Source organism: Lepisosteus platostomus, chromosome 3 (assembly GCF_059453375.1).
Source record: "Lepisosteus platostomus isolate fLepPlt1 chromosome 3, fLepPlt1.hap1, whole genome shotgun sequence".
NCBI lineage: Eukaryota > Metazoa > Chordata > Actinopteri > Semionotiformes > Lepisosteidae > Lepisosteus > Lepisosteus platostomus.
Genome location: NC_142613.1, coordinates 42,259,039 through 42,403,217, shown reverse-complemented (window position 1 = coordinate 42,403,217; position 144,179 = coordinate 42,259,039). Strand labels below are relative to the sequence as shown.

Below are 144,179 nucleotides of genomic sequence, written 5' to 3'. Positions count from 1 at the left end.
GAATTTAACTATTAACTAGATCACTGACATAAATTTAGAGCAGTGGTCCCAGTACAGAACCCTGCGGTACTCCACATAAACAGAACGCCAATCTGAGTATTAACACCTCGTCTATATCCATTATTTTCTATTTGATATCCAATTTTCAGTCCAAATGTTCACATTTCCTAACACCTGTAATTTTGAGATTTAATTGTTTATGTGGTACTTTAACAAAAGCCCTCTGAACATTATATATAATATAATATAATATTGCCTGTTTCTATCCCCATTTAACTATATAATTAACATTGTTAAATTTAATTAAATTTAATTTACCCTTTTAAATATTCAGCTTGAATGTTAACATTTTTAATAAAATATTAGCTATAAGAATTAAATGCATCATTTCTAATTCAACAAAATAGGATATCATTGGAAGCGGTGAATATTTGGTACTGCAAATACCTGAGGAAATATACAATTTAATCAAATTAATTAGAACATTGTTTATTAAATTAAATGGAAATCATTAAATTAAGGAAGCCATTCTGCAATTTTCATATTACAGACTTGGCAAATCCTGTTATGCCTCTTCCTTTGTTAGAAAATAATATATTGTAGTTTGATTACTTTTGTAGTTAACTTCCAGGAATTCAGGCTTACTCCTTCTTTCTTAACTGTACTGTACTTTACAACACTGAAAAGACCAACAGTAAATGTAGAAATAAAAGCTTTGGAAGGTGTATTCGAATATCAGTGCTGAATTACAGTATGTGGTTTAGAGATTAAAGTGCGGATTATATATTTTATAATTAAAATCAAATATAAATATATGTAAAGGTCCTGTATGGCAGTGGAAAAAGAATATTCTGAACCTTTTAAGGGCTACAATAAGAACAAGCTCAAGGTTAATAAAGAAAAAAGAAGATCCATTACCTTCTGGTTGCTATGGTGTCAAAATGTGAACTTGTGTACTTAGAAATATGTCAACATTTCTGGCTGCAGACTTATATATATAAGAGGAAATTATGTACACTACTGTATGTTTAACATATACAGTAGTCTCTAATAAGCATAACAGAAAAAACTGAGCCCATTCCACAATACAACAACAAAATGCTAATGAAATTCAGTTTCAGTGTGATCCCGTTCAAGACGACACAGAGGTGTACATGGTTAATATCTTTTGATTTTCCTGAGGCCCAGGTGTCACTTGCTAGCTAGAACAAGAGGCAGGGGAAGATATTATGAGCCAAATAGGAAGGACTGGCTGTGTGAGCTTAAACAAAATGGGAAGAGATGACCTGAGACAGAGATGTCTGCAGGGACGCCCAGCACGCTTGGCAGGGAAATTGCAGTGATAAGGATTTATTGCTTCAAGTGTAATCAGGTTCTATTAGTGTTCCTAGAAGTAGATGAAAGTCTACCCTGGTGCTGAGAACAGGCTGTTCATTCTCTGTTCACTCAATGCACATCCAAATTTGTAACCCTTAAGTAAAACTGTATAGTTATGTGTATGGATAATTTATATATACAAACTAACATTCAAACTTTACATACAATAACAATAATTTAGGAACAAGTGTTTTTATATAATAAAGGTGATTTGGTACAAAAGCTCTTTACAGTATTTGTCCTTGTTAGATTTTCATCATAGGGAGATATTTTTATGGTTAAGTGGTTTTTCACTTTTAATGTAATGCTGTGCCATGAACGTTTAGATAAAATTGTTACATGTTTCATAAAATAATGTTAGAAGAATTGTCTATCTAATATTTCATGTATACTGTATGAATATTTGTCTATGTGAATATCTTAATCTTTTTAAAATTTGTAGGTAGAGTAACATTTGAAAATGATTAGTTTTTTTGCATGGTAGAAAAAATAAATTGATGTTAACGTGATACTAGAATTCATCTAATTAAAAGTTAGCCAGCATAATTCCTTCTTAGAGGTTCCATAAGATATAAAACAACATTTGTAACTGGCAGTGAATGATGAGCACAACTCAAACCCAGTGTTCCCTGACCTCAGGTGAGATTAGCTTGAATTTGTCAAGGGGGAAGGGAACTGAAAGGAAATTCCCAGAGACAAAGTCGGTTCCAGAGACCCATCTCAAGAAGCCATGGAGCTTGCATGACCAGGGGTTCACAACTCCTCAAGCCCCCACATGCTGCAGCTGCTAGGATTAAAGAACTGAGATTCAGGCAGGTGGTTGCTAGTTTGTGGCACTTGCAGATGTAACGGGAAGATGCTCTGCAGGACTTTCTGCAGTCAGAAAATACAAATCTTTGAGTCATCTTCCCCAGGAATGCTAAACAGATGGAGAGCCAGACTAGGTGCTAAGCTAGGAAAGCCGTGCCTGTGAATTGACCTGTGAACAGAAGGACAAAAGTGAGTTCCTGGAGTTCATTCAGAGTCCAAAGTAGCTGCCACTGAGACATTGCAGCTGACTCCAGTCAGATTGAGAGAAAATGCACTTCAAAATCAATTGAAAAAGGTGGGCAATGAGCCAGAACAGTCTCACAGCAGTGGCCGCAGTCTCACAAAAAGAGATGGAAAAGACCTAGCTTGAGTTAACTATCCTCTCTGAACTGTAGGCTTTTGCAGAAGATTAGCTGAGATAGTGAAAGAAGTAGTTGAGGGAGGCTCTTCAGATGCGTCTCCCATTGATACAGTGCGGAATAAGTGGCCACAGGAGTTCCAGAAGAAAGCACAGGATCTTGTCAGCCAGTTCACCAACACTACACTCTGTTGGTACTGCTCAAGGAGTCAGAAAAGTCTCCGAATACCTTACCATCAGAGATTGAACAGTATGGAAGGCTTCTTGCTGTTACTGAATGAATACCAGAAGAGGTTCAGAGAAGTGATGAGCAGAAACAACTTTCAGTGTGCGGAGATTTCAGATGACTGAGTCCCAGAACCCACAAAGTTGAAAAGATCCCACATGGAATCTCAAAAGCTGTACAGGGAGCTTGCTTTGGTCAGGCAGAATTGGAGGTGGGGGAAGTACTGCCTGTGTCCCAGGAGCTCCCCGAGATGGAAGAGTAGCAGCAACAACCTGCAGCGTAGGAAAGGGAGAAGAAGCTCCAGGCAAATAACAAAAAAGAAAAGGAGGATGCAACTACTGAAGTCTACTGTTGCCACCTTGGCCGTTACCTCTAGGGAAAGAGGAGGGTAGTGATGCCCAGTCATCAGCCCTTGGAGATGCCAGCAGAGGAGGAGGATGTCGCCAGAGTGACAATACGGTTATCCATGCAGCCTCCATCAGAGGAGGAGGATGTCACAGAGGCACTGTTCTCCCCGCTGCCTCTGTCCGAGGGGAAGGATGTTACCAGGATGACAATGATATCTCTTTCTGTGTACACTCTACCAGGAAAAGGGGGTGTCACTGAGCCACTGTCACCACCACCATTCTCCAGTGAGGAAGGGAGTTGCCTGTACTGCATCTTGACAGTGCCAGGGAGAGAGTGATATGTGGGCAAAAACTCCTTGCAACCTCTGACAAGGCAGGCGAATGTCACCTGGGCACCCTACAATCTCTGTCCTGGAGCAAGGCTATTGCTCAGCATGACCTGCCACTGCCTCAAGGAGACAATTAGGAAAATATATCAGGTCTCTGTAGGGAATGGCAGGCACTTGTAGCCTCCAGTTGACAGCTGAGAAAGGGTATATGAGGCAGGCAACTGATCTGTGGAGATGTTCATGGAAACTGTTCCCACAACTCTATTTGTTGGTTGGGTTTAGAATAGCAAACAGAGTGTGTTTTTACTGATATTCTGAAAAATAAGGACTTCTGCAGTGCACTCTTCAAGTCACCACAAGTTTTAATGTGATCAGACAGGGTGGGTCCTGTCTCAATAACCATTTATGACTATTGTTAAAAAAATACAAGTTACCCAATGAATTGTTTACATAGCTGGCACAGTCATTTATCAAACTGCTCTCTAAAGTATTATTTTAGGATTTTTGTCTATTTGGCCATGGTCAGGGTTAAAGGTGGAATTACAAATGAAGACTTGTAGGAAATGTAGCTATTAAATTTTGTATAAAGGTCTCTAAGAAATGAAAATGGAGATATTATTCAGGTTGATATAAAAACTAATTTAAAAGAAAACACTATGTACTAAAAATGCATCAGCCATGGATAAAAAAACATACAGTAGAATGTATAGAAGCATTACATATTAACCAATTTGTTCTGAATTATTTCACATGTGCACATGTAGATGAAAAAGCCATGGGTAGTGTGAATCCAATACTCACTGCAGTTGTATAGGTTGTCTTTGACATACACCAGTATTCATAAAGGTGCACTGCGGAGTGAGGTAGTATGGTGCTGAATACCAACAAGGTAGCACTGAAATGAGATGGGTTTTTCCTGCCTTGCTGCAGTCAGAAGTGATGAACAGGTTATTACAAAACCATAGGCTCTTGCTAAAGGGATCACACATTGACTGACAATAAAGCACAGAACCTTTCCTGTGTGCCTTTGTCAGGATTTTTCATTGTTGGGACTGCAAATGTTTCATGACACTTTTTTCTGCAGTGTCTTGATTCTGATAAATAGTAAGATAAATTATCTAAATACTATTATCAGCAGCACACACTTAAGTGAATTAATTTTGCTTTCAAGAGACCAATTATGTTGTCTGTTCTATTTATCATAAAAGGCTGCCCTTACAAAGATCAGTCTATGTATTCATTTGTTGTCAGTGTAAGAAAATAATCCCCTGCTTTCACAGATGTGTTGCAGACATTTAATTTACAGCAAGTGTGGATTTTTAACTTCACTGCATTAATACAAAATATACAAGGAAATAAAAATAGCAATACCATAACATTACCAGCAAGCAGATGTTTCATTCATTCACTTGTTTGCTTATGTTATCAGAAAGCCCACTGTGTGGTTCAGTCTGCATCCCTGTTCACCCACCCAGTATTATTACTTTACATCCCTGATAATTGAATTCTATTAAGAAACTACCCAGACTGTTCAACAACACTGGCATTTGCACTGTATTTGCTTATTTTAGGTTAATTAAAAGCAACACAAATGTTTTGTCAACAGTGTTGTATTGTTGCAATAATGAAATGTAATGTCTAGTATTGCTGTTGTCATCTTTGTAGTGCCTCTTATTCTCAGTAAATGCAGTACACAGTACCATTGGAGACAAAACAAAACATAAACCCAATTACAGAGCTTGATTTAGTTTAGCCTGGGAATTAAACAAGGCAGGAGCTCATCATTACTGGGATGAAAGATCTTCAATAGAAAACCAGATTTAAGTCATGGTGGTGAACCAACAAGCAGAACTCATGCTCCAGACCAATATCAGGCCATGACAAGGAGAAAGACCATGCTGTAGGAGGTGCTGTCCTTTGGATAGGATTCATACTGTATAAACTGATGTCAAAAAACATTTGTGCATTAAAGAATAAAGTATGATCTGGTCTTCTGGGTCAATGGTACTACATGTTCACACAATCTGGCACTCCTGAATGAGTCCTTTTTTATTTATTTGGGCAGTCATCTCTTACTTCTTTATCTGGCCTTCTGTGTGGCACTGTTGACACAAAATGGCTGTTATGCATTAGCCAAATGGTTACTGCATTTGAGTAGTTGACAAAGTGGGTTCTCCCTCTTCTATATCAACACACTTTGAAAGATGCTACTGTATATAAATGAAATTTTATATTATTAGTTGTAAAATAATTTGATATTGAAACCATTTTGAAACATCATTCAAAAATAGCTAGCTCGACAGTTTGAATGAAAATGTTATTTCTCAAGACTTGTTTTTTTGTTCCTCTTTCCAGTACATACAAAAGTAAAAACTCAATCCAAGGAGAGAACCAATGAATAGTAAACAAATAAAGCACAATGCTCAGATACATAATGTAGGATGCTGTGAACAAAGTCCTACAACAGACAGCAATAATGTAATAAAGACCAAAACATCTTAAGGCTATGAAAAGTATTACAGTTCTAGAAAGACTTAAGGGCTCTGAAAGCACAGTAAAATAAATAAAATGGAACCAATATTAGGGGTAAGAATCTGGAGCGAGCTACCCAACCATGTTTTTGAAATCATCTTTTAAGAAATGGCTACCTGAGATTATCTGCTAAATTTGCTACTTAAAACCAAACAAGCTACTGTATATTAGTCAGATTCACTCTTTTTATTTGTTAACATTCTTACATGTGGAACAAAATGCTAAATGTACTATATGTGTTGCAGGAAAGACTTGAGCCATCTTGGTCCTTTGATTCATTACTGTGTTCACAGACATCTGGCGATTCTGATGGCACAGATTATTATATACTGTACTCGATCAATGATGGAACCCTTAAGGCTAATAAATTAAAACAATATTTTATCCAATCAATACTTATTCTGAAATGTTGCTTGGTTTGAGCATCCCAACTCATCTGACAATGTATGCTACATTTTACATGCTGCATTAAACAGGTTACAGTATTTGACTTTTTTCCCAGCCCAAAATTTTGTAATGCTTGCTACTCTTGAATTTAAAAGATATTTCCACGATGTTCTGATTTTTTCAGATGTGCATTACTATCTCTGAAAAACCACAGTACCCACCTTGCTAGGTCCAAATAGCTGTAAAATGAGGTAAATTGACACTACTACAAGCTTGTTTAAATGTACAGTAGTCTGTTATTAAACAGGAAGGCTTACTGTACATGTTATTGAGGCACAGCTACTGAATGAAGTATTTTCATTAACTAGCTTTAAAATGCTTTAGAAATGTCTTGCATAGTAGCTTTGGTAGTAATGCACAGAAATTTATATTCTAATTATCGGGACATTTTTTCATGTACAGTGGACATTTTCCTTGTGACACTACCAGTATATGAATAAAAGCAATCAAATGCAAATAAAGAGGCACACAGAGCAATCTGAAATTTCACCTTTCTATAATTCCAGTAGCTTCTGTCCTTTAAGGCTAGATTTTCAAAAAAAAATCAGCTGCAGTGAATGACACAGAATACTAGACTGTGCCAGCTATGTAAACAATTCATTGGGTAACTAACGTACTGAGAGCTCATATTAGAACCTCTTCTGGCTGCTCAGCATTGGAGTTGTATATTGCTTGAACATATAGAAATACAGAGAGTTGGAATCAACTTACAAATGGTCTGTTGTTAAACACCAAAATAAGAAATAATCAAACAGGCCACAATGACTATATCTGCAAGATATAATTAAGTATTATAGCAGCGGCACTAGATTTCTGGAGTTAAGTTGAGTGTACCTTTTTGCCACGTTTCATTAGTGCAATAGCTCATGAAAAATTAGCTTAACATTCATGTTAACAATAAATGTTAAAATGTCGAAAGTAACATTTTTTCTAAAATGACTTATAGAATATTCATATCCAATTGATATATACAGTCATAAGAGCATTGTGTATATTAATTAGATATGAATAATTACTCATATCATTCCAATAACTTTTTATGTAAATCTTTGAGTCATAATTATTCATACAGTATTTTGAGAGAATCATAATGTATATCTAACAGCATCTGTCAAGACTCAGATAGCAGCCTTTTAGATCTCATTATAGGAATAGGTTTTATGTCAATTGCTATTAGAAGCCATGAAGTGATATTTTAATGAAATAGACAAACATTCACTGTACCTCCTATCCTCACCCCAATGTGGATACTAAAATATTCATTTTAAATGTTTAAATTTCATTTCAGAAATATTTTGACTGTTTTCCAAAGAAAAAATGAAAATACAGCTCTGCTTCTCCCTGAAAATATAGGTTTATGGATATTATCCAACACGCATGATAATGCTTAGTGAAGAATGGATGTGGACATAAAAAAATACAAAGGATTGGAACCTGGATCATAGGTGCTTCCTATGGTACATTTATAATTTATTTTAAAGTATGACACCTTTTTGAATGCATGAACTCAGTAGCACTTTTTTGTTGTTTTAAATGCACCCATGATCAGACTTATGATCTTCTAATACTCTGGAAGTAACAAGTAGTGAAAAAGGTGACGTGAGTTCTAGCATCTTCTACAGGTATATTACAACATCTCCTAATGTGATACTCAAACCAGAATTTCAGTACTCCAGTATATACTCAGATTCAAAGATGGATATGTAAATATTTCCCATACACATAATGGATAATCTAATATAAAAATGTGCACCATACAAACTGAAGTACAGTTTGGTTTTAAAAAGGGATTTGCAACCATTTGTGTCAGATGTGTTAAACAGGCAGTAACTGTCTAACTATAAATTCAGAATGATATTTCCTACCTTTTACTTCTTTTTCAATCAATGCATTGTTTTCAATACTTCTCACACATCTCCTAAAAGCATCTCCTTGTAAGAATTATATACTGAGCAGAAGATAATAGTCATCTGGGTATTTGGTTGTAACATGTGCTTAAGCTTACTAGAAACCATTTCAAGTAACATAACATATGTTGACAGTCAGTATTGCCTCAACTGAAAATACAAAGCACAGAAAGTTTATAGCACAAAAAATAAATTTAATTTTTCAGCGATTTCTTGTCCTTGTACAGATATAACGTCAAAGTAAGTGTTTGTTTGCTATCAACCATCTTAAACCTAGGTGATTTAACAAAAATTAAGTTTTAAAAAGTTGCTTCAAAGATCCACAAAATGTCAAATTTCCAGGTAATAACTGTTCAGTTCACCTGTTCATGTAAAAGCAAACTCGCATGAATAATCAGTAGAACTGAAATCTACAAGTTGACTTCTGTTCCATTTCCAGGCTTGTTCAATTTCTTGGGGAAAGAACAAAATACATCGATGCAACCTTTTTAAATACTGACAGAAGCAATTCCTAATTACTATATTACAAATCAATAATTTAATAAATGCATCAATTCTTATTTTGCAGTTTGGGGACAATGATTGAGTTACACTGCAAGAATTTTTCCCTGTGCTGTAAAGATCAAATAGTATTAATTACATCAGTGCTGAAGCAATTCCATAAGATAACAAACCATTCTTTCTTTAAATACACACCGATTCAATAACAGATGCTGTTCATTTTATCCTTGTGCAAATTGCAAAGATTGGCAGAAACTAATAGTTTCTTCCTGTCTGTCAGATCAACTCTGTGTGTGTCTGGAGACCCTGGTGAGATACTTAGGGAAATATCTGTAAGAAAAACAGCCAAGAAGATAGCTGCAAAGAAGGAGATGGGGGGAAAATGGGACACATGGGGAAAAATGCAAAGAGAGGGTTTTGCATATTGTTACAAAACAAGGTAAATATCAGGAAGTTATAAAGTAGATAGATCGCTTAATAAAATTATAACCCTTGAAGGAATGTTATAATTTTTTTAAAAGCTAACAAACTGCTTATACCCCTGGCAACGTACCAGGGGGCATCTATAGGTCAGTGAAAAAGTACAGCTCATGTCTTAAAATATAGTAAAAAGGGAAGTCAAATGTCGTGTTTTGCAAAAGTAAGCAAAAACGAAAATCTTAATAAGGAGTTGTTTTCCCGCTACCCAAGTTTGACTAAAAAAAACTGATGGTTCATTTTAGGGATAAGGTAATCTGTGTTAAAGGCAGGAAGTTTGTCTGTAATGGTTTATAAAAAGTGCTGAGCAACATCTTTCCGGGAGATTAGCTTTTGCAGGCTTCTCTCCCGTGTGCACACGAATAAACAGCTCTTCTTTCACCCACATCCGAACATTGTCATTTAAATGTTTCTTTACCCTCAACTTGTAAACAAAATAAACCACTCCGGTGGCTGGTTTAATTAGAGGCACATGAGCCATTTGTTCTCTAGCACAACCTTCATAGGTGAAAAGAGTAATCATTCAGGCTCAGTGGGTTTGACAAATATATATTAACAGTTACAATGCACACACTAAACAATACAAAACAGACATACAACACACAAGTTACACTATGTATAAACCAGGGGCCTAACGTCCTAACCACCTAGAAAACTCTAGACTGTAACTAAGTATTCAAACTATTGTACAATGCCCACAAAGGCCAAAATAAGAGAAAGCTACCTTCTAAACCATACAGAACATGATCTTCAGTTAAATTTCTTGCTGCAGGCTCAAATGACATGGGTACCTATCTCACTAAAATTAGACTCACAAACGAGAGGCCACGAGAGGCCATTTTTAACCAAGGAATTATTTTTACAGGAAATCAGAGTTCCCTAAAAAACACGGCATAGCAAGCTCTCTTAACAAGGTTCCAATATTTAGCTCCTACCCAGACAAGCCTGGGTCAAGCTGAACCAATTAAGAACCGAACATGGCCGTTTCCGGGCCACCCTACACAAGTGGGGTCTCACTGATGACCCAATTTGTGAATGCGGTGATGTCAAGGAGCAGACGGCCGACCACATTCTATACTCCTGCTCTCACTTCAGGTGCCCTGGGAACTTCACAGATTTGGATGATGCCAGCCGCGACTGGCTGAGGCACCTGACTGTGACAATATAACTATGTAACTTCTGCATGTTAAGCTCATACGAATAATAATATTTAGCTCCAATCTGGTCTTTCCAGGTGATCTTGAACAAAGAGCTCTCGCCTTCCATCTTCTTGACTTTTCCTCTTCCTTTATGCTTTCCTTTCTAATTGTCTTTTCTCTCTCTTCTCTCTTGTGTTTTATGCCCTGTTCCTGTCGACTGACATTAATTAAATAAGGTAAACTAATGTAAATTTTATGATTGGCTTGATCTGAATCAGGGACTATTACATCTCAACAAACATCCCTTTGCTTTGAAGCTGGAAAAGTGGACACTAGCAAGGTGTTACCTGTTATTAAGAGAATCTGGACACAACAATATACTGTATATATATATAGCTTAGAGAAATTATGTCAGGAATGATTATAGTTTAGAGCAACATGAGCAAAAAGCTTGGCTGTCATCATTATTCTTGAACTTCAGTTTAGAGCTTCGTTTTATCCTTTACACTGATATTTTGCATGTCTGCACTTTCCTGCACAGTCCCATCACTTTACCACTGCAACTACATCTAATAATACTGTTAATAATTTGGAAACTGCGTCTCAAAAGTTGCCAAGGATTAATGTTGATAAGAGTCTTGAAAAAGACTACTTATGACAAAATTGCACAAAGCTTTGAAGAAGTTTAAGTTGGGAAAGGCCACAAGGAGTGATGGGAAGCCTCTGGAATTTTGGGATTTGGTGGGGTCAGATTTGTGGAGATTTTATGGACAGTGAAAAAGGAAGGCGTTTTGCTGGGCAGCTTATGGCTAAGGATAGTATCCCTATTTTCTTTAAAAAAAACAAGTGATTAAAGTTGGAAAAAAAATGAGATGGGTTTTCTTGATAAACATGAATTTCCCTTGAGGGGAAAAGCTTCATATTGGCCCCAGACTTGTCAATTTTACAGAGAAGTTTAGCTGCATAGAGCAAAATCACTTCACAGCACAATGCCATTTTTTAGCCATGGCTTTGGGCCCCTTTAACTATATGTTACAGGCTCTTCAAGAAGAGCTTCAATAAAATCAAACTGTAGTAAAACTTTCTGCTGCAGTGGTCACACTAAAAGCTGACCTGGGTCTGGTAGAAAGAGAATCCAATGTCATCCTGTGGCATCTGAAGAAGCTCCAGACCACACTGAATGAACTGGAGGATAGAACACGCCACTGAAATGTAAATCTCGTGAGGCTGCCTGAGGGCACCGAAAGTAGAGATGAAGCTCAGTTCCTTCAGAAGACGCTTCCTCATTGGATCCATTCACTTCCTACTTCTCCTCCACTGAAGTGATGAGGACCCTCTGGGTCTACATCAGTTCTGCAGATAGCTTTGAGAGGTCGAGTACCCCGATTTTCAGCCTACTGTGCTATAGGGATTGTCAAGCTATTCTGCAGGAAGGCAGGTCAGCTGGCATTCTCACTGACTGCTCTTTAGTCACAGCAGCTGACCACAAAGCCTTCACTAGAGCAAAAGCTAAGCTTCAGCAGAAATGAATGAAAATGATCTGTTTTACCCAGCATCTCTCTAGGTGTCAGAGAGGTGAAAAGCCTTTTTCCATCTGAAGTGGATTCATTTATTACTAGCCTTGTAGATTCGCTTTCTTCAGTGAGGAGAGCCCGACAATTTCACTCTCTGAACAGAGATTGTTCTACCAGCTAACTTTCCTTCCAAGTGAGGCTATGTCAATCTTGTCAGTGTATTATTGTGCACTTGCTTGTACGAACCATGTTTTTTTTCTTCTTTTGTCTTTCCCAATCCTGGTTTTTATGGCACCATGCTGTTGCTGTCATGGATCACAGTTTTGTTCTAGGAGGATAGGAGGTGGGGATGATGGGGTCAGCCAGCCTTTTTTCTGTTCAGGTGAGTGCATATGGCACTTTTGACTATTAATCATTGTCTTCTCCCAGAGTGAGTAACCATTTTACATACCTGTCCCTGACTTAATTTTTGATAATTACAGTATGACCAGTGTTAATCTCTTACCCTAGAATATACATGGCCATAATTTCCCTAACAAGCATTTTGTACAGGAAAAGAATAGCTGTCACCGTAAAACAGGAATCACACTTAAATATATTGCACAATGACATCTTTAGATGTGCTAGTAAATATTTTTCCCATGCTGAAAAGAGAAGAAAGAAAACAACGTTTCGGGCCGTGGAGCCGAAGAATGGAAGAAGGCTCCACCACTGAAACATTGCGTTTTTTTTTCTTTTTTTTGCATGGAATAAACCTATTACGTGTTCCATTGCAGCCTATGCATGCTGACGTACAGTAGCTACCCACCTGAAATATAACTTCATGTCTGCTTCCTCCTCCATATGACAAGTTGAGAGGATCACCGCTTCTGCAATACCACAACTTGCAGTTTACTGTTAGTGATGATATGGGTGATACACAGGGCAGAGTGGATTTTGTTTAAAAGAGGAGTAAATCTGGCAGAAAAAACAGCTTTTGTTTTGGTGTGGAAGATCCCCCATTTTATTAAGTAGTGTGGCCAGGGGGTCTCCACATGAACCGTGACCTTATCTTTGCCTAACTCAAAACTGTCTCAACCCAGATAGCAGTGGCAAGAACCTCTCTCGGTTGATTCCAGATGGCCAGGTACACTCATTAACCATCATTTTACTTACCAGTGTCCCGACCCGGAAAACGGCCAAGGCTGCTATCAATGTTATCCCACTATGCTCACTGCTTCATCAAAACTTGAGGGTTGTGGAGAGACTCAATGGAAAGAGAACCTTCACTGTCTCAGGAATTGTTTATATAGAAACTAAATTCATCAGGTGCAGTCATTCCATGATTTCCCTGTGAGAACCCAAAGATTGTGGCTCTGCCCTTGATGACTCACCAGTGCTTTGCTTCACAGCCCCCCAGCTCCAGCTAATGGGAGGAGCATCAGTCACTGCAAGGCAATGTGCCCTTGAGAAACCATCTAAAGGCACTAATCATTAAAGCCATGCAGCTGCCAGAACACTAACCTTTGTGCCAAGCCATACTGCACTAAATCACCCAATCACACATCCAAATCATCAAGTAAAATAATAGAATATCTTTGCTGCTTGGCCAAACACCCATCCCACACCATGTGGGTATGAATGGTGATTATGGGACAACCCACTTACTATACAACCACACATCACGCAACTGTCGGCACAAATGTTCCCCCCAAATGGGAACATCCCACTACTGCCACTAGATGTGGAAGATCCCCCTTCTACAGGGTAGTGGGGCCAGGGAGTTTCCACATAAACCAAAATCTTATCTTTCCTTTACCCATAACGGTCTGAACTCAGATACAGTAGCAATGGCAAGAACCTCTCTCAGTCAGTCTGGTTGGCCAGGTGTGCTCATTAACCATCTTCTTACTTACCAGTGTCCCAACCCAGAAAACAACCAAAGCTGTTATTAATGTTATCCCACTGCTTCATAAAACCTTGAGGGTTGTGGAGAGACTCCGTGGAAAGTCAACCTTCACTGCCTAAGGAACCATTTATATAGGGCGATAAAGTCACGAGGTGCAACCAATTCTGAGATTTCCCTGTGAGAATCTGAAGAATGTGGCTCTTCACCTTGTTGACTCACCTGTACTTCTAACCGCAGCTTTGCTTCAAATACATATGATGCCCAATTCTCCATTTTTTTTCAAAAGTAGTTTCAGAATGGTCCGATTTAAGTCAATAGTAAGTGCTGATACGAACACTGTCGTAAACCCAGCTATAGGCATCTGGTGTACAGGGAAGTTCACAAGATGAGGCTTCTACTGTCACGCCCTCTGCAGCCAGAGGGCGCTCCTTCTCTGTCCTGTCCCTAGTTTCCGGTCTGCTGTCCTTCCTGTCCCTCTCTTTCACTTGGGCTATATATTTCCGGGTCTTGCACTCTGTCCTCGCTCAGCATTGACGTTCGGATGTCCTGAGACCCGCCTAGCACCAGGGCACCCCACGTCCGCTCCCTGAGGGCATAGGTTTCTATATGGCATTCCTGAACTCTTTGCACTAATGAGCCCGGGCCTTTTTCCCATCTCGCCGCTACGCATATGGGTCTTTTTCCGCTCTCCTGCTCCCCACGGTTAGTCCCTTTGGACGTCCGTGACATCTACCTCACTTAAGAGACTTTTGTCTGATTTAGCTCTACTCAACTCCTTGCAAATAATTAATCTCTCTTCTAGAGGTTTCACTTGTTTTTCTCCCAGACACAAATCCTTTTGTAGAATTGGTTTTCCTTTTGCTTTGAAATGCAGTACATTATTTTAGTTCCATTCAGGATGTTAATACCCCCCTTAATTTTCATTTTCTGACATCCCAACAAAGCTTCAGGGTGGACCTTCAACTCTACTTCAAAATGAAACGCTTCACCTCTTCACCTCCTATTTCATTCTCGATTGATGAATCTACGCATATCCATTCTCTGGGATATTGTTAAAGATTTATTAGTAAACCGTTTGCCTCCAATCTTAAATCCTGTCTTAGTGAAATCAATGAATTAGATTTCTGAACTAGCTACTAGCTACACTGAAACTTTAACTTGTAAACTGGAAGTTACTAGGAAAAGTCTCAATTCCCTTATCAGACCTTTAAAACTTGACCTGGGTTTTGGGGAAGACTGGAAAGGGTATGGTCTCAGTGGTAGAGGGGTTAAGGGACTATTTTGTTGTCTGAATGTTCATTTTGTTCATTGTTAAATTAATAAAAAGTTGATCACGAAAAGAAAATATACATTCAAAAAAGGTATATAATGGGTTAGTGCGCAGCTCCATACTAAATCAGCAAGTCTGTTGCAATTGACCAAAAAGATTTAGTTCTTTCAACCTGTCAGTGTAGAAAATTCCTTTAAATCCTGATACTATTGTGTATCCTGAGTAATACATGAAGGCACAATAGTAAAATGTGATAATGCAGATTGATAATGCTTTATCCTTTAGGCTCACAATGCCCTATATCAAGTAGAAAATCAAGATTGATTGATTATCCTTTATCCTTTAAGCCCACTATGCCCTTTATAATTTCAAAATATCAAGTACACTGCCTTGTCCCACAGCACAGAAAACACAAATAGCAGAGATTTTTGTCAATTGGAAATGAAAAGTTCTCTATGTAAATAATATTTTAAACGTTTAAACACAAATGTATTCACTTTTCATCACTGGATTAAAAAAAAACGTTGAATATTGTATTACCCTATTTAATATTTAATTGCATAAAATTATGTATGTAAATACAATACCTAATATGCACTTCAATGTCCAACCCAATACTTCTTAAGGTATTTTAATCCTTATCCAGTGAATATCATCAATGTACAGTACTAAAAACAGAAATCTGGGCAAATAAAAAAAAAAGCCAACAAACCCTGAGCTTTTGATTGGAACAAGCTTCATCCTAATCAGAGAAATAATTGTTCCTTCTTACATGTATAGTGCTCTAGGATGCTTTACATCCTTTATATACAAGCATTGTATATAAATGCAATTAATTTAGCATTTTTGTTGACACTACAAAGATAGTGATACAGTAAGTATCTTGCTCTCTAAGGGTGGCATGCAAAAGGAGTATTTCTAAAGTATGTTTAGGGGAAATCCCTAGTTACTTCACCATTCGAAAAAACTAGGACATCTTCATCATTTACACTAAATGAAAGTAATGGACCAACAAATAAAACCTATCAAAAGCTTTTTTTGCCTTTAAATATGTTATCAAATTTGGATTAAGTGAGTAACTTTTTGTAAGTTATTCTCTCTAGCCCCTGTAATACAGTGCTGTATAAACATACAGTATACAGTATTTAATATACAGTATACTGTATACAGTGGGTACAACAGAATTTAAGAAACTATATATACTAAGTTAACAGCAGAACAGAGAAAAAGTAACTGAAGATCAGCAACATAAATCCATTTTTACAGTCTTGAAAATACATTTCATTGCCAGCAACTACTGCTGAATGCTGTTTTGTTGTGCATTTGATAAATAAACATTGATTGATTGAAGAGGGACACTATTAGTTAAAACATGTTGAAAACCTGATTTTTTACAATGAAGATCACCTGAAGTTGAATAGTCACATACCTTGAACAGAAAATGGTGCTAGACAGGCTTTAATAATAATTGCTTACACTTATATAGTGCTTTACTGGACACTCCACTCAAAGCTCTTTACAGGTAATGGGGATCCCCTCCACCACCACCAATGTGCAGCACCCACCTGGATGATGTGATGGCAGTCATAGTGCACCAGAACGCTCTCTACACACCAGCTATCAGTGTGGAGGGGAACAAAGTAATGAAGCCAATTCATAGATGGGGATTATTAGGAGGCCATGATTGCTAAAGGCCAATGAGAAATTTAGCCAGGATGCCAGGGTAACACCCCTACTCTTTTCAAAAAACGCCATGGGATTTTTAATGACCACAGAGTCAGGACTCGGTTTTACATCTCATCTGAAAAACGGCACCTTTTTACAGTATAGTGTCCCCATCACTATACTGGGGCATTAGGACTCACATAGACTGCAGGGTGAGCACCCCCTGTTGGCCCCCCTAACACCTCTTCCAGCAGCAACCTTAGTTTTTCCCAGGAGGTACTGACCAGGCTGCCTAGCTTCAGTGGTTTGTCAGTTTTGAGCTGAGAGGTGATATGGCTGCTGGTAAAAAAATAAAATAAAATAATATACTCATCCATTTGCAGCAACCATATTTGAATGGTTGACAACTTTGATTTATTTCTTGGAACTTAGAATAAGAAAGGAAAATGTTATGCATTGATGTAGAAGTAACTTATGTCTAATTGCTTTTCTTCGATTTAATCCCTATATGCTGGCATAGTAGTACAAGCACTTTCTAGAATGTATTTTACTGTAACAGAATACTGATTACAAAGGGACCACTTTCTTGCACAGCATTGTTGAATGTTATGTAGTGTGCTCTCTGAAGGCACCAGTTCTGTAGGGTTTGGGCATTTACTGGGACAATTATTAATTGTAGCAGTAAATCACAAAATTGATTCTTTTGATGGCTTTAGAATCCAACCATGCGATATAACTCAAACAACGCACACACACAGGTACTAATACACGAGGATACATTTATTAATACATAGAATATGCATGTAAACCTAACAGATCTTATCGAGAGGGTTATCAGAATACAAAAGGTATATATTAAGTCAGTTACAAAGAATTACATATATCAATAGGACATACGTTCAGTATATCATTCATTTAGACCGTTTCGTAAATGAACTTGGTTATAACTTCTACATTAGATACTCAAAACAAGTACATAACTCTTAGGAATTAAATTGATATCAACTGGTATGGATAACAATTGAATTCTCGAGCAGTAATGCATTGAAGTTGAGTACTCATCCAATCTCAGGGGATTCAGATCTCCTGTGGACTCAAAGAAACAGTTGCAGGCTGTTGCTGTCCAATCCGCGCTCTCTGGCTCGGCGCCAGGCTGTGCTGTGCGGCTTGCGATGGTGCGCTGCTGATGCTCACTGAAGACCGGCTAGTTAGTGTTGGCTTTAACTAGCACAGTTTGTGCACAGGAGAAAAGATGACTGTGGGTCCCAGCAGGTCAGGAAGAAGACCGGTTCGTTCCTGATGAAGCGCTAGTTCTGAATAGTGATTCAGCTGTCCACAGTTCTGACCTGTTCACGAGGCCTGCTGCTGGTGCTTACCTCGGGTGGATCCTCTGGTTACTCTCTGGCAACCTCCTCTCTAGACTCTTAGAACAAAAGAAAGTTCTGGCACTCGGACACACTGCCCGTTCCGTGGTTGTCCGGGCTGAGTCTCAGGATGGTCAGGAGGCGCGCTGCGAGAATGTCCTGCCCTTGGGAGCCTTCTGCTCCTGGGCCGTCCTGCCCTGGAATTCTCCTTTGAATTCCCTTTAGAAAACGTCCACAGAATTCCACAGAAATCTCTCAGGCCCTCTGTGTTGCCTGTTTTTACCTGGAGGAACTTCAGCTCGTTCATTGGCTGAAAGTTCCATGGGCATCAGAGTCCCACGTGGGTTACTCGGCCCTACCAGTCCCTGATTGGTTGATCAAGGTGAGATATGAGTCACTTACTCCTGACACCTAGGAATGCAGTCCAGATGTCCATCTGGCACTCCCTAGACAGATAGGCGCCAATGGATGACCATTGATCATGATAGCCAGGCTTAGCTAAGTGCATCCCCCTTTGGGAGCTGTCCCTTATCAAAAGAAAACATCTTTAAATCAGCCTGCATGAATAGTTTCTCTGTGGCTGCACCACAGAGATGAACAGAGAGATGAAGCCTCATTTGGGAAAGCACAGCAACACTTAATTCTGTCTTATTAACAAGCATTGCCGCTACAGTTAAATTGATTTTATAAGTGAGATTCCTTCCTCATAACTTTCTAGTAAGTTTTCATGACCTCAGTCTAGTGTGATAACCCACTGGACACGTCACAATGATCTTTAAAAGAGGTCCAGGACAACATACAGCAATTTTATTTGTGTGGGGAAAAATACCAAAATAAAAACCTGAGCTCCTTTTTGAGCTCCTGATTAAACCACTTACTGACGTTCCTAGCTATCATAATCAGGCAGCTTAATTTAACAGTTTCAAAACAAATAAACACCAAACACTGTCTCCCCTGACACTTCAAAACTTCCAAAACTCACAGATTCCTTAAGTCCACATTCAGTTCTTCTCCCTCCAGTAAATAGAGCACAGAGAGACTCTGTCTTCTGCCCTCCAAACTACAACCATCACTTCAACTGACTGACCCGGAATGCTACTGCTTCTTGGTTTTTAAACAGTCACCTGACCAATTGGCATCCAGCAATAGGTCAGGTGACTGGCAACAGCAGCTCATTATACCAGAGCTATGTGGAGAATATGGTTCAGATGAGGCTCACATCTTGTCTGACCTTCCTGTGCTCTTAGACTAATTATAACTGAAAGGGCACATTGATAGATATAATTAAATTGTGCCAGTAGTCATAGATTTGCAAAATAAGAATTTATTTAACTACAGCTGTATCAATCATTTATTTAATCTTAAATTGTTATTCAATACTAATAATCCACCTGAGGTCTTTTTATATCTGAGAAATGTATGCTCAGAAGTAAGCCTTTTCATATATTTTGAAGATAAAGGCTAAAGGTTTAATCATACTTATACTAATACCAGTTTTAATTTAGAACATCGCAAACAGAGTAGCTTCACTTAGTCATGCATGTATGAACATAGCTCTCATGCAAATTGGAAATCAACAATTTTCAATAGCTATGTGACATTAACTTCAGTCTTTAATAATGCACATGTCTTACAAAACTGAGAATGATGCAAAAACTTCAGCATCCCTACAAGGAATCATTTTATTTTTCATTTACTTTAAATAATGAAAAAGCCAGAAGAAGCCTGCAGATTTTGAATTATGTTTTGACAGCTATGAATTATACAATGGAATTCATTGAGGAATTCAATCGTTTCACCATGTCAAGGCACAGACTATATAAAGCACTGTAAATAATCCAAAATCCATTCTACAAACACTGATGAGAAAACTCACAAGTACCAAAGACACAAACGGTCAGGTCATGGAGCAAAGACTAAGACTGAGTACTGTAATTTCAGAAGAGTGGAAATAAATGCCCAGCCGATAATAAAGTAAGTGCAGTTTTAGTTATGCACTGGTGGTATAGACAACCTACCTGACCACATTGCCACAAGAATGGACAGGTTGCGTGACTGGCTGAGTGACTGACCAGCAACTATGGTGTTGTGGAAGCTGAAAATAGCATCAACAACACCAAGGGAGATCATTACACTCTGATGCCGATAATTTGGTCATTAAAGGTCATTAAAGATCTGGTTATAAACGATCACATGGCATTTACCAAAAGAGTAGAGGTGCTGACTGAGATAAGATGAGATGAGATAAGATTATTTATTGTCCCCTGAGGGAATTGTTTTGTGGACACACAGCACTTCTGTACATTAAAATATAATAATAATAATAATAATAATAATAATAATAATAATAATAATAATAATAATAATAACATTCTAAAAAGGACTGAAAAAGCCAAATCAAAACATATATAAAAACACCCCAAAAGTTACAGTCTGATACTTTTAATATTATTTGTCTGGCATATCTGACATTAAAGTGTGTCAGCCCACCAACTGCTTTGTGCTACTACTGGCACAAAAAATCTTCATATGCATGTTCTTTTTTCTAACTGTATTTACAGTTTCATGGATGATTTCTTGCATAATGATGCTAAGTTCCACACAGCAACCTTCCTTTTCCAATGGATTTAGACAAAGATAGAAAGATCGAATGCTCTAAATTGCATTTGTTGAACCAAAATAATGAAGTTTTGATTACTCTGTAATACAGATTGATTTCCATTCTAAATTACAGTCTCCCTGTTTTGTCTTTTCATCTCTCATATTTTCGGTTATTAAATGTTTACATGTTTCATTCCAAACATGTAGGCCTTTCATACAACTAGTACTGTGATGCAGAAAAAAATATTTTTCTTTGTTCAAAAAGTAATTGTATTATATTCAACTATGTCACTCTGCAAATACTGTTTCCAATTCATTCACTATTGGAGTACTGTTTAAGGTAATAACAGATTGTAAATAATTGAATACTCACTAGGAAATTGTTCTTGTTAAATACTGCAGAAGGTTAACCATGGGACACTCTTGAGGAGAAACTATAAGCCAAGAAAAATACTTTGAGGTTTTGTTATGAGATTTTTTTCTATTTCACAATCTCAGGATGTTTTATCATGCCTCCTGTTAAAGATGATGTGATGTAGGGTTTGGATTACTTTTCAGAGATGCAGACATTTAGATTTTGTGAAACTTTGTCTTTTGCATTGGCATTCAAAACCATACACTTAAAATACAATTTGTAATACCCCAAAAGTATTTGGCAAGCAGTTATCAATATGCTTCAATAACTGTAAGTTATTTTTTTCTTATATTCCTTTTCAAAGTAATTAAATATATATTACATACATAATATACAGTACATGTGCATGTTCTTTAATTTCACAATATATTGACATTTACTGCATACATCTATTAAAGCACTTTTGTGGAAATAAGATAAAGAATTCTACTTTTTCTATATTTAAATAGTGCAATTCAAACTCTGCTTCAAGGTGAAAACAGCCTGCTCTGGTGTTATGTATGCATCAATAGCTATTGATCCCACAGTTAAGAGTGACATTGAGTTCTCAAAGCCTTTATATCTGTGGGACAATTAAAAAGAAGGCTGTCTCTGAGCAATATGCATAGTTATTATGACTCTCAGTTGCGATGTTTTGAAAGCATGTGTCAGGAAGCTTGCTGCTTCTTGGATCAAAGCTGCAGAGTTTGCATGGGAACATTGCTTAAAGTTGCCATCCTGCTGTGTGACATGACTTTGTCAAAAGCGTTTGCTGCCAGCAATGCACAATTCAGCAGCATGGCTGAACAATGCCACCCAGAGAAAGTTACAGGCACCAAACAGTTTTTTTCATGCATGAATGTTTACCCTGCTTGCGTCAGGATATGCGTCAGTATGCTCTTGGTCATGATCAGTGGGCTGCAAACAAAATAAATGTAACCCTGACGTTCCAGCCCTCATCCCACTTATACACCTTTTGGTTTCATCATTTTAGATAGAGTTCTTAACTGCTTCATGACTAAATTACAAATCAGCAATGTTTGCTTTGATAAGCAGTAACAACGTATTACTGGCTGCAGGTTTTTTTGTGAAAGCAGCACAACCTTTATAATGTATGGGTAGCTCTGTATCACAAGCAGAAAGAAAACTAAAATTATTTAATTGGAATCTGAAACTTAAATCTGAATCTGAAACAAACATAAATTGTTCTTCTGCTTGATTACAGAGATATTTACCATGCTGGTGAATATCAGTTCTAAGCTCGTTTTAAGTAAACCTTGATTAAGTAAGAATGAAATTATACAAATACCCTTCTCTTCTGTTAAACCCAAAGTACAAATTTGACTTTTTTTGGTGAAATTGTGGCCTCAAGTCAATGTGTGGCCCTGGACAACATGTTCACTGGACATGTTGGAAGCATGGCATAATCATGTGCATTATTTTTTAATTTAAGGGTTCACCAGACGACAAAGGCAATCATATTGATTATGTTCGGTTTTGAATACTATGACTACCTTGTTGTCTGTGTCATATACAGATGACAGAAACACTTAAGGTAGGATTCCAATCTCTGTAGTTGATTAACAGAGTAACATGCTACACTTGTCAGTGTTTTAATCTGCTTTGGCTCATAAGGAATTATTTCATAATGTAAACTGACTGGATTCAACTATCAAAGTTTTGAGTTGAGATCAATAAAGCATTATTAAATAGGTTTAACTGCTTCATAACTAAATTACAACACAGCAATGTTTGCAATGATGGTAGAATCTGTTTTTTTGGTAGATGGTAGAATCAGTATATGAACAGTTGCTCCTTTCTTCTCCAACAAAACTGCAACAAGCTTGAAAACTACCTAAATTTTACTAACTAAATAAATTAGTATGGAGACTGGCATAGAGTGTAATGCTGCAACACAGCTGAGCAAAACCATACATTGTAACCAGCTACACTTCCAGCACACACTTCAAGCCTCTTTAATATCCACCCTATTGTCATTGTTCTGGTCATCCAGTTTTTCTCTTTCAGACATCTGAAAGTTAATCTTGGAAGTCAGAGTCATCAGTTATCAAAAGCAGTGCAACTGAGGTTTAATAATTAGCAAACAAATTCTGTCAGGAACTTGTGTTTTATTGGAATCCATGTTTTGCCAACAACGAAGTAATGCAATGTAATAAATTATGCTTGGTCACTTAACTGCTTGATTGCCTGCACTTCTTGCACACAGTGTTTATTAAAAAGGTATATATGTGTTAAACATTCCTCACATACAGTATTTGGCACGGGCAGCCATCAGAGTGAAGTAAAACTGCTAAACAGTACCAGACAGTGATTTTTGTCACAGCACAAAGGGAAAATGAATTTTGAATGATGTATTTAAAAGATAAAGCACTACTAAGTCCTAGTAATAAAAGAGTGCTGAGAGTGTTGGCTGACTCAACACTCTAGATTGAAACAGCCTTATGTTCAGTACATAGTCACCCACATCTCACAAGGCTTCAAGGTTGTTGGTGAGTTTTTGTGGGCTGTTATTCACTGCTATCTGTGAATTATGCATACTCTTATTTATTCAGTATTTATTCTACAGTACATTATATGCACTCTCATTGTCTGTCTGTGTATTATGTGAGTGTCTGCTGGCATGTTCTCTTTCCATGAAATAAAACCACAGTAAGTGCGTGTTCTCATGTTGAATAAGATGAGCCACTTTAGGTTACAAAGTTCAATGCTTTTGATTTCGGTATATTTGCTGAAGAGAAGCAGTGCCCTCCAAGTTTTGAGTTTGAGGTTTCCCTGTTATTAAAAGAGATTCCATTACTCTTCATTATTGACTTGAGGGTTGGCACATTTTCAAATTATAATCTGAAAATTAAAATAAACCTTTTTTAAAAATAAAATACTGAATCACAAGAGGGGGCAACACAGTGGTACAGTGGATAACATTGCTGCCTTGCAAAAAAAAAGGTGGTTGTAGTGTGTTAACTGTGTTTTGTGTTTTGGACCTTGTGATGTGTATGAAAGTGAAAAAGGGAAAGAAAATAAGCAGAGTGAATAATGTAAAACAAACAACAGTATTGTCTTTTCAAGTCTTATAAAATAATTTAAATAGCATATATGCATGCTAGAATTTCTATTCATAATAATTCACTAATTTACCTTTTAGTGTATTGCTATCTAATTGAAGAAAATGAAATTTTATACATGACTAAAATTACATGGTATGGACGACATAAGAAACAAAGAAGATAGGATATCCTCTGTGCTCCTTAGATGATATAAGAAGATCGAAAATCCCTGTAGACCAGTGAGCATTAGGGAAGCTAATGAAGAATATTACAGAAGCAAATGTTTCAGTATCAGTATCAAAAGCAAAATATTTTTATTAGCAAACTGTAAACCATCAAATTATAACTATTGGATCTACAGTATAGACTACTGACTATTGACAGTGGCTTGCGAGCCAGTTTGCATTAAATTTGCATTAAATATTTTATTCTTTGAATTCATTGGCTATCCTGGAAACTTTATTTATATTTTTTTTTATTTATATAAAAGGTAGTAAAATATAACAGTTGTTAACTACAGATATGCAAAAAATAAACATAAATGTGCCCCCCCTTTCCTTATACATGGTGAAATCTGGTGAAAACTGAAGTTTGGTGAAGTCCTGAAGTCTGTAGGTGTATCTAATTTTATATTCAAGACAACGTGAAGAAGTTGGGATTTCTAAAATTTGATGTGATCTTCTTTATTGCGTTGCAGCACTGTCCTAATAAATGTAAAAATATTTTCAATGATGTTAGCACTCAATATATATATAGAATTTATTAAGGCTACTTTAGACACAAAATAATTGTAAAATTTGAAATAATTAACTTATCAAACTGCTTTCAATTGTATCAAACTGTATGAAATAAAATAAAAGTTCACATAGTGAGGAGCATATAATTAGGACTCTGAATTGGTATTTAGTATGTATAGTGTACCTGTATGTACTGTATACAAAACATGAGGCGTAACAAATGTAATAATATAATCATACAGTATTAGAGAATCTCAATGTGTTTAAATAAAAGAGAACACACTTCACCCACCGATGAAAATGTAGCAATACTGAGGTATGGCACATGAAGCTATTTTAAAATGACTTACTGATCAGCAGATATATTGCAGGAATAGGAGAAATGTGAAAAAGCTATGTTGTTACATAAGACAGATTCTTTATACTAATATTTAGCCAGGCGAGTAAGATTAGAACCCCCACTCTTAGAAATACTGCACTGAGATGTTTAATAAAAATGAAGTTTTAGAATGGATCTTTCAGTGTTGCAGGAAAAGTATCCGCTGCTGGTCCCTGCCACTATATGTGCTAGCCTTGTTTGAGCCTTGCTCTGAAAATATATAACATATAACCTTTTTAGAAAAACAGTAGAAAATAAGTGAGTGCCAGTTCCTGTGTATCACATTTTCAGATTGTCGCATTTACACTGAACCTCTGCATTATTGAAATGCAAGAGACCTGAGGCTCCAGCTATTCGTCTTCATCAGTATTCACTGTCAATGAATCCAGTCTGCAAACCAAATCAATCTGGTTGCTAGGGAGATTATATTGCTATCAATATGCCTGGAACCATTTTCGACCATTGGCCACAATTTTTAGTTGTTCACTTATTCAGAGTACAGTGTTTTTGTTTACTTTTTCCCTGCAATTTGTTTGTAAATATGATGGAGAAATCAGAGAACAAGAGTCTTTGTTCTTGAACACAGAGCAGACTTTCCTTTTTTTCTTGTACTTTACAACAGTATATATAGGAATTTTAAAAAAAGGAAGTAGGGGAGCTGAAATCTCCCACAATGACAACTTCTTCTTGTACACTTAAATTATTGATAATTCTGTGTAATTCATTATACAGTGTAAAGTGTAATCAAGATGTTTGATAGTCTATAGCAGGGGTTCCCAAACTTTTTTGTCAGCTGAACATTCTTCAACCTAAATTATTTGCCTCAACCCCCTTGAGATTTTAGCTAAATCAAACCTTTCAATAAATGTAGAGAAATGCTACAGCAACCCTCTTAACATGCTTCTTTTTACTTGGTAAAATATTAATATTGCTACTGTTGTTTTTCTGATTCTTATTATTACATTGTTATTTATTAATAGGACTATTTAATTTGACATTGACGTTTCCATCACAATCTCACTAACCCCCTGCAGTACCGTCACAAACCCCTAGGGGTTCGGGAACACCCTGTTGGGAGACCCTGGTCTATACTTACTCATAATACTACGGTACACCTTTGGAATGTTTTTTTTTTTTAATTTATGTTACCCACATACAGTAGATTCTGAATTTTCTGATTCTTCTAGATGAACATGACTACTTCTTTTGACGTTTAATGCTACTTCCCACTTTTTACCGTTCCTCACAATGTGGATTCACTTTTTTTTGGTTTTATCTCCATCATTTTTTGGGTTAGCCATGTGAAATGTTATTCTCATTTAGAATAAATAAGATTGACCTGCATTTTGTTATTCTCTGTTTTTTATAGAATAACAGACTCACTAGCACCTTGAACTATGGTACTATAATTGTTGCCATGGAGGCACAACGATATTTCTCAGCTACAAGCACAAACAAACTATTCACTTGGATGGTGGCATTTCTAATGAAAATTACATTTTATTTTAATGGTTTCTTATCGTGGCAGTATGGAATAGCAACGGCAAAATTGACACAGACAGTTTCGTACCTGATTTGATCACACTGTTACCTTGTTTGCTCTTAAACAGGAAAACCCAGGTTTGTGCAAGATCCTAACAAGCACTTTTTCACTATTAGACGTGCAATATGTCTTGTTTTCTTCTTTCTCCCCCTCATTTGAAAGGCATATGTGTTAATTAATAAAACAGCTAACTTGTTGATGTTCAGTGAAAATAATTTTGTTAAAACTTCTATAGGTTATGTTTTTTGGACTGATCCTAATGGCCTATACATATATTATTTATATGAAGAATAAAATTAAGGGTTTACTTTGAAAGGAATAAAAATTATGATTTTTAAATATGCATTATAATGAAAAAGGGCAGGAAATACCCACTACCACCAATTGTAATGAGATAGGTGGTTAAATTTATAAAATAAGGAGGTTAGTAAAAATATAATAAGAATCAAGTCTTGACACCAATTTGCTATGCAAGCAAATTATAGATACTAAGAATACTTTCACCCCCTAAAGTCAGAGATTACTGAGTTATACAGCATGCATGCTCCTTTAGTCTCTGTACAGTTATTATAATAGAGTGTTAACCAGGCTGCATATTTAGGAGAGGAAACATATTTTTTATAATAAATATCACCATGATACAACTCACAGTTTCACTAATACAGTATAAACAGATACCTACAAGTCTGTGAATACCAGTGTATAGACAAAAAATCACAGAATTCTAATATCTTTAACCTAAACATACTGAAGTACACAAATACATTAACAGGCCAAGAAGAAACCTGCATTATATTAAATAAAAATGGACACTAACTAGGACTAAATCTTCCTCTCTGATCAAATGCTGAAAAATAAATGGCAACTGATTTCCTTATTTTTAACATTCTTAACATTTAACACAATATCACTAAAACAGGAGAGATGTTTTGAGCTTGTGGATTTCACAATAAAGTAAATTTGAATTTTCAAAGTCAGGAAACCACCTTAATAATAAAGTTTGTAGTCCAATAACCTTACCAGTGATTTCAGTTCTGATTCAAAGAAGATTAAGTATCTCATAGTTCAATCATCCTGAGGTAGTGAGGATGAGGGATGATGAAGATGATGTCCCTTCTTCCTGTTGTCCCTTTTGCTTGTTGTCTTACTGTATTTAACTTAATTTCTCCTCCTCTTTTTGATTACTGTGTTTATGCTGTCCTGAGGCATAGTTTATCCCATGATCCATTCCCATGTCATAACAACCTAAATAGAAATTGTCTGATGACTGTTGAACGTTGACATTCTGATTTGGCTGATTAAATGATCTACCAACGATTTTGTTTAATTTGAGTTTATTTTTATTTTTTTGTTTTTATCTGTCTTCCTCCATGATTACTTGCTTCATGGCCAAGCTGGGTAAATACAGCAATACAATACTATTTGTACCAAACCTTCAGAAAAAGGTAACTTTGCTGGAACTACAAATGTTTAGGTAACTAAATAAACTAGCTACCCCCAGCAACAACAATATATTGTCTGTTCAAGATGCTTATAATATAATCTGTAGTTAAACAAAAATAATATTTAGAGAATCATCACTCTTAGCTCAAATGTTAAGTTAAAATAAAGAACAAGGGCAAGATGCCCATTTCAGATCCAGACCTTTCTTTAAAGGGATTGGGCTCCCTCTGCTGGTTATACATTTTCTCCCTATTCCTATACATTTGAAAACCCTGTTGTGTATTTAAATTATTCACAAACATTCTTTCTCCAAGGGCACTAGAAAACTGCCATTTTTGTTATTTAAATTACACACCTAAGGCTTTGATTTAAAACTGACCCGATGTGTTATGGACTTTAAAGTACATTTGTTTTAATCCGTCATTTTGTATTGGGTAAATTCTAAAGCATTTAGCCTTGCTTTTGTCAGACTGATTTATTCAGACACATGTGTAATACTGTCTACTCTCATTTTCAAACACACATTAAATTAAGTGGAAGCCATACTGCAGACAAAAATCAGTTCCTCTAATGACAGTTTATCAGTAGTGAACATCAGCCTCACTTATTATAATAAAGAGTTGAGACGGATAATTATAATAGTACAGTTGCTAGACATAAAGGTATTTGGTGGATTAATGTGAAGTCTTTATTTGAGGGTGGGACAATTTATTTCTTCATATTTTTATGCTAGTCCCATCAGCATGATACTCAGTAGCCTGATCGTTCAGTTCTCAGAAGCCAAGCAAGACTGAGATACCTAGTCAATATCATGTTGTGATCCTTCTAAGGAAAATAAAAATGCTATTGTAAGTGGTGCTGGTGGACAAGTAGCTGGCACCCTTCTCTTCTGGACCAGATTTCCAAACCAATGTCCTACTATCAAGGACAAGGGACACTGTTCTGAAGGTGGTGTAGTCCTTCAGATGAGACATTTAACATAGATCCCAATAGCTGTCTTCCTAAAAGTGTGTTAACCTTGGTGTTTTGACTAATTCTAGACTTGGAGCATCTACTATGGATTTAATTGATCCCCCCCTTAAATCAACAATTACATTTCACTTCTCCACCTGACCTTCTGTGTAGTGGGGTTGCTAGAAATGTCTACAATGTATGACCCAGGTGGATGGTCCATTTCAAAGGTGAATTAAATAGATCCCATCTTATATACAGTATAAAGTGCTGGGATAAAATACTTTAAAATACAAACAATTATTATATTAATTTAATCCACAGGTATAGCGCAGGGTAGCACAGTGCCACAGTCGTTAACATTGCTGCCTTGCAGTGCTGGGACCCTGGGTTCAGTTCCTGCGGTGCTATCTACATGGGGTTTGTATATTCTCCCTTGTGTTTAAGTGGATTTCCTCCCATAATCCAAATACATAGTGGTAGGTTAATTGGCTTGTATTGGATAAAGCAGCTAAAAAATGGATGGATGAATAGCAAAGAGAACTCCTCTCATTGGTAGTATCACAATTATTACTATTGTTGGTATTCTAGATTATAGTGGTAGTATGCTGGATTCTCCTTGAATATTGTAATGGGGTCTTTTTATTTCCTCTTTTCCTCTTTTGTTATTTAACATCTTTTCCTCATAACATTTTTACATGCTAGATATTATTTCAGAAGTTGTGATCACATCTTATAACATACACTACTAATAATGTTTCTTAAGAATAGACTTCAAATTATTTTGACTGAACATTTAAGTATGTTGTAAAAAGCTGATAATAATATACAGTATCATCAGCTACCATGATGATAACATCATCAGTTACCATGAAACTATCCCATTTTGCATTTTGAAACCATCCAATTGCTTTTATCCTTGGAGGGTTGCTGTGAGACAGTGTAGCCTGGCAGGTACACTCTATAAAGTGGGATCAGTGCTGGACAGAGCGGCAGTCACTAACTTTCCATTAAATCCACCCTCCCATTTTCAGTAACTATTAAGCTCATTACAAGTCTGAGATGGAACCCAACCTGGCAGACAATGGGCACAAGACAGTGTAGCGGCAAGACTATTATTATACTTAAAATAAATGTTCTGAAAGAGCATAAAATAATCTTTCTCTTGTAAATCTTGACACTGGTTAAGATTCCTCTGTGTCACCTTTTTGGGAATACTGCAGAAATGGGACGTTGATAAAAAGGAATAGCTGACTCTGTGACACAAACCATGATATCATACAGTAATTAGACAATTCTACAATTATAGAATACAATACAGTATATATTATAAAGTTTCATCCAATAGGTTTTGAAAATGTTGGCCACTTTATTCCTGTTTTGTGAGTAATTTAACTACAGAATGTATTTTCATTAATCAAAAATTCCTGTAGTCATAAGTGAAAACATGGCTGCGGTTAAAATGACTCAGCTTCTGTTCTGATCTGATGACTCAGAATTTGAATTACACTGTACCATTCAGTTTACCACAACAAAACTCTTACTACCTTACTACCCTTGTACTAGAAAGGAGTGATGAAGACAATTTGCAAGAGTTCCCATAATGACAGATTAGCAGGCTCTTTTTGAACTCCAAGCTCATAGTGCCAGTGGCAGAGCAAAGTCTGCAGCTCCAACATCATTGTATACTCACACAAGCCACAACGTTTATTGCAATGAGGCAAGTCCAGGATGTGCTGGTCAGCTAAGAGCCCAGTGATGAAAATGTGGCCTGTCACCTAGGAACTCCTAGACACAAGCAGTTACACAGGCCAAAATGGTCTCAGCTGCGCTCAAGATAGAGGTCTTTGATGGCCGAGCGATTTGGGAATCCCAGCTCACATTGAGGTTTTGACACTTAACCAACAAAAGTTAGTTATAGGCAATACCCTTCTGGTGTTATTCTGTGATACACTGTAATAGAAACATGTCCACATAGGTCAAAATTAATATTTGCCAGCCATATTTAGTTTCAGTTAACATCAATTGAACAGTTTATCTGAACGTTTGAAGAAAGCATTGAAGTAATGGAAGTTTTGAAGAAATAAAGGAGAACACACATGCCTCACAAAATATGAAATTGCTGACATTGTGTTAATATTAATTTTGCATTAAACAAAACTTCCTGAAATATAACTTTCTCAAGCGATACCATATAGAGCAAGATGATATATAGTAATTGATGATAAAATAGAAACAATCTATTCAGCATGTCGCAGTAAATACAGTACGCATTGTAATGTGTGACCACACGGAGGCAGTCTTGCAGACCTATAAATAAATCCAAAATAGTGCAGTAATAATTCCCAGGGTTCTTATTTGTGTTCAGTCATGATGGAAATGGTGATGGGTGATTTATTTTCTTTGTAATTGACCTGAAGGATGTAATTTAGGATTAAATTGTTTTAATAATCCATCCTTAAGTTTGCTTGATTTCTTATACTCTCCACCTGCAACAAAGCTAACTCAAGGACGATTTATTAAGAACTATTATGAATGACACCTTTGTGCACAATGTCCAGATTTAATGTATTTTCAATATCTGAAACAAAAAAAAGTAAATAAGTAATTATTTAAAACAATAACTTGCAGTATTGGGAACAAATTTACATTGGTGGATAGTTTAAAAATATGAATAGTAATAGCTGGTTTGAATTCAAGAACAAATTATATTTCTCACAAGCTGACTTTGTTGGGACCATCTACATTACACTATTGAGCCCTTGGTGCTGGCTGGGCGTCTGTGAGATTGGATTTTGTTAGCAAGACCTGCGTCCACTTTCTGATTATTACAGCTAGCTCATTATTCAAGATTAGTACATTGATTTCCCTCCCTGCCAAGCTGATCCAGAAGAGTGTAATAGTCCGAAATTCAACATTTAGTGCAAAGTGATCCACACTGGTAGAAGGAACATTAATGGGAGCTTTTATCTTGCAAGACATTACATTCAAAAGGAATTTGGGTGTTTACGTAGATATATCTACGTACGTCCTCATCAAGACAATGTGTGGAAGAAATAAAAATGTAACATAATGTGTAGGTATACAGGAAGAAGTTTGAAAATTCAGGGAAGTTAGGGTTACGTTATGGAATAAGTTATTCAGTTTTAGTCATCATACCACAAAATACATTGTAGCCTTAGAAAGAATTCATAGAAGAGCAACTCAAACAATTCATAGTCTCGGGAGACTATTGTATATGTACATATTGACCTTTGCTATCTAGAACAGAAAAGGGTACTGTATAGAAAGGTTCAATCCGGGGGACTGTTTCACTCTCAGTAGTAAAACAATGATGTGGGATCATAATTGGAAACCTAAGGTGAATTCATTTAGGAAAGAGAAAAGGAAACACTTCTCAAATAGTTCTGTGTATCTGTAAGAGTTTCCAAACCAGGTGCTTGAGGCTCTGGGCAGCTTCAAGAATAACTAGATGACATTTTAGATTCACCAAGCTTCTAAACTACCAAGTGACCAAGATTGGTCAAATGGCTACCTCTCATTTACAGGCTGTTCTTGTAGACATATTCTTAAGATACAATACATGAATATCTCACTATACAAAAGTATGATATAATAAAGCGTCTGTACCTTTTAAATAAAAAAAAACATGCTCATGGGTCATTACTTTTATTTTATGAATGAGGAAGAACGTATATTTTTTTTAACTGAGATTACCATGAGACCAGTAAAACACACTAGTATTAACGTAATATTTTTGTAAAATAGTGAAAACACACCGAATGAACAGTCGTTCCTGACTTGATAAAACGTGTGCATAAATAAAAGCTAATTGTGAATTCAGTTCTAATGACAAGCCTTTAAAACATTAGAAAATATGTGTTCAACAAATACATGTTTCCCATAATAGACATCTATTTTAGTAAGAACCGCATCTGAGAAGACTTCTTAAACTTAAAAGAGCTGAAAGAGGAAGTAAAAGGGTGTTGCAAAAAAAACAGAAGAAACTAGAAAATCTTCTAAAAGCTCCAGTGTAAGAAAGTGGAAGTGAAATAGCAATATAAGTATTACATTGGTGAAAAAATATTTATTCTGTTTCAATGGCCTCCAGAGCCTTGTGTGACACTAAATTGTTATTTGCTTTTGTTGTGCCTTGCTTGAATTTTTTGTATTTGAATTGAAAAAAATCATAAGGTTTTAGTAATGTAAGAGTGGTGGAAGAGTCAGTCAACTTGAAGTGAAATATTCACAAAGAAAGCTGTAACCAATCATGACACAAAACATCCATAACTGGTTGAACAACAACAACAAAAAAAAAACTAATTGATTGGAAGATGCATATAATCCATGCAACTTCCTTAAGTCATGTAATTACTTAAGATAAGATAAATTTAGAATATTTTATTATCTCCTCATCCAAGAGCAGAAAAGGAAAAGGTGTGATATATACAGTAAATGTTATTAAATTCAATCATTCTTTATTGATTTCTTTTTAGCTCTATTCAATATTAAAAAGTGTAACTGTCACAGGAAACTAGTAACACATACAGAATGTCATGAAATTTGAGGCAAGAATAACAGAGAACTGAAATACATCAATTAATGAACTCTCACTAAAATAAATATAATGCTCATAATCCGAAAGATAATTTAGATATGTAAATATGTTTTATTATAAAAAGGAGGAAACTTTCTGAACGTACTGAAATACTTATAAATACTTATTTGTAATTGTATTTTGTTGTTATTTCACCTTGATTTAACCTCAACTACCTAAATGTTCACATGTTTCTCTTGTCTCAGTTCAAGTACTGTACAGTACAGTAGGTTTTAAAAACTATCTGTAGCTATTGGGGTTACAAAGGTAAAATAACAACAAAATAGTTACAACTACAACCTACTGTATTGTACTTGAACTCGTAAATCTCCTTCACAACATTGATCCCTTGTTCAGATGTTGGGGGTTCTTTAGTAAATGATTTTCTCATGATACTAACAGCTAAAAGAATTCCTAGTATTTATCTATCCTTTACATTCCAGTAATCAAAAGTGAAGTTACCCAAATACATAACAGAAAATTCAAATGATACGTCTAGGTTAACTATATAAATAAAGGGCTAAATGTATGAATTTAAAATATTGCTGATATTCTTTGAGGAAAAAATGTAAGGGAAGCCAATTTCTCACATAAGAACCAAATCTCAAAACACAGACAATAGAGGTCACTAAGCAAAGAGAAGAGGCACAGTAGAAACATACCAAAGAAAATGAAAGGGAAGGTAGACTGTTTAAAATAAAAATATATTCTTATAGTTTAAGTCTGAACCTGTTCACTTTCTTACTATAAACAAATTTTACCTGATGTCAATTCCATGTCAAATCGTTCCATATCCAAGGAACCAGCGAAGAGAAAACTTTGAGAAGCTAAAAGGATGGGGAGAGTTGCAGCTTGCCAGTCTGAATGGAGGTGAGGAAACTGTCAGAAATTATTGCAATTAACAGAAACATTAGGCTGATAATGCTAATGGTGTAGAGCTTTTTACACAGCTGTACAGGTACAGCATTTGAGAGAGATAATCAGTGCTGTGCAGTACTTGAGTACAGTATTCAAGAATTATCATACCAATTTTGAGATTTTTTTTCATAATGCATAAACAAGATATACACTACATAAAATGTATGGCCACCAGCCATATCACTCTGCAACTCACAACTGTCAGCCCACTGAAGCTAAGCAGGTGTGAGCCTGGTCAGTACCTGGAGGGGAGACCTCCTGGGAAAAACTAAGGATTCTGCTGGAAGAGGTGTTAGTGGGGCCAGCAGGAGGTGTTCACGCTGTTGTCCATGTGGGTCCTAATGCCCCAGTACAGTGACGGGGACACATTACTATAAACATGGTCCGTCCTTCGGATGAGACGTAAAACCAAGGTCCTGACTCTCTGTGTCATTAAAAATTCCAGGGCATTTCTCGAAAAGAGTAGGGGTGTAACTGGCCAAATTTCCCATTGGCTCTTACCAATCATGGCCTCCTAATAATGCCCATCTATGACCTGGCTTCATCACTCTGTTCTCCTCCCCACTGATAGCTGATGTGTGGTGAGCGTTCTGGTGCACTATGGCTTCCGTCGCATCATCCAGGTGGATGCTGCACATTGGTGGTGGTGGAGGGGAGTCCCCATTACCTGTAAAGTGCTTTGAGTGGACTGTCCAGAATAGCGCTATATAAGTGTAAGCAATTATTATTATTATAAAATGGATTAGTATAGTTCCACCTCATGCAGCACTTTTCTGGAAAAAAGGATTTTGGATGAAAACTGTTTAAATATCAAATGTTTAAATATCACAAAGCTATTTTATTAAACTGGCTTAAATCCTGAATAGAAACTAAAAAATTAAGATCACAGACATGATCTAATGTGCTTGTGACATTATTAGGGTTGAATGTGCACCTGTAATTGACAACATTTTGATGATAACATGTTGATGTTTTCAGGGTAATGGTAAAAAATCAATCTATTACAATGCCATACTGGAGGGATAATAGATTTTCAGAACAACTGATAAATCATGCCAAAGGGTTTCAATTGGGGTCCCCAGAGTCTGATCAGGGATTCCAAGAAACCAAGGAAAACATTTACAGTCTATTACTACAGTACGTCGTAAAAAGCCTGGATTATGCTATTCACTGCATTTCAAATGATTGTCCATGTGAAATATGGCAGCGTCTTTTACTATCAGTCATAAATGGCTATTGGTGGTATAAATTATACTGTATACGGAACAATGCACAAACCTGTCTACAGTACATGTAATGAGAGGAAGTAGAATGATTTTGGTTTCTCTATACAATTACCTCTCACAAATGCTGCAAAACCTGCTTCACAGATTTCTAGCCTAGTAGTCTAACAACTTAGTTCACTCTGCTCTCTTTTTAAAGTGGTCATATTGCTTTTCACGTTTGGCATGCAACCAGGACATGCAATCACTATGAGTTGTAAACAAGCTGCTGATGTCAGGGACTTAAAAGTCTGTTTCTCGCCAAAACTACCCCTACATTTCCCTTCAGAATTGTACTCTGTACACCAGTCTGTGTGTCACACCAATAAAGTAAAATAATAACACTTAAAATCGTAACTGCATGTACACTAACCAAACTATGAAAACGGCCTCAAGTGTCCTAAAAATACTAAATCTAAAATATGAAAAGTATATTTTGCATATTTTTTAGTTTGAATAGAAACTATTTTAAGATCTTTAACTTTTCAGATACAAAGTAATATCAAATGCATGTATATAAACGTATTTATTTATACAACGTAATAGAAGATACTTTCACAATTCTTTTTTTTATTTCTCCAATTGGTGTGATTCCTACTAATGTTCTTAAAACTGTTTTAAAGTATACAGTACATCTTGGTCTTAATTCTTGTCTTTTACAGTCTGGAGACAAAAACCCAAACTCTCAACACCCTCTTCGCTTGAAATGTATTGTATGTAAAAAATCCGAAATATTATGTCTTAAAAATACATCGGACGCGTGCACATCCCACCTCCAACTCGAATTCAGTTTAAGGATTGGACAAACCGGCAATCTGTTTTGGAAATTGGTTTTGATTGTTATTGGCAGGCCAGGCCTGACTGCCGTCTGCTCTGCCCAATTGCTGTGACACCAGGGCGTGGTAGCGAGTGAGCTTCTAGCTGCTGTGTGCGGCTGCCTGTGGCGGTGCTGCTTCGCTACCAGGGAGGGGTGCGGAGAAAGGTTTAGTTGCAGTTGTATCACTGAGCTGAAAAAGAGGACGAAGAAGGAGGGAGGAGGGAAAAAAGAGAAACTCTTTAGTTCTGAGAAGTGGAGTTTTTCAAACTTTTGGGATTTGCCTAGTCTCTCAAAGAAGCATTCCGTATTTCAAGAAGGCTTCGGTAAGGCCCGTCTCTTTAAAACATCTTGTGTTCAGGTCTCGGACGTAAACAACTGCTTACTAAATGCTGTGCGCGTGTGGCGGTACAGTGACAAGCTCTTTCACATGGATGCTGCAGGAAGTGGGATGCTTGTCCATTGCCGACAATGAATCGGGATTACTATGTGCCGATTGTTTATTTTCAGTGTTATTTCTTAACGAATTGTGACTACTGAGTTGGCGCCTTCATTTAACGTTATTTACACAAAAGGTATTTTGTTCTCGAAAAATGGGCGCAATCCGTATAAACTTGACAGGGTAACTAGTAAACCGCAGTGCCTTTATGTTTTCTGTGTATTGTTGGGTATTTAACCTCGCTTTGGCCTACAGTTCAACAGTAAAACACTAATCGCTGAAACTACTGGAACCTACCATGCAGTGTGGTATTGTCTGATCTGTTGAATTTTTAATTGTTTGCGTTTGGCATTGTGATTGTGCTGGTTGAAGCAAAGAATTGTCCAGCATATCAACTGCGCTGTACAACATCCTTACTCATGCAAATCTAGCAAGTGAATTACTTTCCGTTTCCTGTTTTCTCTTAGGTATATTTCTGCTGATAAATGATTGCTTATTTCGGTTTTTGTGTGATTGTTAGGACTTCAGTGTTAGTTGGTATAACTAACATTATAAGCAGTGGTTACAATAAATGATAATGTTTTTAAATAACGAATCGTTTTTAAAGAAATATTTAATACACTCGTCTAATGTTTTTGTTTTCAGATTTCAGCCCTGTCACAAATTCATTAACTACATTACCTGACTCATTACAGTGCAGAATAAACCTACAGAATTGTTTTAGGTTACACTAAGCTCTTGGCTATTTTCTGTCTTACCAGACATCCCCAGTGAAACAAAAGGAAACTTGTAGTACAAGTCCACAGTTCTTGTTTGTAAAATATAATGACTCCTTACAGTGTAATAACATTGCATAGTGTCTGTTAATCCCCAGTTCTTTTATTTCAATATAAAACTAAATTTACAGTTTCTGTTTTAAAATTAATAAGTGTTGGTAATTGGAAACTTGTGTTTGATTTTGGCCTAAGGTTTAATGTGGGGTCCTTCTTAAGAGCTGTTTTTTTAAAAAGTTCCCTAGCTTCAAAATGATAGTTGAGAAACGCAAGTGAAGTGCTATAAGTTTTTTGATATATAAATGGCTTTCTTTGCTAATTCGATAATATGCAGTGTGTAGAAGAAATATCAAGGCAGCTGAAGAGAACTTTCTTGATGTCGATGCTTTTCATCCTGCGAGTCTGTTTGGTAAAGATTTCAGTTCGGTGTGGTTGCTGCCAAAAGGGGAGAACAGCTGCTTCTCTCCTGATTTCAGCTGCCAAATAATTACTGTACCATTCCTGGGAAAGTGATTGGAACATCCCTGTGAGCCTAAATGTTATCAGGAAGGTCCAACACCAAGACTCCTGTTGTAGGCGTACAGTAAGTGAGACGCCAGTCTATGTAAGGATACGTTCTCTGCCATGTGCTTTTGATATACAGGACTTGTGGATTGCTTGTGCAATGAAGTATTCTGGAAATTGTTTTTTGTAGTTTTTAAACACTTTATTTTTTCAGTCAGAATATATCTTACTTATTGTAGCTCTCCTGCACACTTCTATTAGATTGCATATGTGAGGTAAAAATGAGGAAGCCATTTGGCTAATCTAGCTTGGTTGATTGGGTCAATAGATCAGTTAGCTAATACCTGTGATACATATAATCCAGTTCTTTCTTAAAAGGAGTGAGGTTGTCGGCATGGCTTTGTTGCTTGTTTTAGACCCCCCACAACTCTTTGTATAGAAAGGTGCCTACTGTTCTGTTTTAAAAATACATCTCTGTAGTTTCCATTTGTTTTCTGCTTTGTTTTTCATTGTAGGTTCTGATTAAATCCATTGGGCTGTCTCTATCAATGCCTTCGAAGGTTTACTTTGAAGTAAAACTTGAGTTTGGTGCCCTCATAGTCTCCTCTGTTCGAGACTGAAAAGATCATTCTTATTATTGGTCATGATATAGCCTTTAAGACTAGGAATGTATGTGGTTACTCTTCCCAGTATCAACTGCTTTTTATAATTGAGTAACTAGAAATGCACATAGTATTCTAAATGAGGTGTTGCTTGTGATTTGTGCACTTTTATCATAACATCCCTGTAAATTCTACATATTTAACTTAATTCAATGCTCTTGCATGCATTAACTTTATAGTTGCTTATCCATATTGTCTAGAAGATGAAGATGCTTTAACATAATCACTCAAGTGTTTTTCATAGGTTCTTTAAGCTGAGCGTTTACCACCTTGTATTTTCATTTTTCCAGCACTCTTCTGTATCAAATAATAACTCTCCTGCCAGGGGTTTGTCCATTCTTTTTAATTTTAATTTGCACAACCTGTTTGTCTTTTTAAAGAACTTGTATTTTATTTGAAGAATCAATGTTCTTGCTTTATACTTCTTGATGTGATGCACAGTTAATTTTCATTAATCAATATAGAACATAATAAATAGTTGTAGATTTTGTACCCGCAAACAGTCATCTTTTTATTGTAGTCTGTTTATTGATATATTGTGTAAAATTATTTGCTACTGTTTTAAAAATCTAAATCAAACTAAGTGCACATATCTTGCAATTCATAGTAGTTCCTCCTTTTAAGTCTGTCATCGTGGAAGCAATATGATAATCTAAAGTAACTCATGTTGCTTAGGTACAGAACTTGTGTAGTAATGCTGTGTGATGTAAATTTATGAATGCATTACTCATACTTCGTTACATCTAAATTTGAGTTTCACATTTTTTTCTTTAAGTTTTTTTAAAGCAAATGCAGAGACTTGGCAGCTTCAGGAAGAAACAGGTTATCAGTGGCTAATCCAGATAATGCACATTCACCCTGGTCTGTAATTTTATACATTGGAAGTAGAAAATGATGCACTAAGCCATAAACCTCCATTCTGACACCAAAGCTTCACGTACTGTATATACAGTAGTTCCAGCAAGTCTGCTAAAATACGAATGGTCATTATTTGACTTTGATTTAGACATAGACCTTTGCAGCATATTAGGGATTTTCATAATTTTCTTGCTTTCTGTAAGTTCCATTTAGTATTTTGTGCAAATATACTACAATAAAATTGTTGCAATTCAATTGAAGTGCTTCCAAAACAGTGGCCCACTCACTGACACTTGGCAGGAAGGCGCCTCTTTTAGAACTATCTGAAAACAAATGCTTAAATATGCACGATATGTTAAACGTAACTAATAACAATAGGTTACCTATTAGGATTTGAACGTCCTCCATCATGTACTCTTCTTTGTCTTGTCACTAGGCTATAGTGTTTAAGTAATGGTTGCAGTCATTTACAGCTGTAATATGCTGTTTTGCTTTTGTCTGGAATTCCTTGACGCTTGAAATCCTGCAGAGATGTAAATGTCTTTATAGACTTTGTGAAAAGGCAGAAAGAGAGCAAAAAGCTGTAGTGACTGTGAAGCTGTTGGCAGCCTGTAAATGCATTGTGTGCTGTCCAAGGGGCTGTGCTGGTCATCCAGCTGGCAGAGTGCAAGCGTGTAGAGTCTTTTGTTAATCCTTTGAGGCCTCTTGTACAATTTTATACACCTGTATTGGATAACAGGATATACCCTAGATTAATTGAGCAGTCTACTCTGAAAGTGTTTTAGAATTTAGAGGATTATTTTTATTGGGTTAGCTGATGACATTTCCAGGGTGTCTTACTATACATACAAAATTCTAAGTATCTTAAGTACAAGGAACATTTGTACCCATGAGGCATAATGTGGCCAAAATAATAAAATGACAATATGGTGAATTAACCACTTTAGGCATAATTACTTATACGGGGGCTTTAGGAAATATTTTGTGTAGCCTGTTCTATAGCAGCAGTGTGGTGGACATTATAGACCTTGCTACCCAAATTAAAAATGGTTTAGCCTTTCAGAATTAGCATTGTGTAATTGAGATGAGGTTTGAGAATTTGATTTGTGCTCAGGTGTGCAATCCTTCTGAAGAATTATCATGAGAATAGATTCTCATGGGATACCTTGCTTTTAACAGTACTGCTATTACTCTGGGGATTTTTTTTTGTTTAGTTTAGTGATTACAAAAAATGTAATCTATTTCTTCCAATTTGTCAAGGGGAGAGGTGGGGCGATGCTTTCGAAAGATGCACATTGCACCTGAGAGTAGTGTCTTTCAGTACATTGGCTTACAGCTGTAACATGTACATTATAAGTGATATAATGTTACACATTATTATAACATTCATATTTGCAAACTTGTATTGAATTTGAGTAAAAGTCTAAAGAGCACATTATACTGTACACTCCAGGAAATAGTTGTGATATTTGATATAATTGTAATAAAGGATGTACAGTAGAGAAGGGGGCAATATTGTTTTTTGTTCTTCTTGTGGGTTATTCTACTGGTATGGTATGCAGAGTGTTGACTTGCCTTTAAAACCGAGATTAATGAAGAAAGTATCTCGTATATTGGCAACCCAGGGTGCCATATGTTTATGAAAGATGTATAAAAATGCCAACATGTCACCTGCCATCTGAGTTAGAAAGGAAAGTCGAATGGTAGCATCTAAAAACATTTTGGGAAGTCACATTTGAATATAAATATTAATAACAATGTCTACAGTTAGTTTCATATAATTTTAAGAAATACTATCATGACTATCAAGTCCCTGTCTGCCAAGGCATGTGATGAAGAAGAAACATCTTGTTGCCTAGAAAATGTTGGCTTTGCGGTGCTGAATAGGTGTGCAATAGGTACTGGGCAAATAGTGAACCCGTGCTTCTTGAACCATCTAATGCACCAGTAAGCCCTGATGTTTTCCAGAAATTGCCGAGTTGTCATTCTACAAAAGTCATGTAAAAAAAAAAGGTAGAGCAGATGGTTAAAAGTCCCTGGTGTATTTCCCCCCCCAGCATTTTTTGTATAGTGCCTTGCAAAATTATTCAGACCCTTGTCCAGTGATCTCATTTTGTTGCTTTAAAATCGTGCAGTCATGGCATTTTAAGTAGCGAATAATTTTTGTGAATAACTCCTCCACACATTTAAAGTAAAAAAAACAAACAAACAAAAAAAGTGAAGGCATGATATGAAAGAATAATGAATAAGTCATGATAATGCTTTGCTGTGGTGAACATAAATTAAATTCAGTGCACCTTAACAAGCCACACAATTAGTTGAGTGGCCTCTGTGTGCAGTAATAGCCTTCTGGAATCATGTAAATTGCAATCTCTGCAAGGTCCCTCAGTCAGGTAGTGAATTTCAAGCAAAGTTTCTTGGACTTCATGATTGAATCTTTCAAAGCAATGCAGGCAGAAAGTCATTGAAAATCATCACTCGACCATCAAGAAATGGAAAGTGCTTTATACCACCCAAGCACAGCCTAGACCAGTCCCTCAAAATAGAACAGCTGGCCAAGGAGGGAACTGTTGAGGGATGCCACAGCGAGGACACTCACAATTTTGAAATAGCATATTTCAAAAGCTGAGATTGGAGAAAATGTGCATCAGTCAACAAAATTCTGGTCACTCCGTAAAGCGGTCTGTATGAAATCTCAATCTCATATCCTGCGTGGAATTTGCGACAAAGATTCTGCGAGGTCCTGCATAAATGTAGCAAAACATGCTGTGGTCAGACAAGATAAAATTAGAAAGTTTGGTCTAAATCCCAAGTGTTACTTTTGGTGCAAGCCCAGCACGCCATATTTCCTAGTTACTGCCACCACAGCTGTCAAGCATGGTGGTAGCAGCAAATATAGGCAACACCTAGAAAAACTAGGGGTGAAATTCATCTTTCAGTGGTGGAAAAACAAAGCCAAAGGTACAATGGAATTGTTTAAAAATATGAAAGTGAATTCCCTTGAGTGGCCCAGTCAGAGACTTGAATCCTATTGCGAATGTGTGGAAATACTTGAAAAAAGCTGTCTATAAGATATCCAGAAGAAACATGGAAGGGCAAATTTTTGCCAAGATGTTTTTTTTTTTACACCCAGTTGCACCAGGCAGGAGTGCAAGTTGGTAGAGACATACCCAGAAAGATTTGTAGCTGTGATTGCTGCCAAAGTATTCTTCAGTGTGAGCATTTGAATAATATATTAATTAAAAAACTGTATATGCACCCTTTTGTAATTTAACTACAGATTACCTAAACGTCTGGAAACCACGCTTTAATCACAAAAACTGCAGTGGACAATTGCTGTAAACAACACAATGAAACATCTTTTCCCAGTAAGCATGGAGTTATTTTTGTGATAGGCTACATCAGGGAATGCGCTAGCAGTCTTGGTACAACTTTTGATACAGATTTTACGACAAAACATTTTTGTTGTATAATTAGTTGCACAGTATTTGGGTTTTGTAATGGCATAGTGCTTGTCAGCTAGCATTATTGTACACTTTGGTAATGTCTTGCATGGCCTGTTAAGTCATGGCACGCAAATGTTATTCTTTCAACAGACAGCTTCTTTTATTTAGTGTCTGTATAGAATGATAGAGCTGTAAAAGTGTCACCTAAGTTTTCATTTTGGAGGGCTCCTATCATGTAGCATTTATATCTGTGATAATTTGTTGATGTTTGTTCTTTTTAAACACTTCAGAACTCTCACCTTCAAAGGCAGACGGAGAGCTGATTGGGTGAAAGTTAGTAAGAGTGTGAATAGCAGGGTCTCACCTTGCCGTCATGAGAGGCTAATACAATCTTAACTGAATTTTTTAAACCATGGTCTACATCCGTGCTATCTAGCTGAGCAGTTCTTGTGAGGTTACAGGGTTCCTTCATATACTGCACATCAGAATATGAATATAGACAATTGCAAGCTTATATACAAGATGGGAGATGGAAAATAACTAGTTGGTCCAATCAGAATAATAAAGTGATGTATTTTGGCTGTACATTCATAATCTAGGAAACATTACAAAGGACTTTTACAGCTTTAAGATTTTTTCAGACAAGTGATCCATATTTTGTTTTCTGTTAATCACTCCTATAATTTTCAGCAACAATAATGCTAAAATTCCCACAAACTGTAGCAGAAAAGTTTTTGTATTCGTATTTGATATAATTGCTTCTTATAACGAAATTTTGTGAAAGGTTAGTTTTGAGTGAAATCGCTATAAGTAGTCATTATAAGTAATGGTAGTTTGCTAAAAGTGTTCCAACTGCTGCCAACCTTTATTTACAAGAAATGCACATTTAATGGTGTGCCCTAGCCTCTTCACAATAATTTGAAAATATTTATACAGGATAAAAACAAGTTTATTTTAACTGTCAAACCTTTTTGCCTCATAAAAGGCCAGATTCTGCACAACTTGCATTTATTAGTGATTCGTGATTTTATTAGTCACAGTTTAACAAACCCAAATCTCATTTCACAAAGGAGTTCTGTATGAATTATTTGTGCATGACATGCAGAGAAATCAGCATTCTGCAGTGCTAAATATCCCTTTGTCAAATTCAGCCTTGACATCTGTTATGAGTAGAATTGATGACTGGAATACCAAATCATTGTTTTGAGTGAGACCCCTAAATGTTTGAATCTCTAGAGTTATTCTTTTTCAACTTTGCCATGGTCAAAGGAAAGTAATTTGAAATAATAATTTAAAATGCCATGTGAACTTTTTGTGCTTCAATAGAATAAAAACTATTGATATCTCAGTGTGCTAGATAAATTGAACTGTATTTGGTCGTGAAAATAAGGTGATCCTTTTCAAGCATAACAATAGAAATGTCTGGTGATTTAAAAGTGCATGTTTCTGAGGTTATGTGAATTGTGCTGAACTGCCAAAAATATTATAAAATATAAACTGTAATATTTGATGTCACTTGCCCTCTTTTAAAAAAAAAAAAGTCCTGGACTTAATTTAATGTAGCTGCGTTTTCAGACCAAGGTGTGAAACTTGAGTGCTAAGCGATTGCATACCATCATGGATGCTGGCTGGAAGATGATCTTGGGGTGTTTTACTTCGAAACAGTATTTCAATATATATTCAAGCATTTGTTTGGCCAGGCAGCCTGCCTGCCTGTATACAACTGTGGGAAACCCTGGTGCTATTTAGCCTATGTTAATGTCTTTGACAGTGTAATGAATTATAATTATCTGTATAATTGTCTGCCATTCATGCAGATGTTGGATTTCTTCGTCACTGCAAGTCTGAGGATGTAAAGTAGTGCAGCAAGGTTTTAAGAGACTTGAAACTGGCATCCACGAGAGGTTCACTCACTAGGAGATGATGGTTAATCTGTCTCGTGTCTTTGTTTGTTTTATTATAATTTTACCTCTGAAAATATAGTCACAGGAAGCATATGAGTGAAGGCAAACAAGATTGTCAAGGGCAAAGCCCAGTTGCCTCCAAAATCCTTGAAAATTGTGGTACAAAACACTTTCGCAAGTTGCATACACATACATTTCTCAAAGTGTCTTAGCAGGTTCATTAGCAGAAGATGCTTCTAATGGTCACCAAAGAGGTGGAGTAAATCTGTATTCTCCCAATCCACCATTTGTTGTTGTCTAGAAGCAGTTATAGTAGCAGAGATGGAGGAAGGGACCATGAGCTTTATTTTATGCCAATGGAGGTATTACATATGACTGAGAGCTAGGTAATACAAAAATGGTTTCCATTCTTCTAGATTTAGAGATGATCAGTCATGAGGAAGCAGTCTTGGCAATTTAAGTTAACGGTTAAATCACCAAGCCGTTTGTCTGGCAGCAGTCTAGATGTCTCTGTAGGATCCAGCTGATTGAGTGTTGCTATTGCAACATAGTTTCTTCTCGTGTATTACAGAAGTTGGTCCTTTCACTCTGAATTGAAGTCATCACTAACGTTTTACTTTGAAAATTCTCATTGAGATTAGTGAGACTTTGGAAGACTCCACTCAAGGAAAAGTAGTCAGGGAAAAGTGACCCATCAAGAGATTTGTAAGTATTTTATTCTGTGTCTTTCAGCCACTGTGAAGTAAACAACGGGAAGAGAGCATACTGTACCTCTGACAAGACACATGTTTAACAACTTGTAATAGAGGCAAGCTGAGAAGGCTTGTACAGATTGTAGGGTTCAACATGACAAACTTCAAACTTGGGCAAAGGAGTTTGTACAAAATAGTTGTAAACATCTTTTGTTAAAGCCTCACACCTTCTAGCCTGGTTAATGGCCATTGAAGTAGTTATACATCTTTCTTTTCCTGATAATTGGACATTGTTTGTGATTGTTTTCTGATCTTAACATGGTTGGCATTTGGTGATTACAATGAGGTCCAAGTGGTGGTTATAGAAATGGCCAATGGAGCAGCCAGTATTGCTTTATTATAAGAACATCCATATCTGTGTGAAGTGGTGAATGTGTGTAAGGAGACTGAAATGTATGTCTTTCCTACCAGAGAAGCTTATCTGATACTTTAGTAGTGTAGTTACAATGTAGTGTAACAGGAGGCTAAGTCAATAATTTTTTAGTCATGAAATACTTGTCTTTGTTCTGGAGATCCACATTCTAAAATGTACTGCTGAATCACAAAGCTAAAGCCCTGAAAACAGATGTTGTCAAGGACCGGGATCATTGCATTGCTGTTTTAGTATGCTATTAACAACATTAATTACACCTTCATTAGTTTAGACAAGGACAGTTACGTGTTCTGAGAACTTTAATTTTAATTTGCAAGCACTAAACACAATGATTTTACCTTTTTCAAGTTATTTCTTATGTTTCAGAGTTAAGCATGTTCTTGGTCTGCCAGCTGCATGTGATTATTTTTAGACAATCTGTTTTCAGTTTTTTAATCTATTTTCTTATATCAATAATTCATGTCTTTAAGATAACTGACTTATGGCAGCAGGTAAACTTATATTTGCTTCTGTGTAGCTTTTATAAATGTTTAAGCACGAAAGTGGGACATTCTTAGTCATTTGAGAATTCTTAACCTGTATTCAAACATGCTGTTTTATTTGCTTCATGGAGCTCTATAGTCAAAATGTACTGTTGGAAAGACTGATTAACAATCCCATAATCTTTACTGCTACTCACTAGGATGAATGAGTGTTTCAGTAAGCTGTGAAAATTGTATAAAATAAGAGTAGTTTAATGCAAATAATAACAGACTAAAGTTTCAAAATTAAGTTGTACAGTATGTCTTGTATTTCAATAGAAAAAATCTTTAACAATCCTTCACCTCAACAATGTTGCTTGCCTTTTGTCACATTTTTACTTTCAGTTCAAAGCTGATAGTGCTTCATTTGTAAGTGTGGTTCTTCTGGCTTTGTTTTGTTGCTGGTTGGGTTAACACTGTAGCTGCAGTATTCAAGAATACTGGTTTATGCACTTCAGTGCTTTCTTACTCCCACAAAGCGCTTCCTGTTGTGATCAGAGTGCAGCTTTTTTTTTCTAATACAGAATTAAGAATCAGTTTAAACTCCTGTAGAAGGAAGTGTAATATGTGAAAATGTTTTCCCTAAGCACTTACTAGATGTAATTTAAGTAAAGGAAAAAGGAGAATTTATAGTAAAGTATTGTAAAGATTATGAGAAGAATAGTAATGGGCATTTTATATGTATTTGACTAACAAAATGTGTATTAAAGAACAGTAGTACACAAATTTCATGAATTTTGGGAGATTTAATATTACATGGAGGCCTGTTTGGTTTCTCTCATTTGAAGAGTTTTCTCACTTTTTGACACTTAAGGGTGATTACAATCCTGTTTTTAAAATTTATGTTCTGCGTCTTCATGTTTTAGTCATAATGTGCGTTTTCATGCATTTACAAATAATTATGCTGCTTTTGCACACTTCATTAATTGTAAATTGCAACAGGCCAAATATAACACCGTTTTTGAGAAACATTTACAATCAAAAGTGTAGGTGTTGACCTTTTTGGTTAAGTTTTGTCTCAGTGCAATCGCTCAATGCATCTGTTTGTCATTGTACAAATTTAAGAATTATGTGCTGACCAAAGAAAGTAATATGCTATGAAGGATTGCCAGAATCAACAGCGTTCCTATGTTCTTGCCTTTTTGTGCAGATTTTGTGATTTGAATTATTCCTATTTAGGTATTTATAGTCCTCATGTGCTGCTGTATTGAGCATTTATGAGATTTTGAGACATTTTAAATGAGGTTTTAAAGTAAATTCCCTTGAATTAAATTTCAACAGCAGTGGTGTCAAATGCTTCATTCATTGGACTCGGACCTTTTTGATCTGTGCACATGGAACCTGCTGTTTTCAAACACTGTAATGTTCACCTATTACTTTAAAAAGAGGGGGAAATATTGCCGTCTTGAATGTCTAGGCCCCTGGATTTGATTCCTGGGGTGCTTTCTGCATGGTGTTTGTATTTTATCCCTGTGCTTCAATGGGTTTCCTCCAGTCAATAGACTATAATAAGATAATGTCCACTGTTGTCATTTGTAAAACACTAAATGCAGTATTGAAGGAACCGATTACAAGTAACTTGTAATAAGGAAAGATTTGTTACTTAATCAGATAAAATCTTGACAACAGTAATCGCATACTTAAAAACTTGTAATTCTGTTACAGTTTTTATATCTTTTAGGATGCTAAAATATTGATATGGGATTACTTATGAGGAAAAAAGCACATGGGTAAAACACAAGCAGTCTGGGATGTGATTTAAGTTTACCCAGTTTAAAATCTGGCTCCTTTGTGTCTCTCTATCTCTGTTTATCCTTTGGCAGGAAATGTAAAAAATAATCTAATGCTAAATCTTTAGATTTTAAATCTGTAAGTCTTAAGTACCGAGCGCTAATTCACTCAGATCACCTTGAATATAGAGTCAGGGGGTTGTTTTCTGTGAAAACTTTCAAGTTCCCGTGATTGCGACGCGAGGTGGCCCTTCCTTCTCACTGTGCTCTGTAATGAACAATATAGCTTGTACAGCAGACCCGTAGAATTGATCCGACGTGATCTGCACAATTAACCAGTAAGTAGTATTTGTTGGGAAAACTTCTCGAAATCAAAAGCAATATTTCCGTTGGATTAAAAGAGATGTATTCATGAGCCTGCTTGTTTACAATATCATAGGGCCGCACACATCGCCTCTTTCTGAATCGCAGAATGTGGTGCAGCACATACCATATTTTTTAATGTAAATTGGAGGTTTTACAAGTTAATGTGTACACTTTTATTGTGGTTTGAAATGCACTCATCAATGCTGATTCTTTGTAACTTGGAAATATGAAAATAGCATTGCAGTTCCCCTTTAAGAGATTCTGGACGATTCTGATTTTAGGTGTAGGGTTATTGTTGATTGTTCAATGTAAGCCTTTTTAAATGCCTTACGATGTCTTGGTAACCATTGTGATGCTTAACATTAAAGTGTAATAGAGCAGTGAACAAGCAGACCCAAGAATAATATTTTTAAAATAAATTGTATGGAAGTACGAAATTACCGATTTATGTTTCTGAAATGGTGTAATATAATCATAATCCATAAGAATCTTATGGATTTCAGAATCCTTTCAAATTTATGCAGTATATAATTTTGTAAAATGCTACTAATGAATCTTCTAAGGGCTATAAATGCTTTATTTGTGTATGTGCATAAAAAGAGTTATTTGAACACTATGGACATGCTGTAAAATGAATATTTACATTTACATTTAATGGACTTGTAGGTTTTCTTAATTCCTATGAGTCTTTGAGTCTCTTTTTGTGGTTTTCTTGTCAGTGAGTTATCTTGTCTGTGGGCTTTTACAGTAGCAACCAAGATGATTATTTTGCTATAGCTTTTTCTCTGAACTCTTGCAGCTGTTTTAACTACTTTTCATTGCCTGTGAAAAAGGAACTGAATCAACCTCTTTTCGTTTGAACTGAAATGTTATTGGCTTGTATTTAAACTTGTTATACACAATATATGTACTGTAAACACTGGCTGCAGCCAAGTTAGTCCCAACCTGAATTTTTCAAAAGAAGACAACAGTCATTTATATTTCTGTAGTATCTGCTGGGTTCAAGGTCCTTATACAGGAATGCAGAAATGATACTGCGTATGCTAAGGAGAAATAAAAAATAATGAATGGTAAAGTGCACTCTTAAGAAACTTAACAAATGCTGGGAAATGTAAAATATAAAAGGTTTTACATTAAAGCTAAAATATTATTAGTCTAATAAGAAGTAATATACAGCAGAATAATCTTGATGTGAATCGCCAAGCAGAGATTACTTCCACTCCCCCTATTAACTATGACACAGTTCTTTTATACCGCAGTGTCTTTGTGAAGCACGGATTACTGAACAGAAGTGCCATTCAAGCTGTGTTAAGTACGTGGGAGGAACTCTGTGCCTATCTGGGGACATACTGTAAGATGCAGCATGTATAGGATATACAGTAGATGCCCCCAGTGATGTGCATGCTAGAACATTTTTGTGACGTGATGAATGTACATTTGGCTTGTGCCAACACACAATGTGATTGTAGTTTACTTCTTAGTCCAGGGGGTTAAAAAAAAGGGAAAAGAGGGAGAGAAATAAACAAGTCCTGCAATCTGATCCACTAAATCAGAATTTCCACAAATTCCTTTATTTTAAAATGAGCAGACCGTGCCATGTGGAAGTTGTTTGCATTTTGAGGGAAGAGTAAGGAGCCAAAGAAGCACAATGACGACTGAACTAAGCGATATGGCAAAGGAAGCAAGCAGCCATTGTGGTGGTGGTCGGGGCCTTCCTTCCCATATAAGGAAAAAACTCAAGACAGCCGCCTTTGTGCTGAACTGAACTCCTGGTTACATTAACTTAAGTCTGAGGTGGAGACAGCTGTCTTTTCCCATTTTATTGTTTTTTTTCATGTTTTTTCTTGAATATAACCACTACTGTGAGTTATTTTTTATGTTCTGTGATTTGTCTCCAGTTTTTGCCAAATCCAATAATGATGTTTTCTGGTGTTATTTTGCTGTAGGTTGACGTTGCATAGTGACTAAGCTTTTGAAAACAGACAAAATTACAACTTGGAATTACATTGGCCACTGCTGGTACTTGATTTTATCAAAGTGATATATTTGTAAAGTATACTGTTCATTTTATTTGGATTTTTCTTTTGCAATTGAAACTGAATGCTTTGACATAACTGTGCTGTATGGAGGGATGCCACAATATTACAGCTTTCTCCGATTACTGTTATTATAGTACGTTTGATTAGAACAATTACATTTTTATATCATTAGCTAAATCAAATATTACAGTTTGTTTATCCTTTAATTTGAGCATTGGCGCTTGTCCCTGACTTCTGCAAATGAGAGAATATCCTTGTCTCCATCCATTATCAGACAGCCACTTATTCCTGGCAAAGTTCATGGACACAGAACAGAACCCTGGATGGGATACAGCATCTGCTGACAACCTGCTTGAACACGATGAGAATCCTACACAGATGCAGCCTGGAATTGAAGCCGGGACCCTGTGTTACTGAAATTGTTACATTCACCCAGAAATGTTTTCCAAAATTGTTTAAGCTGATTAGTTTGGGTATTTTCATAATTGTTAAATTACCATTTCATGTACATGAGCACACTTACAGCTCCTTGTTTTAATTACCACCAGCACACATGTACTGTAGCTCTCAATTCATTTAGTCTCTAAATTAACATTCAGAGGTATGGTTTGAGAACGTTTGACTTTTTAAGTTTTCCAATTGCTGTTTGCTATTAATGAGCCTAAAACCTGCCTCATGTGAATAATGCTTTACAGACTATCTCTTTCTAAAACCTTTATTTTAGCTAGGCAATACTGCTTTAGTTCAAGACATAGTTTTTGTGTCTTACGTCAGGTGACCGTTATTTTGAGAGTAATGTGCAGAGCAGCTAAACGAAACCTTGCTGACCAAAAAGTGAGTGGACATATTTTGTTGAACCATATAGAGATAATTAAGCATAGTTATTATGGGTAAGGCATTTACAGCAGTGATCAGGTTTGCAGTATTTATTTATAAACTGATATACATTTACCTCAAGCTAAGATGGTCTTTTTGCATTTTGAAACTTTGAATCACCACTCAACTGACTCATACAGTACCTATGCATCCAAGACATGTTACACTAAGGTGTTTTAAAACAAATTCTTTTTGGGGGGGGGGGATATTAATTTTAATAGTCTTATACAGACATGCAATGTATTGAAGAAACATTAAAATGTCGTAGAAGATCATTGCATTAAATAAAATGCATCCGCTAACAACAAACGCATAACTCCTTTAACTTTATTCTTTAAGATTTGTTGTGCCTTTCTGATGTTGCTTCTTTAAAGTGCTCAGTGGTGATCTCTTGTGTGTTGCTGACCTTGAAAACGACTGTAGCTCTGCACATATGACCAATTGTCCTCTCATCCTTGATAGTCTGACTCGAGACATTTCTTTTAAAACATACAAAATGCCCACGTGATTATTCCAAAAATAGTACCATGTCGTTGGTTTAGTTTATTTTGTTATTGCGGAACAATTTTGTACTATTCTACCATTTTGTACTATAGTACAGGAACATAACATCGTTGACCATTTAGTGAGACGCAAAAGATGAATAATCTCAGGAACAGAAAATTAGTTGAGTAAAGTTTCTACACAGAATGAAAGTTCTTAAGTACCATAAGTTTAAGTGGCAGTTTGAGCTGGTGTTTATATTTTAGCTTTTCAAATTAAGACTTGACAGATATGATTATATAAATTATATTTAAAATTTATAATACAATGGTCAGATGTTATCAAGTGACATTTTTTAGAGTGATATTATAGCTCTCTAGTTTTACAACTAACCTACTGTACTTCATGCATTATGTTATAATTAAAGTAAAATTTCTTAGTTTAGAGTATTATTTAATGGAAATTTATCTGGTGGATAATGTTGGCCCACCGTTGTAATAGCATCTTTTATTTGGATCTTTGTTTTCTTATTTGTAAAGGATTTCTAGTGGAGTGAGCTGCGTTCTTACAGTCTTGAAAACAGTGCATAGAAGGAGATGAACCATAACCCTCAATGTTGCTGAATTTTTTTCGTCAAATACTGAATGCTAACAATTGTGGATGTTCGATAGTTTAACACTTCTTAATCAGCAATTTAAACCGTTTAGTATCTTAAATGTTTGATGCAATGGGAACAATTTTATAAGTTTGTCAGGAAATTTGAAAGTGTTGAAATGAGAGAGAACCTGTGTTTGGGGGGGGGGGAGCATTGTTAAATGTTGATTATGCAACACATGCCTTCTGCATTCAGTTTCTTAATGTTGTAAGATAGGGATTGTACATAACACTGCTATAGTTGGAGTGAAGTTTGATGTCCACTGATGTATATTTTGTAGTTAAGCTCAGATTTAGCAGATCTTTTTTTTAGGATTCCAGTATACTGTACATTTGCAAGCAAACTAAATAATGGGAGAAAGAGCTTGTGATCAATAAACCAAAATAAAAGTGTAGTTTAGTGGGACACATTGCCTACCTTCTTAAAACTTAGGAGTTTTAAAATATCTATCAGTACATATACAGTATAGAAAAAAATTAAACCTTTCAAACTGCTAGAGAGTGTGTCCAGTTGTGTTGCTTCATTTGGTACAAAAAACTCAGCAGTCATGTTTTTTTTACTTCTAATTTCATGTTGAGCAAGCTTTTCTGTGTTTGCAGTGGGCACGTTTATCTTCATAAGAAAATGTTTAATGTGTTTTGAAAGAAACTGGTGACTTTACATTTACCACTCCTTGCATGTTTTACATCAGTGTTTAATGATAGCATTTGAGTCACAGAGCAATGCTTTGGGAAATTATTACCTTGAAGAATGAAAGAATGTAAAGCATGAGTCAGGCTTTTATTACATAGTGCTCCCATCCTTTCAAATGAAAGTATTTCTTCCAGACATGGGTTTTGTAATACTGTTATGCACATCACTAAATCGCTAAATACATTTTTTCTTAACTTTTAGAAGAACAATGTGATTATTTTGTTAATTTATCATGAACGTGATGTTGGAGTCAATATTGTAACTCTGCAGCTATTAATTACTGAATAAATGTACTAGTTTTGGACTGGTTTTGTTGCCGATATTTAAATATTACATGAATCAGTTAATCAAGCTTTATTTACATGTATATACTCATTGTAACAATCTTATCATTAAAACGTTGTTCATACAATTAATGGATTACATATTTCCTTTGTGTTTTTGCTAGTAAAAATTCATAAATTCTAAAATGGTTCTCTCAAGTTGATTGATAACTGGTGGTGACAATTGAGAGGGTAGTCTGGACTGTGAACTTCAGACATTGATGGACAGAATCTTGGCTGTCTTTGGCCAAACTCTATGCCTTGATATGCATATTTTGGAGAGTATGTGCAGTCTGTCTCCTGTGTAGGTAGTCATGTTTGAGGGATAAGGAATTGGTGATTCTATGAATAAAACAGTAGCTTAAGGAAAACTCTTGAGTCTCATCAGTACTGTCACTGGGTATTGATAGTCTTGTGGACACTGCAATAGATAACAGCTAGTTTTTTTATGTACACCTTCAGAATTTTTCTTTACATTTTGGCAACATCTGTACTGCACTTGGAGAGGCATAGTGACCGGACCCCCGACTGTAGCCATTTATGTTCTTAAATACTGAAGACTCTACTTTAAGAGTTAGCATAAGTAATAGGAGTAGGACATCTCTCATAGTGTTTTTACAACCTTGTGGATTCACTGTGAAGGCTCTGGCCAGCTAATCCCTTCCCTACCAGTCACATTCAACTAGTGACCTAAACTAGGGTCTCTGGTGAACAAGTGCACTTCTGTGCTATCCTTATTCTGAGTCAGTGAATTTTTATATGATTGCTAAAATCTAGCTTTACAATTACATGTATGTGATCAGATGTAATATAGTTAAATTATTTAGTTTTGTTGATCAATGTTTCTCAAACCTGGTTTTGGTACATGCCAACATTTGCTGGTTTTCATTCTAGCTAGGCTCTAAATCACCATAGCTAATTCCTCTCCCCTCTTTTGTTGTTCTGTGTTTAATCTTAGCTGTCTGCCCTGCCTTTCTCACACCTGAAGAAGGCTTCACAGCCGAAATGTTGCGTTTTCTGTCTGGTCTTTTCAGCATGGAATAAACCTATTACTTGTTCCTTTGCAGACTCTGCATGCTGACGCAGCTCCCCACCTGAACTACTTCATAGCTAACTTATGCCTTCAAATGATCTAATTGCTTGTTTTGGCTTTTATTTGCTTCTGTACTCAGTTTGGAGTTTTAAGATGTCCAATTTTTCGGTCCATTTCCTACAGTTTCAACATATAGAACATTACTGGTGGTATATTAGTATAATTCTAAATTATTTTATTTAATCTACAGTAATAGTGAAATCCAAAATTGCTCATATATAAATTTAGCCCAACTAGTCTGCTTGTTAGTAAATAATTGATCAAAGGGTCTAATCAGCCATTTCATTAAAAAAGCTAAGGTATCAGTTTCAACAATATACTGTAGGTAGTTTCTCCTGTTCGTGGTTTTAAATTAGCTCCAGAGTAGTTTCCACTTGTGTGCTCTGGTTTGTGTTTCATTGTTCATTATGAAGACATCTGCTTGGTGCTTGTTCGAGTTTGTTAATGCCTTTGAGAATTCTGAATACTAGTTTCAGATAGTCTTCTGTGGTGAAGACTGAAAAAGTTAAGTTCCTTCAGCCTGTCAGTGTAGGACATATAGTCAGTATACACTATAGTCAGAGAATACTGAGCATTACACAGTATGTTTATTTCCCCAGCACATTTTTGCAATGGAGTACTAACCAAGTGGCAGGCTTTTACAATTTATTGTTATGTTTATGGCACCACAAACATTTACAGCTATATATTTACAAAACCGACTTACCAATTTCCTACCTTCCACAGGCATAGAAAAAAACATAAATTGCCTGAACACAAAAACACCTTTAAATGGCAAAGAAAAAACTGATGTTCTGTTCAACACAAAGCACTGTAATTCACCCAAAAGTATGCTATCATATTTTTGAATAAAGTTCGTGATGCACGCATTTGTAAGACTTTGCTGACTTGACGCAACGTGTGCTGGATTAGGCTTTTTATTTACGTTCTGACCCCAGTTCAGCTCCTCTGAGATTGTCATTTGTATCAACAATACCCAAAGGGAATTAAATGCTCTTGTAAGGACGAAGCCACATTTGAATGCCAGCATTACTAAAAGCAATTGGAGGACACAAAAGCTATGGAATACATTCATTGATCAAAATGGATACTCTTGGTGGATAATGGGTTTAAACAGTGGTGTTGTTCGTGTTCCAGCATAATGTGTACTTCATTAATTATGCATGATGCCTAAATATACAGTATATGTGTAGTTCTGCTTGAGTACAATTTAATGCTAAACTCAGTTGTTCTATTTTGATGCCTCCCAATATGCTTATTATATATAATGTGTTATGTATGTAAGCATAGGGAATTGCAAAAAGCATTTGATATAACATTTAAGCCATGATCAAAGAACAAACCACGTCTGTCCCTCGTCTAGTATTTGTACTCTATATTCCCTACCTCCCAAAAATAAATCGCTTGTTTATTATTTGAAAAGCCCTTTTCAGATATTCAGATGTTTATTAATCCACGTTATTTTTTGTAAATCAAAAACCTTTTTCTGAAGCTTGTCTGTTCCATTTTCTAATGACTGTGTATCTTCTGGTGTACCCTTTTCCATTTGTTTCTTATATGCTTATTCTGTCATTTCCTGTTCTTACGGTTTTTACAGCTACTGTAAAGCGCTTTTAGATTCTACTCTTAAAGGTGCTATATAAAATAGGTTATTATTATATTTGTACAGTATACATTTAAGTTGATATTTTGGTCATTGATATTTTTATGAGACATTTGGTGCTTTGTTTCAGAGCTCTTAGGACCTAGGTTTGATTCTGGACTGAGTCACCTTCTGCGAGGAATTTTCTCTGGTCACTTCTTTTTCCATTCATTTCCCATTCAGCTTAGGGTTAATGCATTAAATTGTTCCTCTGGGGTTTGCTCTGTTCCTGTTAGCTGACCGAATATGAGATGCTATATTTTGCTCACAGGTGGCATGTGCAATAGACACATTAACTGCATGGTCTTGGAACACTTATTTATAAGCCTTTACGACATTTTGCACAGAACATTGATTCACTCATTGTAGTGCTTGGTATAAGTTGTTTGACTTGTACTTAACATTATCACAATATTCATTAGTTTAGTTCAGTGCAATCTTCGTGGAGCTAGTGGTCTCGCTTCATTTAAAATTGGCAACACTGCCGTGTTCAGGTTTCGTACTTTACAATCTACGTCCATACGTTTTACCCTTTCTTTTTAATGCAAGTACTTAGCTAGATGGATGAGGATGTCATGCATTAGAAGGTCTCTTATATACTGTTTGATGTGGCTAGGGTCCAGAAAGTCATGGCATAAAGCGTAACCTTTGCAGAGAAACCTTTCCCCATAAGAACAGTGTAAATATGGGACCATAAAGAGAGCAACCCTGCACATGCACCTTAAAGAAGGATTTTTTTCCCCCACAAGAATTAATGGAATAGAGTCGGGTTAGAGACTATTCCATTAATTAGTTAGTATGTTTCACTTGTAGCTAGCCAAATACAGTACAGAGGGTCCCTTTATAAATACAGGTGCATTCCTAAAGCAACATAGCAAAGTAGCTTTGGGAAATGAATAACCATAAGGAATAATTCGCTTGAGATATGTTCCCAAAATACAGCTCAGATGCACATATATACATTAAATATACCTAAAAACCATGACAGACACACAGAGATAGTGTCACCAACTCACAACTTTGTTGGTTTTGACAAGACCACAATTCAAAGTAATTTGCTTCAAGGTAGATTTTGTTTTCCAGACATAGTGAAGAGCACTAACTTTAAATGTACAGTATGAACAATCCTTTTTGTTTCTGGAATAAAATAATCCATTTACCTCCTAAATTGCTGGTTTTCGGTAACTTGAAAAATGATGCAACAGCGGGGGAAATTTTATGTCGAGTCATCAATTCATCAACAACGTAAGTGCAAAATGACATGTAGCAGGGTGATTTGTAATGGGGACTGGCTGCATAATTTTCACACCTCATAAAGAATTGCACTCGCCACAAACTCGTGAAACATTACAGAATGTTAACACTATTCTAAATAACATAATAGCAATTATAATTTAATGCACAATTAAGTTTTCTATATTTACCACCTTGTAATCCTTACAGGTAAAAGCAGTTGTGTTTGTGTGCAGTGTAACAAAGTATGTTATGCAAGGTAAAGCTTACTATTACAGGGCTGAGCTGGTTTCAATTTAGGGGGTTCTGTTGTTGTGCATGTTTGAAAATTATTAAAAGAATTACATGAGGTATTGCATAGCATTCTGCCAACAACTGATGTATTTAGCCTTTGGAATATACTGCTGTAATATCACTTCGTTCATCTGGAAATGGATTGCCACTTTTTTGCCCTTTGTCTCCATTATTAGATAATTGTAGTTATCTCCCTCAGTCATAACACCTAGTGAAAGAAATCTGTGGTTCATTTATGTCATTTCCATAATCATTGATAATTTTGAATTTTTATGTAGCAAAGATCTCATCTGATACTATATAAGATGGCTTTTAAAGCTTTTTCGTTCGTACTAGAATAAAAAAAAACATGTAGGCAATTTCCTTCATAGTACAGTAATATACAGAAAGTAAGAATAGAGCAAAACGTCCATTCTGATGATTAAAATACATATACTGTATGTTGTTTTTAAAGTATGCTGTGAGTTGCTGAACTTTTTACAGCTGAAGGTCTATGATAGTTTCTTCCAGTTTATAACAGTTTGCACAAAAGAGGAAAACATTTAATATTCTTTTTCATATATTCCATAGTATTTGGGGAGTTTATATGTTCTCCCTGTGTTTGTGTGGGTTTCCTTTAGGTGTTCCGCTTTTCTCCCTCAGTTCTGGTAATAGAAGCAAGACATCTGTTAAGTTTTGGTAAGACATTCTGGTAAGATTACCCCACTTGTGTGTCTGTGTGTGTACACTGTGCTGGCATCCATCTGGGGTGCATTCTGACTTGCACCTGTTGCTTTCCAGGATAGGCTCTGACTCCTCCACAATCCCTGCATTGGATAAACTGTTCAGAAGAACCTATAGGCTTTTAGGCCTGTAGGCTATTTAATATTATGCATGTTGAATGCACTAAGTGTGCATCATTAGCTGCATGAGGTAGTGACAGTTATGTACTAAAGAAGCTGCAGTTGTATAAATCTCAAAAACTGCTGCTGTATGTTAGGAGTCTGAGGAATCAACAGTATTCTCACAGACTGTTCAGGGTAGCTCTTGAAACTAAGGGTGGGCAATGCAATTAAATATAGGCCTCTGTATTCGTTGTTAGACGTGACGCAATATTGTTATGAAGAGTTAAGGAAAGACTGGCAGCATTTGGTGCCTATGTTATGAAGGTTAGAAATGTATTTGCTTTTATTCTTTTCATCACTTTAGCTTTGTTAAAAAAAATCACCTTATAAAGTATGTTTTGATGTCTAGAAAACACTACTAGTAGAACTGAGGAAAACTAAACAGTGCCTTCCAAAAGTCCAAACTTATTTTTACTGTATATTCTAGGAATTTGTATGTGTGATCATGAGGTTAATAGGAAAAAGTGAAATGTAATACTTATTTTTGGATTACTACCTTGGCATATTTGATCATATGTTCAACATGAAAAACATGTTCAACAGAATGATTTCATTTAACTGTATGAATTGAGATACATTCACCTAAAGTATATTTTGGGGTTTAAACATCAGTGTTTGATTAAATATCCCTTTGAGGGCATTGGCTTATCCACTGTGACTTCTCGTCTGTTCTGGAGTTGTTCAGACTACATTTTTTTTTCCTAGACAAACTCGATTATAATTAAATCAAGAGGTTTACTGAATCATTTTCCCTCTTTTCGCTTTGGTTGCATTGGCAATGTTTCTGGTCGTTCCCATGCTACGTTAAGAAGTGGTGCCCAGATAAGCAAATCCTGAAGTATACTGGAGATAATATCAATGCACGATCCTATTTTAAAGATTGGCCCGGCCTCTCTGATAACTTGGGTTGTATTGCGATACGATTAATATTTCCGCCAATATTAATACTGTCGAGAAATTTCTATCGGCCAACTTCACAAGACCTCTCTCCCATAGTCCAATATCGTGTAAAATCAGTGCTATTCTACATTGAATCTTTTCATGTTTAAGGGGAATTTGTCTGCAGTTCATACTTCTGATATTTTCTAACATTAAAAATGTAATTATTTAGTTTCACATTTAGAATTTTTATAAAGGATAATTTCTTGAAAGTGGTCGCGTAATTGTAAAGTTGAAGAACCAGCTTGTACAGTTAGATCATTATCAAAAGAACCATCAGATCTTTGTAACCTGTGCATATTTGGACATTTTTAAATTTCAACCAGAATCTAAACTAAATCCACTGTATTGAGGATCACTTGCAAGACACAGAAATGTAATTTCTAGCTAGAAATGCATCTGTGAAGGTAATTTGCATATTTTAACTATTGTTTATGTATACTGAAAAATCGACCTTTCTTTACAACCCTACTGCACACTTTCCATAATTTAGGATTAAACTGACTGTTGCAGTCATCATGATAATACAGTATACAGGTGTTGGCAATACTTCAGCATTTAACTATTTTTAAGTTATTATTTTCTGAATGAATTCCTGGGCAATGTTTGCTTTTTCAGATTCACATTTTAAGGTTACTGCCTAATGATGTCTTGCCCCAATCACAATGCTTTCATCACATTTATGTTGCTTTTTTCAGAGATCTTGACTCGGTACTTTCATGGCTTAATGTTTGGTAGTATTAGAAGGAGAGTATTTGTAAGTGCAGAAAGCTGAATACCATCTCTATGCTAGTAGTTATTTATCTAATGGTTAAATTTAGGCCTTAGGTAAAGCTTAGTGTCCTTTGTAGTCTTTCAGGTGTACCTCACTGTGGAACTGTGGATTTGTGGTTAAAAAGGCCAAGTGATGAGCAGTATTTGTTTAAACAATATGGTGCCAAGCAATTGGTATGGCTTTCGTTTTTGGTGAAAGGAAGATTACTGTTTATTTGCATCTGAAAGTGAAATTTTGCTATATCTACTCTTCCTTCCTGTCTCGTATTCTCATGGGATTGCTTCAGTTTTATGGTTCATTGAACTTCTTTCTCCCCTAACCTTTCACTGAACTTAAGAGCATGGCTTTCACAACAGTTAGAGGACTGGATCACAAAACTGACAGTTGTCATTGTGAAACAGAATTGCGTAGAAGTCTGGCTATTGCTGGGCAGTCTGAACCCAGGAAATGTTAAGCCTGTTTTTAACTCCTGGGCAAGACTGAGGCTAATCCTTCTTGAAGATTTATAAAGAAGGACACTTGCTGTTTTCCTGTCCAATGAAGAGATTCCATCATTAGTTTTATACTGGAATGGAAGCGTTAACAGTACAGTTGTTTCAGCACAATGATCTTCATCTTTATATAATTAAGGATTCAATAATTATTTGTAATACCCATGAGATTTGTCCCATTGGATTACAGCAGTTTGTATAATGTTCCCATCACCCTCTAGGACCATAACCTTGTTCTTTGGTTACATTTTTCCAAATATCAATCTTAGAAATGTTGCGTTTCCTGAAATACCTGATGGACATTTACACCCCCCCCCCCCCCAGTCATAACAGTCCAGTCAGACAAGCATCACCTGCTTAGTTATGAGAGCTGCTTCTAGAAACAACTTGTTTTTCCTTTAAATGTGGGGAAGTTCTAGCTAAATTCAAGCAGCCTGGGCCATCAGACTTCATATAACTTTTATTCCTTTGACCTTTCCGATCAAAAGATTAAATTTGAGGAAGTGCATAGTATTGCTAATGTGCCATAATTCTTTACCAATTTGAACTTAAATCATGTTGTCAGGGTAATTTGCTTCCTCAATACACTTCCCATTATAAAATGGGAGTGTTATTCATTTCAGAATGTCATTTATTTCTGTTTCATTTAGTTTGAGAGGGAGGTGCAGCATACATAATTGCAAAGCAAACTAGAAAGAGCTGTTTACTATTCCATAAGTAATGCCAAATGATTAAAGCAAGATTACGAACTTGTAAGCACAACATTTCTTCTTGAATGTGATCAACATTTTAGATTCCTGTATTTCGTAACATTATCACCCAGCCGTCTGCATGTACTGTATATAAACTGATAATGTATGGCTTCAGAAAGACTACCCTCCACACTAACTTGTCTGTTCATATTATTTATGAATTTGTACTAGTAACAATGGAGGAAACTTAACGACTTTGTGTCAGATTTTGATATTTAAACAGGCGTAAATAAACATACTGTAAGTGATAGTTTTATCATTTAGAAAAATCTTAACATTTAGAACACAGAAAGTCAACATTGTTCTCTTCCTTTGGCGCTTTTTATTTAATCGATTTAATTTAAAAAATTGAGAAAACCATAAATGTTAGTAAGCAAGAAATGATCTTCATAATCTTAGAGATCTAGGTTATAATTTTGAGTCATGGATATAAATAAATGTATCTAATTGGTAAGGAGAATTTCTTTTCCGATTAAGCCAAAACGTCGGCAGCACTTCAACTCATCGCCTACGTAACAAGTGTCCCATCTGGTAGCTTCATAGTCTCAATATTTTGAAATTTGATGTTATTACCGACAAAGCTTACCTAACAAGAGGTTTCTGATCAGGAATCCTACTTTCAGATTTCTACTTTCATTTCTTTGGTACATGGAATTTGGAATTGTATGTTCCAGATTTGGGAGATAGAGCTGCCTTTAGTTAATCATACTGTATAAACATTTTTTGTATGGATACTTTTTTAATTCATTAATTCAGTAAAAGAACAGAAAGATGCAAAGTGTGCACATTAATGCAGTGTATTTATATATTAGGGTTAAAATACATTAATTTGCTCAATATTATTCTAGATATTGCTGAATTATTGTGAAGTATAGGTACCACTGTTAGTTGTTTTTTTTTACCCTGTCTTGGGTTAACCCAATTCTTAGTCATTATGGTCTTCTGTTTTTTAACATTATCCAGTGGCACACTGATTGAACCATCTGAGTTAATATTTTCTTTCTTCAAAGATTTTGTAGAGTTCAAATCAGCTCTTGTACATTTCAAATTTGAAAGATAAAAGCAAAAGAGTACATTAAGCAACATTACACAGAAATTGCCCTAAGTATTTGTATGTGCTATAAAATATCCAGCATATGCAGTTGATTATAAACAGATTTATTTTTCTCTAACCACAGAAATGGTAAGTAAATACTCACATTTTAATACATTTAAGGTTCATTCAACTTCAGTAGGTTAATGCTTTTACCTGGGAATGAATAAAGATGATTAAACTCTCATTCCTGCTGATTTATAAATGTGGCCACAAGATGTGCATCATACCCATAGAAAATGGACATGTATATATCTAAGCTAATATTTTTTTTCTTTTACAGAAAGAAAGGACAAGCCCATGTTATAAAACTAACCAAGACCTTAACACAAGTCCTTCTCCAGTAAGTGGAAAAAGGTAACATTTTGAAAATGATAGTACTTTACTATATAGTAAATAAAAAAAAGATACTACGATCCCAGAAAAATGTCAATGCTTGTCAAAAGAAAATCAGAAAAAAAATGGGAGCAATATGAATTTTTATTATATTATAAAATGGTTATGTATAGATAATTAATTTCCTCTCACTTTTGGGTATCTATGTAGTAGGGAGTTAATTGAATAATAACTATTTTTGTTAGAATTAAGGCTTTCTTTTTATTAAGGTTTTTTAATTGTGTATTTGGATTATAGGTGTAGAATTCTGGGCTTCTAGGCTTATAGGAAGTAGGATTCTGGAATGCACATGTTGTGTGTATGTGTAATTGGATATCTCTTGTATAGTTTTGTAAATTGTTAATTTTATCCTGTCAAGTTGATTTATTTCTCTAACCCCAAAACTGGTCTGATGAATTAAAAATAAGTCACTTTTTGTTACATTATTTAAGGTGCGCTCAGTAGGTTAATGTTTTTCATTGGACATGAATAACGATGAATGGTGTCAAATGCCATGTGTGCCTATTAAATGCCATGGCAAAAAAGTATGATGAATAGTATGATAAGATGATGTCCTCTAGTATTGTGAAAGAGACTGCTCCTCAATGTATCTTGTAAATAAATGGAACAGTCTTGAGTGTGATGTTGTCACTATGCAGTTTAGCCGTCTTGTAAGACAGTGGCCTGGCGACTGGGGATCTCGAATGTTCTCGTGGTATAATTTTCAGGGCTGAGGCCACCTTTATAGTGGTTCCAGGGTCTTGTTACAAGACAATGCATCTTTTGAAATAATCTAGGACATCTATAATGGGACTGAATTCACAGAATATCACCAGCAGTTGATGACCTGTGATTTTTCTCTTTTTGAAAAAAAAACAAAAGATTCTCATCTGGCTTGGTTAGTTAGGTGAGTGGGGAAAACATTGAGCTGGCTGCAGCTACCTGTATGTATGTTTGCCCAATGAAGTCGCAACATTCTTTAAGACATACTCAACATTAAGTTATTGCAATTTTGACCTGTTGCTTTCACATAATTTTATGAGTGACTTTATTCTTTTAAGTAATATTTTCATATATTGTGTATATATACATTGAATGTGCATGTACCTAAGCAGATTAGACTAATTAAAACCCAGAAATTCACCACAGTGATAAATCTTGAATTGCTGCTTTTCACCATGCGTATCTCAACAGCATGGTTGAGATTTTGTGGGTTACAGCTAGCTGAATATCAGTTGTTTTGGTCAGCACGGACCTTTACAATGTTGCTTCCCACTTAACATTTTCAACACGGTTAGGTCTGTCTGAATTTGCACGTGTCTACATATTTCATGTATAGAATGAGATGAAAACAGCATAAATAGTCATGTTTATGGGATTGTTTATCCTGGTTATGGCCATGCACATTCAGTTAGTGTCAGACAAGCATTCTTATTCTAAGTCTTTTTTATTTCTTCAATAATTTGCAGTTTTGTTTGCTTGGCAAGCAAAATATCTTAATGATCCAGCAGAGTTTCAACATCTATGCATTTAACATTTGCAAATTCACTTCTACCTGATTTGGTCTGGCCAACAGGGGCTTGGATAAAACCAAACAGAAGGTTAACCTTTCAAATTAGTGGTGCTGCAGACTAGGATCTTGAGATGGATCTTGTTATTTAGTGAACCTTTTTCAGCCCCCTGCCCAAGTACCTACTATCCAGCATCCGCCAGAGTGGAGAACGACAAGATTTACAGTCTCACAGACAGTTTTATTGCCCATTTCACTACAGTGGGGCATACTAATCACAGAGGCAGAAAGATAGAGGGACTCATGTTATTTTAACAGATTACTATAACTTAGTGATTAATGTTGTTTCTTTTACTTGATCAATGTTTTTTAAAATAACTTCAAGCCACTCCATTAATACTTTAATTATCAAATAAGGGAGGGCTATGTATGTTGTTTAACCTACCTACTATATACTCTAGTACTTTATGTAACGGTATAGAGGTGGACTTGGTTTATGCAGATTTGACTATTCACAAAAGTTCTCTGCGCTGAACCTTCATGAATGTCAACACCCTACTGTATTTTATTTACCACAGTGTGAGCAAGAAGCACACGCATCTGCCACAAATAGGAAGAAAAAGGGCATTAAACAAAAAGGTTGAACAAAGAAGTAGTCTTTTGTCACTTTCACTCTACCACATGCTTACCCGCACTAAAAATGGAACTGTCTGAATTCTTCACACATTCTTGCAATTCTGTATACTGAACATGAGACTGTACAGAGTGTACTGTGAAGGACAAATTATTCACAGAGTCTGGTGAAGGTTTTATTATGAGCTGCAGACCTGGCAAATTCTCTCCACTACGTATTTTCTGAATATTTAAAAAGGCAGGGCTCCCTATGTTAGGAAGTGCAATTATCATTCATTATTTGCATATCTTCATAAAACTGAAACACTTATAACCGATACTGTAGCAGAGAGACATTTCTGTAAGATTAGTGATTGATAAATAGCAACATCTGACCTTTACTCTCTAATGATGGGAGGATCGAAATTGCTTATAGTTTTCCATAAGCCAAGGTTAGCAGTGAAAACAACCTTAGCAGTACCATTTTGAAAATGGAGAAAGACCATACATGACTCAAGTGTCAAAGATTTGTTGTATCAAGCTTTTTTTTTATTAAGAATAGTAAAAATGCAGTTTATTAATTGGATTGCTTTCAAGACATAGTGAAATGAGCTGTTTTCTTGTACACTGGTGCAGTCATTTTTTGTGAATCTTGTCACAGTTAAGCTATACAGGAAATGTAAAAGCATTTAAAATTTTACCTTTTGCACTTCAGCTCATGCCTTGTGTATGTTAACCAGTACACGAGAGACAGGAAACTGTTATGCATCTGCAGTATCCATCTAACACTGGTAACCACACAAAATAAAATGCTATTGTTTTCACATCCTCTTCTAGATGAAATAGTTAAGCTACATAGCAGTGAGTCCTCCATAACTCAGTTTGTGCTAAAGGGTTTCTTATTATGTATATGTGCATACAGTGCCTTTCAAAAGTATTCATCTCCTTCTAATGATGTCCCATTTTACTATTTTGTTGATTACAAATATGTGTATTTTGTAAGTAAATATTTTTAATCCAAACTTGAATTCTAAAAAATGAACGCTTTTATGAGCAGTAGAGGTCAGCAAAGAAAGTCAGAAAACATGATAGTTTAATGTATTTTCATCCCCAAATTGTTACCTAGTGGAAGTCCTTTTGGCTACAATTATGAATCTTTTTGCATACCTCTCTACAAACTGTGCACACCGGGATTGTATATCTTTCACTCATTCTTTGCAAACCTGCTCAAGCCTTGCAATAATGAGACATCACTGGAAGATGGTGAATACTTATGCAAGACACTGTGCATAGACTAATTGGCATTTAAGTATGCAAAATTGCTAAGGTCCTTTTATGCGTTATTGTGATTTTTTCTGCTCATTGTTTTGAAATTTTGCATATACTTTTTAAAGTGAAATTTTTTATTTCACCATAGAACAACATAATCTTTAAAAGCTCAAGCATTGTAAAACTGTTAATTGTAATTTATATTAGCTGCAAAGGAACAAGTAATAGGTTTATTCCATGCTGAAAAAAAGAAGAAAGAGAACACAACGTTTCGGCCGTGGAGCCTTCTTCAGGTGTGGCACCTACTTTTGTGATCGGAGGCTCCATGTTCTTGTATATTTCATAAAGCAGAAACTGGGGGGCTCATTTCAGTCTGAGGAGCTCAAATACTGTTGTTTGTGTTCAGTGTTACTTCTAATGAAATTCTAATCAACATTGATAAAGGAGGCTTTATTTTGCTATTACACAAACCGTATTTTGTGTTTTCAATACAATGGCTCCCTCTTGTGGAGAGTTGGTGATTGTGGGTTGCACAGTAATGATTTTTTATTTTATATAACTAAAAAATGTTTTATGTTTACACACACTATTAGCAATTTAAGTGAAAACAACTCCATTGTGCATGCAATTTAAATCTGGTATTTTATTGGAATTTATAATATTTCTGTCTTTATCCTTAAAAAAATAGTTTGCTTATTTTGGTGTAAATTGCAGTATATAATTATTCAGCATGTCAATTCAAATATAGTGGTGCTTAATGGTCCAAATTGTCCATGCAAACTATGAAAATGCTTGAGTGAATGTGTCCACTTAGTTTATTGTACATATACAGTATGTAGGGTATAACTTATTTTACAAAACTTGTCATTTATCAGTTGGACCGCATTGATTAGATAAAAATAGATGGTCATTTAAAATCACAAAAATACACAAAACAAAAGGATGAGATTAGTACTGTTGAAAGGAAGTCCCCTGTAATAAGAATGTGAAGGAAAACAAAGACTGGAATGCTAGCATGCAGTTTACGCTTTGACAGAGAAATAAATTAATGCACGGATGTTTTCCTGGAGGTAGTGACCATCCTTAGATATTTGACAAAAAACATGAGTGGTGGGACAATTGTCACAACAATTCCTCCAGCAAGTCACCAGAGAAAGGATTGTTTACTGCAGTGTGTTAATTTGCACATAAATAAGAACTGATCAAATCTTACAATCACAACTACTGTATGCTGTGAGCATTGTTTGTACTTATTCAAGCATATACAGTTTAACTGCACTTCCTGAAGTACTCCTTGGCAGCTCATAATGAAATCTTTAAATATATTTGAAGTGTATTTTAAAAATGACTAATGACTTCTTCAGTGGCCCAATTATTGTTGACCTGTTATATACATGATCATTTTAACTTTAGCCACGTGGTCTATGTTGGTTAAGACCCAGTAACCATGTACTACACCTGTTAAATCTACATGCATGTTCTTGTAAGTTGTAGTATTTAAATGCGATTTAAAAAGAACAGTAGGATGAGCGTTTAATATGCCACTTTTAGAAGAGGCTATGTGGACCTGTTGATGCTCAAGGATTGAAATATAGGTCAGAAAATTTGTTGGGAAAAAGTCCAGGCAAAAACAAAAAATCAAAAAAACATTAAAAACTAGCAATTCATAAATTGGTTTGTATTTGTAGCAGAAGTAATCAATTATAAACTTGGATTAAAGAACCAGCTTGATCTTAGTCTTACAACTCCTAGTTATACAACTTGAGAGACTAAGTATTTGTAACGGTACAATAAATTGGAGGGAGGTGTCAAGGCTTTGTGCTGAAGGAAGTATATATGAGACTTCCTTTCTATGATTCATTTTCCTGTTTTGTTCAAACTATTACATCCTGTTTACTTCCACAACTGTCATTGACCTTTACTGTACCTGCCACCTCAGTTGAGTAAGCAGTTCCTGTGAGAAATGGCGCTGCCACATAAATTATGTAATTGTGTTTTTAAAGCTTATATTCAGTTTGAATTGCACTCTCCATTTTTTAGTATTCTATCCCTTGGTATTCAGCTAATTTGCTAAAGCAGCTCAATTTGACTTGTGGTATGAGATGTTCAGTGGGTACTTCCCCTTTTGATTTGACTTGAATTATTCTCCAGTTACCTTGGTGCTGTTAAGTATAGCTTTGTCACTCCCAGGATTTTGTTACATGTTTTATCTATTACACGGTGCTTTGAAACTATTACGTGGTAGTAGTTTCCTAATATGAAACTTTTTTTTTTTGCGGAATTGCCAAAAAAAATGCTTAAAAAGGTGTTACAATTGTGCTTTAAGAAATAATGTTTGTATAGCTATATTAATTATCTTTCTTGTATGACGAGTTCAAAATATTGGGCAGCAAGGAAGACATCTTAGTGGCCAAATGTAGCTAGTTTAGACATGTGTCATATTATAAGCCAGTTGTGACCCTCAAGCAATGATGCACAACTGGTTAAGCACTATGTACTGTAGTAAGGGTTAGGATTACTTATTTCATCTTTCCACTGTTCAGCGAAACTGCCACTTTTGAAACCTGGTGGCCAGTGACATTGGAGAGGAATTTGCCACTCCTCCAGTCAGCGTTACCTGTATTGTCAGGTGCTATGGGGATTGCAGTGTCAGATTATGAACTGGTGGGCTTGCTGGAGAGGTATGGTTGCACATTTTACCCTAAGTAGAGGATCTGCCATCGAGAAGCCAAGCTTTAAAAAAAAAAACAACTGGCAATTTCAAATTGGGTGGAGTTACAATAAAAACATCCAATTCCAGATTGAATAAATAAAAGCAATCACAAATGTAGTATTGTATATAACATTTGTTAGTTTTTTTATTATTCAGTACAGCAGAATAAAATCTGATCTGTAGCCAAAACCTGTCAACTGACTTGTTTAGATATCTCGGCATCACCACTGCAGTCAGAACAATGAAACGCTGTGTAGCCTTCACATCATTGCATTAACAATTCAAAGGCTGCCTGTACCTTGTGGCCATTCTGCGTGCATGTCGTCTTTAATTAAAACTAACAAAATCAGATCGCTATAGCTCAGCATGAAAGACGCCAAAGCCTAATGCTATAAAAGCCAAGCAAAAAAAAGAGTAAACAGCTTGGCTTTTGGAAGCCAGCAGGGTTTTCAGTTGATTATCTGAATACTCTGTGTTACTTAAAAATAGAGAGGACTGTCTGCCTAAGATGCCTCGTTTTGATGCCAAGGACTGGATTTTTTTTCCATTTTTGACACTGCCTTTTCACGGTCTGTGCATACTCTTGTAAGGTTCAACTATGAAGAATCTTAATTGTCTAATATTTCAACTTTTATATGTTGTATGTTTTAGATATAATAGACAAAAACCAATCTGACTATAATATATATAAAGCTTGTGTTCAGTTTTAAAAATGTATTTTCTGGCTTTGGAATGAACCTGTGATAACATTCACAGAGTCTGGCAGGCAGTGTTTGGTTCAGTTAGTAGGGAAGTAGCTTAGAATTGTTAAAATGTGGTTTAATAAGCAGTTTTACAGGGCTGCCAAAGTTTTACAAAATGTAAAGATGTAGACATTTGAACCTTAGAGGGTTGCAATTAGAAGGCATAGAGGTTTATTTTATAAACTCATCAGACCTTACAAGTTTTAAGAATATTGAATGTAGATGTATATGCTATTTTTATTTTAATCTTTATTTGGATAGTGGACTGCATAATTTTTAAGATGTTCAAGCTGAATAAGTCATTTAAAATCTGTTGCAATGAAATGCACATGAAACTCATTCATCACAGTACTAAGATTTGCACCTCTGCCTAATTCAGGACACTGCTTTGGGATTGAAGCAAAATGTTGCGGTAGAAAAATCACAAATTGCATGGCAAACTGTAAGTGACAACTTCATACTGGTGTTTAAATCAGTAATTTCAGTGTTTCTTAATGTTCTTTTCTAGAAGGTGTGTAAGTAACTCCCATTTCAATTAAGCTGTTCCAGCATAAATATTTATACATAACCATAGACGGATCCGTCACTGCCTTGGAAATCTGCACTGCATTTTATGTTGCATTCCGGCAAATGTTTTAATCATCTCTTTAAGTATTGCACCAGTATCCTCTTGATCCAACCGTTAAGTTTGAAAGTATTTTCTAATTAAACAAATTAATGAGATAGCGCTGCTTGCAATAATACTGTTAATATTCATACAGCAAAATGTATTAATTCCATCAGTTTTAAGCAGCAAAATCAAAACACAACACCACAAACTTAATATCATAAGAAATATGACAACCTGAGCTTCACAATGGTGTTTTTTAAAACCCAGTGGCATTATCTTTTTTTATAAGACCATTGATCTAGTGCTGCTGTTCAAAGATGCTCCACTGATAATGTGCCATTTGGACAGTAAAAATATACTGAGAACAGCAAAACCATGCCAAAAAATATAAATACTAATGTCCTTACCATGTAATATAAAAAATTCTATCCACCTTTGATACATACACAAAAATGAACTAATGAACTTCAGTATGGCTGATGATAACCTAGGGTCCTAAGGTTATTTTCAAAATGACCACCTATAGAAAATATTATTTAGTAGAAATAGATTAATTAATTCAATTTAAAGATGAGGGAGGTTTATAGGTATCCTGAGCATTGAATCAAGTAGAGATCACTCGGAATCTTGTCAGCTGGTACACTCTAGAAAAAGGTAGCAAGGAGCCTTTTTTCCCCATCCTAAACACGTTAAATAGCCTCTTTAGCACTGCCTGTAGGCCAACAATAGTAATAGTGATGTTTTTTTTAAGTCTTGATGGCTTTTTTTAAATAAAAAGCCAAGCAAAACGGGTACTGCCTTTGTAAAAATTCTGCATGATTTTTTAAATTTTGTTCAGTCTCAAATTTTTGTCCTAAGAAATTAGAAAATGGAGAATCTGGCATCCTAAGTGTTTTACACTTCACTTTTATCATTGAAGATTTTTTTGTCCTGAGTATTTCTTTCTAATATGTGTACCGAGTAAGACATAGCCAAATTGGAAGGTTCAGACTTGATGTCCAAGGGGTTACCTTGAATTCAAGACCCTAACCAGGAATGTACTGTGTATACTTTCCAAAATAATTCGACATAATTAAGGATACATCCATTCCAGATGGATAGTGCCTTGGTTGCCTATGTGGGCTGTGGCTACCGTTTTATTTATCTCTCTTTTTTTTTGTTACATCCATGGTTTAAAATGGTTTTGGTTTAACATATTTAGAAGTTTTGACCTTCATCTTGTCCTTATAGTAGATTAAACTAATCTCATTTAACAACAAAGAAAATGTACTTATTCATTATTTCATAAAAATCAGTCAGCATTCAAATGTTAGTGTGAAAAAGTAAGTGCACTTTGATTCAGAAACTTGTCAGCCCATTTTACCAGCAATAACTTTACCAGCAATAACTTGAATTAAATGTTTCCTGTAAAAGTTGATGAGTCTGTCACCTCACTTGGGAGGAATTCTGGCCCAGTCTTCCTTACAGAAGTGCTTCAGCTGTGTGATGTTTGAGGGCTTTCTTGAATGCACAACTCTAGTTAGGTCCCACCATAGCAATCTCTATCTGATTACCATCTACCCACCATGTTGGATGGTTGGTTTGAGGTTCCTCTGGTTAAAGACAGTGTTTGTTTTTTACCAAACCTGTCATTTTACATTATGACCAAACAACTCCACTTTTGGCTCATTTGATCACATTGTTCCAGAAGTCTTGTTTTTCATTCAAGTGCTGTTATACAAACGTAAGACGTACAACCATGTTCTTCTTGGAGAGCAGGGGTTTCCTCCAGGCTGTCCTTCCATGAAAGCTGTTCTTGTGCAATATATTCCTGATGTTGGATTCCTGAATTCTGACATTCGCCATAGTGAGAGAAGCATGTAGATTCTTGGATGTAACTTTCTTTGGGATTTCTAGGAGCATATGCTCACATTTTGTAGAGTATATGGTAGGATAGTCACTCCTGGATGGACTGGCACTGCTCTTGATTTTTCTCCATTTGTAAATTCTTTCTTACTGGGGAATGATGGACTTCTATTGTTTGGAAGTGGCTTTGTAACCCATCCCAGACTGATAATTCTTTCTCTAAGACTGTCAAAGATTTATTTTGATCTGGTCATGTGTTATAATTGGCAAAGTTAATGATTATATATAAACAGTACAGGCAGAATCACTTCTTGTAACTAATCATTTGCATGTTTTGGTACACCTGGGGCGGAGCAGTGGCTCTGTGGCTAAGGATCTGTGCCTGTGACTGGAAGGTCTGGAAGGTTCAAATCCCGCAGCTGGCAGAGGAATCCTGCTCCGTTGGGCCCCTGAGCAAGTCCCTTAACCCCAACTGCTCCAGGGGCGCTGTACAATGGCAGACCCTGCGCTCTGACCCCAAGCTTCTCTCCCTCTCTCTGTGTCTGTCTCATGGAGAGCAAGCTGGGGTATGTGAAAAGACGAATTCCTAATCCAAGAAATTGTATAGGGCTAATTAAGCAACATTACATTACATTACCTGATTCTACATGCCATCTTAACTGGGTGAAGCTTTTTCATACAGAGATATTGAATGCGGGCTTATTTATATTTCAAATAATAATTCTATTTTGTTATTGTATGTCATCTGGCAGATGAGGTGAGGACTAGGTAAAGGTAAAAAATGTATAAATATTAGACCATAAATTCTTAGTGGTGTAGTTTTTTACCACACCTTCATAACTGAGTCTGATTAGTACTGGGAGGGGAAACTTCCAATAAAAGGTTTGTGGGATTGGATTACCCAATAGGTTGAACTGAAGCATTTCCAAGCCACTTCCCCAATATGTTAACGGGGCACTGAGGTGTAGGCTGTGCCTTCCTGCGAATACTTGGTCATTTAACCTTGCTGCTCTGGCTAAATTCTACTCTATAGTCTTGCACAGTGTAGTCTGCTATGGCATTTTCTCACTTCTCCACTTAATAAAGCTGTGAAACAGGGCTGCTGCACGTCACTCAAGTGGGTCTTTCATTTTACTGGTGGTGCGCTCTCTCCTGTTTGTATTTGAGATCCTTTATGATTAAAAGCACTACATAAAAATAAAATTGTATATGTTCTCCACTAAAAATATGATGATATGTGGAATGCTGTGTTATTTGTTCACTCAGGTTCCCTTTATATAATACTAGATTTTGTCTCAACATCCAGTGTCACAAATATGCAATAATAGAGGAAATCGGGATGGGGGCACATACATTTTCACGGCACTCTATATCACTAAGACCCACACGAAGCTCTGATAAGATTAATGGGTGAAAATGTGCAAAAATTCAGAAATTCTGAAAGAGGGCTAATTATTTTGTTCTTTACGGTTCCGTAAAACAGTTACTATCATGTGCAGAACAAAATCACCATACTTAGACCGAATAATAAACTGTGACACTGTTCTCCTGAATTTTCAATATGCAATATACACAACTAATTCATTTCACTTTCCTCATGACATACATATTGTCCTAAAGCATTAAGTTTCATTGCATGGGTATAGAGTTTAGCTTCATATTTTGTAATCCCACACCTTCATCAATACACTGATGGAATAGCCATTCTGATTTACCAAAATAATGTGCTCTTGTGGAACTGCATTAGAATTGATAGGTCAATTACTTGCCACTTCTGATTAGAAAGCCTGATTAATTGAAAAATAAGTGTATAAATGAAACCAAAAAGTCAAAAGGAAAAATATAGTAGCCTTCATTTTCAAAATGAAAAAAATAGAACATTTGTTATTATCTTGGAATAAATATACAAACTTTGTACTTATGCACATAACCTATATTCAGAAAACTGTGGTGAAAATGCATGGTGGGTGGTCAGTGGGAGAAATCCAAAAAATCAGAGTGGTTCCCTTGAACTCACTGAATTAGTTGGTGTTGATACAAACTGCTTGCTGTATCTCTTTAATTACAAAGAGCAAGATAAGAACATCCATACTTGTTTGTTTACTTTTTCATCAGGAAGTGAAGCTATGTAAAAGCAGGTAATAAATTCTTACCGAATGTAAGGCTAATGGTTGTAATGAAAATGCTAACATAGACATTTCTATGATTTCCCATGTTCTTGAACTTGACTACATATTCCCTGTTTGCCACTTATTTGGAAGAATGTTACAGCAGCATGGATTTGTGACTGTGCCAGAGTTATACACTGAGGCTTTTGTACCTATCCGTTACATAATTGCAGTAAAAGTACTGCTTTTTAGCTTTTGAACAATAAATGTACAGCACTGCTCATTCTTGTTAATTATTTCCAGTGGCCACAAGAGGCTGCTCACAGCCTATTATGTGACAACTGTAGATGGGTAGCTAGAAATATCAAATTTTCAAATAAGCTTCTTCCACTTATTAAAACTATGATGCAGGATTGTAGATATTCTCATAAAAATTCACATATATGAAACGCCAAGTTTGGCACTATGAGAATGATTTTGTTGTTGATAGCGTGCAGCAGTAAATGTTAAGCACACCAGTGATCAACTGTTGCATCTTCCGTTATGAGCTTTTGCTGGTGTTGACAAGTTAAGAGTGATTATTATCTTATTACTGCATTAGCTTTAAGGTTATGTTATAATCCTTGGTTACCAGCATAATTCTTTTAATCAGTAGGTTTCACTATGGCAATAAAACAACTTGGGAAATTATCAAATGAAAACGAGGTTAGGCATTTGAAAGAAAACAAATGGCATGGTTGTTAACTGCAATATTTACTGCACAAATAGACATGAGCACAAATGTGTTCAGCATTGTTTATTATTCAGGGTTATTTTTTTGTTCTCTGCATAGGCTGTAACTGAAGGTATACATTGTTAGTCTTCATGCTGTTCCTGCTAGTTCTCGCTGTGCAAGAAAGGATACTGCAGAGGGCAGTCTCACATTTTATTTTAAACCTGAACTTTCTATTCTTTGTAGTTGTATGCTTTAATAGGCCCATGTCAAAAAGGGTAAAATGTCTGCAGCACAGGAAATCCACTGAGTTACATTGCAAGGTTGTCAAAACAGCTGCACAATGTCCACTTTCATGTAGGTATTTGGCCTCAGTATTCTCGCCAAACAATAACCTGTGTTCTTTACACAATATGTCTACTGTGGCAAGACGCTTCTTGCATAATGAAATTGATTGCCGATGTTTAACACAGCGTGCTCCTTGTATGATTAATCACCATGTAAATGCTACATGTGCCATGTGGAAAGAGCTGGTGTGGTTCAAATTAAACTCTTAGTGCTACTGGTACCCAATGTCTTAGTTCAGTGACGCAGTTCAAATTTGTTTTTTAATGAAAGACTAGAAAGGAGGCAGTTACCATGTGTTTAAAATTAAGCTATTGAAGAGGTCTACATCAGTTTGCCAGATTTGAGGTTTTTATGCGTCATGCTGGTTCCTAAATATTAGAACAGGCTCTTTAATTTTGCACTGAAATTCTGAATACTAAGCACATGCAGTAACGAAGTATGAGGAGACACTGGCAGTTCTGTACAAAGAACAGAAATAAACCAGAATTTAGAAAATGGGTAAAATAAAGTAATTACAAAGTTGACAATGACAATCGTACAGATGTAAAATTAAATGTAGAAAACTGTTACCACTGTGCATTGATTTAAACCTTAATTCTATGATGCAGTGTATTTTAAAACCTGCTGCAGCTATTGATACAGTGCCACTGTTTGCTTACTATCCTGTTTTCAGGAGCAGTTTGCAGTTTTCAGCACTTTGATGTAGTCTTTGATGTAAATTCAGGGTTACTAATGTTGTGAGATATCTGAATTTTCAAAAATACATTTATTCAAAGTATAAAAAATGAATTAATTGGCCATTGTCAAAAATATCAATGAACATATCCAAGACATTTGCTGTAAATTAAAAAAATGCACCAGCACAATACTAACAGCTGCCTTAGACCCCAAGGTTAAAATGATTTAAAATGAGTTACTTCTTTCTTTTGTGAGGATAGAAATACAGTCTCACACACACAAAGACCAGTTCACTTTACTTGGAATCATTTCTTTTCTAATTGAAGTGTATACTAGTGCATATTAGTGTTTGGAGAAATTATGCTGGGACATTTACACCGTGTATTTCTATTTACAAATTAGTACATTTATGAACACAACATGACTGAGATCTGTTTAGTAGTTCAAGCTGGTGTTTTAAAATTCCCATGCTTTATTTTGGGAGGTCTTTTTTATTGAATCAAGATGCTTAATTGAATTTATGGTTTCTGGCTGTTGTTGAGGAATAGTTTTCATAGAGTGAAAATTCTTTAAAAAATTCCTCCTGAAGTCTAAGGTTCAGTGGGTTCTGTTAGCGTCAGAAAGTAAGATTAAAAGGATGCATTTCCACATGACCTCACCGGAAAGCTTGTAATGGCAAGTGTATGCATTCATAACATATGGACACTTCATGAGTGCATCTTTACTACAAAGAAGGCTGCACTATGTTAATTAGGTTTTAATAATGTACTTTACATTAGCAAATGGAAAATTAAAGGAATACACGTGTTTACATACTGATTTCAGTTTCATGGACATGTACTTATAAATAACTGGGCTATTCATTTTCTAAAGCTTTTACGTATTTTCTTAGTGTGTGAATTACACACTTCCACCCGATTTTAAATACTAATTGGAAAGGGTCTTTGAACATTGTACTCAGAGGTAGGTTCTGAAACCTTTCTGAATGATACATCATTGGATTTTATTTGAAGGCTTGTCTTTCTAATGAACAGTAAATATAGAAGTATACTCAAAGTACTTGGGGGTGCAATCACAATAGAGACAAGTGGAAGCAGAAGGAATGACAGTTCAGAGATTATTTAAATTCTTAATTAACAAACGTTGAGGAAATATGCATTTGATTCTAATGATATATTGTCAATGCATAGAGGCTCCATATTTGTGCTTTAAATAAAACCTGTTGTATTTAGCTCTTGGTGAGAGTGAATTTATAATCGTTCTTAAAAAGACGAATACAGTATGCTTAGACAATTTCATATTGCTACCCTTTTTAATCCATTAAACAACTGTGATATAAGAATGAAAGCTACATATAATAGTCTTAAAGAATGTTATTGTTCTCTATCATATATAAATGTACCATTTTTTTAATAATAATGTTTGTGTAGATGTTTTAACTGGGTATTAAAACAGTACTCCACAACTGAAATATAATAAAAAGCAGTTCTTCATTTACACTTTTTTCAGAAAAATATGGAAAGTGTTAACATTAATCTAATATCCTGAAATTAGAGAGTAATTTTCTGCAGTGTATATTTAAAAAAAAAAACTGATATGTTGTGCAGTGCTGCCTATACCCTTATACTCAGCCATTGTAAGTATCACCGAGACTGACTTTTTTTTTCATTTAATTTTTTTTTTTGTTATATTTCAATTAGGTTTGCTGGAATGGGTAATCTTCTTAAAGTCCTAACAAGGGAAATAGAAAACTATCCACATTTTTTCCTGGACTTTGAAAGTAAGTTTGAAGGAAGATTACTGGAGGGTAAAAAGCATTACTTGATTCCTTTTAATCACATGGTTTAGATCAGTGATTCAAGCAAAGGCAATTTAGGATTGAGCCATCATCTCTTCCTCCTCAGAGAGCGGTGCTGACCCAGGAAAAGGTTTGATTTACTGTCCACAATACTGTACACCTATCTTCTTGCTTTTCTCTTTCAGAAACCAAATGGGGAATCTCTTAAAAGTTCTCACTTGTACAGAACTTGATCAGGGGCCAAACTTTTTCCTTGACTTTGAAAGTGAGCAGAGCTTTTGCCTGGCTTGGATTGTTGTATTTTAACTATTAACTACTTGCATGTGTCTTTGTTACACTGGGTTGCAAACAGCTTTACAAAGTCTAGTAAACATAATTCAGAAAGCCACGTTCATATGACCTTGAGCAGGGGGGAAACCAAAATCTTTATTCATTAAAATATGAGATATCTTGGTACCACCTTTATTAACATAATATGATCTTGATAGTGATCAATTAAGCTCCTCTAACAAGCTAGTGTAGTTCATTGTGTTGACATACACCCAAATTATTATTATTTTTTTGTAATTTTTCATCAGCAGTAGCTCATCTCTCCTGAGTGACTGCAGCAGAAGCATAAGAGTTAATTTTTATTGATCAAAACTGGTAATAGCACTCATAATTCACAGATTGGTCAGTATCTCACTAGAGTGACTCAGAGAACACATGAGGTGTTCTGTACCCAGAACTCTCTAATTGCTGAAGATTCTATAATGACGCTATCAAGTCACTGCCCTGGGATGTCCAAGAAATGTCCAGTGCATGTTATGCATGATTATTTCTGTGCTGACAGTTTTTGGTATCCTATAGCGGTCTTCCAGATGAACAAGGCAACAAAATGAACTTGCCTTGAGGCTCTTTGAATTAGCACCCTAACATAATGCCAAAATTTAATTTCATACAGAATTCGTCTTTTAGGAAGATGGGATTCATTTATTGCAGCACAGAGAATGACATTGAATAAGGAAATAACAGTTGGTTTTAATGTTGAAATAATTTTATATAAACCTAAATGACATGCTGAATCTAAGGCAGATTGTTTGTTAGCTAGTGAGATGAAAGTGCACATGTAATAGGAGAAAAAGTAACATGTGCAAAATGAAGACAAAGATTTACAAATGTCTTAGTATTATAAGATACTTGAAAAAGATTTTTTTTAATTGGAAATGATGTAACAGAATGACTTAAAATTTTTGCAAGTTACAGATCGGTATTGAGTTTATTTGTTGAAGTTTCAACATGTTAAGCGCATTGAAATCTAATTTTTGGTTGGGTCATTAATCATGATAAGAATTATTTAACAGACTTCAACAGATTGTTTGAACTGACGGATAACACTGAAAAGTCACCCATAAGAACCTTTTACCTAACTCTTATCGTAACTAGAAAGAAGATAAAAAAGAACTAGAGGCATTAAGAGTAAACCTGGATAAACATGGTATTGATTCTCTGACTGTTTTTATTGATATGAGTGGGAACAACAATTTTCTGCAACATACTACATATTGCATATTATTTAAATGACCTGTTAGGTCACTGTTCTCAGAAGAAAGAAGATTACTTTTTAAGGTGACTGCAACGTCATAGTTTAATAAAGTGTTTAGTGAGTCTGCTTTGTAATCTTATGTTTTATTTAAACTTCATGGTAGCTGTTAAGTGGAATTGTTTCCCAACACCTTTACAGATAGTGGTGGTATTGCTACTACTGATGAAATGTATTAATGGTAATAAGTATAATACTATTATTTTGGAATTTAGGTGGCTACTAAATGGTTATTGGAGTTAAAACAAAAATCAACCTAATAAATATTACAAAAGATGTGGCTTTGTTTTGCTGTTTGTATACCCCTTTTTATATACTGTATTTGCATGTATGTAAACTGTACTACTTCATACTAAAACTCGATGATCGGTCTTTATACCTTTTGTCTCTAGAACAGTGTAAATGTAATTGAATTGTAATGCAAAGCTGTTTCCAAAGAGATCTACATGGTCCACATTTTATCGTTTTTCATAAAAAGTGCCTAATTGAATTATGTGAAGGCTTAATTTAGTTGCCATTTTTCACATTCAAAATGACTATGATTCTTGTGGATCTTATGTATTTTATGAAGCGTGTATTTATAAATGACTTTCCTCACATGAAACTGAATGGAATTCCTACAACCGTGAAGACAACTAAAATAAAACCTGACAATCTTGCATTATAATCGTCTTGTTCATGTATCTGTATAATGTTATGAATGACATTTAATTGTGCTCTGAAGTGTAGATCAATAATATAAAGTGTCTTGAATTAGCTAAGAACTTCCTGGAACTTGGTATCACAATTTTATTTTAGTTTCTTTCTACACCTTTTCAGAGAAAGCGTAGTTGGTGAGTTATTAGACTCATGACTGATAACTGATGGGTTCAAATCCCCACCACTAATACCGCTGTTGCCTTGAATGAGGTACAGGTAGTGGACAAAATCCATGGAACCACCATTATAAAGTGTTTTAATAGGGCATTGGGCCACTAAATGCAGCCAGTACAGCCCGTATGTGCAGTGACAGAATCTACCAATGTCTGGAATTCTGCAGTAGGGATGTGGCTCCATTCTGAAGAAACTGACTGGTTGATGGAAGTGGGGGAAAAAAAATTCCATAGTATTTGTACCAGAATATCCCATAAATGCTTGATTGAATCTCTTGACTTATCTCGTGCTTATTCAAAACATTGGGCAACCACCCATCTGGACGGGGTTGTCCTGGAAGACACCCCACTCTGCTGGAGAAAATAATCGGGATGAAGATGATCACCCAGTACAATTACTCAGTGATGAGCAACAACCTTAATCTAAAAAAAAAAAGAGTGCACCCAAACCATGCCAGGAAAATGTGGCCCTCAACATTACAGAACCACTGTAGGAACCAAGCACTTGGGGCTGTAAAATTCTTTGTTCCCACACATTTGTTGAGAACATCGTGGAGGATGATTAATCTGACTGCATCATATTTTTCCATTGCTTGATAGTCTATTGCCTGTGCTGTGTCTACCCCATGACTTGCAAACTTGCATTGCGAGGTGCGATTAATAGTTTGTGCACTGCAAACCGTCTGTGGAGTTCTTAGCAGCATATTATTTGATGAAACTAGCTGCTCAGGCACCAGATTTACATTTAAAATCAATTGATCTACGATTGCTCACATGTTTTGCCTTCCGCTTAATCACAGTCTTGGAGAATGTGCTTTTGCCCACTGTTGTCCTGTGCCAATGATGTTGTGCCATGCTGACATCACCTTAGACACTGTTACTTATGAAACATAAGCAGGTTGAGCTGTCCTGATCATTGAATGTCCTTCCAAATGCTCCCTAATAATCACCATTCTTTGAAAGTCAGAGGACTCCACTTGCAGCCATGCTAGCCGTAATTGTAGGCAACTAGCCCTGTCCAGCATTTGTATACCTGATTCTGCACATGCTGAGATGTTATTAGGTTAACTTTGGTTAGCCATTCTTGTATGGAAGCTCTTGCTTTGAATATACTTGGTTTCCTTCATTTACCAAGATATTGTCATTTTATTTTGTCCACTAACCGTACTGGTTGCACTTGTTAAGATGTTCCACTATACACTTTACATGCAAAATCATCAACATTTAAGGATTTAATTGAAATTTGGGTTTGCAGGTTTTTGTTTTTTTCCTACAAAGTTAGTTTTCCGGAAAGCATGCATTACTGGTTTGAATCATCATCAGTTTGTGTTCTGAGCATGCATGGAAATTAAAACTGCGGTTTTAATAACAAATAATACTAAGATCTATTTAGTATAATATGCATGTTACATGTTTAATTTTGGTTAAATTCAATACAACTCTGTTCCATTGTGTGTGACTCATGTACAGTAGATGTACATATTGGAATGCTTAGTGGTGCATGGATTTTGTACAGTGATGCCATTTCTATGTGATGTATAAAATGTTTTAATTGCTGCTTTGCTTAGCATGTTTCATGTATGCTGTCAATACAATTAACAACTTACATGGCCCAAGGTACCTCAAACTAAATTATTTAAATCAATGTACGATAGAACAAATTACAGTTGTAGTGTTGTCCAATTTCATAAGCCAATCTTTGTACAACCAACAGAATACTAATACTCATTGTATTTAAAAGCAATTATAAAGAGGATAAACAATAGCAACAGCTCCTGTTCATGCAATACATAAACTTTATATAATGCATAACAATTCAGTTGAAATTAATAAAATAGTCAACTCGAATGGTGATTTACAATGATTCAACAGTGTTTTCTAGATTTATTTATTAGAACAAGAAGTTTTTCACCTATCCTTTCTCAGTACTATTTTTCCAGTTTACTGAGTAAGCTCCACACTATTTCAATTTCCAGGAGATAACTGTCGTAAATTTGGTTTTAATTAACTTCCCTTTAATGTTTTCTGCATCTCCATTCTTAATTATAGTGAAAAGAGGAGGAAATAGTCTGAGTTCTTATCTATCTTGAAAAGTCCAAGTTGAAATGACCTATATCAAGAACATTTTTCCAGTGACAAATCTATACACATTTTATAAGTGACCTTCCCATTAGCTCTAAAGTTTTTCTTTTGATCATTGTTTTTTTTTCCCATTCTTTTTGAATAACTAGCTAAGCTCACTGATGGTTAAATCAGAGCTGCGGAGATCATGTCGTTATTTTTTTTTGTACATACCAACGTTGGCCTGACAGGAATGTATACATTGATTACACAGGGGATGTGACTCTCCCTGAAAACACTAAAAGCTCACAAGGTCTTTTGAAGTTGCAAGGGTTGCTGTTGTGCTGTAAGGTTAAGAGACACTAGCCAACTCAATCCCATCCATGGCTGCTCTCAGCCGACTGTGTATCTTCAGTTGGAAAATCAGTCAGAGTTGGTTCCAAGTGGCAGTATGGGTAAAGGGGCTCAACCTGTATCCTAAAATACATTTACTGAGTAAGCTACTCTGATGACTCATGTTTATTTTAATAGAATATTGTATACCATTAGTGAAACTGGGATGTAATTCCATGGCTGAATGAACATGTAGTGTAGCTGTGATTGCTCAGCCTTATAATGGGCTAACACTGGAAAAACCTGAAACTGCAAAAACAAAAAGTCAAATTATTAGACTCAGCTGAAGGTCAGCACAAGGCAACAACCCACAAGTGTCTTGTCACATAGAAATGCAAGATTACTAACCCTCTTCACAAAGAAACCATTTTATTGATTGAAGTCATGTGACATCATACATTAACTGTTACAGATTCGCCTGTGGGTTTGATTTAATGAGCTACTAAGACAGACTTGCCTTTGGATCGGAGTGGGTCAGAGGCAGTTTTCATTGCATCAGCACCAACATTAATAGGTTGAATTGAAGAATACAGTGAATGAAAAAATACAATTCCTTTAATTGTTTGAAAATGATGCTATTTGTCCTTTAATAGGATCTGTCCTAAGAATTCAAGCATCTAGGGCAATGTTGGGTAGTGAAATCAGGAGCAGGAAAATGAAATATACTACAGAAAAAAGTGTTATGATATCACATTCTTTTAATCATACCTAAATTGAATTGTGTAATATTTTCAAATTGCATAATTTAGGGATATATATGTTCTTGTTAAGTACTGATATTTGTTGCCTCTTAGATGCACAGCCCACAGACTGTGAAAAGGAAGTGTGGAACCAAGTCAATGCAGTGCTACAGGACTCTGAGAGCATTCTGTCTGGCCTCCAGGCCTACAAGGGAGCTGGGCAAGAGATAAGAGAAGTATGTCTTCTGCCGCTACTATTCTTACAAAACATCTTTCATCCTTTTCTTTTGTGGACTGTTTCAAAAGGCTCCTGGGCTCTTACATCTGCCAAAAAGTGATGTAATCTGTGGAAAGCAAAATCTAGCTCTGCATTAGTGGTACAGTTGGTTACATTTTCTTAAAAAAAAAGTCATAGGGTCTCCCTTCATCCTAGGTTAGGTTATCACAGGCCTGAAATCTTTTAAAGCTGGTATTAGCCTAAAGGTTGGTTAAGTGAAAATAGAGGTGTATTTAGTCTTTCCTTCTTTTAGTTCTTTTAGAGCTAAGTATTTTCATAATCATGTAATAACCCACTCTATATTCTAAGCCAAAGTGTCAGTTAGTATTTAGGCTTTTTTTTCATGCATTTGTTCTGCTACCCATTGCAAGTCAGACTTTTACCAGTTGCACAAGTTCACTACAATTGTAGTGATGTAAATTATGCAGTTTTATTAAACATCTATAATGACATGTTTGCCTTAGGCATCTTGGCATTGAATATTGGAGGACAGGCATGTGTAACTATCGAGAAATCACAGGTACGACAGTCTCTCTTATTTAGTCATTATATTAATAACATTATACAGTACTGTGAGATGTGCAGGAGAGACATCTGTCCATTGGGAGACAGGAGGAAATCAATCGAAAGTCAAACAAAAGTAAACGCTAAATGCGATGTAAAACGCAAAGAAACAGTGTCATATCTCTGAGATTTTAAAGCCATGTTGACAGCTCTTTAATTGATTCTGAACATCTCATGAACAATATCACATTTACATCGCGATTTTACAATGAACTGGTTTTCATTACTGTCTCATATTGCCTAGGGGTGGTGTGGTGTCATACTGCTCCCTTCCACTTCTTGGCTCTTGGGGTTTCATTCTGGACTGAGCCTTCAGTGTGGAGTCTGCTTTATTCTCCTATTTGGTTTTCTCTAGGTGCTCTGGTCATATCCCAACATAAGGAGGCATGCTGCTTTAATTAAATTTCTAGAAATAGTCTTAGTGTGTGCACACATGCTTGTGTGTCCTGCAGTGAACTGGTATTCCATTACAAAACACTATAAAACAGATTTGCTGGGTGTCAAAGTGTCACATTGGACCAAGTGGTATATTTAGCACAGGTTTTTAGTTTACCCGTCTGCTTATAGTGTAAACTGTCACATCCTGTCTGGCAAGCAACATGTATCAGTAAGAAAGCGTAAACTTTTCCCCTTTTCATTTAGCATCAATTATTTTTTTTATAACAGCTGTCCTGCGCTTGATTTTGTTGTAATGGATTCTGAATCATTACACCTCAATAATGTCAGGCAAATCCCCAAGCTGTAAGCAAAGTCTCCTTGCCAGGGCAGTTAGCTCTTGAATTTTGGAGATACTAATATCTGTATGATATACAGAGATGGTAGAAAAACCTGCCGATGGTTTATTGGTAAAAGACAGCCTACCTCCGTTTACCTGTCAGTATATTAAACATGATGTGCAAGGTGGTGCAGAGAAACTGTAATTTGTTTATATTTTCATTCTCATTATATTTTCAAATTATTAATTTGGGTTAAAGATAGTGATAAAGGTTTCAAGGTCACAAGGTCATAAATACAGTATCGGAGAGCTTTCATTTTATTCCTTATGTTAGAGTAGAACTTAAAACTGGACTAATCTCTGTTTAATTAACAATTAAATGTGACATTTTCAAAAATATATATTTTTAATCAGATTCAAATTAATGCCTAATTTTTGGCACTCAAGGAAGTTCAATATGTATTGTATCCTACTAGACAGTTGCATTTTATGTGTATACACTACTGAAATGGTATTCAGGATTCTTGTTGAATGTCACTTCATGTAAGTTTTTCTTGTTTTTTTTTTCCTCATCTATAATATCCTTAACAAGAAATAAGTACAAATTACTTATAGTACAACTAATGATTTCTCAGTGTTTGAATTACAAATGACAAAATCTTTAAAAAAAGATTACAAAAGATACAAAAAAAAGATATTTTGTGAAAGAAAAATCAGATATCCCTGGGGGTTAAACACTGCACAATCCTTAAGTAGTTAATTACTTTAAGAATTTCAAGCAATTAAAGAGTTTCCTGTGCCATGATCACAGGATAACACCAGAAATAGTCCTGAAAATCAAGAAATTGAAATAGAAGTGCAGTTTGTTATGGAAAGCCTCTGAAAATATAATCCTTCTGACTGGGAACAGTGTTCAACAATTCCTGCATCATAGTTGTGGGGAAGAAAATATCTTTTGTCTTGTCATTTTGTTTTCTAAAGATTCATCTCTGTCCTACATTCTTTGAAATTTGTGTGGAATAAACCAGATTTGAAACAAAAAAAAACAAAATTAAACCAAGAAATACCTTTAGTATTAGAATTAGTCTTTTGAGTCGTTTAAACTTTTAAAACTGTTGTTTCTGTGTCTATACCAAATGTTATTTGAATAAATTAGCAGTTGCTCTTAAAGTGATGTGAAATTCAGAGTCATATCTGGAAAGGATATAATTTGTTTGCTTTGTTCTGCAGGCAATACAAAATCCAAATGATATCCATCTTCAGGAGAGAGCATGGAATTCTGTCTGTCCATTAGTCATACGCCTCAAGAGGTTCTATGAATTTTCTTTGAGACTAGGTAAACTTTGTTTGATGCCATTAAATATATTAAATATTGATAATAGAGGAAAAAAACTAACTTTATAGCTTGTTCAGCAGAGTTCCTGTTGCTTCTCAGATTTTTTCCCTTCTCATATGCCTGAACTAACATGATGTGGAATCTGCAATAAGTAATGAATGTAAACATGCCAGAATGTAAACATGCAATGTTGGTCTGTCACTATAGATCTTGTACATAATGTCTATACCTAAAGGTGAAGTCATTTCTCAGGGGTTGAAGTACCTTATTGTTTGTGTCATTGGCTCCTTGTTATCAGTATCCTGTTTAAGGAGCACGAATGTGAATGAATTTTCTTCTTTCCTGTAGAGAAAGCATTACAGAGCCTCTTGGAGTCACTGACATTCCCACCCTACACCCCAACACAACATCTGGAGAAAGAGCAAGCTCTGGCAAAGCAGTTTGCTGAGATTCTTCACTTTACACTTCGTTTTGATGAGCTGAAGGTCCTGTGCTTAAAAAAAAAAACTTTTGTAGAATTGTTTGTTAGGTTTAAGTATAGAAACATATATAAATATAAAAAAAATATATAAATGTCATTGTTTATTCAGTTAAGGAATCTAAGGGTCTAAGGAATAATTAGTCTTCCTAACTTTTTAAATCACAATTTTATTTCCTCTTATTTATAGATGAGAAATCCAGCTATTCAGAATGACTTCAGTTATTACAGACGGACAATAAGCAGAAACAGGATAAATAACATGAACGTAAGTTTCAGTATAACACAACCTAAACTTTATATTTTCACATTTTATTGTCTTCTGAATTATTTTTTTATTGAACTGTTTCCTTTAGGATCACACTAAAGACAAATCAATGGAGTATTTACTAGTCTTGACATTTACAATTCAGTCTCCGGTTTGTGTTTCAGTCTTCATACTGAAGAAATCTATATGCTTGACTTATTTAATGCCCTTTAGGATTTTGAATGCTTAAATCTGCCACTTCTGTTTCCGAATAAAATGATTTAGACCTTTTAGCCTATCCAAGTAGGACATTCCTTTGAGTTTGAGAACATACCTGGTCAATCTTCTATCAACAATTTCCAGAGCAGCAATGTGTTTTGTCTTGTAAATAGGAATTTTATATAGTATTCTGAAGGAGGTTTTTGTAGCTCTGCGGTATAAACATAAGTAATTTAAATTGTTGGTGGCAATATATTCTAAAATTGTTACATTATTTCCTGCATTTTATGGAAGATGAAAATGATGTTCACATTAATGCCTAAGTCTTATGAGTTTCTACAGATTCAGTGTTTACCATTTTATATTTATTGTTTGGTTCCAAATACATTATTCTTCATTGTGCAATATTTATCAAATTGATCTTTTAGTTCTACTTATTGCTTCTATGTCTTATTTAACATAGACTAATTTGTTTGTAACTAATTGGTTTTGCTTTTAGATCCTTTTAATAGATCGTGTTGTATTAGCCATTTCTAGTCTTTCCAGATGCTCTAACCTTGATCTTTCTATGCTGAAGTCTTTTTTTCTGTTTTGTGCAGTTAGACATTGAAAATGAAGTCAACAATGAAATGGCCAACAGAATGTCACTCTTTTATGCAGAAGCCACTCCAATGTTAAAAACTCTTAGTACTGCCACAACAAACTTTGTGTCTGAGGTAAAGGCATAAATTTATAATTGGCAATAAATATAAAATATAAATAAAATTGTAAATAAAAGTTAAGTCCTTTTTTATTTTTCTGTTTTTTTTATTTGTGTGTAGAACAAGACATTACCTCTTGAGAACACAACGGACTGCTTAAGTACTATGGCCAGTGTATGTAAAGTTATGCTGGAAACACCGTAAGTAATTTTGGAATCTAGATATACAACATCAGTTAATCAATTATCACAAATCATGTCTCTTTTTGAGTAATTATGCAATGGTTTGGTTATATGATATCACTTATGTCTCCTGGTCATATCAGGTGTGGGGCTTCTACATGAAATGTGACATGAACAAGCAATGCACCTGTCCTCAAACTTAGTGCTGCTAAGGCTTCTTTTCTGTGAACTGTAATATGATCCTGAAAAAGACAGACTTGAATTGTGAAACACTTTATGATCTTTTCTTGATGAAAAAGTCCATTAAAACGTAGCTGTCTTGCAGAATGATGTTGTAGCTAGTGACTCTTCTTGACAGATTCATTGCATATAATTTCTTCATTTTTAAATAAGGAATGGGGAGTAACAATTCTTTTTAATGTGTTCTTACAATGTTGTCTCTGCAAATTGTTTTATTACCCAAATCTGATTAAATATTAGCAATCCCCATCACATCTTAAATATTCTGTGCTGTATTATTGGTCTCAACCAGTGCAGCCTGATAGAGTTGTTTAATATAACATTAAAAAGAGCTCTTCAGAGGTGATTACGTTTGGTCCAAATATGTATGCAAAAGCTTTTTTAAAATCTTTACAAAATATTGTATTTTTTTCTTAGGGATTACACAAGTAGATTCAACAGTGAAGATACCTTGCTGTTTTGTATGCGAGTCATGGTTGGTGTCATCATTTTGTATGATCATGTTCATCCAGCTGGTGCCTTTACAAAGACATCAAAAATTGATGTAAGAACTTTTTTTTAATATTTAGCTTTATCAATGCTATGCTAAAGTGTTATTATATTAGTGTTGAGAACTGTTCCATTGGTCACCCACTAAATTTAACAATAATAAGATTTTGCCCTTCCAAACAGCCTCAGTCATTTAATTTTAGACCCACTCCCTGACTTGGATAAGGGTTCTGTACTGCAAGTCTTTTTTGTAATCTGAGTTTTAAAGTTAGAGACCCTGTCTTAGCCATGGGCTGAGCACAGAGAATTACCATTCATACAATAGATATTAGAGCAATCCTCCCTAATGTTTCCTACCTCTGTCGGTAAGTGAGACAGGAGGGACTAGAGAGCAGAATGGTAAGAGTACCAGGGTTTATTGACTTTTAATGGTTAACAGGTGTGTGTGCTAATCAGGGAGGGGGGTAGGGAGCAAGAAAGAGAGAATGTAGCAGCTGCTAGCAGTCCATGAATTCCCTTTATACAGGGAGAGAAATTAAAAATGGTGAATGAAAAATGTTTTGAAATGTTTTAAAATCCTATCATTAGAAAAATTTAACACTTAATAATACACCACGCACTAAAAATGTACGGTACAGTAAATTAAACTTTGGGAGAGAGATTGAGAACCATTTTCTAACTGATTTATAAGTGTTGTATATTTCCTTACCCTACACTGAACTTCAGTAAACAGAAAATGCATGATAAAGAATAGAATGGCTTGGATTTTTACCTTACGTTATTACAGTATAGGTTACTCACAGTTTTCAGCGAAAAAGCACAAGATAATGTACAATGTACAAAAAGTGAGACTGAAGCTTCAACTGGAGCTTTGGTGGATGCTGGCGGTGACTTTTGTCGTTATTATTCCAAACTCTATGAACATAAAACAACAATATTTTAGATTTTAGTATTTTCCTATTGTTAGTGTATACAAAAGCTGTACCTGCTTTCCAGTTTGTGATCAACCATTTTCAGGTCTCAGTACCCTGAGCAAAGCCCTGTGCTACAGGCCTTTAATGTATTGTACCTTTTTTTCATAGCTTTAGTGTTTTTAGCATTATACCGTTTTTATTATTCATAAATAGCTAAAAAAGCCAAGGCTTTTCCAAAATCATGCTTATCCTGGTTTCTTTGTATTGAACATTTTCTTTCAGATGAAGGGCTGCATAAAAGTTCTGAAAGATCAGCCAGCAGACAATGTGGAGGGTCTTTTGAATGCACTCAAGTAAGTTGTAATATTCTTTTCTCATTTGTAGTATGTTTATGATGTATCCGGTGATGAAAAAATTAAGAATTATATCAATTTCCTATTCAGGTTTTGTGTTAAAAAATGTAGTGGAAATGCTGTGTCCAGGAAAACTATTTTACCATCTGAGCTGAGCTTTATATTTTGCATGTCAGAGGTCCATGTCTTAGACTTAATGAAAAGCATCATGTCTTAGATGTGATGATGGAAACAGACAATTAAATAGTCACACATATGTGGTAAACACCTGTTTGTTTTAAATTCATACATATTATTTAAAGAGCTTGCAAAGGATTACAAATGTGAGTATTTTTTTATTTGACTGCTGTGGACTAGTTTATGAATAAATATGGCAGAATGATATCCTGGTAATACCAGGATAATACTAATACTACGGATAGTGTACAAGATCAGGACACTTGCTTTGCAGCACTGCCATCCTTTCATATGACCATAATATTCAAAAACGCTTTGCATAAGGCAGCATTATAATTACCTTTCACATGTTGTGTGTTTATGTAGTTATATAATAAACAGGCTTTCTAAATGCACTCATTTATTTCATCTTAAATTCACCACATTTTACAATAGAAAATTTGGACATTTCTTTATTGAAACTTTTATTATTGTTGATAAGATCTCGTACATATATTAAAAGATTAGCAGCATTTCTAGTATATATGAAAAGTGATCACTTTTATTTGAAAGTATGCAATTATGTTTACATTTCTCTTAGATTTTTTTTAGAATGTTAGTTTTTCATAAATTCTGAGAAACTGTTAACAGTATTCTGATGCAAGTTATTACCAGAGTAAATGAGAACAATGAATTGGTGTATATGTGGTTTTCTTTCTTAATGCAAGATATTTATGTACTGTATGTGTATTTGCCAAAGGAAGATTTTTTCTTATTTGCAGGTTCACCACAAAACACCTGAATGATGAGACAACTCCAAAAGCCATCCGAGCAATGCTTCAGTAACAATTTTTATATGAAGAGGATCTATGTTCTGACCTCAGAAGATGTATATGTTTACATAATTTAAAAGACTTGATGTTAATACTTGTGTGTATTTACATAGCTATTCCATCCTAGTTAATGATACTTATAGAAAATATGCCTTTATTCTAAAACCGATTGCCAATACTATTGTTTGTTGAAGCACAAATTAATTATACCTTACAGCCTTATAAACTGAAACATGCAAAACTGCTTGGCATGCGACTGCTTTTTATTTTTTTTATTTGCGTTCCAATTCCCATAATTGACAATTTTACAGAAAAGAATAGCAAAAAAGATTTTCTCTTTTATTCAGGGAAGCTTATACCAGGTAGCAAATGTATTATTTTATGCATAGACATATTTTTGGTGTGTTTTGGTGTTTAAATGGGTGTTTACAGGAAAGGAAAGGCCCAATTTGCCTTTGAAATTACCAAATTTTCAAAACAAGTTGTGTATGTGTAGGGGACTTTGTTGTTGATTGGTATCTAATTGCTATGATTTAAAAAAAGATGTAGCTTTAATTTAAAATTGAGAGACATAAAATGGGACTTTTAAAACATAAGAAATATTAAAAAATAAATATGAACACATTTTAGTATCTTCTCTGTTTTATTTTTATACTAAACTGTATTTGTATTTTGTATTTAGAAACAAGGCACATACTAAAACTGGCTGGAAGTTCTGTAGGGTGTGGTCCTAAGGGTTAATTGTTAGCATTGTGTTCAGTAGATCAGCAGATATGTCCAAGTCCGTTTGGCTGCAGAACCACAGGAAGGGCTCTTTTGGCCTCAGAGAACTGTCTGGGGTCAATTTACCTAAATATGTAGAAGTAAATCCTGCCAAGATGGAGTTCAGCCAGGCAAGAATGAAACAAGCTGAATTCTGTCCTCCTGACTTTTCCATTAAATGCAAAGATTCAGGAATGGCGGTTTTCAAAAAACTGAAAACAAATACCCATATGTCGCTGTTTCTGATCATACTGTACCTCATATAAATATCTAAACAGCCAGTTCCATTCAAGTTCATAATTCAATGTAGTAATGCAGGTAATTCAGTGATGAAACTGTTTTATTGTTTTTAGCAAAAGGTAGTGTTATGTGTTGCTCTGTGTGGTATTGCCTCAATTTTTTTATAGAGTGAAAAAGCTAGGGATTCACAAAGGATTTAAAGTACATTTTAAGTCTTGCTTTATCAAAGGAGATTTGTGAAGGGGACACTTGCTGTTTTTCATATGGAAATACTCATGTGGAAATAGCACATTTGTGGAAGTATTTGCCAATATAAGCTTATCAGCTGTAATCATAAATTTAACTTCAAAGGTAATATTTCCCACATTTTCATAATTTGTTAACTTGTGTAATTTAATGCATTTTTATTGTATCGTAGCAACATTTCCTCTTAATAGATGCTGATCAAATGAACGTTATATTTACTTGGTGAGCTGATTTTACTTTTGTATGCAAGGAGTTTTTTGACACGGTACATTAACAACATCAGTATTAACCACTGGAGAAAAGGTTTGATCATTCTTTATACTAAACGTTTAATTGCTTTTCGATATTTTGGAAAATTGGACGTTTGTTCAAATCTTAATGTATATTTATTAAATTTTCAGAGTTTGTGAAAGTACTTCAGGGCTATTCACACTACACTGTTTATTCATTCTTTTGCCAACGTTTGTCTTTACCGCTTCGTCTTAACCTTGATGGCAGTTTTTCTGGTATCTTGAATTAATTCTTGTGTAACAGTTTATCATTGATTTAATGAAGAAATGTTTAGTCCCACCTGCATGGCAATGCAAAAGTAAATGATCACTGTTTTGGGTTGAGGTAAATATATTTTTTAAAAGTTAAAATTAATGTTTTTCTAATCTGTAAAATTTAATAAAGACATGGTTTCATGAAAGATATGCTTTGTTTTGTTTGCTTTTACTTTCTTCAGATTACTAGCTATACCAGCTTGCATTACTCATTTCTTACACTGATCAAGTTTAGAATAAAGCAAATGTTGCTTATGTCTAACAATGCAACACATTTCTGTCCACAACAGTACAATGTTTCTCCTTGCATTTGTGATCAGATTGGACAGGGTAGTTCTATAGGTTTCAGTTTTGTCATGTAAACACTGCAAGAAATGAACTCTATGGTGTGAATAGCCTTTTAAAAGCAAATATAATAGCTTTCTTTAAAATGAATTGTTATACAAAAAATACCAACAGTAGTGGAAATTCTTTGCATATTGTCATTGCAAAAAAAAAATCTGTTCTTTCCGTGTCAGTATTGTCTTAAATATTTAGTTGATGCTAAAGTGTGAAAAAATGCTAATTCCCAGCTATATAAAATATTAGCAAAATGCTGTTGAAACTGACAATACTTGTTTTATTTGTTGTGTGGTTTGGAAAAGTGGATTACAAAAACTTCTTTAATGGTTTTGCCTTGTATATTATATGGATGTCTGGAGTGAAAATAAAACTGGTACCTTTACGTAACCTAAAGCCCTGTTTTGTTACCGTTACTTTGTTCCTTTTTTATATATAATGTGTCATTAAAATGAAACATGAATTATTGTAACCAATAGAGTAATACTAGGGAACAGAATCTTAAATCACAAAACTATTATTTTTGTAGCCACTTTGGTCTTAAATGTATTTGTGTTTTCCATGATGTGTTTGGTTTATGTTTTATTGATGGGGGGGAAACATATTTCCTGACATCTACAATTTCAGGCTTTCGTACTTGAAATATTGGCCGTCTGAAATTGTTGAAATTGGCCATCCCTCATTTCTAGCTTCTTTCAGTTATACTGTGTTGCTATATACTTTTAATAAGCAGCTTTGCAGAGGATACGCCAAATAGAATCCTGTGTTCATATGAAGGAAGAATGATGTAAAATCAGAGGAGGCATGGTGTGGCATGATGGATTATCAGAAATATAGAAATACATGAAAGATTACAAATGAAAGGCCATTTGGCCCATCTAGCCCATTTATTAGTGGTTAATTGATCCAGGGCTTTTATCCAGCCAGGGGGTCAGCTTTAACTACACTTAATGAACTACACCAGTGGTTCTCAAACTGTGGTACGCGTACCGGCAGTGGTACGTGGAGTGCCGCCAGGTGGTACGCCAAATGACCCTGGAACTGTGTCGTGTGCCCTGAAAAATCAGGACGGGTTTTCATATTTTGTATTTTAATACATGTCGAATACGCAGCCTACGTACTACGATACAGTGCACGCTAATACTTCAGTGGACACAAGAGATACTCTGTAATTCTATACCACTCTATAGGAATGCGTGCTACAGACGCAAGTGACCAATTGTATTTAAAAAAAGCTACTGTATCTCCAGCAAATAGGGAGAAAGGAGAATGTGCGTGATTCTGGAACAATGCCAACGTTGTAAACACAGGAATGCATAGAAATACGTGCTACGAACGCAGGTAAACTTGTGAGCACAGGAAAACGTGATTACAGAAAAATATTTAAGAACTGTTCTAATTTGAGAAAAATACACAGAGCGTCTCTGTGTTTGGCTCTCATGCGCATGAAATAAAAACTCCAAATAAATACGGAAATAAAAACGGAAACGTGGAAAAATGCAAGCTTGCGGATTGCTAAAGCAGGTAAGCTACACTATTTTTGAAGAACCTTATTTACCGTTGGCAAAAGAGCTGACACGTATAATGTGTAGAGAAAAGGCTGCTAAACATCTCGACCTGCTGCCCCCCTCCCCCTGAAAGACACAGTCATTCATAGAATTATTGAAATGAAGGATTATATCAAAAGTACACTGATAGAGCGCGTTAAGATGAGCAGATGTTTTTCACTGCAATTAGATGAGTCTGTAGTCGATTTGGCCAATTTGCTCGTTTACGTTAGATACGAGTTTGAGGGTATGTCCCATGAGGACTTTCTGTTCTGAAAACCGCTACCAACAGGAACTACAGGAGCGCACATATTTCAGCTTCTGAATGAATTTATCAAAGAGAATAGCCTCGACTGGATAAAATGCGTCTGAGTTTGTACAGACGGTGGTAGAGCAATGACAAGCCCACATAACGGTGTAGTTGCACGAATTAGAGAGGTTGCTCCAGAAATTAATGTACGCATTACAACATCCACCGCGAGACATTTGCCGTCAAGGAAATGCCTGAAGATTTAATATCTGTTAGACTCTGTTGTGAATTGTATCAAGGCTCGAAAAATTAATTCAAATCTGCTTTGCTCAACTAAACAGGCTCACCCCTCTCACTGAAATGGTGCTTTTTTATTAGTTGTTGTTAATGTTTTTTTTTTCTGTAAAACACTTTGAGAAGCCACCTTTAAAGGCGCTATATCAAATAAAGTTTTTTATTATAATATTTATTATATGTATGTGTGAGTGTGTGTGCACGCGCGCTCATGTTGGTCATTGAGAATTTCGGGGGTTCCTATGAGATGATGACTTGTAGGTGGTACTTGGATGCTTTGGTTGGATTAGGGGTGGTACTTGGTCCAAAAAGATGAGAACCACTGAACTACACTGTTCATTTAAGAAATCTACTGAGTGCACTTTCAGTGCCTTTCAAGATTTTGAATACTTGCAACTGTCCCCTCATAGTCTTGTGTGTCAAGACTAAAAAGGTTATTTTCCTTAAGAATGTCTGTGAAGGATATTCCAGTAAGTTCCAGAAAGTATCTGCTTTTTCTCTGAACAAATTCCAAAGCAGCAATATTATTTCTATATTGTGATGGTCATAAATGAACACCTTATTCAAAATGACACCTTATTAGTGTTGTATGGTTATTGCATCCCTTATTTTAAATTCTAAATTTTACATTGTATTTTTAATTGCTTCTCAACATGTCTCGAAGATGGACGTTACTGTAGCCTGTTTTAGCTTTGTGACTTTTTTTACAGTTTGTTTTTACTACCTGCATGCAGTACCTTACCTGTGAGGTGCTTGACCATTTCTGAATTTGATCGTTTTTTTATTAAAATTTTTAGTCTTTTTTTTTAAAGATGGCCCCACATTGCCTTTTGGGCTGAGCCCCGGCCAGGTTATGTGGTCTGCCCGGCCCTTAGGCGCTCGCCTGGCTCCAGGGGCAGGTCCTGGTAACCCTGTCCCGGGCAGGCTACATTCGATCTTAGTTTGTATTGTCATGAGGGTTGTTTTTGGGCTGTTCTTTGTCTGACCTGTTAACTCAGACCTGTTCGCCAAGAGAAACCCTACCAGGAGCACAAGGCTCCGTATGACATAGCTCAGCGCATCCCTGAGAAACACAAGCCCCACCACCATGACAAGGTAACGATCCATAGGGGGGGATTCTACCTCTCAGCTGGCTTGGGTGCGCCTGGGGATCCCCCAGGAGATGCTGGAATCTGTTGCTGGGGACAGGGAAGTCTGGGCTGATCTACTCGGCTTCCTGCAACCACGACCATCACCAGCAAAAGCGGAGTGAAAATGAGTGGATGGAATTTGCCGGTTTGACACTATTGACTTCCATTTTTCATTGATTTCTTATTGATCCTTGTAAAAGTTCTGGAAGTGATGTTTAATCCAATGTCATTTGTGCCCTCATAGACGATAACAGGGACGATATGTACTGTTTGACTTTTGCACCAAGACAACAACAAGAAGTTTTTTTTTGTCTCAGTTTCCTGTGCAAATCTCAGTTGTGGTGTTCTAGAGAATTGAGTGTCCAACAAACACTTGTCTTTTTGGATTTTTAGAAATTGATGATTCCTCAGTACAATTACTAAGGTCTTTTTTTGCCACATGAACCTTCATATGACCTCCAAGTAGTTTTTCATCCAGCTGCTATATTAAAAGAGTCTTTATATCGTATAACCCCAAAAAATGTCTGATTGCCTTACAGTATGTCAATAGTTTATGAGCAAATAAAAAAAGCATTATTTTTTATTGATCATTGAATTTTTGCCACAGTGGTCTTTAGATACATGTCACCATAAATGTATTATCATGTGACAAAGTGTTCTTATGCTAAAAATAATATACAACATTCCCACATAGTTTTATCTTATACAATAGACAATGTTGTTTTAATATATTATTAAAATTAACTGAAGCTCAGAATCAAGCAGCAGAATAAGAATTCAAAATAAAAGTGGTATAATCTACAATCTTAAACAAAACATCTGTATGGAATATGTATCTAATGTATAGTTTTGCTTTTTAAAGTATTATATAAAAGATTTAATCTCAGAAATAGAGTATATTGAAAGATAATAGTGTCTTAGAATGAAGTACTGTATTGTATGGTATAGGTTTTGCACTAAAGGAAGTGAAGAAAGAATTGAATTCATTGAGGATTGTTTAATAGTTTAATAGCAGTGAAAGTTTCACATTTTTCCTGTTTTAAGATATAGGGCATTAATATGGTGACCATCATAATATCTGGCATCATCATATAATCAGTATAATTTTTAACTGTCTTTGACCTCTATAAGCAATACAATGATGACGGTCAGTGCGATCAACGGCTGCAATTCCTGAATCATTTCACCAAATTCTATCCATCTTTGAATTTCCTGTAATGTAGCCTCCACCAATATTGCTTGTCTGGATATAAGCCTCTCCATTAAATACCTAATGCTGTCATCTTCAGTGTATCACAAACCCACTGATTTACACAGCTATCTACAAAAACTGACTTTGTCAGTTATGCAGTGACTGTTGGACTGTTTTTTTATTCACAGGGGACACCCTGCATACTGTAATGACAGTACTCACCAGAGTCACAATCAGCTCTTCATACCATCAACCTGATAACAAATTCCCAGACACAGAACCATATTACACTGGTACTTTCCTTCTTACATCCTTTCTATTCCCAAAAATAATTAAAGACAATTACTCTGTTTTACAGAGTCGTGTCTCCCAGCCAAGATTTCAGTGGCCTGTTCAGTGTGACTGTCTCTCAGCGTACATTTACGGGGATTTCAGGACTTCTACTCCAAAAAAACATCAGAAGCTTAAGATTAAGTATTTTTTGGAGCACACCCTCCCCATTCATTCAAAGACTAATTTCTTTGAATAACCTCCAGTCATTTATAGATTCCAGCCCTGATCTATCTTTGTTTGGACAGGGTTCCAAAGAAGTAGTAACCTTTTGCCATATATGGATGCTTTTTTTAAAATTTCATCATGCATGATTTTCCAGTAGAATGCAGTAGAATGAAAATTACAAATAATTATTAACATTAACATTTGCATTAAATACACACACTAAGCCTGTTTCATAACATGACAGATTTTTACTAGAACAAGGAAAAATTTAAATGTAATTAAAATTAAAAGTATAATACAAAATAAATGTAAGCTTTTGTCTTAAGTGGGCTTTGTGGATGATACTACTGAGTTTTTTTAACATTACTAAATTGTAGTGGGACAAATAGAAATTCACAGATCAGCAGAATGGTCTACAAAATGTAAACACAATAAATATACATGGAACAGAACCCGTGCTGCACACTGGGGCTCTGAAAGATGTGAGTAAGAAGCAGCCTTATTGAGCAGCAGAGGCTGACAATTAGTTGCCAGATATGTGGCACGGCTGAGCAGCAGAGGTGCAGCTGCTGTGGAGGAGTTTGAAACGTGTGCAGTGTGACTAGATGGAGAAGGGGAAGAAGGATAGAATCATTTTCTACAGAAGTGTTGTAGAAAACAAGATTCTAACATTATATTGACGTTCCAATTATTGTTTTGAACAACTGATAATGTTGTTAAGTGTTGTTGTGTCTCTCAACATAAGGATTCTAGATGGACGTAGTGGGCAGAAGAAGTCTTCAGTTATTTTGTCTACTGATAATTTTCTATGGCACAGACCATCTACAGATGTGACAGATCATACCTGACATTATCACCAGTCATTTGGTACAATAATTCACAAAGAAATCCAAAAATAGTTAAACTAGAAAGGAAGGGAAGAGAAACCACAGAAAATTGAAAAGGGATACAACAGAAGCAAAGACGAGGTAGGTCCATAGAGAAAAACAAAATCTTCATAAAACGTTTTCTGAGGAGCGTTGTTTGGTTTAATAGTTTTAAACACATTTTACTGTTCTTTCATAAGGCTGTTGAATGTTTCTTATATTGAGTACATTACCACAGAATGATTAGTTATTTCTAAATCCTGGAGATCTATAGGCAAGCTCTAAAATTGTGTCATCATCTAAAGTTAAAACAGAGGGTTGGAAAGGTTGAGTGCATTTGACCTCTCTGGGACCTTTATAGAATGCTCACATTCACAGAAAAGCACACTAGTGACAGTCATTTTTATTACTTCCACCAGCTTCATCAGGATGTTAATAAGAGAAGGCATTGCTCTTCAAGGTGACTTCCCGGTCAAAGACTCTTGGATCAGTCACATGTCTAGTAAACTAACATCTGTAGGACCAAATTTCATGTCTTTTAAAGGATCCTGATTACTAACAGAATGTTTCATACTCTAAAACACTGAAGTGCCTAATTGATTTCACTTTGCAAAGGAAAATGCAGCATTGCATTTTGGGACTTGTGTCTGTGTGGTCAGTGCCATTCAACTAAATGTGCAAAAACGCTTGAAATAAAATGCATTCTATTGACTAATTTCCTTTTGGACGATTAACCTTTAATTTAATGTACTTATGACAATATATATTTCTTGAATATAGGATGGGAAACAATGAACTTCAAGAAGCTGCAAAAAAAACATTTTTCACCACAATGTAAGAAAGCAATTGAAAAGGAAAGAAAATGTTAAGATTAATTATAAGAATTATACAAATTTAGATAGCATGATGTTAGAATATTAAGTATATGGTATTCATTTTAGTCACCATGTTGCAAAAATATAGCTACTCTAAAAGCAGTTCAGAGAAGAGTGACCACATACAGCAAATTCCTCGGTTTAAAGTAATGCTGACAAGCTACAAAAGACTATTGCACTTCTTTAGTCTTTTTTATGTTCTTATACGTCATAGCTTATGTTTTATAAGTAATTTTCAAATATACTTATAGGAATTGTTATACACCTTGGTGTACTGATCATGGCAATTGGAGGAGTAACTTTGAGATACTTCTCCAAGCTTTTTGTAAAATTAACATTAAGGCTTACAATTCCAACATTCTAATCATTAAACAAAAGCAAAGAAACAAAATAAATAATCATTGTAGTTCATCCATTTTGTTCCAAAATGCTTCTCAGTAGATTGACTAATAGCATATTGAGCTTCAGTGTCGGGGTTATGGTTTACTTCCATTTGGCAGACATCTGATCTATAACCTGTATTCAATGTTGCTGATTAAGAGGAAAAGGATCCATCTCACATTGCAGATCAATATCTTTACCTCTGTGACTCTGTTGCTTTCTTTGGCTACTGAATCCTTGTAGTTTAAAATCAATCATGTCTGCCGACAGTCATTCAGACTTTCTATGGGCATGTAAGACAAACAGATTGTCTGGGAACATTAATGTAAACTTAATCTTTTAATTTGGGCACATTAAAATATGGATTTAAAACAATGTACATGCACATGTGCAGTCCTGTTTAGCAATTTAACATTAATGGTTCAAAATTATTGATACTTTCATAATAAAAACATAAAGATGCTTACTTATATAGTATTAATGTTTCTCATTGAACAGTAAGCTACTGTACCAGCTAGTGTTTTTCTTCATTTTGTCTTTTAGATCTTTCTTCCATTTGTAAAATGTGTAATCTATTATACCCCATGAATTGCAATAGTTTATATTGTAGATGATTTTTAGGAATGAAAATGCTGTTTTATCTGACATAAACCTACATTTTGGTCTCCAGCCTGAAACAAAATATTTTCCTGAATATATAACACAAATTTGGGAGTCTTTGAAAAATTGTTTCAAAGTAAATTAATTTTAGAAAGCTGGGTCATCCAATTGATTTTTGTCTTATTCCTTTACAGATTTATAGTAGGATGATATAATTTATTGCCTATTTTCTTTGATGTAAGATAACTAGTTAGGAGGTCAGATGCAAGAGAGCAGTGGTTACAAACAAGATAGCACTTTTTATCTGGAACCACATTACCCAGACGTCAATGGTAATGACCTGACATCCCTCAGTCACTTGACCAATTAGTGGAAAACAATTGGTCAGATAACATTTAAAACCAGGAAACTGAGCTTCCAGAGAGCTGTTGGACTCTGCTGGCTTTTTGATTTTGTGTGGTATAAAGCATAGGTATAAGGCACCACAAAAGAAATGACTGACCTGTGACACCAGAGACATGAACATAAATAAATATTAGTTGCTTTTGGAAAGGGGTTGGGGACAAAATTGAGTTTTGGAGCCATTAAATGGTTTGAGGCAGATTGAATGTTTTTTTTTCTTGTTACAATAGTGGGAATAAAGACTTTTTATATCTGTTGAAGTGAAAGGTCTGCAAAGGTCCATGAGCCATGCTACCCTATATAGGGATCTTTCACACAGAGTACCTCCTTACCTGCACTCAGAAAAATAGATCTAACTAAACGTGTTTAGTTTAATCTTTATGGTCACTGCAAAGTTAAAGTATTTTCTTTTAACCTTGCTCTGAAAATATATTGACCAATAACTATTTAATTAAAAAATAAAAGATGCGTAGTCATAAAATACAATATAATGTATTGACAATGTTTAGTAATGTTTGACAGTTTTTAGTAATGTAATGTTTGACAACGATTAGCCAGTAAATTGTAATTTGCTTTACTATGGTTCTGCATATCACAGGAAAATTATAGGACAGATTATTGAAGAAGACTGTTGTTTTTTAAGCATTCCCTTGTATGCAATAACCACTTATAGGGCCCAAAATGGACTGTGGAGAGCTGGAGCTTAAACCAGCAGTACAAGGCAGGATGTACCCAGGACAGGATACCAGTCCATCAAAGGGCACACAGACAATTTAAGGTGTTAATCAATCTAGTCTTTGGAATGTGGGAAGAACTGGAGAATGTGAAAATAGAAATATGGATTACTGAATGCAGAAAGATTGAGATAAAATATAATCTTCAGAAAAAGATTGCAGAAGGTGAAAATTGTAAACTCAAAGTTTTTATTACAGATCCTAAAAACAAAATTGTATGCATTCTGTTTGAGAAAATTGTTATTTTCTTTTTTTATGAAAGAGTATTGCACTTTTTGAAAGCAAATAAAGTGACAGTCTCTCAGGTTTATTTCATACATCCCAACCTCATACGAATCTATAAAGAATGTTTTTACTCCAAACACATTCTTTTTAGTCACTGCCACTCATCATGTTTTGACAGAGTGGGGGATATAAAATCATGGATGACTTGAAGTAAAAATAAAGCAATATTTGAGTTCCAGCTTTGCTTTCCCCTTGGCATACCTCCACATTAAGTTTCTCATTCATTGCTTTCACAGCACACTTCAGCTACTCTGTTCATAGTTGCCTTCCAGGGTAAACTACAGACAGGTTCAGTCCTATTCTTCCAATTATTATCCTTGTCTGATAAATACTGTATTTTCAAGTGATTCGAAATTACATACTTCATCATGGCAAAAAAATGTTAATAAAAAAACAGTTTTAAGTAAGTTTTAAAGAATAGAAAAGAAATAAATTAGTGGAAACTACTAGTGTGAAATAATTCTGAACCATATTTGTGAAAAAATAGTAAAGATCGGTAATTTATGAGTTTGCAAGAATGATTTTAGGGAAAGGATGTTAAACCCTTTAAAATCAGTTAAAGAACTAATTCTGTGTCAACGGCTCATTGTTAAGGAGAAAAAAACATTTTTTAAGGTCTTTTACAATAAATTTGAATAGACTGATAATCATTTTCTATAACAAAAGTATTGCCTGGTTTTACATGCACTTCCATATGGTTTCAACTGTTGTCCTCAGGTTCATGTTTCACTGTTTCACATTTAGTCTCCTTTATGCAGGATTAAAATAGTTCAGTTCTTTTAATCTGTGGTGTTGTGTGGAATGTATCTTGGCTACTTCTATTTGCATGTTTCCTCACATTACATACACAGTTGAATCTTTCTCAAAAGCAGTCTTTAACTTTTGTGTAATGTTATATTCATTTTATATGAAGTTTATGTTTGTGCTACATGTACCCACTTGCAACACCCACCAATTGTATATAGTACATTTCATCTGCTGTGTGTTTACCCAGTGTTGAATTTGGTACTTTGAATTTCTTTTGCAGTTTTTGGTAATTTTTCTATTTTGATATAATCTGTAAACGTAACTAGTTTGTTACCTGCACCTGAATCAAGATCATTGATATAACACAAGAATAGCACAGATCCCTGTAGCACCCCTTATTTAATTGTCGGTTTCCAATAACAAATTCCAAGTATCACTTTGAGTGCCAATTGCCTGTTACATTAGAATTATTGAACATTATCTTTTATTAGAAACGACTAAAATCCTTCTGAAAATTACATCTGCTATGTTATATATTAGTATTTTATCCACTGCTGCCTGTTTGCTCAAAAAGGACTCTAGTTAATTGCCTTTTCTAAATTCATGTTGACTTTTCTTAAGTCTTATTGGTGTATAATTACTTGGTTTGGTTTAGTCATTAATTTAATGGACGGACACTACATTAGCTACATTTTCCAGTCAGTAGGCATTACCCTGTCTCGAGAGACTGCTGGAAGAGTTTTGTCAATAACCAATGAGTAACTTCTCTTGTTTCATTATGTACAATTGAAAGACTGATAGTATATCAAGGCCTGTAGATTTGTTTTTCCTTAGTGCTTTTAGTACATGTAACACTTCTGGTTCTGCTATGATAATGCAACACTCAAGACAGCTCACATCAGGGATTACATGGATTAAATTCTGTGTGATCAAGGAGATTTTGGAGGCAGGTAGCGTTGTTAGAATTTGTTTTTATTGTTTCAGCTGAGTGTAAGTGCAAAAAAATACACGACACACAGAACTATCTTTTTTTCTTCTACCCAGTACCACTCACACTGTTAAAGGATATATATTGGGGATAAACAACACAAGTAGCTATAGATGTAATGCACATTCTTAAAATTATGAAACAATATTTTCCATTTTTTAATTAGAAAATAAGGTTACACTTATATTATTTAAAATGGGGCTTTGTTGTTCCTCAGCTGGAGCCAGATGTTTGTAACTTCACTGGTAAACACCTGGGTGAAACATGCATAATTTAATTTTCCTCTTCTTCACATAAAGAATTCTCATCCTTATTTATGAGATCCTTTACAGTTTCCTTTACTGTTCTTTGACAGTTGTAGTACTGAAAACTACTTTCACAAAAGTAATCAAAGAATAATATCCATGTGAAACAACACAAAACCCAAGAAACTTCTTTCTGATTGGCATGATATTTTCAAATCTAAATAAGCAGCTCTGTATATTTCATACCAATAAGCTGCATAAGCAACACATAGAGCACATTATTTTTAGGAAACACAAAGTTTACTGTACATTGGAAGCTAAAGGGATATTGTATACTATAAGTAGGTGATTCCTACTCCATAGAACAGTGTGATGAGTGTGCAAGGCTACACCAGCATAAGCTGCACCAGTGGTGTAAACACCAGTCACCAAGGGCACAATTCCTACAGAAGTACTTTTCAGTTAGTGATTAAAACCTGAAACACCATCTGCTTGATCAAAAAGATCTTCTGTCCTACATGGACTGAACCCTGAAATATAAAGTATTGATGATATCAAGAACAGTGCTTATTATTGTAACATACTAGTAAGAAGCTGATTTGATTTTAAATTTGTGAAGTTTCAGGTTTGTCTCCAGTTAATAGTAAAGAAAACTAGTGATTTCCTATTGAAGAAACAGATTAACGTCTTGGAATGGGCTCCACAGAGTCTAGACTGAGCCTTTCCAGTGTTACCTCAAGCAACACTTGCTTCTTTGTAACAAAAGAGGTCTGTCAGAATGTATTCATATACTGTACATGGTGATCAACCTTTTGATTTCTATTTTAATCACTTAAAGCTCCAATGCAGGTAAATGGAGCCTAATGTTACCCTTCATGTAACTCCTGATTACTCTTTTGGGAATGAATAATTCAGAATAAAATGTAAAAGACATTTTCAGTCCATTATTAGATAATATGGATGAAATGATGACATTGAAAATGACACTTTTTGAATTGTATGTGTATTTTTTACTGAATAAAAACAAAATTATGCACCGTATTTTAATTACAGCAGTTTGGATTTAAAGGTTTTTTTTCATTCCATTATTATATTAGATTGAAATTCCACACTCATATGTAAAAGTGCTATATAAGTGTAAGCAATTATTATTATTATATTTGATTGGTACTCTAATACAACTATACTTATTAGTAAGTTATATATTTATTAGTGAAACTGAGGTATTTTATGAGAATTGGAATAATATCAGAACAACCCCACTAGATAATAAATACATTAATTTATACAAAAAGCTTTCAGAGTCCAAATGTAAAAACTATGTCTATATGCTTTTTTTCAGTAGAATGAAAACATCATCACTGTTAAATATGTCTTCTATAATACCTATAAATGGACTGCAATTGTTAATACTGTCTTTTGTAAATCCAGATAGACTTTTTTGCATTTACACAAAGTAACTCTTATAAAACTATTCTTTCTGTCTGTATAGTATTAAGATAATTAAATGTCATATATCATCCCTTAAGGAATTCTGTCGGTTTTTGATAGAATAGTTCCATTTTCCCCATGTAAAGTGCTGGAGTTTCTCCAAGCATAATGGATATTTTTAATTCAGCTCCTTTTTACATCAGGTTATAAGAATTCCCTCCCACAGTTTCCCTGGATCTCATTATTTTTATTTGAAATACTGATCTATATTTACTCATCAAAAACATATGTTCACACTGAAATAGAAAACAGTAGCCTCTCTGTAAAATATATTGAAAGTATATTGGTTGATGGTCAGGGATTAAAGTAGTGATTTAGAAATACCCTGAAACATCTATGGTGTACTACATTACTTAAAGGCTGACAAAACTCACTTTAAATCAGTGGCACATTAGTATTTCAATGGACTTTGAGCTTGCTCTCTTATGGTCACATTCCTTTTTTTAAATTAACGGAACAGATACTCAACCTAATTAAACTAGTTCAATACGCAGCATCTGACTGGTCATCACAAAGCCCAGCATTCAATGTCATCTAGTGTATTTTATTTATTATCGTTTTAACAGCCTTAGAACTCCATCACGGTTAATTTAGTTAACTTAGTTAATTTAGATCAATTACATGAATATACCTGAAACCTAGTGGTTTCCTATTTAGAATCCAAGTTAGTTGGTAACCTTACCTTGGAATCTGTTATTCTACCCCTTCTTTGACCGGACCAAAAAATCATTTATGATGTGGGGTTTGCCATTTTATCTGGAATTACAATCCATGCAATATTATTACGTTCGGCAATGCTTCCCCTAAAGGATTCAATATTATTGAAGACCTTCAGTTAGGTACATTTTCATTAACACCTCCTAGCCTTCTCAAATGTACTGTATATAGCAAAAAAGAATGCAAATACACTTTTGTGAGTAGTAGATGGCTCAGGATCTAAAATCTACAAAGTTTGAGTATATCTTTCTGCATGTGTAGAGTAACACACACCTTTATTAATTAGTGTTAAAAATTAATAAAATATTGTAATATACTCCTTCATTTATTTTTATTTTTAATGACCTAAGTGCAACTGAAGAATCTTGTAATAAACCTGTCATTTGAATTATAAAATGGATTGTTTGTATAATAGTTTTAATCTCAAAAACACCAATCTCTCATACAGGGACTTTGTGACTAATAGTATTTCTAAAAAGTTTTAAAAGATCAATAGGGCACTGAACAGAGGCACACAGGATCCATTTTTTCAATATTTTAAAAAGGTTTATGGTTTCTGAATAGATGTACAAGAAAATGCAGAACTCACCACTTCACCGCCTTCAGATGGACACATCCCCACAAGTCGCATATAAGGGTCTCTTTTAAAAGTCCAAGGAGGAGGCTATGTTCTGATGTAATGGTAAATTCCTGTGGAGTGCAGACAGTTTCATAAGACCTGTAGGCTCTTAGGTGGTCATGCTGTGAGGCCCATCTGTATCCTGCATACTAGCTCAGGCAGTAAAAAGGTACCTTAATGATGTTCAGTTATATAGTGGTTCCAAAGTAATATTATTCCATTTTAAGAATATTCATTGTCCAAACAAACATGAATATGTAGTAGTATGTTATTGGCAAACACATATTACTACATGGTTGGTAGTTACAACTTTATATGTAATAAAGGGTGTGAATATTAATTTTGCATTGATAGATAATAATTCTTAAAATAATATTTAAATTCACAATATATTTGTTAATATTCATCAAAGTATTAATTCTATAATTTTGCATTTGTATTTTGTGGCTAATGTATGATAATAACTGATTTTTTATATTCTGACCCATCAAAACTGTTTATCAAATGAAGTTTTTAAATTGTTTGAAATCTTACAAAGGCCTGCTTCAGTTTGTACATTTATCTTTCTTAATTTAACACTAAGAAGTGCAGAAGATATGAAATCCATAAAGTAGATTTGCCAACACTCACTTAAATTTGTTCAATCATAACCCATGGCTGTAAGACATTAGGAATAGTGGAATTTAGCAGTACATGTTTAACACATTTGGAAAAATGTGATTTGATATTCTTCCACTATTGTATTTGAATTGTATAGCTTTACAAGTTAGTTCTATACATGTTTTGTTAAAGATCCCCAGTATTTCCATAGTGTTTTAATTCCTTATTAAATTCAAATCAGAGTTTTGTGTAACATCATAAATTATGAGGCTCCAGCTTGTTGGTTTAACTCTCCCTGTTCATCTGAATGCTTCACACCTCAAAAATAAACTTTTTAACCTTGGTTTTGTGTGTGCCTTGCTATTTGAATCTGCCATCAGATAATATAGCACTAGGAATCAAACCTCTAAGAAAGCTATTTAATAAAAACCTATTAGCCCTGCTGATAGTGACAGGATTCATGTCAACAACGTTTACAAGATGCCTTAGTTTTTCATTGTTAAAATAGATTTTAATCATCTTTAGCGCCAAGGCCATGACTACTGATCTGAAATACAAGATTTAGATCATTAGATACTATTGAACAATATGTAAAAAAACCCATTAAGTTTGGCTACTCCTTTTCCTAATTAGTATAAATATTGTTTTCTTTTTTAATCTATCACGTTTTGGGACTATTTTGCCATTGGGGTTTTGCAATGGGTTTGAGAGCTGCAGTCAGGCTTTCAGATCAGCCTCACAGGAAATAATGCAGAAAAGGGGAGGAGATGTTTACTACCAATAAATTCCCATTCTCTTACTTGTGTATAATGATTAATTATTTATCCCAATAAGCTTTCTCGTGGATCATTTCCTTCAGACATTTCAAGTGACTTTTCTCTTCTGTGCTGTCAAGTTATTTTCTGTAACAATCACGCTGAGGATTATAAGGTTGCTGTTACACAAAGAGTAGCTTCCAAAACATCAGAATGCTGTGATCCTTGAACAAACTGAATAACTCAATGTATGATTCAGAATCCAAAGCCAAAAATGTAATTAGGCAGTATTATGAAAAACTGAAGAAAAAAACAACCACCAATTGCATTAGACACCAACACAGATAAATCCTAACCTTCCAACCTCATTATTTTAGCAAAGTCTGAATAAATACAGTAGATGAAACAATAGACCAAATACATGGGAAAGGTTTAACTACACATGTTCAAATAATTTTTAATTGGAACTTCAGGCTGTAACTACAAACCTTCCACATTCAGAGCTGGTACATTTTTGATAAAACGTGAGCATGCTTAGCCTAATTGCAATAAACACATTTTTACTGTACATTTATTGTATACCACAGAGAAATAACACCACAATGCTAAGGAGAAACACAAATTAAATATCAAGATGACTGATAGAACAAAATTAACATTAGGCAGTAAATTTTGAATAGGTTCAGGCACTGTCGGTTTTAATTTGGTGTTCTCTCGAGTAAAGCAAGAGTTAGAATGGCTGGTTCTCTTTCTTGAGGCACTTTGAGGTCACAGTGTAATGTGAAAGATGATGTCATTTCTTGAGGTTAAAAAGTGAAGACCCAGTTAATATGAGACTGAGTGCTCTAGTCATATTGTTTACAGTAGAATGAACAGCAACAGACGACAGTGTTATTGCTTAACTACATGTTAGTAACTATGACAGTTCTGTGCAAATTGACTGAATTTATAGTCTGTAAGGATACTGTGCCATCATTTAGGTGATTTAGGTGAGCATCATTTTAGACAGTGAGAGATGTGAATATACTCTGTAGCCCAACTGTGAGGGATCATTACTTTTTCATTTACATTTTTCCCATGCAGATTACAGAAATTGTACAACAGAAAGCTGCATGTTAATACAGTGAATAAGTGCAGCAAGGTCACAGCTTTACAGAAATACTTTATAATGTTTTGTATAAAATGGTGTTTTCAAGTGAATAAATCATCACAAATAGGTTACCAAAATGTAATAATGAGACTTGTTTTGCAGAATTTGTACATTGTAGTATTAAACAGTCATTACAATTATTGTTACATTTTAATAGCCTACTTTGTTATGTTTTATTTGTACTGTAATACCATATTTTCCAGACTTTAAATCACAATGAAAACATGAATTTTCCTTTTCATGACAAACATAAAGAACTTTGGCAATTAATATGTTTGACTAAACTAATATAAAATCTATCAAAATTGACATAAAAGCAGAAACTGCTTTTTTATATGAACTGTCTTATCTGTAGTATATTCAGATAGGTAGCTTTTGAAGCATTAAAGAGCATGATGTGGACTGAAAGACAAAAGGAATATAATTTAACATAATGCTCCATCTAATTTTTTGCAGTTTTTTAAGAGAAGGCTATAGGTCATAACAGGTTTAGCATATTGTGTCAGGGTGTACTGTTGTAATTAAGTCTGTAAAAAATGCAGTCTTATGCAGATTAATCATATACAGTACATACAAATATAAATGAATCCCAATTTCACATATAATACAGAAAATGTCATTAAACCTATGAAGTTGTAGTGCTGATGTCTTGCATTATTCATTGATATATATATATAAAATGTTGTTGCTGGTAGAAAGTTATTTTGGAGTGCAATTTTATCTTGCCCAGAAGCAGCATCTACTGAAGAGTTGTGACCCAGGGATCAGAAGCACAAGGATCCTATTTCAGCACAACCATTAATAACAGTCAGTCCTTGAAGAAAAGCTCATTAAGAGCTATGGGATGCTTGCCCCCAAAACAGTTTTATTAGCAGTTTGCATTTTCACCTGTGAGATGTTTAAGGTGTGCTATTTTCCAAAAGCGACCAGAATTATAAAAGAATGCACATTTGGATTTATTGTTAGCAAGTCGTGTTGAGTAGTAAAAATGAAGATTGAAGTTTTTTTTTTCTAAAAACAGTATTGTGAATTGAGCTATATTAAAAATTTTAATAGGAACTTTAAAACTGCATTTGCTTTTATAATTAAACTTTTTTTAAACCTGTGAATGCAAAAAGTTCTAAAGCCTTCTATCTTCAGTTATGCAATCAAACAGAATTCACTTCAAATTTCCTAATAAATCATAATATACTTGAATTTATTTTTCCTTTTATGTTATTTGGTACAACAGCCATAAATGATAATGAATGTTATCGCAGAAGGTAACATAAGGCCATATTCAGGAACCGCTACAAATAGAAATATAAAAATTAATTTAGGTTATTAGCATCTATCTCTTTGTATTATTATTGTTATTATACAAAGTAGAAAGAATGAGTATTGTGGAGCATGAAAATTTGTACTGTGAAGACTTAAAAATACACCCCCCCTGTCTTCTAAGCACTCCTACCATTGCAAATCACAAATATTCAGGATCATAAAACATAAATGGATCAGAAAAGTTCAATGTCATGTATTCAGAAGGGTCCCCTCATTCAATATGACACGTGCACCAGTGAGCTTCTGCTTCACTGCACATCGGCAATCAGTTTATAACTGAGTCCGGAGGATAACATCAGCAGAAGTGTTAAAGCAGGGCAGTGCAATCCTGGTCCTGAAGAGCCAGGGTGTCTGTAGGTTTTCTAGGTTTCTTTAAAGCAAAAGCACCTGGTCAAGCCGCTAATAAGATGATTTAGTTACTTAAAAGCCTTTTGGAATTGAAAACCACACACAAGCTTTCCTGGACCAGGACTGGACACCCCCACATTGCTGTAAGGCAGTAAGTGGATCAAGCAATAGCCTTTATGTTTCAAAATGGTTTTGTAACAGGCTAGACAGGCTCTCTGAACTTGACCGAAAGATCTGATCTGATACAATGTGACAGTGGCTTCCCTGCCACAGCTGCTGATAGCACAACCTCATGCAGCCTATGGATTACTGGCCTGGGAACTACAATGTGCCAGAACCCCCACTGTATCCAGATATAGAGTTTCTGTGTTTCTCAAACACTAAGCTGTCATTGAGGGCCGCACTGCCAGGACCAACAGCTGTGCTTGTAAGGAAGAATCCAAAGAACATTTTAAGCTCTTATAATGGATTTTATGAAATACAGAAAAAACTATATTAAACACAACAGTAACTGAATTGTTAAAAATATCCTTATAGATAAAAAATCTCTCTCAATTTTGTTAATAATAACATTTGTTGTAGAGACTAATTAATAATGGTTTTAAAGCTGATGTAGTGAAACACTAAAAGAAGAAGCTCAAAATGATAGCAATGTAGATCTGAGAGTCCTGGGCAAATTCTTTTTAACTGAAATGCAATTAACCAAAGCCAACCAAATGAACTTCTTCTGGAACTTGATTCCCCTCATAAATTTTCAAATAATGTATTAATACCAGGAACAACTAGTTTGTTTTCATTTCAGTTTTCTCCTTTTTGTTAGTGTTTATACCTCTTTGAATTGGAAATGAGTATAATAATACAATTAGTGCATGTATTAGCTGTTATTTGAGTCCACAATGTTCTTGTTATACATTTTTATTCTTGGTAGATTCCTTTCAGGCCTAAAGGCCCATGGCCACAGTACCCATCTACAAAGCAGGCTGAGTGGACCTGGAAAGAATTAGAGCAAGCTACATCGCTTACTCCTACCAGGGATTGAACTCAGGACCTTCTAATCAGGAGCTTGATGCCCTTGTCATCTGAGCTACCACAGCTCTTATTCTTATGCTACATGCTAAATTTTAATAATAATACCAGTTGCTTGGTCTGATAGAATCATTTTGTGATGTTTTCGTAGAAGAACATTATTGTACCCTTGTGCTTTCATGTGAGGTGCTTCGAACTACAGAAAGAGGTAAAGAGATAATTAACGATTTACAAATGTCTGAACCCTCCTCCCTCTCCAACTCATCTCCCCAAATTCCCTGAAGAATTCTGTGTTTTATGTGAAATTGCACTGTGAGTTTTGAACATTTGGATGTTTTGAGAAGATTCTCAGGGGAGACTGTGATTAATGTCTTTAAGTTGGTAAGGAGTTTAGCTGCCTGGCTATGATAGTGAAGTCAGGAGCTCAAAGTGGAATGTAAGTTTTGTTTTGGTGTTTGTTTGGCTGTGGCTGTTTGTCTAATCCCCCACACTGTACATTTAGCACTGGTGTTTTGAACCTTATCGCTATGCTTGGTGTCTGTCCTGGACCCACCTATTTTGGACTGTTAAACATATACAAATTCATTTTGGTCTTACATACAGTGATATTTGAATTTCACTAATTACAAATTAAGCTAAGTTGATAATAGATCTGTCTTTGATTCTGAATAAAAAGAGAAATTCTGGTGAGATCATTGATCATTGAGCAGAACAGTAATACTATTGTTCTGTGACTTAAAAGTTAAACAAACTGGGCCAAGATTTAATACCTTCTATCCTTCTAAACGAAAAACTGAAAAACTGAAGATGCTAAATTTCTAAATTAACCCTACGAATGTCACAGTATAATGAGTGAACCAAGAATACTACTGAACATCAAAAGAATGGTTTGTCTATATTAATGCATTGAATTCATTTATTTAAATGCAATGAGATGTGTGTTGACAAAGAAGTTCTTTTCATGAGATGAGGAGAGAGAGAAACCACACAATCTTATCTCCCTCTTTCTCAGTCAACTTCCTTTCATGAGATGAGGAGAGAGAGAAACCACACAATCTTATCTCCCTCTTTCTCAGTCAACTTCCTTTCTGCTTGTGTCTGAAATTTCTCCAACATTCCTAAAGTCATGTCATGTCATTTGCCAAACTGCTTTATACCATACAGTGTCGTGGGAAGCCAGAGCCTAACCAGCAAGCACCAAGCACAAGGCAGGCTACACCCTGGACGGGGCGCCAGTCTATCGTATGGCAAGTGCAAGCCAATCGTACATGAGGACAATTTGGAGGCCATGGTAGAGGCCAAGGGGGACATTTGGCCCGGACACCGGGTTAACTCCCTACTCTTAGAGAAATGCCCGGGGATCTTTAATGACCACTGAAAGTCAGGACCTCAGTTTAATGGCTCATACAGCGCCCGCTACAGTATAGTGTCCCTGCCACTATACTGGGACAGTGGGACCCACACAGACCGCAGGGTGGGTGCCCCCTGCTCGTTCCACTAATAACACTTCCAGCAGCAGCAATAGCTTCCCAGGAGGTCTCACATTCAGGTACTGACCAGGCTCAACTCTGCTTAACTTAAGTGGACTGTTAGTTGAGAGCTGCAGGGTGATATAGCTGCTGAACCACATTCCTAAAGTATTCCGCACATATTAATGCATTGGGCTATCAAGGTTATTGCTCTTTGGTTGTGTATAGAAGTGTTAATAATAGTGATTTCCTAAATCAAAGCAATAGTGCTGTGGTAGATTTGGTGTTAATGAATCTTCAGTATGAAGAGACAATAAAGAGAAATGAGGATGCTATCAGAATGAATGTTGCCAGTCTTCTTCCCTTAAAGTTTCATACCACGTGTCCTGAAAATTGAATAAATGCCTCTGAGTATGCATATAATATGTAATTAAGATAAGAGAATTTACAAGCATCACGAGAAAGTTAAGGAGAGGGAAATTGAAACGCTTCTTGCCATGAAACTGATTCAATAATTTTAAAAAAGCATTACATAATGTAAAGTTAACTGGGAAGGCAGCATTATCAGATGAGGAGGCAATATACAAATTTTCCGGCCAAACTGAAGAAGCATGAAGAGAATATTTGCAACTTCGGTTTCCTTAAACTTGTTTTTTTTAAAAGTCCTAAATTAACCTACAGTACTGTGGGAATTTTCAGGACTGTAACCCTAGTAGTTTGCAAGGTGCTGATTAGGGCTTATGGATATAATAAAATGTCTTTAGTGTAATTTTGATTGGTTATTCATCAAATTATTTATAATTTATTAGTTATAATAGGGGAGAAAGCTTGGATCCTAAATTTAACACTTCTGCTTACCTGCAAATATGAGTCTTAAATATAGGTCCCACTGCACCTACAGCCTCACCCTTTTTATGTTGTTTTGTCTTTCACCTTTCCTCCTTTCTGCTGTGCACCATAGGAGTCCCCAATTGCCCTAGTGCACGGAGGCACTTTAAACTGGATCTGGGTTTCCTTGTTCTCCCTGGCATAGTCCCTAGCGCACAAGCCTAGGCAGCTACAGTGATGGGATCTCTTCATCATTTAACCCCATTTAACTCTTTCCTCTTACATACTTTTACCTACATATACCTCCACATACAAAGCCTTGCTCATTCTGTTGCTTGTTATGCACAAGTATTTAGCAAAAAATCTGCTTGGTGCCAGTGAAACTGCAGCCGTACCTCAGTGAACTCTGCATCAATGTTTTGGGGATTCTTTTGGATGGTCTTGACAGCCTAGTCCTTCAGACAGGCGAGCTATGCAAAATATACTGTACTCTGCATATGTCATCTCTTTCTCACATTTGTTAGAGTCTAACTGAACTACTGAATAACAACCGGCATGTTACTTTTCACTGATACATGGAAAATATTATGACACCTGATTGATCACCTACTGTAGAAGTAAGATGTGGCATAAACTTGTTGTGAGGATAGTGTTTTAGTAGCATTATTAACACGTTCAGCTCTATTTTGAGGAGTCAGTTGCACAAAATAAGAGTATGCTATGCATTTCACCCATTATAAAGTTTTCATATTTTCCATTCTTTGGTAAATGTTTGCTGGGATTTTTTACATGAAAGGGTTCACTGTTTTTGTACTCAGATACATCATTTTTGACTGTACTTTAGAGATGTCTTTTCATAGAAAAAAAAGAAATGAGACAAGATTAGGATGATTTTCAAAGTGAAGTTTACAAATGAGGTTTACATATTGCTGCTCTTCAGCTAATTCCAATAGAAAGAGGGTTTCTCAGTCATGTTTCATAGCCACAGTAAAGTAGCCTGCAAAGAAAAAACATATGTTTTCAAGAAATTAACAATCAACAAATAAAAAATTGTATAAAGTCACAAATCAGGAGAAGGTTATAAAACCATTCCAAAGACCCTTTAAATTGTATTGAGCATGGTGATGTCAGGTGAAGCACTCAAACCTGTCTCGACCGAAATGCTCCTCCAAACTAAACAGTCCGATCAAAAGGGAAACTAATTCACAGTGGAAGATATACATACTGTAGAATATTGGCAAAGTTGAAAAATAACAGAATTCAGTGCAGAGATTGAAGAAAATGTCCATGTCCAAAAAGTCAACAATATCTTGGTCTTTCCGCAAGGGGGATTGTATAGAATTGGAAAATAATCTCAAATCCCACAATGTATTTACAACAAAGTGCCTAGTAAGACAGAACAAAATTGTAATTTTTGTTTTCAAGTGCAAAGGGTTTTTACACTGGAGGAAACCCAACATCAGTGCATCATTCACTTCAGAACCAATATGTTTTATGAAATGATAATTGTTGTTTAAGTCACATTTTTTTAGTTGAAGCAATCAGAAATATTTAGTAGCTTGATACTAACATAGAGGTGTCTCAGTCATGACCACAGATGGTAGCTTTACACCACTGGCTCTTCAGCCAAGCACATATACCAAGTGTCTTATTACTAGCAAAAATATAGCATTAGTAGGGCGAAACTAAACTATTTCATGACAGTCTAAACCCACCTCACATAACCTAGTATTGGATGAACTATCCAAAGGTTAATGAATCTTGCTTCACAATGATAGAAGGATTCAAAGCTGAAGGATCAAAAAGTAACATGACTACAAACACTTGGCCACCACAGGCTACGTACTGTATCACTGTGGTCACTTTTCTGACACTTCTTGCTTAAAACTCAAAACAAATTCAATTGTCAAGCTGATAATTGTCCTGTATATTTGAAAGATATTTGCCTTCCTTGTTTTAACAATAAGGACTCTTCATAATAAAAAGCTTTGTTATTCTTAGCTTCTGATATTTTCTTCCTCCCTGCTCGACATATTTACATATTAACTTATATATATATAAGTATATACAGTATGTTTATGCAATCTGTGGTTGCATGTCTCTGCAGTGAAACACAAACCACTCAGTTTAAAAAGCCGCAATGGGGTGCACAGAGTTTGCCATATCCTCCCTACCCTTGCAATGCCGATTCTATTGATTCCATGTTTTTATATTTCTTTGACAGTAATCATTGGTAAAGATCGGTTTATTACCATCTACCAAGGGGCCTGTCATTGAATCACCTGCAGTCAGCAGCCTCCGATAGTCTTTTTGTCACAGGAAGAGTTTTTAACATTTATCTGTTAATAAATTAAAACTCTTAACAAAGTAAATGAGGCAGCAGAGAAAAAAAAACTTTCTACAGTTTCATTACATGTACATTTCAAATTTATGTGCGATATATTAAAAGAAATGCATCACATATCTTGTGATACAGAATACAGTATGTGTGATAAAGGGTGAATGCTTTTTGTACAATTTGAGTAAAGTAATTAATGTTTTTTTGTAACTCTTTGAAATTCCAAACCACAGGGCTTTGAATTTGGACCGCAACTCTTCATAGTTTCTATCAAGGCTATAGATTTAGCTAAAAACAGCGAGATAGTAAAGCTTGAAAAGAATAGCAAAATCAATGAATTAGCAAAAACTATAGAAGCTGAAAGTAAATTCAAAATAAATTCAGATTTAGATGGAATCAAGACAGCTGATATTTAATGTAGATAGGAGTATTGCATGCAGGTAACATAAACTACAAATATAAAGTGGGAAACATTGAGCTGGTAGATTACTACTTTGAAAGGATTAGATGTTTATGACATTTTTATGTAATATGTGCTTTTAGACACATCATTTAGATCTTCTACAGAATGTTGGGCACCAAACATTATTACTATATTCATATAATATCTGACTGGACATTCTATGGCGTGTTCATGTACACCAAATGTGAGCTCCCCAAGTGCAAAAATAAGTAGACATTATACAATTTCTTTAAGAACCACCATAAACAGAAATATGAAAATTACCTTAAGTTATTAGCTTCTATCTCTTAAGTTTCTAGTTTTATTAGTACTACTACTGCTACTACTACATTCATCCATTTTCTAACAGCTTTTTCCAATACATTTGTGTGTGGGAGACAGAATTACCCAGCAAGCTATGGGAGCAAGCGAGATACACCCTAGATGAAATGCCAGTCCATTGCGAGGCACACGCAGACCCAAACATACTCACATACTCACAGCAGACCAATTTTCCCAGTAGCCAATTAACCTTATTAGGATAGTTACAAGACTGCAATTCAAATAAAATTGTCTATTGCATTAGAACAACCTTTATTATGTTTACTTTTGGTCACTGTGCTACAAAAAATATATTGCTACTCTGGAATCCAAATAAGTGCACCCAGATACATTCCTGGGCATAAAGGAATGTCCTACACTGACAGGCTAAAAGAATTAAGCCTTTGTAGTCTTTAACAAAAAAGACTTTGAGGGAATCTGATTCAAGTATTCTAAATCTTCAAAGGCATTATCAATGTCAACCCAATGGACTTCTTCAGAATCAACAATGCCAGAGGACCCAAGTGGAAAGTACGTGGAAAGAGATTTAGAACTGAGAACAGGAGACACTTTTTTAAACAAAGGGTTGTATGAGCATGGAACCAGCTGCCTGGACATGTTGCTGAACAGCCAATATCCTGGCTTCTTTCAAGAAACAGCTGGATATGATCCTCTGATCACATAGCTTCTAGCAAACTAGGGGGTTAGTTGGGCAGTATGGCTTAATCTTATGTGTAGCCTTTCTTATATGCCTATTTTTATTTTGAAGTTCTTTTGATAAAAATTGTGATAAATTCTAAAAACTTTAAAATAATTTTCTTGTGACACTGACTTTGCTCTAAAACGTTTCTATGCATTGTGCATTAAGGAGATAGGTTGGAAATACATGTACTTGTTTTTGTACTTGACTTTCATATGATGGTGTGCTCATTCATTAGGTCAGTGCCTGCAGTTACTGCAATACTGCCACTGTTTCATCATCCTCCAGACTAGAATAGCTCCATTGATGGTGGGCAACAACCTCTAGGTGGTGCCTTTGCATCAAGAGCCATCTGCTCATGCAGCGGAACTGGCTGACACCAGCTGAAACCATCTGACTGCCACAAACAGACAGAGCACAGACAAAAGAAACTGCAGAGAGCAGCAGTGCAGGGGGAACAGCTCATCATCAGCATCAGCGGCTAATCTGGCTCTGGTGATTCATCTGCAATGCAGATCCTATCAATTTTCCTGCTGCGACAGCAGCCGGCTACACGCTGATTAAGGGTATTCTAGGGGGCTTAGGAGGGGGGGCAAACTGACAGGAGGCATCAGCAGCAAGAGGGAAAAAGTAGGATTAGTTAAAGCCAGAAATAAGGATGGAGTATAATGGTGGCAGTGTGTCTAAATAATTAGCCATAAAACTGTATGAAGACACAAGGAAGTTGAGATTGCCTCTCTAAGTTATCACCTGTCAAGAGGTGATCTGTGAAGACCTCTGAAAAAAAGATTGTACTGTAGTTTTGTTTCTTGTTAATCTTGATACTACACCTGCAGTAAATGTTAAAATAGTAATTTAAAACTTTTGTTTTAGCTATAACTATTTTGCCAGTCTTTTAATCTGGCCTTCATGACTTTGGTGTCCTGAACAGATCATGTCAGATGATGATAAAACAAAACTTCCAATATTTTTTCTGTAATTCAGCAAGTTTGTTTCAATTTCAATTAAGTTCTTCTGGAAGTATCATATTCAGTGCTGGAAATGATCACGAGATCTCCATTCTCGACTTTAGATCTGTTACTAAAGATAATACTCTATCATTAAGTAACTAGACACCTGAAAAATATTTCCTAGTAAGGTGCAATTAACAGGAAACAATTGCTCATCAAATTTAGTTTTAAAATATGGGCAGTTGTCCAAGTAGGGATTAAAGCACTGGGAAGCCCTCCAAGAGAAATGTCCTTACGGAAGAGAGGGGTAGCACATTTCAATCTCTGACCATTATTTTCTTCCTGTTTCTCATGGATAGTGTAATTTACATTACATTCACAACAGTAAACTATATGTAATGCAAAGGAACAAGTAATAGATTTATTCCATGCAGAAAACGGAAGAAAGAAAACACAACGTTTTGGCCGTGGAGCCTTCTTCAGGTGTGAAGAGCCTTCAGGTTGTGTTTTCTTTCTTCTCTTTTCAGCATGGAATAAACCTATTACTTGTTCCTTTGCAGCCTATGCATGCTGACGCAGCTACCCACCTGAACTATATATAATGGTATACTTTGCTACTCTATCAAGGTTTTGTGGCTATTCTAACTTAATGCACATTAATTGTATAAAAGTAAGATGAAGTACACATATGGAAGCCTGGTGGGATAACCTGGAAAAATTAAAATATATAGTTTGTATAAATCATATAAAAATGCAATATGCATTATTCCTTTATATTAATCTTTAATATAAAGTTAATGGTTTATCAATATAGTGCAAGCCTTCATGTTAGATTAGAATGGTTATCACAACTTGGTGCCAAACAATGGGAAATGTAAACTCCTGCTTTCCCAACAGCTTCAACAAAGCATATAAGATAGAAACATAGAGCTGTAGTGTAAAGAACAAGCAGTAATTTTCAAACCTGTACAAGAGGACAGACAGAAAAAAAGAAGTGTCCCTTTGTTTTCATCAGATTTTTTATATGGCTTAGGAGATCCTTAAAATGTTGACCAGTTGATGTGTCAAACCTAGCACCCTCCCACTTTTATTCACTGAGGCTTCCACTTAAAAAGGGGAAAAACAAGCATTTGAACTTTACTTTGCATTTGGGATTTTACAGAATTTGTTCTGACTTAATGTAAATATCACTATGTTTATTTTAAAAAATCATGAATAAGTTGTAGCACTCGTCAAAAAAGCAAAGATTACATTAACTGCATTCTTTAATATTTTTTCCAAAGTACAGTTTATTACTAATACTTTATCTAAACTGCTTCTTTAGTGATTCAACCTATAAAACATTTAAATAAAACTTTGTGGTGCATCTTCTTTTTCGAACCATCTGAATGCACATTAAGAAGGCTATCAGTCATGTCATTACTCACAGATTCCAGGAAAGACCAAGAGTTGATATCTGTATTGCAAAAAAAGACAAAGGCTTTATGCCTTCATAAAACCAAGTAGCTCTTTGAATTTGGATGAATTAACTTTGCATGTATTGTTCACATCAAAGATGCTAACCTGCCTCAATTACTTTTAAGTTTTAAGTTATCACAGAAGTACCGACTGCACAAAGGTAAAGAAAGAAATTATGTTTCAGATCTCTGGCTACATGTCTATCATGACGGGCACATGTTACTATTGTCAACACAAAGCAGGACAATAAGAATAAGAGTACAATGAAAACTGAAATAAAAACAATCCATATGTATGTATTACAGATGGATACATTGTACAAAACTGTGATGAAAAGTGTAAAATCACAGTTAAAATGTGCTGTACTGAAAATATGTTAAGAAAAAAGATTGCCATTAAATGCGTTGTGCCTCTTAAGGCAAAATTGTAACATAGTCCTACATAACAATGAATCAATGATCCAATATGTGTCCTGTGATATCAGTAAAACATAAGACCATTTCAGGCACATGTATTTAATATTTGCCAAGTGAAAAAAACACCTCTGAAATTATAAACCATGGAATTACCAACCTCTATGTTGCAGAGCAGTGGAGTGATCACAAAATAGGAGCAAATTAGATTAAATCTATTCAAGATTTCACCTTGACTGACAAGCCTGTTTACTGCATTTTAGAGCAGCTTTAATTTAGAGCCCCTGCAACAGGCACATTATAGAGACTTAACTAATCAGCTCTTTAAGATACCAGGATTTAGATCAATGGTTCTAGATGATCTTTCTTTAGATTGTTTGGTGCTTTTGTCACTGCACGACCCACCTTAAAGATAAGAATTCAAAATATGCTTAATATTTTGCACAGTAAGTTTATAAATAATTAACAAAGCTGGTAATTCATACATTTAAACACATAGTCAAATGTATAAACGGCTATATTACTGATTTAAACTAATTCTACCTTTGTGATTACAATATGATATCACAACATTATTATGATAAAACATGATTACTGCAAAAAATGACTTGAAAGTTTTTCATTCGTTGTTTTTGCTTCCTACTGTACATGTTAAAATAAAAAAGAAATATAATTGTTTCTTAAAATTTTATGTTTTACAGGCTTAAACAACATGTCCTATTACTATAATTTACCATTTTGTATTCCTTGAAAATCAACAATGATTTTAAGAAATGTCTGTCTTAGGTAACCAGATTGCTGAAAAATTAGGCTCCATTTTACCTTGCTTTGAAACCTCTTCCCTGTTTTTTTTTTCCTGAGAAATATGGTACCACAGCTATGGCATAAACAATAGCAGCTGCCCTGTCAGTGATTCTCATGGCAGTAACTCCATCTCTGGGTTTGGATGACCTTAAACCTGCTCTCACTTCACTGTGCTGGGGTATGACATCATCCAAATCCTTTGATTATATTGTCGCCCTGTAATACTGTGCCAGCTGTTATTTCATTAACCTTTCTCTTTGTCAAACTATCCTCCGCTTTATTGTGTGACAGCCCTTTCCTTTAAATGGTGTTTGAGTGATTTTAACCTGTACAAATGCAATAAATCAAGTTGGTGAATAAGGGTGGTTTAAAATTATTAGAATATGCTTCAATAATTAGTTGAAAAATGTATTATTCTGTACAATTTATATTGAACATTATAGATTGAAAAATCTAAATGATACATTTGTTTATACAGGTTGTATCTTAAAAATGTGTTAAGCATCAGTTATTAGACTTCATGTTAAGTTTTTATTTTGTTCTATTGAACAAAAATAATTCTTTTAAAATGGTACTTGCTTTCATCTGTGTCTGCATGTATAAAAAAGAGACAGTGTACAGCAAATGTTTTGTTGAAATTTGGTCCACTCCTGTCCACTGTTTTTATTTAAAGTGCTGTTTCATAATTTAGAAAGCAATCACAGTGATTGGAACAATTAATTACAGTGGACCACTTCTTATGATATTTCATTTTTTAATTAAATGTGAATGTTTTAAACAAAAGGCAAGCGTGCATTTCTAGTCATTATGAATCAGTCTTTTCTCCCATAATATTTTTTAAGGAAGATGTTATTCCAGATATTATTAAACATTGAAGCACATTAGCACATTTTGATATATACTTTGATCCCTGTTGTGTAAGTACAGAAATACCCAGAATTCAAATTTCTGGCATCTTTTTCTTGTTTCCAACATATGCAGGGGGAATAAACTCCCTATTGTAATTTTGCTTATATGTGTAAATCTAAGATAATTATTTCAGACAATCTCCATTGAAATGTAAAATAGAATGCCTCTTTACATACATAACCACAGATTTAATACCATGTTCATATTATGTATAAATACTGACATTCCCAGCGATTACATGTGAAATAAAGAGAAATTAAAATGATTAATGATCTTTTGTTTGTATTCAAATGAAAATATAATGGACAGATTAATTAATCAGATAGGAGACAATTATAAATTTGTCAAACCCTCTTGCACAGTTAGTCTGAAACATATAATCTTTTAGGCAGGGTGGTGCTAATTATGTGGAACAGCAGATGCTTAGGGTTAGAGACCTAATTAAAAAAAAGATACTAACCAGCTGAACATTTGAACAAATTTATCAGTATCTCTTGAGAACTGATGTTCAGAAATCACTATATTATTATCACCCAGATCCCATTTTTGTTATAATTTTATGCTTAGTCTTTGTGTGGTGGTACTGTAGATTCATGAAGGTCTTGTAATTGACAAAAGACTGATACCTATAAGACAAAGATGTTCTGTATATTAGGGACAAATTCAACTGTCTAGGAACCAGAAAGACAAGGTCAGTTACAGAGCTCCTGAGGAATGTGTTCCTCCAGGAGGGAAATCATTTCATTTCAATGACACTAATGAGAAAAATCAATCTAATAATTAGATTTGGGGTTTGAGCAAACAGCTCATTAAAGGGACAAAATGCAAAGGTCAAGGAATAAACCAGGCAGTCCCATCTATCTTAAGACTCAATGAATACAATTAATGTGTATGTTTTGTGGCATGATGAATAAATGATAAATTGCTTGAAATACACTTGAGACCTTAATTTTAAAGGACAAACATTTTGTTGATAATATAAAATATGTAAAATGTTTTGATAACTATAAAAATCTATTTATTTTATATTTTTTAAGTGCACTTAAGCTCAACCAAAACATTTGTTTTGTTCCTGCTATTTAATTAAATCTATTCTATTTATTCACTTACTGTACTTTCTAACAAATTAATGATGGCACATGACAAGCTAAAAAGCAACAGAAACTATGTGAAATGAACTTGTGAAAATATATTAATAAATAAAGATGTAGCCTGCAAACATTGTGACCTTTTGGACTTTAAAATAATCAGTGTCAAAAGTACATAAATCAAAACTTGGAAGTGTACAGTGCAAAATATGCAAAAAAAAAACCTTGCAGCATTTTCACTTTTTGGAACAAGTAATAGGTTTATTCCATGCTGAAAAGATAAGAAAGAAAAGACAACGTTTCGGCTGTGGAGCCTTCTCGGGTGTTACATGTTCCTTTCCAGCCTACGCATGCTGATGCAGTTACCCACTTTTTTCACATTTTGTTTCTTTAAAGCTTGCGGTCATTTTGAAGTAGCAATTAATACTTGTTAAACAACCTAATCTATAAATGTATAGTAAAAATGAAAAGAAGGAAATAGATAACTAAAATAAAATAAAAGCCATGATTGCTTATGTATTCTAAGCTTTTCCTATGACAAACCTAAATACATTTAGTAGTACCACGATGACTTAAGGAGGAAAACAATAAGTAAAGTGGCCTCTGGCAGTGTGTGATGATAGTGGTCTTTATGTATTTAAGGACCATCTGTGAGGTAATGAATTTCAAGCAAAGATTCAACTATAAAGACAAAGTAACTTTAGGTTTTATAAAGGCACTGACCAGCAGGAGGGTGTTGAAACATTTCAAAGACCATTAATATCTCTTTGATCAAGGTGATGTTGACCATTAAGAAGTGAAAAACACTCAGATGCTGACTAGATCAGGTGGTCTCTCCAAACTAAGCTGCTAGGCAAGGGGCAAATATTTTAGAGATGCCACTGTAAAGCCAGTGTAAACCTTACAGTTCTGCAGCTGAGATGGTAGAACATCTGAACTTTTTGGTCTAAATGTTAAACATTCTGATGCTAGCCTAACATAGACCATTACTCAGTCTACACCACTAAGTACAGGGAAATCTCAAAGTAACACCAGCTTCAGACATAGAACTGTAACTAAAAATAAACAGGACAATAATCGAAAGCTACACAGACGTGGCTTACAAATTAGAAAATTAATGCAGTTGCATGGCCAAGTGATAATTAATCCTTTTGAGAATCTGAAAGACATAACTGGTGTCTAAAGATGACCTCCAAGCAACTGAGCAAATCTGTAAAAAGTGCACCAAACAGGAATATAAAGTTGGTAGAACCCAAAAAGATTTGTGTGTGTAATTGCTGCCAAAGATAGTTCAACCAAATATTGTATTCACACTTTTGCATACTAATGCAATCAACATTTTTTCTTATATGTTATGTGCTTGAGCATTCAAGTTTTGAATTAACTAATAAATATAAAATTGAACTTTTTATCAGCTATGGTAATAATCAACACTACAGGATTAGTGTATCAGGAATTAGAGAACTGTTTTTACAAATTTAAATAAGACTAATCAGTTGCATGTTGTTTTTGTGAATCACAGAATGTAATACTACCTTAATATTCCGTGAACATTCCTTCAGAATTCCACATTCCATTTGCAAAGCTGAAGTTGCCAGTACAAATATACTGTTTCATTGCCACATGTTTTTAATTGATCAAATCAGATTGTTTTTTGTCTTTACCATTGTGCAGTTTCATATGACCAATTATGGATTCAATTTCAATCGAATGAATAGCCATCTTAAGAATCATAGCTTTCAGCAGGCTAAATCATGATGTACTGTATGTGTTCATTTAATTAGTTAATGCATCAGGAGGAGCTGATTAAAATTGACCAGAAAATAATTACATTAAACACTTCTACGGACCTCCAGATCCAGTTCAGTTTATTAAATGAATCAATATCGAATTAGCATATTGAGTATGACCCTCTTCTACTAAACAACTAATTGTATTTCTGAAATGTTTTAAAACAATGTGCCCATTTCTATCTGTTATGCACTTACTAGAGAAAGATGAGCAATTGGACAAATTAAAGAAATACATTCTCCTAGTTAATGAGGTGGTAAAAGGAAAAATTAGCATATTAATAAATGTGGACATTAAATCAGGCTACACTGTAATGTAGTATTATCTACAAATTAATTTGTAGAACTGGTACATACTCTATATATGTATAGTACTAAATGTTATTGTAAGAAAAATGAATGACATGCATGTATGTAACACTAAATAAATGTCATAACTTTGTGTGATTGTGCTGTTACATTTTACTTGTTAGTAAACTCAAAACCATCTTCTTTCCTAAAAGAAACTCATACCCTAAGACAGCAGTGGGAGGCATAACCTGTATATGCCGATGTTTTTATTTTTTTGCATTTTCTTCATAAGAAGATACACCTAATATAAGAAGAAAATGGCATCAACCATCAACCATTTCTCTGCAAATTTTTATCTAAGTATCCCGAAAACTTTGGTGACAATGAAATCCCCATGGAACCTTGAGCAGTTCTCCAAGCCTTAACCATCCTCCTACTGGTACCATGGATATTAGCAGTGGATCAAGTGTGAAAAAAACTACGACAATTAATTTACCTGTAAATAAATCACACTTTATTTATTCTGTGATTGACATCTCTAGTTTGAAGCTCTTGTGAGTAGATTAAAAAAGAAATCCTGTCATTTTTGTCAAGCTGACTTACTGTGTTTCTATGGAGAATAGATATTTTCATAATTTTGGTACGTAATTGAAAATCTTTCACCTTTAAAAAAACATAATTACATAATTGTTTGTAACAAATCCTACCTATACAACAAAATTGTATCATCATATTCACTAGTATGTACATTAGAAAATGCTGTTAAATAAATGCTACCATTGAAGATATTAAAATCTTACGAGGTTTTTGTTATAATAATCTTAATTTAGTATCCCCAAGGTATGTGGTTTTTCTTAAAAACAAAACCAGATGTAGATCTGGCTCTCTACAACTGATAGCTCACTACAACCGGAAGTTACATATTATTTTAGTGAAACAGATTTTACTTTTTTTCTCACTTAGGATTTCTACATCCACAGGTAATTATTTTGCCATTATCAGACTCATTATCACATATTACATCCATTAGCCGTGATTGACTATATTATAGCTATTTTTTGTTTTCTCCTATTTTAGAACACAATTAAAATATCTCAGCCTAAACTAAATTGGGCAAATACGTTGAAGCCACTGTTATGTGATCATTGTATGTTTTTGCAGTACTTTTGCTCTTATTGCTGTATATTCTTTTCATGATTTTCCTTTTCTGCAGTCCCATTATAAAACTCCTAGATACAGCCCTCACAGCAATCAGTTTCACATCTTTTTCCTTTTTGCTTTCTACATCTTGAAAAAATGTATGCTTTGTGTGTAGTTGTGAATATCAACTGTATTTTGTAATTAGGTAAGCATTGGTGCAAGATTAAGATCAAAAAGAACATTTAGGTATATACAGCAATTTGTATATTATTTCTCAAAAGGAGTACCAGAGATAAAATCATTCAAAACACACATACATTTTCACATATATTGTATTTTTATTTTCTGTAATTATTACATAAAAGTAATTAAGGGGAACACAGCAACATGGTCTCCAGGTTCAATATTTTAGCCATGAAAAAAGTGTATTTTCTAATTCACAGGACCACACAGTGAGATCTAAAACAATTTCAGGAATAACTGATGCCTTCACATCTGTCTTTGCAGTGCTCTTCTGAATTAATTTATCAGTTGTGGCCTTTTAAATTAATTAGTATTCATGTCAAGGCACATCTCTAGAATACAACAGTTTAGTTTCTTCAATGAATACATTCTCTTTAAACATTTTTGGTAATATTGGTTGTCTTCGTCGGTTATGTGTGGCAGACATTCTGTAGCAACAATACCAGAGAAATTGAATAAAGGGTGTAAATTAGGTTAAGTTGTTTGAAAAAACTTGAATTAAAGTGAAAAAACCCTACTCATTGGAGACAATATAATGGGATCTTTAATGATCTTCAATTGAAGATCTTCAATCTTCAGGACATCTAATGTCACAACTTACAACACACTCACCATACTGGGACAGTGGTTAGTCCACCAGTACCTCTTTTAATAGCAGCCTGATTTTTGTTAGACGTCACCCAATCCTGCTGACATCCTGCTGACATTTTGAGCTATCAATAGCAGTCTATAGTGTCAAGTATGATAATACAGAATGTGTCAAGTACTGAATGCTGAATGTAGTGTAGTATCCAGCAAACATTAATTTATTTTATTTCCTGTTAGGTTATTTGTTTTTATACATTTCCAAAAATCTTAATTCATTTAGCTGGAAAAGCTTCATGTATACATCGTTTGGTGATATTTTACACTTTTCACTATAATGTGTCTGAAAGTCTGAAGTCCTTGAAATACATTTAAAACAAAGAATATACATAGATTGCTACCAGATTTTCTTGAATAATGAGCTTTGTCTTAAAAGACATAATGACATATTTAAAAATATGATTAAAAATAAGTTCTTTTACTTCTTTTTGATTTCCATAATTGATTACATGTTAGTTATTTATATTAATCTAAATTACTAAGAAATTAGAAGTTTCTTCATTTTTTTAAGAAGGAAATAACTGTTTTGTTGTTGTTCATATACTTAATAGTACAGTACTTAATAGTAATAGTACTAATCTTAGGAAGTTTCCATAATTTTACATAATGGGCCTTGTCAGAATCCCCAAAAGTAACAAGATATAATGCTAATGCAGGATTCTCTAAGTCACCTTAGTAATTATGGAATATGAAGGAGGATACAGCTAGTGGATATAACACATAAGATAGAAATTAAAGTTCTGAAGGAAGCTTTGGTAGCATTTGCAGATAAAGCATAGAGAGCTAAAGGTCGGGACGCTATGATGCTGTGAAGTGTAATGTTAGTGCAAGATAGACGAATGAGTCCCAGTAAGAGCTGAGGCAGAATCTGAAATGCGGTAGATGGTTAAATGTTTAAAGAAGATGCAAGATTTAATGCAAAACTCAGCAGAATACCTCTGGAGGAATAGTGGTCAGGCATTGGGATTTTTTGAGGAGCAGTGAGGAATGCTGCCCTGAACCAAAGATTTTGTGCAAACGACGTTGAAATCTGCTTAGTTAGTTCTTAGTTCGTTCTTCTAGGAAGTGGTGAAGGAACCAGTGGCAAGTAATCCATTGTCAATCTGTTGTTATGTCCTCGTTTTTAATTTGAGTAAGCAGTCTTTTCTGAGTTGTGGGTGTTTTTCCTCTGCAGGACCATCCAGGGACTGGCTCAGTGACTGGTTGATGAATCACACGAATTATGCTACTGTATGTCATCGACGTCATCAATAAGGGAGCCCTGTGAGTTTAAAGGTAAGTTCAATTATATACCTCCAAAGGCTTAGGCTTTGTTTTCTTTTTGTGGTCCTTGCTGTGTTTCTCTTGCTCGGTAAAATAAAGAACACTGTTTTTTACATCACGGCTGCCTTGGCGTGTCTGTTTTTCCACACATCAGGGCCATTTTTCCTAGAAGCAAATTAACCTACCAGTACATTCTTGGACTGTTGCTGGAAACTGGAGCACCTGGAGAAAACACACACATACTAGGAGACCACATCAACTCCACATAGATAGCATCCCCATCCCAGGTGCAGAATTGAACCCAGGGCCCCAGCAATGCTAACCACTGCAACACCATGCTGCACCACTCTACTTATTCTAAATCAGAATTATTAAGTACATAAATTCCCAAAAGCTATATATACCGTACTATAAGTAAACTTTTCTTTTCTCATTTGTCTTACACATCTCTCTTTCAAATCATCTCCACCTTTAAAGCTACCCCTTGTGTAATGTATGTAGATTTGCGCACTGGATCTATTTTTTTGGCGGATGTATACCTCTTTGGAGGCTATATTACTGTATATGTAATGTGTAATTGGAAATGAGAAGAGCAGCCTGCAACATAGTCCTTGCCTCCCGTTACTTTGTTTCTTTTAGTAGTTCGTGTTATAGCACATACACGAAACCTTGATTTACTCCTCATTTTCTATGATGGTCACAAACTCCTTACCCTTCCTCAGTCATATGAGGTAAGCCAAATCTCATTATGCAGTACTCTAATACTCAATAAACTTAGTCAAATGCATCTACAGTATTTCTTTAGTGTTGTGATTCATTGTGAAACCAAAAAAAAAAATCAATCAACAGGACTGTGCTTTCATTGGGGATGCTGTAAGAAATAGTACAAAAATATTATAACAGAGCTAATGGGTCTATCAGCAACTTGATTTGCACTTCAAATATTCTATATATCCACATTTTGGGAAACTACTGTAGCTTTCATGACTATGAAAGGAAGCATTCTATATTAATGTATACCTTGCCCTTGGTGTTTCAAGTATTACAAATTTATCAACTGTTTATCACCTTCAAGTGTTAAGTATACCAGAGTAATTCTATACTGTACAGTATATGGTATTGTAAATGTTCTGTAGCTCTCTACTCTTCTAATACGACCCCATTATGGAAAGATACCGAAATCTATGAAGTACTGAACTTCCTCTACATTTAAAAACCTGACTATGAAACAAATGTGTTCCCCAGCACCCCATAGCTTTCTAAACAACATTTATATACATTTCCAGTGTTAGGAAGAAAGTATGATATCACTTTAAGAGCAGCTTTACCATTTATCTTCCAGCTGTTCCACATGAATGCTGATCACAAAGCTGGCAAGTGTCCATGGTCTACCAAAGCCTCAGCTGTTCAGAGCAACTATCCTCGGCCAGGTTCCAATTCTCGTGTATGTGGTCTCCACTAACATTCCTGGAGGCCGAATGTTTAAGTTTAATCCCATAATAAGACACTCAGCTGTCCAGGAAAAGAAAGAGAACTTTCCTCTGGCAAATTCCAGTTTTCCTTTTTTCAGAACTAGGAGCAAGATGACACCAACCCCTTTGGCCAGTTGCCTTTGTCATTCTTCGTCTTGATTTATTCTTGCTCCTTTTCTGAGGTGTTAAATTACTTATATACGAGCAAAGAGGTCCCTTTGTAGAAACATGGAAGAGCTTATGGCAATCCTGTGTAAAAGCCAGATGTTGCAGTCATTGTGCAAGAGATTGCACATAAGTTATCATAGTAGTTGGAAAGATTAGGAAGTAATTGTCTCATGGAAATTATGTTATGTTACAGCTGTTGGCTGTAGCTTAAGGAATGAAAAACTATTTTTACAATGTATACAGTATTTTAAAGGGAAACCTTTAATATTATTTTGGATGTATTTTTATTAGAATAAAATTGATTTGAACAGTGTTTTCTTTACCTTGTTTTCCTTGCTGTTGAACGTGAGTTGGGTTTTTTTTCTCCACTCTGGCAGGGATTTTTCCAGACTTTACAACCTTATTACATTCATCAATAGTATTCTAAACTTCATAATGTATTTATTTATATAACTGAAATAATATTACATATTTAAATTATATAGTGATATTACAAATAGTGAACAACACATTGATAAAAATTGCAGGTGACCTCTTTGTATGAGAAATGTAATATGGGGAAAGTGTTTTCACAGGGTTATCCAACTATAAACGAATTTGTTGCTACATTTATATTTACAAACAAATAAAGTGGTATGTGGAATAGAACTTACAGTACTTTAAATATTGGTCTGAAAGTATTTGCAATTAAAGCTCGTAGTCACAGTGAGCAGAATTGGTATCTGTCTTGCAATCGTATCAGACTTGATCTTCATGGTGCCAAAATACAATTTATTTGCAACACACTGTCGCGCCACAAGTATCCGAAACAAGGGACAGCTGAAGGTCTGCAATCTAAACTGTTGAAATCTAAGAAAAATAAGAGGAAAGTTTGAACAAAAGTGTTTTTAATGACAAGGGTCATGGTAGTTTTGTCTATCAGTAAAAGTAAAAAGAAAGACCAAAATGCATACCAGAGCTGTGTGTTTGCATGAACAGTGATTCACATTATTCCTACATTTTTCACTCCCCTGCAATTTTAGACATTTCATTTCAGTAAGAGTTTGCAATCATGAAAATTTCAAATAGGATATATATTTAGAATCGTACAAGCCACTCAAAACTGATAAGGCTACAATTGCTGATAGGATGTACATAAATTAGATTTTAAAATAAAATTAGAAGACACATAAGTATTCCGTTCCTTAGCTACTGTAACTTTAAACCATTTAAATGCAAAGGTAAAGACTGACTCATCACAAAATTAGCTATGAGCAATCAAAGTTGTTTAACTTGACTTCAGAAATAATTGCATCTGTCTCTGTATGTTCCTTGATATTGAATTTCAAGCCACAACTAACAAGACGATACAACAATTCAACCACGAACCTGACTTTTAATGTCAGGGAAAAAGAGAGCCTAGATCAGGAGATGGTTACTTATCCCTTGAAGTATGACGAAGTCAATGATTAAGACTTGAAATATGTGTTTTACCACCCAGACACTATCTAGATCAGGCTTCCCTTCCAAACTGAGCAGAGGGGCAAGAAGGACAATAATTATGGATGCCAATGTGAAGCCATGAGTGAGAGCCACTCTTCATGCATTGAAATTATCTAGTATCAACATTATCAGCAGCATCCCAACAGTTGAATAATCAATATGGTGGCATGCAATGACGCAGTGGCTTCATTAGCTCTCAAACTATTTATTAATCACTGTATTATTTTTGCACTGTTCCCCAAATTACTTTTGCACTGTTTTTGTCCTGTTGAATTCTTTTCTATGTTTGCTTATTTGCACAGTTTTGATTACACTGTAATGTTATTACACTGTTATTGTTATTGTGTTACTGTATATTGTCTTGTCTTCTGTTCTATTTATATACTGCACCTGAGTGACTAATGAGAAACACTTTTCACTATACTATGCACCCACGTAATTATAATGACAAATAAAGTTGAAATGAATTGAATTGAGTTACTGTACATATCTTTGTAGCAGCACAATGTTACGGATTTGCTTCTTAACATCAGGGACTGAGTAATGAGAGTGATGACTAAGGAACATCACCCAAGAAATCAAAACTGGGTTGAAAATTTAGCAAGACAATGGTCCAAAAACACAGTTTCAATCTGAGCCCATCTGGAGGGGATCCACAAAAAGAACACCAATGTCTTTGACTTTGGCCGAGTCAAAATCCTGACTTGAATATAATAAAAAAAGCATGGTGACTCTTGAAATGTTCAGTCCATATATCCCCAATAAACCTGTCAGAACTGCTGCACTTTCGCCAGAAAGAATAAAAAAGTACAGCACCTCACTGAGCTAAACTGGAATTGACCTATCGAAAAATCCCGACAGCAATAATTTCTGTCTGAGGTTCTTCCAACATGTACAAAGTACTGTAGTCTCAAAAGATAAGAAAACTGCGGAATTCTCTTTTTACATCTTTGCAGGCCTTGCTGCCATTCCTGTTCCATCAAATATAACGTTGTTAAACGTGATCATTAGCTTTGAATTAAAAATAGTTAATTTGAAAAAAAAACACATAGTCACATTAATAGGGGCTGGAACTATTTGCAAGTAACTCTATGTGTATAAAAGAAAAGGATATTTTTATGTTCTAAACAAGTTTTAATTATTACAAATGATTTGTTTCCAGATGTTTAAAAGAAAAGTCATCCTTCAGTTATTTAGCAAGAAATGTAACAACAGTGAAGATCTTGTTGTAAACATATGTATACATGGGATCAGGTTATAGTTAAAAACATGTTCTTTATATGGTTAGCCTAAAACATCTATATGTTTTAAAGCATATATATGATGCAAAAAAGGGAAAATTATAAAGCATATACATGTGTTATAAATGATTGATCCAAAGTTAAAACAAGGAATTTCAGTGAGTCTTCGGTTTTTACTTGGCTTGGAAATGATCACTGTACAAGTGCACCCCTTGATCAGCACAAATGCCAACAGAGAGCTGTCTTCCATTTTAAACATCATATGTTCATATACAATAGGTTTTTTAATTGCGCCATTATCACTGGCTATTTCAAGCAGTTATGACCTACTGTATATCCATCTAATGCAAGGTGTTGTGTTTGACTAAGAAATACAGTGAAAAAAGTGCACATGCTTTTCTACTTTATGTAAACAGCATCCTAACCACATATATGGGAAACATATTTTGGTGGTCTTAAAAATTAGATTTACGTACCCATGTTTTACTGAAAAAACAGTTTAAATAATCTTTGTTTCAACATTGACTTTCTGTCAAAATCACATGGCCTTTCATGTTTAACAGTCTTGAAATATGATATAAATTTACAGCATGGAACAAAGGTTACATGTACAACTTGCTAGTGGCAAGTTACAAGGGTCACTGCTGTGTAGAAAACTGAGGATGCTCTGGCTAAATCAAGTCTTCTCAATCCCAGCAATTGTAGTGTAAAATGCTCTAAATAGGAACAAATGTTCCTTGGTATAAAAATCTAAGCCAAATAAATAATGATTTGGAAATAATAGTCTTAATGAGTTATTATTAATATGTAAATACAAATATAAATAAGAAATACGAAGTCTCCCTGTTTAAAAAGCATTGTCATGCCTTAAATTCATTTCTATTACATTTGGAATGATAAATTCAAGTTCCTGTTTGTACCAACTTGAAAAAAATATACTCCCAATAATTTCAGCCATAAATCTCTAAATATTTCAGATGTTCAATAATTGAAAAGTATCATAGTTCAAAATTCTAACCCTCTTAGAAGAGCTGTAGATTTGTCAAATTTTACAATCATAGACAGTGAACACAATCATACCATAAAAGACTTTAGTGACACATTTACCTGAACCTTTATGCCACTCTTTTAGAATGCCATTACAATGCACAATCAAGTATCATAAAAAAGATTTAAAGATTGTCTTCAAGTTTAATATGCAGCAATAGTCCCTGGATGTGCTGCTTAGTCTCTGCAAGTACATGATCATGAATAGGGATTCCTTGGTTTAAGATCTGACATCCAGAACTCAATATCTTGGCAAATTGGTAAAAATTGAACATTGTAAGAATCACAGAGAAACTATGGTTAAAGCTAATTTACCAAAAACAAAGTCTGAACTGTAACTTCTTTAAATAAATAAATAACATTTTTGATCCTACTGACATAATAAATATGATTTTGTTATGTATTTACTCTCTCCAGAACCATCTACTGTATGTGCTGAAAGTGCATAGATTTTAGCTTCTGCTTAAAAACATTGCTGTATCAGGACAGGACAAATGCTTTTTTGTCTTTGTAGTCTAGCAATGTGTATTAGTGATCATGAGAATAACATGAATGATTAAAGTATTTAGTTAGTAAAAAGTTAGTATTTAGTTTAATCTTCCTTTGAGGCAATAGCATTCACTTGAGATGCTTTAATAAGCCATTGCTGCTGCCACTTTGACTTATTGCCTGTTATTGAGGTGTTTTTCAATTTCTTCTTCAGTATTTAAAATGCATACTTGTACATAATTGGATTTAAATCTAGGAATTCAGTTCTCTCCTGATGCATTCTCCTGATTCTTCTCCTGATGCATTCTTTTGTTGCATTAGTTTTACATTTTGGGGCAATATCCAATAAATATGGAAGCCTTTTATCTACATAAGTAAACAATATGTCTCTGTAAACTTCTAAATTAATTCTGCTGCTGCCATCATTAGTTACATACAGAAGAGTGAGTCAGTTCTAAAGGTGCTCCAGCAAAGGATGGGGAAAACATCTAAAATTTACGAATGATCTCGACTCCATCTAAGATGGACTAATATTGGTTTGTTTCTTAAGTTCTTCTTTAGTTAAATCAATGATTATATGTGATTATACTTTTCACTTCTAACCTACGCTAAGCTTCTTGTTCATGAGGTATGATACAGACTTGTGGTTACATTTAATCCACTAAAGTCTCTCTCACAACAGTGTCGTGTTTTAAACAGAAGTTATGTAACACATGTATCTGCCTAATGAGATTAAAAGGGATTTAAATTAACACCTAGTTGCATTTTAAACTAATTTGAATGACCACTTGCAATTAATATACAGTACATTCTAACAAAAATGTTATGTTACAAAGGTATAGATGTATTGCAGTTAATGTGAACATTTTAATGTTGGAACTTTTCATAATGGTTAGAGTTTTGGATTAAAATAGTAAAAGATTTTATGCATCTAAAATATGGGTTTTCATTCAGATAAATTATATTTAATGCTGACTTTGTGTAAAAAGGGTGCAATTTAGCATATAAATATTTTATTAAAATAATAGATTACCAATTTTTGGAATTATATATACACAAAAATACAATACTGCAGGTTACCCTTCTGGTAAAGTAAAAAGAGTTCTTTCTATAAGAAAAACAAAGTACCTCTCTTCACACAAGGAGTCCTTATTTGCATACACATAAAGAATGCTTTGCCTCTGGATAAAAGGTCATTTGCTCCGCAAAGCCTATTGATCTACCCTAGTTTTGTTTTAATGGAGCATGGTCATAGAATACAAAACAACAACAGATGGACAGTCTGTCTCCTTTAACCTAGATTTTATTGAACTAATCCACTTCTCACTGTAGGAATTCAGAAAGTCTTACACTAGGCAGTTTGGTGCTGCCCAGTTTTATACTGTCTTTTAAGAAGAACAATGGAAAACAGTTAACCCTTTCAAGCAAATACTTCCCAGGCTTTTCATATTCTATCACTATTAAGTGGCTATGACATTGAAGCTGATGACACCTTGTGACCTCTCAGTTGGCATCCGATCATTATGAGTAACCTTAAGAAACCAGGTCATTCTGGGGATTACTGTCCCTAGAGGATAAGGTCTTTCTAAAGTCTACAGCCTTCCCAGACCAAGAAATGTCTGGCCTGAATGTGAACAGCTTTGTTAGCCTTGAGAGGATTTTGTTGTAAATTAGTTAATTAAAAATCTCCAATTATAAGATTGTAATCTGTCTACAGGTTTATCTTTAGCAGCAAATAAAACTGTTTGGAGAAAGAGTAAGGAATAATTTGTGAGGGTGTAAAGAAGGTATTTAACCAATAAGTACTGTTACAATAGTATGAAGCTAATCCGAAACATTAAGAAAACAAGTAAAAAGCAGCTGGACTGTGATTCTGTGTCGAGGTTCAAATTGGATTTTGGCAATTAGAAAAAAGCATAAAATATTTATGAAAGTCACTTTTTCTTCTTTGTACTTTACAAGTACATGTGTATTTAACTACCAGTACCAATCTAGATGATTTTTCTAATTTCTAACACTTTTCAGAGGTATTCTAGTTAGTAGAAACATTATAGGAAAGCCACAAATTCTAGCAGTATAATCATTATAAGACATACTCCATAAAATTACCTTAAAATAAAAAAGGCTACAAACAAGAGGTTGTTTAGCCCATAGAGCTTGATTACTTTCTTGAAGATTATTCACTGTATCTGATCCAACTGTTTCATGAAAGGCTATCAGATTTGATAACATGGTTGTGTACCTTGTTTTGAACACCCTGATCCTTTGTGCAAATAAGTCCCTCTTGTTCTTTGTTATAATTGCACTCCTAATACACCAATAAATACACACTTACTGTAAATATAATATTGATTTTAAAGTCTTTATATCTTTACTTCAGTAAGAGCAATTGAACTATCAGGCAATAATGCTGCATCTTTTACAACCAAACTTTCAAATCCACTTTATAGATATACTAAAGAAATCAAGGAAAAACATGCTCATGTTATCCTTGTCACGCCCTCTGCAGCCAGAGGGCGCTCCTTCTCTGTCCTGTCCCTAGTTTCCAGTCTGCTGTCCTTCCTGTCCCTCTCTTTCCCTTGGGCTATATATTTCCAGGTCTTGCACTCTGTCCTCGCTCAGCATTGATGTTCGGATGTCCTGAGACCCGCCTAGCACCAGGGCGCCCCACGTCCGCTCCCTGAGGGCATAGGTTTCTATACGGCATTCCTGAACTCTTTGCACTAATGAGCCCGGGCCTTTTTCCTGTCTCGCCGCTATGCATATGGGTCTTTTTCCGCTCTCCTGCTCCCCACGGTTAGTCCCTTTGGACATCCGTGACAATCCTATATGTAGGGGTAATACAGGCCCAGTTAAAGTATTAAAACCCTTATACAATTCTTGTGTTTTGTAGTTTTAAATCTTGCTCACTTGGAATTAGCAAGTAGTATTTAAAATGTGTCACACACACAATCTTCTCCATACAAAACAAGCAAGAAACAAAAAAATAATTAGATTATCAATTTGAGGGAAACTAGGAAAAACTTTCATAAGCATTCAAAACTTTTGTTGTAGCAAGCCTAAATTAATTTAGGTGTATGAGTTAGTAGAATGGTCCCTGTCTGTGTGCAACTATATTCACATTATTTCACAATACATACAGTACACCTACTGTATCATTCAAAACAACTCATGAATAAAGACATTTAAAGGAGAACGTTATAAAACATTTCATAAATACTTATTATTTTTCATTGTAAAGTGAAATGATTTTATCATGGTAAAATCAATCATTAAGAAGCAGAAGACCCTCTCAACTAACTCTGGGCAAGAACGAACCTGGATAAGTATGCCACCTTGAGACCAAAGGTGACTTTGAAATATTTACAGAGTTCAGTGGCTGAGATATGAGAAAATGTCCATAGGTGAATACCCCAGTCACTTCACAAATGCAGTTATGAAATAGAAGTTCAGTCAACGTAACACAGAAAAGGACATTATAAAGCTGTGTTCTCCCTAATGATCGATAGCGCAGTATACCTTTTCTAAGTCTGGTACCTAAGACAATGTTCATCACCAAAAGATGATCAACCTGCGATATAAAGAACTTGCAGAATGGATATCAAGATCATACCTGAAAAACATCCTAATGAATCACCAGCTGCTGGATCACTCTTTTTCCCTCTTTATCTAAACTAGCAATCTGACTTTCCCAACCATGTAACTGCAAGCAATCCAAGTTAGAATTCTGACCAAGATATTTTTTGTGCTATAGAAGAAATCTTGTGTTTCATAAACCAATTGTTGTTTTCACCTGATAAATTAAAAGAAGGCATTTGTATTAATGCAATATTTGTTTTTTCTTTGTGGTGCTAATAAGCTTCAGTGCTATCTGGCATGTTGTAGTAATCAAATTAAATAGTTATGGAACATTAGAAAGCTTAATGTTGTACTATAAACCCATAAACAGAAAAAAAGTCATTAGACAGGTTGAGTTAATTAACATTTTAGATTATAATTATTCTTGCCAAACGTTGTATTATAAGCAAAATGGTAGGATAAGAAGTAATAAAACAGTGTAGTAGTATTGTGAAATTTTCAAATCAGGACCACAGTTGAGTTGAGGTCCACTTGTGTGTCCTTTTGTAACTTCTAAAGCTAATTACATCTAATTACATCTGCACATTTCAGCAAAGATTTAGGTGAAAAAAAATGAAATGTATTGATTGCTTAAGTATTCGTATTCCTGAACTCAGTAATTGGTGGAAGCACCTTGTCAGCAATTACAGATACAAATCTCTGAGTATGTCTCTACTACCTTTGTATACCTGCTTGGTGAAATTGCTTCCCATATTTCTTGGCAGATTTACTTCGGTTATCTCAAGTTGCTTGAGGGTCGCTTATTAGCAGTAGTTGTCAAGTCTTTTAGCAGATTTGTAATAGGATTCAAGTCGGGACGAAGACTTGGACACTCAAGAGCAATCACTTTCTTATGCTTAAGCCACTCTAGTGGCTTAGCTTGGCTTTGTGCTTTTTATCCTATGTCGTATAAATGCAATCATTTTCTTGTATAAATGCGTATAAATTCTTGTATAAACACATTTTTTTTCTCTCTGTGGTACTAAAGCTTCTGTAAGATAGTGCTAATACAAATATTACAAATATTTCTGATTATAAGAAACCAGTATAAAAAGTATGTATTTTAATTTGGTAGAAATCTAAATGCCTTTATTACCTCATTTCAACAAAAAAATCAAGCAACGTATTTTAGTCCTTGTATTACAAGAATGGTAACATAAATTAGATGTTGTTACCGATTTCTCTTGTCACATGAGTGGAGGTTCAAGTCCTTGTTTACTGAACCACAGTTGTAACTTGAGCAATGTGCTTTACTCCAATGGTTCGACCCAGCATGCAATTTGGCCTATCTATATTTCTTCATTAATTCAAAGTGTCAGTTCTCTGTCTGAACTTGTGTGTGCCTCTCTACCTGAGCTGGTGTATAGTGATACTAATTCTCATATAGTTTAAAAATATCTTCCTTGTGTTCTGAACAGTTGGCATTTTCAATTTCCATTAATTTTCCTAAGCAGCAATGGATTCCAATTGAACAGTGAATTTTGTCCCACAGTTCATGAAACATAGGGAGTAAATAAACCAGAATAAGGATAACTCTGATATGACACCAATCTTATATAATGATCATTGGTCTAATAGATTATGAATTATTCTGCAAATTGACATTTCATGGTTGATTTTAGTATTTTAACAGGACTAACTTCATATTAGCACGTTTACAGTACTCACATTATTGCCTTCATCTGTACTGTATTGTCTGGAATTGTAATTATTTCAATTCATTTATGCAAATCCAATTCATTACCATCGGTGTCCAGCTATTACTTCTAAACTGCCAATTTTCTTATTTAATTAAATTATTAAAGCCACTCAGGCACAGGGTTAAAATAAGCAGAATGCTAAGGTCAATGCATCTATCAAACAATCAATACTGTAGTTGATCCTTGCAGCAGGACCTATTGATTCTGCTTGTAATTGGATAAGCAGCGACATGCCAATCTGTCAAGGTTACAATTTGAATGATTTTTTTAAACCATATATATATAAACCATGCAGATTTATGTAGAACTATTCAGGAGATATCCTCTGTTTAGGAAATTACATATTTGTGTATATACATTTTGTACTGCTTTAAAAAAAAGATAATATCTGATTCACATTAAAGTGAAAACAATCTATTAATATATACTAATATAATAAATTATGATACATATTCAAAACTAAGGCATTTCGAATCCATCTTTAAGTTGAAGTAACTGATTCTGGTACATTTCTTACTTAAATACATTGTAGGACCAATGAAATTCAGATTAAAAATGCTGACTATGGTTTTTTATAGTAATACTGTAGAGATTGTCAGCTAAAAATAATAATTGTATTACTATTTAAGAATACTTAATTAATTCATAATGATCTTGAAGAGGCAACGTTTCTTGTTGTATATATATATTGTTTAAAATAGAGGATATCTGTGCAGAATACTTAAAAGTATGTTGGACAGTAACCCTCAGAACACATAACATAAAAACATATATCTAAGAAAAGTTAGAAATGAGAGAAGGCTGTATGGTCCATCTAACCCATTTGTAGCTAATTGTTGATTGATTAATAACATGGCTGGGTATCTTCTTCCATACTCCCAGAACATATTGTGTGAAGAAGAGCCTCCTGTCCTTGTGCCCTCTGGTTTGTGTTTCACTGTTCATTTGGAAGAAATCCACTGGGTTGGCTTCATCAATCCCTTTTAGAGTTTTGAGTATCTAAATGAAAATTATTGTATCAGGTCCCCTCATGGTATTTCCTGATCAAGACTAAAAAGGTATAGTTTCTTTTACCTGTCAGTGTAGGGTATTTGCGTAATCCCTGGATTTTATTGGCTGCTCTTCTCTGGACAGAATTCAGCAATAGCTTTTCTATAATACAGTATGTGACCAAAATTGTACACAATATTTTAAATGAGGTGCTACTGCAGCATTATACCATTTTAAAATCTGCTGATTTAAATTTTATGTTTGAACTAAACATCCTATTATTTTATTTGTCTTTTAATTCAAATTTACAATCATCTGCAAACTTGATTATTTTACTATTTTGGAATCTTGATCATTGATCTAAATTAAGAAGAGCATTTACTCAACCCTTATCTGTACCCTTGCTTTCTGTTTAATAACCAGCTCTCAATCCAAACACTCGCAGTTCCCTGAATATCTACTGCCTGCGATTTAATAATTATTTTTTGATGTGGAAGAACTATTGTTCATTTTAGCTTTGATTGCAATATTCCTTTCAACTTTTCTCTTGAACTGTCTAATGTCCTATTTAGCTGCGCTTGCAAATCATTTTCTTTTATTGAGTCTTGATGCTTTTTAATAACTTTTTAAAACACTTTCTTTCCCTTGTATTTAGCCTAATTTATTTTTGGGTCAATTGATTTAATTTTTTTCTCCTTTTTACTTTTTTAGCGTGAATCTCTACTTGTTTCATACTTCAGGTGTGCACCCTGAGTACATACTGTGCTGCACGCCAGCTGTAGAGTAGAACCAGCAGAGGTATTTAATCAGCATTTAAAGAATTAAGCTTTATAATTACTGCAAATGGTAGACTAGGTAGTGGAACCCTCAATTTCTGAAACACTGTCATTTGCACCCTACTGTTTCCATTCTGGTTTGGAGAGAAGAACTATTTATGATTCTCAGATTATGACTATCTATTTCCCCTACACTTTGCATTTTAAATAATAGTCTGTACTGAAGGGGGGAACTTAATACAGTGAACTCTGCTATTACGCGAGTTTCAAAAACATGGATTGGCTCACACATAATTGGTAAAAAAGGGAAAGGCGTCTGTATAATGCGAAAGTCACCTTGTCTTATATCCAGTTTCATCCCTGACATGTTTACATAACACAACTGAATGCGGTGGTCTGCAGAGGAATACACATGATGCTCAGTTGTCCCAAGTGCGATATTTTGAGAAATGCTAATTGGGAGGTGCTCCTCTATTTTAATGCTGTTTTCACTAAATCTTCTAAATTGCCGTAAATATGAGTGGACAAGGTGATAAGAATGTGTCTAAGAAGTATGCTGGTAATAAAGTATCAGGTGGTGAACTTTTGTATTTTTACTTTATTATTTTTATTGTGTGATTTTGCATAATACGAGGTTTTACAGGAACGCATCTATCGCATTATAGCAGAGACGCCTGTAGTGTGTACTGAAGGGGGGAACTTAAAAATTTCAAAAATAATGTAAAATAAAACATCACAAAAAAAGCACACTATGCAATATGGTTATTGTATTGAAAGCAAACAGAAAACATTTGAGGTATTTAACATTTTATCAAGTTTAGTTCAGAAGCTAGTTTACAGTAACACATTCT

The 144,179-nt window shown here is 35.1% G+C and overlaps 1 protein-coding gene and 1 long non-coding RNA gene across 13 annotated transcripts; one reads left to right on the top strand and one right to left on the bottom strand.

Moving 5' to 3' along the window:
• Positions 1-37,033: 37,033 nt before the first annotated feature.
• fam49a (family with sequence similarity 49 member A) lies at positions 37,034-94,589 on the top strand. 12 transcript variants are annotated; one of them, XM_088625628.1, is made up of 13 exons: positions 37,034-37,181; positions 63,736-63,791; positions 78,672-78,751; positions 78,876-79,034; positions 84,472-84,593; positions 87,144-87,249; positions 87,598-87,734; positions 87,918-87,995; positions 88,793-88,909; positions 89,015-89,094; positions 89,734-89,860; positions 91,002-91,072; positions 92,011-94,589. In XM_088625628.1, exons 3-13 carry the CDS (start codon positions 78,682-78,684, stop codon positions 92,072-92,074), a joined length of 1,131 nt encoding a protein of 376 aa, XP_088481754.1. In that variant the 5' UTR covers positions 37,034-37,181; positions 63,736-63,791; positions 78,672-78,681; the 3' UTR covers positions 92,075-94,589. The 12 variants fall into 12 exon arrangements, with proteins under 12 accessions (XP_088481754.1, XP_088481760.1, XP_088481753.1 ...); XM_088625627.1 differs by having other exon boundaries at positions 37,040-37,181; positions 63,736-63,805; XM_088625631.1 differs by having other exon boundaries at positions 37,042-37,181; positions 63,732-63,791; positions 78,955-79,034.
• A 10,389-nt stretch (positions 94,590-104,978) lies between these two features.
• Positions 104,979-108,105, bottom strand: LOC148674894 (uncharacterized). Its single transcript, XR_015935586.1, has 3 exons — positions 108,025-108,105; positions 107,401-107,474; positions 104,979-105,757 (listed from the first exon to the last, which is right to left on the bottom strand). It is a non-coding gene; the product is annotated as an uncharacterized LOC148674894 (long non-coding RNA).
• Between the last annotated feature and the right edge of the window lie 36,074 nt (positions 108,106-144,179).

What these genes read in the sequence shown, in the direction of transcription:
- fam49a (XM_088625628.1), top strand. Translation starts at nt 78,682, where the DNA reads ATGGGTAATCTTCTTAAAGTCCTAACAAGGGAAATAGAAAACTATCCA. An exon ending in ACAGGATAAATAACATGAAC is followed by an intron (nt 87,996 to 88,792) that starts GTAAGTTTCAGT and finishes TGTTTTGTGCAG; the next exon opens with TTAGACATTGAAAATGAAGT. An exon ending in CAAAGACATCAAAAATTGAT is followed by an intron (nt 89,861 to 91,001) that starts GTAAGAACTTTT and finishes ATTTTCTTTCAG; the next exon opens with ATGAAGGGCTGCATAAAAGT.